Source organism: Dendrobates tinctorius, unplaced genomic scaffold (assembly GCF_039654945.1).
Source record: "Dendrobates tinctorius isolate UK_male_01 unplaced genomic scaffold, ASM3965494v1 ptg000366l, whole genome shotgun sequence".
Lineage (NCBI taxonomy): Eukaryota > Metazoa > Chordata > Amphibia > Anura > Dendrobatidae > Dendrobates > Dendrobates tinctorius.
In genome coordinates this window covers 4,249,707-4,390,865 of record NW_027362032.1, presented here as the reverse complement: position 1 = coordinate 4,390,865, position 141,159 = coordinate 4,249,707, and the positions used below count along the sequence as shown (strand labels likewise).

Below are 141,159 nucleotides of genomic sequence, written 5' to 3'. Positions count from 1 at the left end.
GAGCGGATCCGTGTGTGTACGAGGTGTACGGAGCGGAGCCGTGTGTGTACGAGGTGTATGGAGCGGATCCGTGTGTGTACGAGGTGTACGGAGCGGAGCCGTGTGTGTATGAGGTGTACGGAGCAGAGCTGCGTGTGTACGAGGTGTACGGAGCAGAGCTGCTTGTGTACGAGGTGTACGGAGCAGAGCTGCGTGTGTACGAGGTGTACGGAGCAGAGCTGCGTGTGTACGAGGTGTATGGAGAGAAGCCGCGTGTGTACGAGGTGTACGGAGCGGAGCCGTGTGTGTACGAGGTGTACGGAGCGGAGCCGCGTGTGTACGAGGTGTACGGAGTGGAGGCGCGTGTGTACGAGGTGTACGGAGCAAAGCTGCGTGTGTACGACGTGTACGGAGTGAAGCCGCGTGTGTACGAGGTGTACGGAGCGGAGCCGTGTGTGTACGAGGTGTACGGAGCGGAGCCGCGTGTGTACGAGGTGTACGTAGCGGAGCCGTGTGTGTACGAGGTGTACGGAGCGGAGCCGTGTGTGTACGAGGTGTATGTAGCGGAGCCGCGTGTGTACGAGGTGTATGTAGCAGAGCCGCGTGTGTACGGAGTGGAGCCGTGTGTGTAAGAGGTGTAAGGAGCGGAGCCGTGTGTGTACGAGGTGTATGTAGCAGAGCCGCGTGTGTACGGAGTGGAGCCGTGTGTGTACGAGGTGTACGGAGCGGAGCCGTGTGTGTACGAGGTGTACGGAGCGGAGCCGTGTGTGTACGAGGTGTACGGAGCGGAGCCGTGTGTGTACGAGGTGTACGGAGCGGAGCCGTGTGTGTACGAGGTGTATGTAGCAGAGCCGCGTGTGTACGAGGTTTACGGAGCGGAGCCGTGTGTGTACGAGGTGTAAGGAGCGGAGCCGTGTGTGTACGAGGTGTAAGGAGCGGAGCCGTGTGTGTACGAGGTGTACGGAGCGGAGCCGTGTGTGTACGAGGTGTACGGAGCGGAGCCGTGTGTGTACGAGGTGTATGTAGCAGAGCCGCGTGTGTGCGAGGTTTACGGAGCGGAGCCGTGTGTGTACGAGGTGTAAGGAGCGGAGCCGTGTGTACGAGGTGTACGGAGCGGAGCCGCGTGTGTACGAGGTGTACGGAGCGGAGCCGCGTGTGTACGAGGTGTACGTAGCGGAGCCGTGTGTGTACGAGGTGTACGGAGCGGAGCCGTGTGTGTACGAGGAGTACGGAGCGGAGCCGTGTGTGTACGAGGTGTACGGAGCGGAGCAGTGTGTGTACGAGGTGTACGGAGCGGAGCCGCGTGTGTACGAGGTGTACGGAGTGGAGCCGCGTGTGTACGAGGTGTACGGAGCGGAGTCATGTGTGTACGAGGTGTACGGAGCGGAGTCGTGTGTGTACGAGGTGTACGGAGCGGAGTCGTGTGTGTACGAGGTGTACGGAGCGGAGCCCTGTGTGTACGAGGTGTACGGAGCGGAGCCGTGTGTGTACGGGGTGTACGGAGCGGAGCCGCTTGTGTACGAGGTGTACGGAGCGGAGCCGTGTGTGTACGAGGTGTGCAGAGCGGAGACGCGTGTGTGCAAGGTGTACGGAGCGGAGCCGTGTGTGTACGAGGTGTACGGAGCGGAGCCGCGTGTGTACGAGGTGTACGGAGTGGAGCCGTGTGTACGAGGTGTACGGAGAGGAGCCGTGTGTGTACGAGGTGTACGGAGCGGAGCCGTGTGTGTACGAGGTGTACGGAGAGGAGCCGTGTGTGTACGAGGTGTACGGAGCGGAGCCCTGTGTGTACGAGGTGTAGGGAGCCGTGTGTGTACGAGGTGTACGGAGCCATGTGTGTAAAGAGTGGAGCCGTGTGTCTACAAGGTGTACGGAGCGGATCCGTGTCTGTACGAGGTGTAAGGAGCGGAGCCGTGTGTGTACGAGATGTGCAGAGCGGAGCCGTGTGTGTACGAGATGCACGGAGGGGAGCCGTGTGTGTACGAGGTGTACGGAGCGGAGCCATGTGTGTACGAGATGTACGGAGCGGAGCCGTGTGTGTACGAGGTGTATGTAGCGGAGTCTTGTGTGTACGAGGTGTAAGGAGCGGAGCCGTGTGTGTACGAGATGTACGTAGCGGAGTCGTGTGTGTACGAGGTGTACGGAGTGGAGCCGAGTATGAACGAGGTGTACGGAGCGGAGCCGCGTGTGTACGGGGTGTACGGAGCGGAGCTGCGTGTGTACGAGGTGTACGGAGCGGAGCCATGTGTGTACGAGGTGTACGGAGCAGAGCCGCGTGTGTACGGGGTGTACGGAGTGGAGCTGTGTGTATGCGAGGTGTACGGAGCGGAGCCGCATGTGTACGAGATGTACGGAGCGGAGCCGTGTGTGTATGAGGTGTACTGAGAGGAGCCGTGTGTGTACGAGGTGTACGGAGAGGAGCCGTGTGTGTACGAGGTGTACGGAGCGGAGCCCTGTGTGTACGAGGTGTACGGAGCAGTGTGTGTACGTACGAGGTGTATGTAGCAGAGCCGCGTGTGTACGAGGTGTACGGAGTGGAGCCGTGTGTACGAGGTGTACGGAGAGGAGCCGTGTGTGTACGAGATGTACGGAGCGGAGCCGTGTGTGTATGAGGTGTACTGAGAGGAGCCGTGTGTGTACGAGGTGTACGGAGAGGAGCCGTGTGTGTACGAGGTGTACGGAGCGGAGCCCTGTGTGTACGAGGTGTACGGAGCCGTGTGTGTACGAGGTATACGGAGCGGAGCCATATGTGTACAGAGCAGAGCCGTGTGTCTACAAGGTGTACGGAGCGGAGCCGTGTGTGTACGAGGTGCACGGAGCGGAGCCGTGTGTGTACGAGGTGTACAGAGCAGAGCCGTGTGTGTACGAGGTGTATGGAGTGGAGCCGTGTGTGTAAGAGGTGTACGGAGCAGAGCCACATGTGTACAAGGTGTACCGAGCGGAGCCGTGTGTGTGCGAGATGTACGGAGAGGAGCCGTGTGTGTACGAGGTGTACAGAGCGGAGCCGTGTGTGTACGAGGTGTACGGAGCGGAGCCATGTGTGTACAGAGTGGAGCCGTGTGTCTACAAGGTGTACGGAGTGGAGCCGTGTGTGTACGAGGTGTACGGAGCAGAGCCTTGTGTGTACGAGGTGTACGTGGAGGAGTCGTGTGTGTACGAGGTGTATGGAGAAGAGCCGTGTGTGTACGAGGTGTACGGAGCGGAGCCCTGTGTGTACGAGGAGTACGGAGCCGTGTGTGTATGAGGTGTAAGGGCGGAGCCATGTGTGTACAGAGTGGAGCCGTGTGTCTACAAGGTGTACGGAGCGGAGCCGTGTGTGTACGAGGTGTACGGAGCAGAGTCGTGTGTGTACGAGATGTACGGAGCGGAGCCCTGTGTGTACGAGGAGTACGGAGCCGTGTGTGTATGAGGTGTAAGGGCGGAGCCATGTGTGTACAGAGTGGAGCCGTGTGTCTACAAGGTGTACGGAGTGGAGCCGTGTGTGTACGAGGTGTACGGAGCAGAGCCTTGTGTGTACGAGGTGTACGTGGAGGAGTCGTGTGTGTACGAGGTGTATGGAGAAGAGCCGTGTGTGTACGAGGTGTACGGAGCGGAGCCCTGTGTGTACGAGGAGTACGGAGCCGTGTGTGTATGAGGTGTAAGGGCGGAGCCATGTGTGTACAGAGTGGAGCCGTGTGTCTACAAGGTGTACGGAGCGGAGCCGTGTGTGTACGAGGTGTACGGAGCAGAGTCGTGTGTGTACGAGATGTACGGCGGATAGCCGTGTGTGTACGAGTTGTACGGAGCGGAGCCATGTGTGTACAGAGTGGAGCCATGTGTGTACGAGGTGTAAGGAGCAGAGCCCTGTGTGTACGAGGTGTACGGAGAGGAACCGTGTGTGGACAAGGTGTACGGAGAGGATCCGTGTGTGTACGAGGTGTACGGAGCAGAGCCGTGTGTGTACGAGGTGTACGGAGCCGTGTGTGTACGAGGTGTACGGAGCGGAGCCATGTGTGTACAGAGTGGAGCCGTGTGTCTACAAGTTGTACTGAGCGGAGCTGTGTGTACGAGGTGTACGAAGCAGAGCCGTGTGTGTACGAGGTGTACGGAGCAGAGCCGTGTGTGTACGAGGTGTACGGAGCGGAGCCATGTGTGTACAGAGTGGAGCCGTGTGTGTACGAGGTGTAAGGAGCGGAGCCATGTGTGTACGAGGTGTAAGGAGTGGAGCTATGTGTGTACGAGGTGTACGGAGAGGAGCTGTGTGTGTACAGAGTGTAGCCGCGGGTATAGGAGGTGTACCGAGCAGAGCCCTGTGTGTACGAGGTGTACGGAGTGGAGCCATGTGTGTACGAGGTGTACGTTGCGGAACCGTATGTGTACAAGGTGTACGGCGCGGAGCCGTGTGTGTACGAGGTGTACGGAGTGGAGCCATGTGTGTACAAGGTGTACGGAGTGGAGCTGTGTGTACACGAGGTGTACGGAGCGGAAACGTGTGTGTACGAGGTGTACGGAGCGGAGCCGTGTGTGTACGAGGTGTACAGAGCGGAGCCGTGTGTGTGCGAGGTGTGCGGAGCGGAGCCGTGTGTGTACGAGGTGTACGGAGGGGAGTCGTGTGTGTACGAGGTGTACGGAGCAGAGCCGTGTGTGTATGAGGTGTACGGAGCGGAGCCGTGTGTGTACGAGGTGTATGGAGCAGAGCCGTGTGTGTATGAGGTGTATGGAGCGGAACCTTGTGTATGCGAGGTGTACTGTGCGGAAACGTGTGTGTACGAGGTGTATGTTGCGGAGCCACATGTGTACGAGGTGTACGGAGTGGAGACCAGCTTCAAGTTAGTCTGCAGTTCGTCTTTAGCTATTAGATTTTAATTTATGGTGCACCAACTGTATATAAATTTTATTTGGATCAGGGTACCCTGGACCACTAGTCCTCAAAATGAACAGCTCAATGTCCTGACTAATATTTGGCAAAAAAATTATCAACTCTCACAGCCATCAGTCATTTCCTCCTTTCTTCTGGGCGCCGCCTCCTCAGTATTCAGTTATTTACCTGGTGCCTGCGCTGTAATCTTGTTTCTTGTGCATGTGCAGTTAGCGCTGCCCGTCCACTGACATCACATGATGTCTTCCTTCTCGCACCTGCGTGGACCCGTGGCCCGAGATCCCACCCCGCAGTGTGAATAAATAAGAGACTGGGACGGGATCTCGGGCCGCGCCTCCACGCAGGCGCGAGAAGGAAGACATCATGTGATGTCAGTGGACGGGCAGGAAACAAGAAACAAGATTATAGAGCAGGCGCCGGGTAAATAACTGAACGCGGAGGAGGTGGCGCCCAGAAGAATGGAGAAAATGACTGATGGCTGTGAGGCGTCTGTGTCCAGGGGGAAAGACCTGCACCCCGGACAAACTAGAGGTATGAGGGACAAATTATAAAAATGATTCTTTCTGCGGTGGAAGGGACCCAACTAAAAGAGAATGCAGCATTAGTGCGGCACAAGGAGGGTCTTTCAGTTAAAAACACCTAGGGGGGGTGACAGCTTCCCTTTAATATGATTAAGAATAAAAGGAGATGATGAGATCAGCCTGAACATTTTACTAAACCCTTTACTTGCTGAATGCACAATTTTTGAATGTTTGTGTACTGATATCTCGAATAGGTTAGATATTGGGGGTCTTGCTATAAAATGTCTGAATACGAAGCTGCTCCAGTGTATGGACAGATATTGTCGCCAAGTGTCATCTCGTCATCCGGTGTGCCAGGAAGTCGTGCGTCACATGGATATTCAGGCTCCATGTTTTACAGGCACAGACTGGGGGACATTCATCAAGTGATAATAATATTAGAGCGTTTACATATTATAAATGCTTGTTATAGTCATGTCACTGACAATCATTCATAATCTGTGGATGATTACGGTTTATGCACCGGATCCAGGCTGTTGATTTAGTAAACGATGATAATTAGACATAAATGTTAGTTGTCACCAAACCTTGTGATATCTATGAAATGCAGCTATAGTGAGTTGTGTCACTGTGACAAGTGTAACCTTCCTGCATTCTATGTACAGGGGAGAACTGGGATCTGTGGGCCGCCGGCTTAGGAATGGTGTGATGAAGAGCAGCCATAGTCACATTAAGACTTTTACAAGGCAGATGAGAGACTTTAGTATGTCTCAGTGGTTGAGTCTATGCCATCGCTGGACTAACAGGGTGGCGCTTGTTACAGCGTGCATGCTCGCTGCTGCAGGGCGTGCATTTGGGTGGCTGTCTGGCATCAGGGTTGTATGACCAGCGTTCTAGTTGGCTCAGGCCTGAAGATATGTGTGGTCTGTTGTCCTGTTTCTAGTCTTTGTGATCGGGAATGTTGTCCATTGTAAAGGTGACGTAATAACATTACACGCACTTACATTGAAATTCTAACCCTAATGTGGCGCACTGAGCACTGAAATAAACATTCCATACACTTACATTAGAATATCACACACCTGTGGCACACTGAGCACGTCATAAAATAAAAGTCACCTGCTTAGCTTGGTAATGGAAAAATTAAGTGTTGTGTCTGTCGTTGTCATTGTCCATGACCTCTCCGCCGTAGTCCAGATAATAACGAGGGTCCCACGACGATCTCCCATGGAGACCAGCCACGTCAGCTGATGTGACCACTCTCCAGGGGCTCCACGATGAAATGACAGGCAGAGGATCCCTCCGCCGCCGGGAAAGAGGTCCCGTAACCCTAATTCCCACGCAGCATTGCTGTAAAGCGAGACTCTGAACTCAGGTAACCTCAGTGATGCACTGCAGGAGCCATTGTCTCCTGTCAGTTCATCACTGGGAGGCCCTATAGAGCGGTCACATCACCTGATGTCACTGTTCTATAGGGGAGATCGTCGTGGGACACTCGTTTTCAATTGGACTGTGTCGGACAGGGAGTATGCGGTTTATTTATTTTTTTACTTTTTATTACAAGAGATCGAGGGCGTCGCTTGGATCTGGGCGTGAAATAAAAATATGAAAACCGTGTCGTGTTTTATTTCATGAAAATACTTTATTCTTATGTGGGTGGGTTTTTTAACCCCTTATTACTATAAGATTAATATTGGATAGGCGTCTTATCGACGACCTCTCCATTATTAACCGGAGTTAATGTCACCTTCCAATACCAAGGTGACATTAACCCCTTATTACCCCATATCCCACTGCTACACAGGACTGGGAAGAGAGGAGCTAAGTGCCAGAGTGGCGTATCTTATAGATGCTCCATTTCTGGGGCAACTGCGGGCTGGTATTTGTAGCCAGGGGGTCAATATCCATGGCCCTTTCCTAGGCTATGATATCAGCCCGCAGCTGTCTGCATAGCCTTTCTGGCTATAAAATATAGGGGGACCCCACGTCATTTTTTTGGGGGTCCCCCTATTTTAATAGCCAGTAAAGGCTATGCAGACAGCTGCGGGCTGATATTCATACCCTGGGAAGGGGCCATGGGTATTACCCCTTTCCAAGGCTACAAATATTGGCCCCCGGCAGTCGGCTTTCCTCTGGTGCAGAAAATTGCATGGGAGCCCACACCATTTTTTTTAAATGAAACATATTGTTCTTTAATAGCCATGGTTATATCTATGGATATCTCTATACACATATCTATGGAAATATCTATGGATATATCTATAGGAATATCTATGGATATATCTATGGAAATATCTATACACATATCTATACACATATCTATGGAAATATCTATAGATATATCTATGGATAGATATATCTATGTATGTATCTATCTATCTATCTATTTATCCCATATCTATCTATCTATCTTTCTATCCTGTATCTATCTATCCCATATCTATCTATCCTTCTATCTATCTATCCCATATCTATCTATCTATCTATCTATCTATCAGGGCCGGACTGGGACAATAAAGCAGCCCTGCCACGCAAATCCCACCAGCCCACAAACTATAACACTCCTCACCCCGATCAGTGAATTTTACTTTACTTTGTCATGCCCCTCACTCTCCTTAAAGGAGATATTTGATGAGCCACATGTGAATGACGCCACAGTGCGTATGATTGATCACGGCTGCATTTACACGTTGCTCTACAGAGCGCTGATTTTCGGGAACATAGGGGTCCCAGCAGTCGGATCTCCAGCAATTTGAAAGTTATCCCCTGTCCAGAGGAGAGGGGATTACTTGGGATTATGTATTTAAACCGCTTTCCAATATTTTATTTTTATTTGGCCATAGTAATATTGAAATAACACATACCACAAATCATAATGCACAGATACAGCAGAGAAATATAGGTATACAATGCCAAAGATTTCACTTCTTATATTACATGAGTGATAACTATTGTACATTCTATAATAGGTCATAAATCAGTCAGTATAGTCCTCTATACACTATTATGGGCACCACATAGTGCTCCATACAGAATAACATGTCCCATATATTGCTCCATACAGAATAATGAGCCCCATATATTGCTCCATACAGAATAATGAGCCCCATATATTGCTCCATACAGTATGAGCCCCATATATTGCTCCATACAGTATAATGAGCCCCATATATTGCTCCATACAGTATTATAGGTACCACATAGTGCTCCATACAGTATAATGAGCCCCATATATTGCTCCCAAAAGTATAATGAGCCCCATACCTTGCTTCATACAGAATGGGCCTCATATAATGCTCCATACCGAATATGATGGCCCCCTATAATGCTACAAACTCCAAACAGAATGGGCCCCATATAATGCTACATACAGTATATGATGGGCCCCACATATTGCACCAAACTCCAAACAGAATGGGCCCCATATAATGCTACATACAGTATATGATGGGCCCCACATATTGCACCAAACTCCAAACAAAATGGGCCCCATATAATGATCCATATATAATGGTCCCCATATGATGCTCCAGTATATGATGGGCCCCATATATTGCTCAAAACATTTAAAAACAATCTGAAATCCTCACCTCTCCTCGCTGACCGCTGCTCTGCTCTTGTGTTGGCGTCTTCCGGCTGTCTGCACTGTGACTGTTCAGGCAGAGAGTGCATGGACGTGATGTCACTGCACCCTCTGGCCTGAAACATTGCAGTCAGAAGATGCGGCAGCGGAGGAGTGGGAAGAGGTAAGCATCGCAAGTGTTGAGCAATCTGGGGACGGGAGGACTCTATTAGCCCATGTGGCAACATTTTAGTTCCACAGCAGAGAAAGGTTATGTTATGGATGCAAAATGTTCCATAGAGGCCAAAAAAAGTCTGCCCCTTTTTTCACAACTTATCGGAGTTTATATATATATATATATATATATATATATATCACAGAGATCACAGGGGGGCACAGAGATCACAGGGGGAGCACAGAAATCACAGGGGGAGCACAAAGATCACAGGGGGAGCACAAAGATCACAGGTGGAGCACAAAGATCACAGGTGGAGCACAAAGATCACAGGTGGAGCACAAAGTTCACTGGGGGTGGCACGAAGACAGTGGGGCACAGAAATCACTGGAGGACACATAGCTGGAGGACACAGATCGCAGAGGGGAACATAGCTGGGGGGCTACTTTCATAATTGTCTGGTTCTTGAGGCCTCCTTCCTGCATCAACCATGATATAGCCCCTAGGGCTAATGTTGTGAAGACACTATGTCTATGCCTACACATTGGGCAGTGGCAGTGGAACAACAAGGACAGTAGTCCAAGCTTTATAATTGTGAATCCCTTGTGATGATGATGATGATGGGTGGCTTCTTCCTGCGTTAATCATCACACAGCCGCTAGGGCAGATTTCTCTCCTTACACCACTTACACACTTAGCTGTCAGAAGATTGCCTCCATTATCACTCGCTCTTACGGCACTTCTGATATATCAATGGCACTGTGTAATTGGTGTACGAGTCCCGCTCTGCCGGCACAAACCACAGGACTTCAAATAGTGTTTGTACATTCTAGTGAAGCAGTGGTGTAAAACCACTCATGCAGCCCCTGACCAGGAGCCCCCATGTTATATACATTTGTTTACAGCATACATTTTTTTAACATTTACACATTTTTTAGCCTTTTTTAGCCTTTCCCTCAGCCCCCAGACCACTTTGTAGGGTCCAGCAGACAATTACTCGCATTTTCCATTGACTATCATTGGACTCGCTACTCGTACCGAATACCCGAGTATTAGGGTATACTCGGTACGAGAAAAGCGAGTCCGAATACTTCACTACTCGCTCATCCCTATTCAGTACATAAAATAATTTTAAGTTACCATAATTAAAATTAGACTCAAAATCTTTTGGAACCATTTTTTTATTGAAATAAAGATAGTGCCTCCTGATTTTTGAGCATTTACCTTCCTCTGTGTGTTGCTTGAAACAATCCATCAATTACGCAATGACAAGTCAGGTGTCATCATACTGAAGGGTGAATTACATTTAATGCTTACTGTGTTTCTATAGTCTATAGTATTTCTATTTTCCTAACTGTGAAGTACAAGTTCCAGTTTACAAATTAAAATGCACGAGAGTCAAAAGATTCCATTTATTAATAATATCCCACTGTCATCGTCTTATTCTTGCAATAGTTCGAGCCTGCCCTCAGCAGTAAAACAGTCTGGTATAAGAAGACCAACACGCCATTTCAGCCCGCTACACCCAGTGCTGAGAAAATTGTTGAAGCAGTGGTAAGTTTGCTTGAAGGAATTCCCACACTTTCAGTGATGGATTTAGATCATTCCGGTGAAGCATCAGCTTGGAACCATGTTCTGGCAAAATTATATCAGAGTGGTAACAAAAAGAATCGATTAAAGTGCTATAAATGTTGGAAATCTCACCCAGAAATTAGACAGAAAGTAAGTCATGGGAAATCTGGCCAACTGGTAAAAAAGAACTTGCTTCAGCCAAAGTTTCCTTGTTAAGAAAGAGTTTACCAACCTACTTTTGACAGATGAGTTTAAACGTTTATCTAATGATATGTCATGCGCCGTGAAAGATAAACCAGCTCTTTGTGGCCTTCAAAACCTTGGAAATACATGTTGGGTTAATGCAACTATGCAGTTATTAGCTAGGAGCAACATTGTGAAAGTGTGCTTGGATTGAGAAATAACGAGTACGTTTTGTGGAAATTCGTTGTACTTACATGCGCTTCACTTCCTCTCCCATCTGAGGATGGGTGATCACACTGGAACAGTTCACCTGGAAAGTTTCTCAAAGATGTTAGCTCTGCTTGTCATTTTGTTGACGGCACACAAAATGATCCGTGTGAAGCCTTGTCTGTTGCACTCCATTGTCTTTTGGAAGGAACGTGTAATGAAGCAGAAATACAGAAATGTACAAATGTTCATTGTGTGGCTTGTGTGGGAGCATTCCAGAAAGAACCACATGCATCATTCTGAACCCAGGAAATACACAGACGTCTGTACCACAGTTATTGCAGGATTCAGTAAAGGATGAAATGATTTCTCAATGGATATGTCTTGGCTGCCATAAGAGATGCCTCAGTAGGATCACAGAGAAGTTTCGTAATCCACCGGAAAACCTTCTGATGCAGGTAGCCAGAAATGTGGGATCTTCACAACAAAGGAATGAATCCACTGTCTTCATTGACCATGTTTTGTCGTTAAGCAGCACAGGAGCTGACCAGGACATGGAACTCAGTTAGGCTAGTTTCACATTAGCGTTTTTTTACGCAGCGCATCGTGCGCATAAAAAACGCAAAGAAAAACACAAAACAAACACGCTTTTTTTAGCGTCCTGCGTACGCTGATGCGTCAAAAAACGCAGCGTTGCTTGCGTTTTACATGCGTTTTTGCATGCGTTTGCGTTTTTATGCGCATGCGTTTTTAGGTGTGACATATTTTCCATTGTCTAGACCACATTCCAGACTTGTTTACCTCAAAAACGCATGCCCAAAAAAATGCAAGCGTGCGCAAGACCATGCACACGCATGCGTTTCCATAGACTTCAATGTGTTGTTTTTGCGCATTCCGTGTGCATGCGTTTTTTTGACGAGACAGGGCGGACCAAAAAATGCAACATGTTGCGTCTGGTGCGCCTGGCATGAAAGACAAAAAAACGCATGCGCACGAAAGCGCAAGTGTGCGCAAGACGCACACGTCATGTTAAACATAGGTGCGCAGTGCGCATGCGCACGGGTGCGCACGATGCGCTGCGCACAAAAGCGCTAATGTGAAACCAGCCTGTTGGTGCTATATTTCGTTATGGCACATCAGCTTCAGGCCATTACATAACTGTGGATTTCGACAAACAACATGAAATCAATGTGTTAGATGATGCTTCTGTTAAATGCTATCAAATTACAAACTATGAGGAAAGTATCCAGAAGAACTGCTGTGTGCTGTTGTATGAAAAATTTCTAACACCTAGTAATCCTGATAGCCATTCATGGTTTTCCTGAAGCACTGCACAACAGTGATTCAGAAACGTCACTAAGTAATACTGCGGTAAGTGACGAGAGCAGCATTTATGACCCTTCAGCAACTGAAGATGCAGAGTCCTCAGCATCAACTAAAGTCAAGCCTTATGTTCAATCTACTGTGTCCTCTGCTTTGAAAGAAGGTCCTTCATATCATGGTTTCCCTCAAAGGAAAAGAAGTTCTAATGTCCTCCCTGAAACATCATCCAATGAGAGTGATTTGTCAAATCCAGTTTTCCAAAATAGAAGTAAAGGTGATGGACACTCATCTTCTGACACAGGAAATCAGGATGTAACAAAAGATTGCAAGCTTTGTTTTGTACATTCAACACCAACCTCTGATCAAGTTCAGAGTGTCTATGCAATTCGCCATCACAAAAGGATGCATCCTACTGTAGCATCATGCTCATTCTCTAGTAAAGAAGAAAATTCATGCTATAAAAAGACCCCAACAGCTAAAGACAATGTTTCATCTGAATCCATGCTAATTACTCAGGAAGAAAATTCCATGCTGATCACGGAAAAACGAGAGACTGTCATCATCATCATCATCATGGAATGGCAGTGTCTACGTGAAGGTGGAAGAAACCCCGAAAAAACCCAGTAAAACCATTGAAGCCCATAGCACAGAAAACTTTACTTTTCTACTAAGTGAATGTGAGTAGGAGAACATTAGACCAAAAAATGGGAAGCGGTTGATTGGAGACTGGTGCAGCATGTTTTATGGTAAAGAGATAGAGTTTCGGCCACAGTGTGCATTGAAATTTTATTACAACCAGATCAAGAAAACAGGATCCCGAAAGCGAAGGGCCCCATATCTAAATGTTAAAGCATGCTGCAAAGTTAATGATTGTTCACACTTCCATTTTCGTATGGACCAAGAACCTAATCTCTTTCCACTGAAAGTGTCTGTTATTGCAAATAAATAGTGCACACATTCCAGTTAACGAACAGATTCAGATGTTCAGTCTCGGAACTTGGCAAAGTCTAAGAGAGAAGAAGCCGCACAATGCACTACACTAGTTGGTAGTAGCCAGACTTACCACGACCATGAGCATAAAGGAAATGACGTGTAAACTGAAGCTGGCAATATACCAGACATTAAGAATCGTCATGTGTTTCCACAAGCAGCATATGAAGCAAAATTAAAGCGGAGACTTTCCTCTAACTTGAAGACACTGAAGCCTCCAGACTATATACCAACAAAAGCCGAACTCAGTGGGTGCATTCAGCTGAAGCCAGGTAATCCATTCATGTTAGCACTCCACAGTGAACGGCAAACTCGGCTCTTCAAGGATTACGCAAACTTCCATGAGCGTGCTTTATACTGTGATGCCACAGGTTCGCTTACAAAGAATGTACACCGTGAGAAGAAAATGCTGCATTATGCTGCAGTGCTTGAACATCCCAAGAAGGGTCAGCCACCTTTACCATGAGCAGTTTTTGGCAGATGAACACAATGTGCCTGTTGTGTGCTTCCTGTTGAGTTACTTAAAAAGGCACATGCATAGCACCTGCTTGAATGTCACCGTTTCGTGTGGTTACTGATCATAGCTGGGCCCTTCTACAATCTATAAATGTGTCATTTAACCAAATGTCTATTTCTGAGTACTTAGATTTATGTTGGCAAATCATAACAAAGCAGAAATGTTGGAACCCACAGACATGTTTAACCCCTTAACGACCAGGGGTATTTTTGGTTTTTCATTTTCATTTTTCCCTCCCCTTCTTTCCAGAGCCATAGCTTTTTTATTTTTCCGCCTATATGGCCATGTGAGGGCTTATTTTTTGTGGGATGAGTTGTACTTTTAAACAACACCATTGGTTCTACCATGTCGTCTACTCGAAAACAGGAAAAAAATTCCAAGTGCAGTGAAATTGCAAAAAAAGTGCAATCCCACACTTGTTTTTTGCTTGGCTTTTTTGCTAGGTTCACTATATGCTAAATCTGCCCTGCCATTATGATTCTCCAGTTCATTACGAGTTCATAGACACCAAACATGTCTATGTCCTCTTTTATCTAAGGGGTGAAAAAAAATTCCAAAGTTTGCTAAAAAAAATAAATAAATAAATTGCGCAATTTTCCGAGACCCGTAGCGTCTCCATTTTTCATGATCTGGGGTCTGGTGAGGGCTTATTTTTTCCATGCCGGGCTGACATTTTTAATGATACTACTTTTGTGCAGATACGTTCTTTTGATCGCCCGTTATTGCAGTTTCATGCAATGTCTTGGTGACCAAAAAACGTAATTCTGGCGTTTTTAATTTTTTTCTCGCTAAGCCGTTTAGCGATCGGGTTAATGCTTTTTATTGATAGATCGGGCGATTCTAAACGCGGCGATACCTGATATTTGTATCTGGGTTCTTTTTTTTAGTTTTATTTTGATTGGGGCGAAAGGGGGGTGATTTGAACGTTTTTTTAAATTTTTTTTATTTTTAAACATTTTTTTTAACTTTTGGCATGCTTCAATAGCCTCCATAGGAGGCTAGAAGCATGCACAACCCGATTGGCTCTGCTACATATGGGCGACGAGCAGATCGCCCATATATAGCAGATTTACTGCTGTGCTTTCAGCGCCTACCACCGAGTGGCGCTGAAAGCCATATGCCTGGAACAACCATAGAGGTCTCATAGAGACCTCTGACTGTCCAGGCAACATGACGCCGACCCCCGATCACGTGACGGGGTAGGCGATGACGTCATTTCCGGCCTGGCGGCCGGAAATGCTATTTAAATGCCCGCTGTCAGCTTTGACAGCGGGATTTAACTAGTTAATAGGCACGGGCAGATGGCGATTCTGCTCACGCCTATTGCGGGCACATGTCAGCTGTTCATAACAGCTGACATGTCCCGGCTTTGATGCGTGCTCAGTGCCGGAGCCCTCATCAAGGCAGGGGAGATGTCTGATGACGGACTGTGTCCATCATTGGACATTAAGAGGTTAATTGCAATATTCTGTGCCCATGCAATGAAAGCATTTGTCCCGTTCATTAATACATAAAGAGTGACACATATGTTGAAATATGCATTTGCACAAATGCAAGAATGTACAAGCCTTCCTGCCGTTGAAAAAATATTCTCAGACATATGTAGAATATGCTTAACAAAATACGAGACACCTGAAACTCACACATACATTGAGAATATACTAGGGTTTCGTCTTCAGGACGAGTTTCAACCAAGCGAAACAGAGTCCCCCGCAGAATTACTGGAGGAAAGTACGCTAAAGCAACCCTTGTCCAAGATTTCCCCATTTGGAAGACACTTCTTAGCACTCAAGCTGAAGTATGAAGAGGAATTTGTTTCTGAAAACATCAATAGTCCAAAAGCAAATAACCCACTTTATGGCCCTGAAGCTGCAGATTATTTTATCATGTATCACCTACCCTGCATTCCACTGTGGACCGGAATCTTGTATCATTCAATCAGACCGGATGATAAACTAAATCGTGAAAGCAACTGCCATGTTGATAATTGGTTTAAGATATTGAAGCATGATATAATTCAGAAAAGGTTCAGGTACCACGTTGGTGATTTTGTTTGACTGCTCCAAGCGAATATCAGAGATCGAATTAAATCTTACAAACTTAATGCAAAGTTGTCAACAGTTCAGAAGAGCAAAAAACAACAAGCACAACATTTAAGTGAATCTTCAGAAGACCAAGTGTTATCGCAAGAGAAATGGAACAAACGAAGCTCTCCACGAAAAAAATCACCTATTACCGACATCCTACAACAAGCCAAAAATCAAGACTACTTTCAAGAATAAATAAGGCCACGAAACAGGAAACAGACAGACTATCGCACACGGGATATGAAGATCAATATGTTAATTCTACAAACGAACGTACACCGCACAAACCTCTCCGATCCAAAATTACTACATCCAATGTTACTGCTGCAGGAGGAAAAGAAGAAACCAGTGACCTTAAAAATTCATCACTAATAAGGAACAAATCAATACTGGAGCCTCAAAACAATTATTATCCATGGAACAAAAGTACAAAAGTGGACATTTCAAATGTTGAGTGCCTACAGCCAAAACAATGGATATCTGCTGAAATTATTGGTTCAGTAGTAAGTCAGCTATCACTGCTGGAGATACGTGCACTGCAACCAGATAATTATCAATCGCATTGGGGCGATATGATGGAGTCGTACAATAATTTCACAACACAGACTTTCTCAGTGGTGATGCTCTGTCTATCCCTTTTATTACATCGCCTGAGACACGTGGGCTCCATTGGAAGCGAGGTGTAATAGATTTCAATAAGAAGTTGGTATTTGTGTTTGACTCTCTCCATGGAAGACCTCAAGTCCCAGAATCCTTGAACCTTTTTCGGACAGCTGCTGCTATTTACCTGGCTGACAGTTTACCAGTTACTCCTGTCGATTGGAAGTCGTTAAATGTCCCTGACACAGACGTGCAAAGAAATACATACGATTGTGGCCTGCTTGTCATTTGCACAGCTTTCGCACTAGCAAACTGTGAAGGTTACAGCAACCTCAGAATTGTCTCTTAATAAAAACACGCCTGTGGGTTGCTGACCAGTATGACCAGTTTCTGATTCAGAAGAAAACACAATGTCCACGTAAAGTGTTACCAAGAAGACAACAACCAGTTACTGAAAAGTTACAAAAGCTGAGAGACTACACGTTTTCCATGGAAAGCATAGCTGTTGTTTCTATCGGCTTTGGAGGTTTAAATGATTCCTGCAGTTGGAAAATATGCTCAGGAAATCCACGCATTTCAGAGAAAAAAGCCTCTCAGCGTCAATGTGTGACCTGCCGGAATTGGTTTCACTATTCTTGTGTGAAAGTCACCTCAACGGAAATTAAAGATATAAAGAACTATGTATGCCCTACATGCGATATTAAAAGTGCAAAATCAAAATAGATAAGTGGTAAAAAACATTCAAAAGCTACTATGAAAAAATCCTTCTATACAGCCTTAAGATTAGACTCTGAAGAATACTGTCTTCACTTTCTAGTGACACACAAAAAGTGTACCATCGAGCCAAGTGTTTCCCAAGTGCCTGGCCAAAATGTCAGATTAGTCAATTTAATGGTTTTTGAATTCAACATTTTGAAATGACTTTCCTAGAATCCATGACAGTTATGATTTGAATATCAATAAATTCTACACACTGGCGCTCCCCTAAGAAAACTACTGCAATAGCTGCTAGTGAAGACCGGGCGCTGTGCAAGTCCTGAAGAATGATATAGCAAACTTACATATAAAACACACTTCACTGCGCTTATGCTAAAGAAGTAACAGTTGAATAAAGGCCAAAAAACGCAACAACCAAGGTTATAATTGAAATATAGTCTTTAAGGCTAGTTTCACACTTGCTTTTTTTTGCAGCGCGTTTTTCCCGCAAAAAAACGCATTAAAAAAACGCATACAAATGCATACAAACGCTGCGTTTTTTTCAAGCATTTTTGTGCGCATGCAGGAAAAAAACGCAGCGTTTTTGCGCGTTTGTATGCGTTTTTTGTGCGTTTGCGTTTTTTTACAGATTTTGGAAAAACCCCACAAAAATGAAAAAACAACCATTCAACAACACACAAGACCAATGGGACTTCATTGTGGGTGTGGTATGTTAATATATAGACCCTGTCTACAGTATTCTTCACATTTGCTTGATTCTTCTCGTGACCATGGATCTGCGCTGGAAGAGTTTTCACTTCAACTTGGATTTGGACATCGCGATGGCTCAGGCGTATGCAGTTGCTTGCCATGAACAAAGGAAGAGAGAGAGGCAGCGAAGACGGCGGCGTATGTGGATACATCCGATTGTTGAACTCCGGGAGAGCCGTGGGGCATACCACACCCTCTACAGCGAGCTACAGGCAAACCCGGAGAAATTTACAGATTATATCAGGATGTCCCACGAAAGTTTCATGGATTTGCTTGCTCGTGTCCAACAATCCATCCGGAGACAGGACACACAGCTCCGTCGTGCGATTCCTCCTGAGGAACGGCTACTGGTGACATTACGGTATGTTTTAAAAACCAAGGGGTGCGGTCTGATGGTTTTTTTTTAAATTTAGTATTCAAAACCGTGGGTAATTAGTTTTCGTGAATGTACTAATATTTTATTTTATAGTTTTTTAAAATAATATACATAAATATTAATTTTACTTCTTTGTCTGTTCACAGATTCCTGGCGACTGGAGAAACCCTATCTTCACTACACTTCCAGTACCGTATTGGAATCTCTACCTTGTCTGGAATTGTTGCTGACACCTGCCGGGCTCTCTGTAATGTTCTTTGCCCAGAATTTATGCCCCTGCCCACCGCTGAAAAGTGGATGGAAATTGCTGACAAATTCTGGACAGTATGCAATTTTCCCAACTGTTTGGGAGCTGTTGATGGTAAACACATACGGATCATCAAACCCCAAAGAACGGGATCTGAGTACTATAATTACAAAAAGTACTTTTCAATAGTACTCATTGCGATTGCGGATGCCGGATGTATGTTTGTAGCAGTGGACATTGGAGCATTTGGCCGTGGTAATGACTCACAGGCTTTTAAAAACTCAGACATGGGCCGGAGGTTGTAGGGCAACCAATTTAATTTCCCTATGCCACGGCCTCTTCCTCACACCGAAGCTCCGCCACTGCCCTTTGTAATGGTTGGCGATGAGGCTTTTCAAATGTGCGGAAACTTACTGAAACCCTACTCCAGCCGGGACTTGGACCACACCAAAAAAATATTTAATTACAGGCTGACCAGGGCCAGAAGAACTGTCGAATGTGCTTTTGGGATTCTTGTTTCCAGATGGCGAATTCTGGGCACGGCCATTAATCTTAAACTTGAAACAGTCGATGAGGTGGTGAAGGCCTGTGTGGTTCTACATAACTTTGTGATGGCTAAAGAGCACCCGACCTTTGAACTGGACGATGATGCTCCTAACCCATTGCCTGAATTCACTCAGCACACTCTCAGGTCATCCGTTGAAGTTGGCCAAATGAGGGACCAATTTGCGGCCTACTTTATTTCTGATGTAGGACGGGTGCACTGGCAAGATGAAATGGTGTAATGTTTTTGTTTGTTTATGGTAATAAAAAACCTTATTTGATACCATTACTGAGTGCACTATATTTTTTAAACTCCAATTTAATAAAAAACTTCCCATGTATAACTGAATTTTTTGATGTTCACACACCTGGGCAGGTAAATACACATATGAGTTAAAATGCAGCATTGCTAGTCTGCGTGAAATATATTGGAACGAGCAAAGCTGCAGGCCATGAATCAGGAAACCATTTTTTTTCAAGAGAAAATTGTGCAACTAGTTGAAAACAAAGTATGTGATTTTCTCAAAACACAACCCTCAAAACCCAACCCCAATGAAAGTCCATGGGGAATACAAGTCAGCATTGAGTGGATGAATGTAATCTGCTCCATTCCAACTTACAAGTTATTACACTAGGCCTTTGAATGACTATACTAGGCCGTGGTATTTCAAATATGAGTATAGTAGGCCTTGGGCCTACTAGTATAGTCATATGTGAAATACCACGGCCTAGTATAGTCATACCAAGGCCTACTGTAATAACTCGATTTTTAACAACTAGCATCTTGTTTCACAAAAAACAAACTGGTGAAACTAGAAAGAAACTTATAAGTTTCAACAGTTTGTTTTTCATGAAACCAGATTCTAGTTGGTAAAACTAGAGTTATTACACTAGGCCTTGGAATGACTATACTAGGCCGTGGTATTTCAAATATGAGTATAGTAGGCCTTGGGCCTACTAGTATAGTCATATGTGAAATACCACGGCCTAGTATAGTCATACCAAGGCCTACTGTAATAACTCGATTTTTAACAACTAGCATCTTGTTTCACAAAAAACAAACTGGTGAAACTAGAAAGAAACTTATTTTTAAGACAAGTTTCAACAGTTTGTTTTTCATGAAACCAGATCCAAGTTGGTAAAACTCGAGTTATTACACTAGGCCTTGGTATGACTATACTAGTCCGTGTTATTTCACATATGACTATACTAGGCCTTGGGTTGGTTTTTAACATGTATTTACCCATCAGTGTGTGTGAGCGGCGCAAACAACATTAATGAAACTTAGTAATGGTGAACCACAAATGTAAATTTATTTTTTATCACAAAAATAAACCAAAAAATTATTTTTTCCGGCGTTTGGGGGCAGATGGTTTCAATTTGGGGGTGTGCAGGGAATATGCAACACTTGCTGTTGAAGACGGTGTTTGAGGGGAAGGGGCAACAAAACTTGTGGGGGAAGGTAGTCCAGTTAAGGGAATCAAACTAGGAACACTTGGAGGAGAGGAAATCTGTTCAGGTACATTAGTTGTAATGGCATGTCGCCGTAGGCTTGTGTGCCTGGACCGACTTTGGCCCAATGCCCGCCTTGATGGATTTCGCCTTGAAGTAGGGGCAAATATTGAGTGTAGGTCCCCCGTCTGCAGGTGTGGCTGCTGCTGCTGCTGAGGTGGCGGCTGCTGCTGCTGAGGTGGCGGCTGCTGCTGAGGTGGCGGCTGTTGCTGAGGTGGCTGCTGCTGCTGAGGTGGCTGCTGCTGCTGAGGTGGTTGCAGCTGCTGCTGAGGTGGCTGCTGCTGCTGAGGTGGCTGCTGCTGCTGAGGTGGCTGCTGATGAGGTGGCTGGAGCTGCTGCTGAGGTGGCTGCTGCTGCTGCTCTTCGTTGTCAGTGCTCGTCCTTGCAGGAGGACTGGTGGCGGCAGTGATGGTCCAGGTTTGCAGAGTGGTGGTGGCAGGGCTACTACACGTTGTTGTAGCGGCAGGGCTGTTCCATGTTTGCCTAGTGGTGGCTGAGCTCCACGCATGCATGGGAGTGGCGGTGGTGCTCCAGACAGGAGCAGCGCTTGCCATGGTGGTGTCGGTGAAGTGACCAGCTGCACTCAGACTTGTGGTGGTGTAACGGTGGGTGTCCTGGCTTTGAATAGAGGTGTCCGTGCAGTGGTATGCAGCACAAGTCGGTAGTGAGGTGAAGCGAGTCAATGGTGGCACAGGTGGAAAGGACACCACTGACTGCTGACCGTACCGATTATGCTGCATAGCCTGCAAGAAAGCATTGTTGCAGGCCTGCAGCACATTCAGCTGTTGATCAGGACTAAGGTGTTCCGCCATGCCCTTTTCAATCTTACTAAAAAAATGGTGTGCTGGTCTGTTGAGGTCGGCCTCCAGACGGTCAAGGCGCTGTTCTACAGAATTGAAGCGGTGTTCAAAGTGGTTAAAACCACGTTCCATGAGTGCAAAACCGCTTTCAACTCTGTCGGACAGTGACTTGAGGCTGGAATTAAATGTCTCGCTCAAATGCATAAACTCGGGCAAGACATTCCTGTCCAAGGCCCTCTGCCGCTGGCGGGTAGTGCCCGCATAACCAGTGGCAGAGACCTGGGACAGGGGAACACCTGATGGCCCAGCTTCCTGGTCACCAGCTGTGTGTGTGGTTGACCTGCAAGGTGCTTCCTGGCTGTCGGATGGCTGGGACGGGTCAGAGGACGTCCGAGGAAGGACCGCTCCAGGGCCAGGTTGCAGGGTGCTGCTCCAGGTGCTGTTGAAGAAAGGAAAATCATTACTACCATGCCTTTACAAGAAGCATCAGCTGTGGATTAGAAAAACACAGATTAATAAAAATAAAAACCCAAAATTTATAATACTTACGATCTCGTGGCAAGGACCGGTCTTAGGAACTGCAACGCGTTATAGTGACGGTATCTAGTTCTGGTCCTTGACGCAGATCCACTGCGAACCTGGCCCTCAGCACGAACATCACTGTTGAAGCGGTCCTTGATCGAACGCCAACGTGTTCGGACTTTGTCCACTGTTGATAAAAAAAAAACAGTGCCGTCAAGGACAACAGTCACTGCGGCACAATGTAGCAATACAATACTCAAAGCAGTCACTGTAGACCACGATGACACTGTTGGGTTTCCTGCTAGAATACACCTAGCACGAAACCCAACAGTGCCGTCAAGGACAACCGTCACTGCGGCACAATGTAGCAATACAATACTCAAAGCAGTCACTGTAGACCCCGATGACACTGTTGGGTTTCCTGCTAGAATACACCTAGCACGAAACCCAACAGTGCCGTCAAGGACAACAGTCACTGCGGCACAATGTAGCAATACAATACTCAAAGCAGTCACTGTAGACCACGATGACACTGTTGGGTTTCCTGCTAGAATACACCTAGCACGAAACCCAACAGTGCCGTCAAGGACAACAGTCACTGCGGCACAATAGAGCAGGGAAATACTCACTAAACGCCTTTTTGGAGGATGCTGTGGCGCTGTCCCAGCCATCCATCAATGCTGCGGCCACCTCATTCCATAGCCGCCGGGTCACCACAATGTCCTTGTGCAGCCGGTCACGGCTGTCCCACAACGGCGAACGCTCCTGGACCAGGCTGATGAGCTGCTCATTATCCAGGTACACGTCTTCATCTCGTTGTGGAACCTAGACAAAACACATTCATTAGAATAATCCAATTTAAATTGAATAAAAAGTTACAAAAAAAGAAACATAAAAAAGAGTAAAAATAGAAGATAAAAAATAAAGAACATTACAAATCATTTGATACTTACATTCCGTATCACCACCGGGACTTGGCTTCGCTGCTCCTGCTCTTCGCCCTCACTAGTCCCGTCCACAGAAGAGGATGATGACGATGTCTTAAAAAAGTTGAAAAAAACGTAAGAGATTTGGAGAAGCAGCAGATATACTTACCAGATGCACAAAAATAATCACCTCACGGTCTGCTTGCGCCAATTCCTGCCGCAATGGGGAATACTCTGATTCTGAAGACATACTGCATGTAAAAATAATAAAAATCATTAGTACATACATAATTTAAAAGGACAGGCATATAATGTAATATACTCACATTCTTCGCTGATATAATGGGTTCTTGGTTGACTGTCTGCTCTTCAATCTGTCAGTGTAGTAGTGGCAGAGTTTTGGCAGGCACCTCCTTTATATAGACTTTTTTTTTTGACTTTAGAAGATTATAACTAGGACAACAAGTGGACACCACCAAAAAAACGCAGCGCTAAAAAAACGCATACCTGCGCATGCCAGTGCGCACGTATGCGCATCCATAGGCTATAATGGCCATTTTTAGCGCAAAACGTGCGCATACGTGCGCATGCGCTTTTTTCAAGGGCCAAAAAATGCAACATGCTGCGTCTGGAAAATACCAACGCACACCCCAAAAAAACGCAGCGCATGAAAATCGCATACATGCGCTTACCAGTGCGCAGGTATGCGCACCCATGTTAAATATAGGGGAAAAAACGCATGCGCAGTTATGCGTTTTTTCCAGCGCTAAAAAACGCAAATGTGAAACCAGCCTAACTGATGTTGCACACAGTTACTGATAAACAGCGGTGATGCTAAAATTACACAAACATTGTGTGAGTTAAGCTCATTAGCCCCTAGAAATTCCAGATGAATAAAGGCCAAAAATCACACACAAGGCAGAGATTACAATGGCACACACTAGCTGACAGATGGTGGCGAGGAACCTTGATGAAAAGGGACCGTGTCCCTCGAAACGCGTGGTTCAGACTGATCCCTCACTCTCCCCATCCAGCCTAGCAGCTGGTCCCGTGACGTCACGCTCCCAGCTGTCTGTTCCCTGCAGTGTGTCGGTGGCGGTGCTACAGCCGGAGCCCGCCGTCGGCCTCTGCCTTCACAGAGCTCCCTGCTCTCTGTCCTCGCCTGTTAGCTGGATCTTATCAACCAGCGTAGCTCTGACAGCGCACTCCCACATGTCACACGCTGCTTCATTGCCTGAAAGCTGAACCCGGCAACCCGGCACCTTATCACTGCAAGTAAGTGTCCAAAATTGCCGTCCCCCATTGATGTGGGTTAAAGTGCAATGAGCGTGGTGTAACTACTTCCTCACCACCATCTGTCAGCTAGTGTGTGCCATTGTAATCTCTGCCTTGTGTGTGATTTTTGGCCTTTATTCATTTGGAGTTTCTAGGGGCTAATGAGCTTAACTCACACAATGTTTGTGTAATTTTAGCATCACCGCTGTTTATCAGTAACTGTGTGCAACATCAGTTAAAGGCTATATTTCAATTATAACCTTGGTTGTTGCGCTTTTTGGCCTTTATTCAACTGTTACTTATTTAGCATAAGCGCAGTGAAGTGTGTTTTATTCTTATGATTTGAATATCTTTCATTCTCTTTCAGGTAACAAAAGTCATGAGTTGTCACTTTCATATGCTAATGCGTAACTTTAAAGTAGAAAAATTTTTTAAAAAATGTAAAAACAAAAAAATATGTTAATGGTTGTTTACTAACACCAGCATAAGTTATTTTCATGTTATGTCCTCCATCTTTTTTGTGGGATATGTGTGGAGGCAAATTTAGAATAAGTTTGAAAACCTCAAATTCACAGGAATGAAAATAATAACACAGAAATAAACTTTGGAATACATTTTTTAATGATTCAATTCAAACTTATACAGAGAATATTTAACACTGGCCAGCCACCCTTAGCAAAATCTACAGAACATTCGAGGTTTTCAAGTGTTAATCCCATTACCTTGACGTGGTGAGCGGCTTTTTACTAAACTAGTCACTTTAACTCCCAAACTGATTGCGTAGTTTACTGACCAGGTATAAAACATCTTGAAAACACACCTAATACATTATTAACGACATTTTACCATGCTTATTTTCACACATGGAAATAAATTATTTTTCCTTTTCGCATCTGAACTATACGGAGTTCAAATTTTTTATTTCAGATTATGTGCAGGACTTGAACATGTTTCATTTGACTACTTGTGGTTCAAGGTACATTGAATCTGTGAATAATTAATGTCTTACTGGAAGTAGTTCACAACATTCTGGCCATGAAGTACATTGTGATGATAGTCCGAGCAAGTTACTGGTGAAACTCTTCCAAGTTTCTGTTAACATACATAAATAAGCGATTTACGTGAATAACTTCTGAAGCCATCCACAACCTGAGTCCTCCGTACATCTGTGACCTCGTCTCCCGGTACTTACCTGCACGAAACCTCCGATCCTCACAAGATCTCCTTCTATACTCCCCTCTTATCTCCTCTTCCCACAATCGCATACAAGATTTCTCCCGCGCATCCCCTCTACTCTGGAACTCTCTACCACAACATATCAGACTCTCACCTACCATGGAAACCTTCAAAAAGAGCCTGAAGACCCACCTCTTCCGACAAGCCTATAACCTGCAGTAACCACCAATCAACCAAACCGCTGCACGACCAGCTCTACCCTCGCCTACTGTATCCTCACCCATCCCGTTGTAGATTGTGAGCCCTCGCGGGCAGGGTCCTCTCTCCTCCTGTACCAGTCGTGACTTGTATTGTTTAACATTACTGTACTTGTATGTATTATGTATACCCCTCCTCACATGTAAAGCGCCATGGAATAAATGGCACTATAATTAATAATAATAATAACTACACATAGAGTTGATAACTTTTTTGGCAAATATTATTCAGGACATTGAGCTGTTCATTTCGAATACTAGTGGTCCAGGGTACCTTGATCAAAATAAAATTTATGTATGATCTGGTGCACCATAGATGAAAATCTAATAGCTAAAGTCCAACTGCAGACTAAATTGAATCCAGTGGGGCAAATAATGGCGGGAATGTCACTGACTGAGAAGTCTCCATGTAGCGTCTTCACTTCGGATATCATGTGACCCCTGACTCCTCCCCTCCTGTGACCTCATCACAGGTCCTGTGCACAGAGCAGCCATATATGTGGAGTGCGGCTCTGCAGGTGGAGGGTTGTGGAGATTCCCCCCCATTACTGAGCACATTAATACTAGAAATATATTGCACAGGGGATATCACAGCCAATTCCCACAAGAAGAATCCTTGGAACATCGGCTCATCTTCTTCTCATTCAGGTCTCTACAACATCAGATCCTCTCAGTGAAGATCTTCTATATAAGAGAATTTTCCTGATTTAGCCATCAAGGATGGATATGGACAGAGACAAGATGGCGGAGAGGATGTTACACCTCACCCTAGAGATCCTCTTCCGTCTCACTGGAGAGGTGAGAGATTCTGATGACGTCACATTCCATCATTCTTATCTATGGGAATAACAGATGGACAGAACTGGAGAGGTGAGGACTCTGGAAATGTCTGTAGTGAGATTTATTAATGTGTCTCCCTATAACCAGGATTACACAGTGGTGAAGAAGACCTCTAGTGATTGCTGTCAGGACCCTGTGTCTGAGGGATGGGGAAGACCCCTGAGCTCAATCACGGGGCCTGCACCTCACCCCCTGCTACATGAGGACATCAACAACCAGAAGATCTTAGAGCTCCTCTACAAGATGATTGAGCTGCTGACTGGAGAGGTGACACTGCTGGGAATGCTGGGACATTATACAGTAACACTATGAAGGGATCGGGGGATGACAGTATCATTGTATGTGTCAGGTTCCTATAAGGTGTCAGGATGTCGCTGTCTATTTCTCCATGGAGGAGTGGGAGTATTTAGAAGGACACAGAGATCTGTACAAGGACGTCATAATGGAGGTTCCCCAGCCCCTCACATCTCCAGGTAATAGACAGGACTAAATACACATGGCCTATAATTATCTGTATGTAGAGAATGAATTCAGTCCCTGTATGTGTTTCCTCCAGATCTATCCAGTAAGAGGACTACACCAGAGAGATGTCCCCGTCCTCTTCTTCCACAGGACTGTAACCAAGAAGATCCCAGTGCTCCTCAGGATCATCAGGTAGATGGAGAGAAGGTGTCAGGAGGTCTCCCCTATGATGTGTAGACGGCTGTGAAGGTCTTGTGCTCAGTCTTGTTTTATCCACCAGTATTATATGTTTTATACTTGTGTAATGAGAGCGGTGGAGATGGCAGGATTAGAGCTGATCATAGATGGGACTTCTCCATCTGTCTGTGACTTTTACTATATTTCTTTCAGGGTGAAGATCTGACCCATATTAATACTACAGAGACTTATGTGAGGGGTGATGAGTGGTGTAAAGAGGAGATTCCCACATATGACTACCCAGGTGAGTAGTAACCACTGAATGCAGAGAAGTCACAGATTCCTCTCAGTCACCGGCTGTGGCTGATTTATCGGTGGTGTAGTCCGGCCGTATTACCATGATCACTATTTTGCCTCTGGACCACAACATTCTCCTCCACCCAAAACTGTTCTAATGACTTACAACCTGGAGGATCCACCTATCCACCTACCCCCTGGGATTAGGAGACGCTGACAGTTACCTGCCCAGATTTGTAACTATAAAGTCAAATGACAGCGTATGTAGAGTGTGCTGACAAGTTAGAAAATCACTTGAAGAAAAATCTTATGCTTGGCCTGTAAGAGAAAGCGGAGGGTAATGATGTTGTTGGCTTCCTAGATCCCTGAGATCTTATTGGATGAATCTTCTCTCCCTTCTGTGCTGCTGAATGTCTCATGGTCCCTACAAGACCAGGTCCAGTCTTTCTGCCCAAACTTTGTTTTTATAATCGACAACATTAATTGTACAGTGAGGCCAAGTGTGAATTTCTGTACAATAACGACAGAGCTTCCCCTAGCCTGAGTTTTCAATTTCTTTTTTCTTTTTAAAACCAACTAAATTGAAACAGGATTTTCATAAACTACATAAACCACATTCCACCTGTGCCATGATATATCTCTACTCTCTGTGTGGTTTATGGCTGTAATATACATGTATAGGGGTAGTCTACTGTGATGCGGTGTTGTGACACGTGGTGCCCGGCACCCAATCAGCGCTGGCGTCACTGTCTCCACCTTTGGACAAACTGAACATGAAAAGGAAGACAGAGCTGCAGCTCATCCCGGACTTCCTTCTCATGTTCAGTTTGTCCAAAGATGGAGACAGTGACGCCAGCACTGATTGGGTGCTGGGCATCACTTGTCATTCCACCACATCGCAGTCCCAATGTAGTGAGTGCCAACACCGCTGGAAGGGAGCCAGATTGGCAGGTGAGTATAAGCTTTATTATTCTATCAGGGACGAAGATTTAGTTTAAGAAGTGCTTGTCCTAGTGCTGGACAATCTCTTTAAGAAATACTATAGATATGCGCTAAATACACTAAATGACACTGATATATGCATTACTAAACGTCTATGCGTATGGCTGGGCAGAGTAGTCAGGGGCCCCCATACGCTTAAGGAGATGGTCAAATCGATAATGAAGCCACATTGTGTCTTGGATATATACTGTGTAGGATGATGCCGAGTTAGCAGCGTTCAGGCCGGCTGCGCTGATCCTGCCACCTGCTTGAAAAGGAAAGAGCTGCCGCCCTATGTCTGCGTGATGTCACTGCACTGCGGGCTCTCTTCTATTCATGTCTTAAAATACATTATGCTTTTGATCCTAAGGAATTCAGATTACTGCACAATCTCTGCTAAAATGAGGAGAACTAATACTTTCTCTACTCTTCTTGTCAGGACTCATAGTAGCCCAAATGGTCCACCATAAATGAGTGCATCTCCGGTTTAACGTTGTTGGGGACTACTACCGCTAATTTCCCACATTATCCCGTCAGAGCCACCTGACTACTACCTTTAATATCTCACATCATCCCGTCAGAGCCACCGGAGTACTACCCCTAATACCCCACATCATCCCGTCAGCCAGAGCCACCTGACTACTACCCTTAATATCTCACATCATCCCATCAACCAGAGCCACCGGACTACTACCACTAATATCCCACATCATCCCATCAGCGAGATCCACCGGACTACTACCCCTAATACCCCACATTATCCCATCAGCCTGGGGTTAGAATCAGAGCGCTGAGGTATTTACCCTGACTTCCATACCGGAGATCCCTTTAAGAGAGGCCTGGGGTCAGAACCAAAGCACTGGATGGATTTGCCCTAATTCCATACTGGAGATCCTTTTAAGAGGGAAGATGTGCCTATGGGATGGAGGATATGTGATGGTATATGGGCAGGGAGGGGGTGATTCATTTATGTCATATGCTCTCTGCTCCTTTCTGGAGGGGCAGACAATGGCTGGAGCTTATGTTCCCGGGGATGCTAGATTTCTCCCACCATGTTAGTGTCTGCTGAGTTGTTGTCGTGGAGTGGGAAAACTGTTGCTCATAGGAACCAATCACAGTTCAGCTTCTTTTAAACAGCTCTGGTGAAATGAAAGATGCTTTGTGATTGGTTGGTGATACATATATATATAGATTACAATAAAACAAAAAAGCTGTATACCAGTAAAAAGGGACAGGTCACCAACATAAGGTGCAAAATTTGCATGTAATATAGCCATCACATTAAATGTAAAAATATATATTAAACAGGCATAATAAAGTGCAATAGTGCGTGAACAATATCCTGAAATTGTGCAATAAACTGCCTGTTAAACCATCCTCAATAAAATGTGCAATGTGCCAAAAGCCAAGGAAAAAATAATAAGAGAATGGCCATACATAGACCTAAGCAGGTGCAAATCAGATTACGGTTTATTAGCTGGATTTAAACAAAGTAACCCAATGCTGTAATACAACTCCAATTCAATACAATGAAATGAATGGTCACAAACCGACCTAACCATGAACAGAGCAAAAAAGGGAGAGTAGACACCTTCCATAGTGTATGGCTTACTTTGTTTAAATCCAGCTAATAAACCGTAATCTGATTTGCACCTGCTTAGGTCTATGTATGGCCATTCTCTTATTATTTTTTCCTTGGCTTTTGGCACTTAGCACATTTTATTGAGGATGGTTTAACAGGCAGTTTATTGCACAATTTCAGGATTTTGCTCATGCACTATTGCACTTTATTATGCCTGTTTTATATATATTTTTATATTTAATGTGATGTCTGTATTACATGCTAATTTTGCACCTTATGTTGGTGACCTTTTTACTGGTATACAGCAGTTTTGTTTGATTGTAATACATACGTAATAAAATCATTTTAGGATTATACTCTATGGTGGTGGTTCAGTTTCCTCCATTGTTCTTGTTTGCTTGATTTCATATACAAGTTTTTTCCTATATAATTATATTGGGACTTTTTGTGTTCACAATAGTTTAGATTGTGACGTCACCGAGCCCCATCCTCTAATTACCCAGAGAGGTTTCACCACTACTCAATTTTTACTGATGAAGATTGTTGAGTTAGACAATAATACATCTACTGAAATGATCAATCTTCGGTTTTCAACTACAGTAGTTAGTGCCCAAAATGCTGATTTAACCACTTCTCGCAGCCAGTTTTGCCTTCGTAATCAGACCCCATTTTTCAAATCTGACGTATGACAATTTATGTGGTGATAACTGTGAAATTCTTCACAAAGGATAATAGGAAACAAATTGACATTACAAGTTATTTTCCAACTTCTCTTGAATGCGACAAAACCCTATATACGGTTGTACACTACTGTCTGGGCACATGGCAGGGTTAACAAGGGAAAGAGCGCCATTTAGTTGTATGAAGGCAAATTTTGCTGGAATAGTTTGACGACAAAATTTATTGGGGGCATTGTTCGTGGTCAATTGGCAGCTCAAAAGATGTCCACCATGAAGAGACTTGGCGCTATCTACTCCATTTTCCAGATCCAAGGGTTTGTCTTGCTCATCACCCTTTAACCCTTCTATATGGATCTGGACTTACACAAAGACTCCTAGGCTTGGGTGATGGTGTTACCTGCTATTTTGAGGTGTGAAATAGCAAGAAGAATAGATGTCGAGTCAGAACCAGGAGAGGAGAGAAAATAAAAAGTTATAAGACGCAAAAGTAGTCCGTAAACAGAGCGGGTTCATAACAGGAAGCAAATACACAAGCCGGGAGCTGAGCACCGAGGACTGAACCAGAGCAGGCCAACGCTGTATCTGACAGCCTTCGGTAATATGCTTCAATCTTTAGTACGGTGCGGTGCTTTCCAATTGGCTGAAGCAGGGAGCAGATAACTTCAACTGGACAGCACACACACATATATACTGCCAGACTGGATGGTACTACTGGTCCCAGGCACCCTAATCTTAGTGGCTGAACAGTGCCTGTGCCGCTTACAGCTTCTGTTTCTAACGTTGCCTCCATCACCGGTGCTGCCTGGAGAATGAATAAGGCCGCTTTCACACTTCAGGCTTTCGGTATCCGGCATGGTGCAGTGAAAAACCGGACTACCGGATCCGGCCGCAAACGCAGACACCGGATCCTTCTTTCTGCCGGATATATTCCTGGCAGAGAAGGTTTCCGGGCATGCGCAGTGCGAAAAACTGGTCCGGCATTGGAAAAAAACGTTGCATGCAACGTTTTTTCCAGACGCCGGACCGGCTATTTTCTCCGGATCCGGAAAAAACGTACGCGCCGCATTGCCATCCGGCGCAATGCGGCAGCAATGATACAGCACGGGGAAAAAGCCGGATCTGTTCGTAACAGGCACCGGATCCGGCAGTCTGGTTTTTTGCCGCACCATGCCGTATACCGAAAGCCTGAAGTGTGAAAGTGGCCTAAGATGGCACCTAGTGACAGAAGCAGCCATCACAGGAGCAGATCCCAGAGAAAATGGGACATACCGTTTGCGCAAGTCTCAATATGACAAAATGTCAGAAATCCAGAGCAGTAGAAATCCTCATAAAGTGACTACATTTTGGAAATTATAACCCTCGGTCAATTAATCTATAGGAGTAGTGACTATTTTGACTCCACAGGCACTTTGCGGAAATTAGCACACAGGGGATGTTGGAGAGTGAAGATTACAAATATGCCATATTATTGCCCAGCACATAATGTCCGGATTGTGCTCCACTAGACACGCACATAGAAAACTAAGTGGGTCCTTCTCATTGCAGTGATGCCAAATACATGGATGGTAAATGTGGTTTAGGTACACTGCAAAGCTCAGAAGCAAGGGGGAGATTTGACTTGGAAAGAGTGCATTTTGCTGGATTTGTTTATGGAAGCCATGTTGCTTTTCAAGAGTCGTTGAGCCGCTAATAATGTGGACATCTGTTTTTTCTATGACAGATGATGGACCTGAGTGGGAACTTGTATTTTGTGAGATGAGTAGGAGTTGTTATTGGTGGTATTTTTGCCTACATATCATTGATGGGTTGCTTTTTATTTATTATTTTTGGGAGGCAGAATGAACAAACAGTTGAACACCACACACTACTGGTTCATCCAACAAGGTTTTCTATTAGACTGTGAACTGTCATTGTCTTGGTCAGTCATTCAATATTTTTATATAATTTTCCATTTTTACAGACAGTTTAAGTAGCCATTTTCAAAAATATAAAATTCAAGGATATTATATTCAAAATAATTGTTTTTTTTCTTAGCAGATGACTCTACCAGGAGATCAGGACAGCTGACATCTTCAATTTTTCAATCTGATGATCTTGAAATCCTACAAGATACAACAGAAGTGAATGCTATTACTCCAGATATATCATCATTCATTCACAGCAATGATCTGTCATCTGATCCTATGAAACAGGTCCCATCTTCTGATTCATTACTGACTACTAAAGAAAATCAAAGTCACAAAAGAGGCATTAAAAAACAAACTGTTCCTAAAGAAAATAAGCCATTTTCACATTCAGAATATAGAAATAGTTTTCCCCTCAAAAAGTCGTTTCTTAAACATCAAAAAAATCACACAGCGGAGAAAAGATTTTCTTGCTCCAAGTGTGGGAAATGCTTTAACTGGAATTCAGAACTTGTTAGGCATGAGAGAACTCACACAGAGGAGAAACATTTTTCCTGTTCAGAATGTGGGAAATATTTTAAACATAAAACTAATCTTGTTAGACACCAGAAAATTCACACAGGTGAGAAACCTTTTTCCTGTTCAGAATGTGGGAAATGTTTTATACAGAAATCAGATTTTGTTAATCACCAGAGAAGTCACACAGGGGAGAAGCCTTTTTGCTGTTCAGAATGTGGGAAGTATTTTAACCAGAGATCATCTTTGGTTAAGCACCAGAGAATTCACATAGTGGAGAAGCCTTTTTCCTGTTCAGAATGTGGGAAATGTTTTATACAGAAATCAGATTTTGTTAATCACCAGAGAACTCACACAGGGGAGAAGCCTTTTTGCTGTTCAGAATGTGGGATGTGTTTTCACCAGAAATCAAGTCTAGTTATTCACCAGCGAACCCACATAGGGGAGATGCCTTTTTCCTGTTCAGAATGTGGGAAGTGTTTTAACAAGAATTCAGATTTGGTTAAGCACCAACGAACCCACACAGGGGAGAAGCCTTTTTCCTGTTTAGAATGTGGGAAGTGTTTTATCCAGAATTCAGATTTGGTTAATCACCATAGAATTCACACAGGGGAGAAGCCTTTTTGCTGTTCAGAATGTGGGATGTGTTTTCGCCAGAAATCAAGGCTAGTTATTCACCAGCGAACCCACATAGGGGAGATGCCTTTTTCCTGTTCAGAATGTGGGAAGTGTTTTAACAAGAATTCAGATTTGGTTAAGCACCAACGAACCCACACAGGGGAGAAGCCTTTTTCCTGTTCACAATGTGGGAAGTGTTTTATCCAGAATTCAGTTTTGGTTAATCACCATAGAACTCACACAGGGGAGAAGCCTTTTTCCTGTTCAGAATGTGGGAAATGGTTTACACGTGAATCAAATGTTGTTAGGCACCAGAGAACTCACACAAGGGAGTAGCCTTTTTCCTGTTCATAATAATAATAATAATAATAATCGTTATTTATATAGCGCCAACATATTACGCAGCGTTGACAGTTTAACAGTTTCAAACACAACAGTCGTAACAAGGTCATCAATAATACACAACCAGAGGCAAAAAAGACATACACAAACAGCAGGGATCACCATGAAAATAATCACAAATTTTTTTTTTAGAACACACAAAGCACGAAAAAATACTAAAAACATTTAAAATATACAGTGGTTAATAACCATAAGCTGTATACATGGGAGCAAACACAAGCCCTGTACAAAATCCGCTAATTATGCACAGAATGTCACATGCAGCATGTCCACAATATATACCATTATAATAAGAAGAGGTCTTGTGTTAAAGTACAGGAAAAATTCCTAGTTGTAAATTCGATTTATAAACACAAGAAATACAAAAAAATGACATATACAAATATAACACAGTATTTTTGCACCAGAGTGTAAGCCTAAATTCCTAGCTGCAGCCAATGATAATGTGCAGATAAACTATACAAAATTGCTGAAGCAAAGAATCACAGCTATAGATAGTAGGGATAGGGTTAACAGTCCATTAGGATAGAGGTTGGAACACCAACCAATATCCAATAAATCAATATACCAAAGGGTAAAAAATAGCGCCAGTAGCAAGAAAATTAGCAACCCTTCCTAGAATACTTTACCACCCCAGCAAGCTGAAATAGGAGATACTCATTCAGTATAGATAGCCACTATGCATAGATGAGTATGGAGGGGCATAGTGTCGCTCCCATAACCCGACGCGGATCGTCACCGTCGTGACTTCATCGGGTGACATTGTGATTGTTTTCATGGTGATCCCTGCCGTTTGTGTATGTCTTCTTTGCCTGTGCTTGTGTACTATTTAGTTAAGACACTCGGTGGTTGGGTCCCTCTCTATTGGTTTGACTTCTTGATGGTGCCCTCCGTGATTTTGTAATACAACGTTAACAATAATACAATAATTAAAGCAAAATAAAACGACCCTGCTCATGAGAGCTTACAATCTACAGGCTGGGCTATTTATATGGCTACACCTAAATAAAATGGGAATGCTTGGTGACCCAGATCGGTGCGCTGAATTTGCAGAATGGGCAAAACAAAAATTGGAACAGGACCCTCAGTTTGCACAGAACATTATGTTCAGTGATGAGGCAAACTTTTTTGGGTGGGCCATTTATATGGATACACCTAAATAAAACAGGAATTGTGACAGTTTTCTTGCGTTCAACAGACATCAAAATAATTTCTATCCATTCCTCACGTGTTAACCTGTGCAACATGTCAATGGCTGTAAACATAGAGAAACTTGAAAATAACTCATGAAAGAATACAGTTATGTTAAAACCAAGAACACTTGTGTTTTTCTTGTGAAATTCTCAATAAGTTTGATGTGTCACATGACCCTCTTCCCATTGAAAAAAAATAAAGTTGGATCCAAAATGGCCAACTTCAAAATGGCCACCATGGTCACCACCCATCTTGAAAAGTTTTCCACCTCCCATATACTAATGTGCCATGCCACAAACAGGAAGCTGATATCACAAATCATTCCCATTTTATTAAGGTGTATCCATATAAATTGCCCACCCTGTACAATGAGGTGGGGGAGATAAAGTACAGGTGTGTATTTACAATGATATTCCAGTCATCTTGAGGGAGTGGCGGATAGATAGAGATAGTGAATTGGCTACATACACACACTTACAAATAAAATGTTTTTTGAATAGGGAATGTGATAGGCCGATCTGAACAAATGTGTTTTGAGGGAATGCCTAAAACTGGGCAAGTTGTGGCTGGTCCAAATTTCTTGTGGTAGAGCATTCTAGAGGATTGGTGCAACACGGGAGAAATCTTGGAGTCGGGATTGGGAGGTACGGATTAGTGCAGAGGTTAGTCAAAAGTCGTTTAAAGAGCACAGCGATCGGCTAGGCCGATAGACAGAAATGAAGCAGGAGATGAAAGGGGGTGCCGCACTGTGGAGAACTTTGTGGGTGAGAACAAGTACTTTGAATTGGATCCTATAATGAATGGGCAGCCAGTATAACGACTGGCATAGAGCGGACGCATCCAAGTACCTATTAGCCAAATTGATGACCCTGGCTGCTGCATTAAGGATGGACTGAAGAGGGGAAGTAAAGTGAGGGGGAGGCCAATTAATAGAGCATTACAGTAGACCAGGCGGGAGTGTATCAGGGTGACAGTGAGGGTTTTTGTTGTTTCCATGGTGAGAAAAGGGCGGATTCTAGAGATGTTCTTTAGGTGTAAGTGGCAAGAGCGAGCAAGACATTGTATATGGGAGGTGAAGAGGAGATTGGTGTCAAACATAACACCCAGACAGCACGCCTGCTGCCGGGTATAATTATGGTGCCACCCACAGAGAGGGAAATGTCAGATTTAGGGAGTTTAGTAGACGGTGGGAGCGGAAGAAGTTCAGTTTTGGAAAGGTTGAGTTTCAGATAGAGAGCGGTCATGATGTTGGAGACTGCGGTCAGACAGTCACTGGCGTTATGTAGTACAGCGGGGGTAAGGTCGGGGGATGACGTGTATAGTTGTGTGTCACCAGCATAAAGATGGCACTGAAACCCAAATCTGCTGATAGTCTGTCCAATTGGGGCCATGTAGAGAGAGAAGAGAAGGGGGACAAGTACTGGGCACTGAGGTACCCCAACAGTGAGAGGAAGAGGAGATAAAGTGGAGCCAGTGAACAAAACACTGAAGGATCAGTCAGAGCGATAGGAAGAGAACCAGGAGAGAGCAGTGTCCTTAATGCCTAGTGACTGGAGCCTAGAGAGTAGGAGATGGTGGTCAGCAGTGTCAAAAGTTGCAGAAAAGTCAAGAAAAATGAGCAGAGAGTGGTCACCGTTACATTTTGCCATCAGAAGGTCATTGGTCACTTTAATGAGTGCAGTTTCAGTCGAATGTAGGGGGGCAGAAGCCGGACTGTGAAGCATCTAGGAGGGAGTGAATTGAGAGGTAACAGGTAAGGTGGGAGTAGACCATGCGCTTCAAGAGTTTAGAGATAAAGGGGAGATTGGAGACTGGTCTGTAGTTGTTTGTGCAGGATGGGTCGAGAGCAAGTTTCTTTAATAATGGAGTAATGATAGTGCGTTTGAAAGAGGAGGGGAAAATGTCCGATGAGAGGAAGAGATTAACGATTTTAGTTAGGTGGGTTGTGACGACTAGAAAGAGAGACTGGAGTAGATGTGAGGGAATGGGGTCAGTAGAGCACGTAGTTGGACAAGAAGAGAGGAGCCTGGAGACTTCTTCTGTGATGGGATCAAATGTGGAGCATGAGCCAGGGGAAATGCAGGGAGGGATGAGACTCACAGCACCTGGTGTCTGGGAGTGGATTTCCTGATAGATATTATCTATTTCCTCTGTAAAGTGGGAGGCCAGGTCATCAGCACAAATGTCTGTGATAAGGGCTTGTGCTTTTGGCCTGAGGAGGGTGTGAATGGTGTCAAAAAGTTTATTGGGGTTGTCGGATAGTGAGGAGATCAGGGTGGTGAAGTAGGTCTGTTTGGCGAGGTGAAGGGCAGAGTTATAGGTTCTTAACATAAATTTGAAGTGGATGAAGTCTTCTGGTGGGAGAGTTTTCCTCCATAAGAGTTCAATACTCAGAGCATTGCTGAAGAAGTTGAGTTTGTGATGTGAGCCAGGGCTGTTTTATTCTGTGCTTGGAAGTTCAGAGGTTGAGGGGAGCGACTTGGTCAAGGGTGCTTCTAAGAGTGTCATTGTAGTGGTGTACAGCCAGATCAGGAATGGAAAAAAGAGGAGATTGGGGACGGTGATGAGTGTAGGGAGTTTGAAAGTGTATGAAGGTTAATGGCTTGTAGATTTCTGAATGTGTAGTAGGTAGGAGTGTGCTGGGGTGGGCAAGGAATTGTGAGCGTGAAGGAGAGAATGTTGTGGTCAGAGAGAGGAAGCAGTGAGTTATCAAGGTAGGAGATTGAACAGAGCCAGACAAAGATCAGGTCAAGGGTATTACCATCTTTGTGTGTTTGAAAGGTTGAGAGCTGTGGTTAGTAACAGAAGCTGGGATACAGATGTGGAAGTAGGGCTGTTAATGGGGATGGTGAAGTCTCCCAGCATATTGGTTGGTAGTTCTGAAGACATGAATTGCGACAGCCAGGCAGAGAAACAGTCCAGGAAGTGGGTGAATGAGCCTGGGGGCTGGAATATGACCACTACTCTGGGGGAGAGGGGACAGAAGTGCCTGATGGTGTGGTCCTCAAAAGAAGGGAATGAGAGTGATGGAACTGGGGGGATGACCTGGAAAGTTCATTGTGGGGACAGAAGTATGCCGACTTCACCACCAAGTCTGTTTGTGGGTCTTGGGGAATGGGAGAATTGTAAGCCACCATGGGAAATGGCAGCAGGGGAGACAGGGTCAGAATCCTGAATCCAGGTTTCAGTGAGGACCAACTGATTAAGAGAGCTATTCAGAAAGTAATTGTGCAGGAAATCAAGTTTGTTACATACAGACCGTGGATATCAGCGGGCACAATTAAAAGAAGGAAATGAGGGAGTGCAGCTAATATTGATAAGGTTAGTAAGGTTTCGATGTGAAGTAGGGTAGGGGTTGAGGGTTTGTGGACCAGGATTGGAGAAGATGTCCCCTAAAATCAGTAGGAGTAGGAAGATAAAGAGCAAGTAGTTATTGGAATTGTCAGAAGTTTTTTGTGCGATGTGTTTAGGCAAGATGGGCTGAGGTTTTTCAGGAAGGTGAGAATTGCATAGGAGCTGTACATGGGAGAGGGAAGTATAGAGGGGCTGATGTGTATGAGTCTTAATGGAGGGGGGATGGGGCAATGAATGTGGATGGCAACGGAACACAGGGGGATAGAAATAAAGCACATGGCTAAAAGGGAAAGCAAAGTATGAGTTACCTGGCTCCTGCCCTGACAAACTGCCATGGATTAACTGCTTCATCTATATGCTTAGCTGCTGGGATGCTTTGCTGAGGAGATGCGTGCACCCCACATGGCATGCACACCTTAGAATGCTTCTAAATTTATAGGCCACACTGCAGGGTCAGGAGAGAGGGATTGTGGGAGCTCATTTGGGATAATTTAGCAGCTGTTCCAACACCAGGGGGTGGATAGATGATCAAAAACACTTGTCCTGGTACCATACCTATGCTATAACACCTTTCCCAAGATAATATCTACAATGACCCCAGCCATGGATGTACAGCAGTGAGTATTGAGTACAATGCAACAGATGAATTATAGAAATAATTCAGCAAGCAGAGTTCTATGTTATATGACATTAAAGTTGTTACAGGATAACTTGGCAGTAGTTGATAGACAGCAGAGTTCTATGTTCTATACCATTAAAAGAAATGTTGCAGGATGATAAACAGCAGAGAACAGCAAGCGGAGGTTGTACCTGTGTGAAGAGAGAAGATGGATGTTAATTCCCTGCCATGGATTAATTGCTTCTTCTAGATGTTTAGCTGCTGGGATGCTTTGCTGAGGGGATGTGTGCACCCACAGAATGTGGGAAATGTTTTACACAGAAATCAAATTTTGTTAAGCACCAGAGAACTCACACAGGGGAGAAGCCATTTCTCCTGCTTAGAATGCGGGAAGTGTTTTAGCCAAAAACCAGATTTTGTTATGCACCAGAGAACCCACACAGGGGAGAAGCCTTTTTCATGTTCAGAATATGGGAAATTTTTCTTTTATTTTTTATATGTATTTAACTGTTTTTATTGATTTGGAAGTTTTAATAAAGGGAGGAGTGAGGAGGGAAATGTAAGGTTTTAGGAAAAGGGGGAGGGGGTACAATAAGGAGAGGGGGAGGAAAGGGAAGGGGAAATGGGGTGACAATAAAAACTAGAAAACTCCAAATATACATTTCCATAGCTTTGCATATGAAATTAATGCAGATGTAAACTGTATAAGCTTTATCTAACATAAGTTTATAACATAAAAAAACTGTAGCAACTTAATGATCAGTATAATAAAAAAAAAGGTTATGTGTTGACCAGATCTGTTGGAGTATTCCATCAGCCGTACCATAGCGCAGATGTTGTTTATTATTTGGACAATAAAGTATATCTTTAGTTTAAGCCCTAACAGGAATTGATTTCCATTTGTCCCATTTCTTTGCGTGTTTCTTTAAGTTATCATTAATAATAGCGAAGCATAGTTTCAAAGAGTAGTGCGAAGAGATTTTCTCCAAAATGTCTGAAAACTTTGGCACATCCACTCTTTTCCAGTACAATGCCCGGGAATTCCTAACCACCAGGAAAATATGTATTATAACAAACCTTATCGAAGGGTTGAACTCTTCAAGGTCAATAGAGAGAAGAGCGGCCTTTGGAGTTAACGGGTAATGCCTCTTGAGAAGGGAGTCCATATATCGATACCTGTTTCCACAGGCTTTTAACTTTAGAAGATTACCGTGTAGTCCGCGATTTCTCCAACATAAGGGTGAGTTCTTTTGGTCAATATGAGCTAGGCAGGGAAGGGGTGTATCGCCATCTAACGAGGGTTTTATAGTAAGCCTCGTGAAGGATCATAGAAATATTGGACGAATATGAGTTTCTGATAGCGTTTTCCCATTGTTCGTGGTTAATAGAATATTTAGTTCTGATTCCAACTTTACCATATACGAGTTTTTATGGAAGGTATTATCTTTATTTAAAAAACTATAAAGATTTTTGGTGCTCCATATAAATTTATTATTAGGATTTTCTAATAATATGGCAATAATTTCTGCCTTCGGATTTTTGTTGCTTATAAATTTACCAATGCTATCTTTTAAAATTAAAAAGAACATAAAGGGACACTTATAAATCACAAGACTCACCGCGTGCAGAGAAACACAGGGGAAGAGCTCGGAGCTGGGGGGCCAACAGGGTGAAGACACTGACAACAGATCAGCAGGCAAGGCTGAGATACAAAGGAACACATTGCCACCCGCTCTCCAGACACCAGTCTAAAGGCACGGAGCTGCAGCAGCTATAACAGAAGGAATGAAGTGCACGGCAGTCCTGTACTCGAGCTGTCCTCGCTGAGACAGTAAGACAACAAACGCTGTGCTATCTGAATAATCGCACATTGGCCTTAAGAGAAATACAGCATCAAACATAATCCCCTCGAGCTATTAAGCAAAACCCATCTCTAGTTGCATAACTTTTGTGGAATTCTCGTTACATTACTTTTACTGAAATCTCGATATATAATTTTGCTGAAATCTCATCACATAATTCTTTATATAACCCTTACTGATCGCCCGGACATTTAAAGGGCAGGTGTCTGTTAAGTAAAACTTGACTGTCGGGGCCTTCGGGAGGCAGAGCTTGAAGATGGCCGCATTTTAATAGAGCTCCCTGACAGCAGATTGAATCCGCTGCCATCACACCGCAGCACTGAGCGGGGCAGCAGGGATAAGGCCCGGGCAAGGTTCCCTTGATAGCGGGACCAGCTCTCCGGGAATCTCGGAGGTCCTAGGCGCAGGCAGCGCTGACATCCACGCGAAACGTGGATTCCAATACATGGGGCACACGCTGGAGTGCTCCCCGCTGCATCACTGGATTGCAAGGTAACCGGGGCAGTTACATGTGAGGCAGATATTCAATAGCGACGCCACTGCCAAACCTACTCAAGCTCATCAGGTCTCTTTTTCACTAAGGAAAAATTCATAGCCAAATCTGGAAAATCCAAAAGACCCTCGACTAGGCACCAGAATACTACCTCCCCACCTAAGATGACCGCTGATGCAGAACGGGAGGATACGCAATCTATTGCTCAGGCCATTACGGATATTTTAATGCCGAAAATAGACTCTCGACTGGTGGCATTTCAGTCAACTTTGGATGCTATCGCCGCTCAGGTTAACACACAGGGGCACGCATAACAGCTGCAGAACAAAGAATGTCAGATCTGGAGGACATAGTTACAGAGCTCTCCAGGAAGCTAGAACGGAGGGATAAAGATGTCACATTTCTTCTGGATAAAGTCGAGGATCTAGAGAACAGATCTCGGCGTAATAATCTGAAGCTTGTTGGTCTCCCCGAATCGATCAAAATGCCTCCTGATTTGATGGGGATAGTGTCAGAATGGCCCCCAAAGGCACTAAATTTACCACCGCCCTCAGGTGCCCTGAAGATCGAGAGAGTTCATCGCCTGGGCTCTCCTAGGAATGATACGGCATACAGGAAGAAGCAACCATTATCCTATGAGCATCATAAACTTTCTCTTCCAGGATTACTCGGCTGCGGTGGCAGCCAAACGTAAAGCTTTTCATCCCGCATGTGCCATGTTGGTGGATAAAGGTATCCGTTTTGGGCTCCAATTCCCTGCAATTCTACACTTTTCTTTGAATGGGAAAAACTGGATCTTTACGGAGCCAGAAAAGGCTTTCCAGCATCTTCAAGCAAATAGTCAAGCTGCAGTGCAGACCTCAGACAAGACCTGATGAATGCAATTGACGTTTTTCACCACTTTGTCACCTAGCAGGGTGGCTTCGCTTGTGTTCGCTTTTGTTGTCTTTGACGCTTAGTGTTGTGTTTTATTTTGTTGAAATATTAATCTCCTTTCTCCAAACAGGTTCACGCTCATATCTCCTTTGAGCATGGTTCCTGGCGGGGTTAGATTGTTAAGGGTGGGGTGGTTGAGTTCCTACATATGTTCATAGCACCTTTTTGTTGATGTGGCCTCTACGCCCACTCGCTGGGATGGGTATGGGGTTCATACGCATCTGATATTATTTGGGAAGATTACACCACGTTCTGGTATAGGTTAAATGATAGATAATAGCAGTACCTCTTTGTCCACAATGCATTCGTTATATTGGTGCTCTTGGAATGTGAATGGCCTAAACACTCCAGTCAAGAGGAAAAAGGTTATGCATTACTTACAACGCTTTAACTTTCATATAGTCTTTTTACAGGAAACCCATTGGGTGAGGGATAAGCATCCATCTTTATTTAGTAAAAAATACACATTGTGGACTGAGGCATCATATTTCAATAAACAGAGGGGGTGGCGATACTTATCAATAAATGTCTTAATTATGATATTTTGGACACCTGGGAGGAACCAATGGGGAGAATTTTAATAGTCAATATAAAAATAGAAGGAGTTTGCTATAATTTGGTAAATATTTACGCACCTAATGGTCCAGACTCGCAGTTTCAAACCCAGTTGCGCTCTAAGTTGGTGGGTTGGGACACTACCAATCTGATCATTGGGAGGGATTTTAATGAAGCACATGATATATCTATGGATAGATCAGGTTCACACAATCATGGAGCTACAATGCATGAAGGTCTCATCCAGAGGCTGATGGACCACTTGGGGCTGACAGATGTATGGAGGTGGCAGCATCCCACTGATAAGGATTTCTCGCACCACTCTCATGTTCATAACACTCATGCAAGATTAGCCTATTGGTTATTGGGATTATCTATGGTGGCCCTTGTTCTGTCGACAGATATCTTGGATATTCAGATATCTGATCACGCCCCGGTGGTTTTCAAATCTAGATTGGTAATTCCGGCATGTAAGGAGAAGAGATGGAGGTTCCCCTCTTATTTATAATCGTTCGATGATTTTAAGGCCTATTTGCAGATGTCGTGGAATACATACAAAGAGGACAATAGGGAGCACTGTGCTGACACTCATTTATTTTGGGCTGCCTCTAAGGCTGTTTTAAGGGGACAAGTCATCTCTTATGTTGGGAATAAGCGTAAAAAATTATTAGAGGCCACGTTGGCAGCTCAGGAAGAATTGACCCAGGCATACAAAAATTTTATTAAACGTTTTAATACCCCCACAAATTAACAGAAATTCATAGAGGCCAAAGAGGCAGCCAAAAACATTGAGCACGAGAGAGTGCTGTATAGTCCAGATTATCAAAAACACAAATATTTTAAATGGGGGAACAGGCCGGGGAGGTTACTGGCCTCTCTCACTAAACCTTTCAGACAAGCAACTAGGATTACCAGGATTCGTAACCAAAATGGCATAGCCATAACGGATAATGAACAGAATAATAGAGGAATTCGTACAATTTTTTGGGTCCTTGTATGCAGATGGGGGAGAGGAGATTTCAGAGGCATCGGGTTTCTTCGGGGATGGGGTGGCTCCTAGTATTACGGAGGAGCAGAGAAACTTGCTTAATTCACCTATTACCATTACGGAGGTCCTGTCAGTCATCTCTACTCTTAAGATTTCTAAGGCACCGGGTCCAGATGGGTTTAGTGGAGAATATAATAAAATCTTAGGCCCATGGGTAGGTCCACATCTAGTTGAGTTATTTAATGGAATTATGGAAAAAGGTTATATTCCAGACAGATTTAATGAGGCTTGCATCAATAAGCTTCCTAAGCCTGGGAAGGATCCACTGCAAGTGGAGGGATACCGCCCAATCTCACTGCTCAATGCAGATATTAAACTCTTGACAAAAATATTGGCAACCAGGATTCAGCAAATTATTCCTGAGCTATTTTCACCACATCAGACGGGGTTTGTACATAGAAAATCGATAACCTATAATATAAGAACAGCGACAGGCACTATATCTAGTTGTAGAGTCAATTAAGGCAGGAGAAGCATAGTGGTGAGTCTTGACGCAGATAATGCCTTTGATAGAGTTTCCTGGAATTATTTCTATAAGCTGTTAGAGGTCAGAGGGTTTGGGTTATGGTTCTGCAATGCTATTAAATTATTATATAGGGACCCCACATCTAGGCTTTTTATAAACAACACTTTATCAGAGCCCTTTGCCATTCGGAGGGGCACGAGGCAGGGATTCCCACTGTCCCCATTATTGTTTAACTTAGCATTAGATCCCTTGTTGAGAACTCTTCAAACTATGCCAGATTTCCATGGGATTCCTACAGGGAACACGGAAACAAAGTTATTGGCTTTTGCAGATGATATTTGACTATTTATTGCCAAACCAACACAAGCTATCCCAACCATAATCTCAACAGTTGAAGAATTTGGACATCTTACTGGCTTTAAAATTAATTGTAATAAGTCAGAAGCATTAGCGATATTCAGGGCGGGCAGAATAGATGAGAGCTGGTTCCCCTTTCAATGGAAGAGCGAGTCTATTGGATATCTGGGCATCAGACTTCCAGCGGATCCACATAAATTGTATTGCCTTAATTATAGACCCATTATTAATAAGGTTACTAGTCTCCTCAACTCCTAGAAAGATTTCATTTTGTCTTTTGCTGGGAAATGTCACTTAATTAAAATGATAATTTTTCCTAAATTATTATATTTATTTCAAACATTACCACTTCTGTTATCCAAATCAGACATTACCTTTTGAATGGGACATTGACAGTTTATTTGGGGAGTGGGGGGTCGCTCACGTTTTGGGTTATGTAAGTTACAACTTCCAAGATCTGAGGGGGGCATTAACTTCCCCGATATTGTCCAATATAACTGAGCGGCCAATTTAAGATATGTAATAGACTGGATGCGGGAGACATCCTACTTCGCTAATACTCACCTAGAGGGGCAGATTTACCCACATATTTCATTAATGGCCTTGTTACATCTGACTACAATAATAATAGCAATAATTTTCATTTATATAGCGCCAACATATTCCGCAGCACTTTACAATTAAGCGGGGACATGTACAGACAATAAATTCAATACAAGTTAAGACAATTCAAACAGTGACATTAGGAGTGAGGTCCCTGCTCGCAAGCTTACAATCTACAAGGAAATGGGGGGACACAGTAGGTGAGAAATGCTTGTTAATTCAGGTCTGGCAATTATAATAAATAGGGATTTTCATATAAAGCTGCATGATCCGGTCATCAGCCCGTGTGTTTAAGTGCAATAGACAAGTATCAAGTGCAGTTATCGTGTGCATGGAGGGTGTGGAGACAGATGAATAGTAGGGTGCAGATTCAGAATAATATTTGGAAAGAGGGAACGGGGCAAAGTTAGTTTACTGAGTAGTTGTTGTGGTAGGCTTGTTTGAAGAGATGGGTTTTCAAAGTGCGCTTGAATAGGTCGGGGCTAGGTATCAGTCTGATCATCTGGGGAAGTGCATTCCAAAGAGCCGGAGCAGCACGAGAGAAGTCTTGCCGACGGAGGTGTGAGGTTCAGATTACGGGGGATGTTAGTCTTAGGTCATTTGTAGAACGGAGGGCACGTGTAGGGCAATAGACAGAGATGAGAGAGGAGATATAAGGCGGTGCAGAACTGTGGAGAGCTTTGTGGGTGAGAGAGATGAGTTTATACTGGACCCTGTAGCGAATAGGTAGCCAGTGTAATGACTGGCACAAGATGGAGGCATCGGTGAAGCGGCTGGACAGAAATATGACCCTGGCTGCCGCATTCATGATGGATTGGAGAGGAGAAAGTTTGGTAAGAGGGAGACCGATCAGAAGAGAGTTGCAGTAGTCCAGACGAGAATGAATAAAAGCGACAGTAAGAGTCTTAGCAGTTTCAAAGGTGAGAAAAGGTCGGATTCTGGAGATGTTTTTAAGATGCAGGTGACAAGAGCGAGTGAGTGATCGGATATAGGGAGTAAAGTTCAGTGTCGAATATGACCCCAAGACAGCGGGCATGCTGCTCGGGAGTTATGTTTGAACCCTCCAGGGTTATTTCGATGTTAGGTAGAGTGAGGTTAGTAGAGGGGAGAAACACAAGAAGTTCAGTTTTGGAGAGATTTAGTTTCAGATAGAGGGAGGACATGATGCTAGAGACAGCAGACAGACAATCTTTGGTATTTTGAATTAGGGTAGGGGTGATGTCAGGGGAAGAAGTGTATAATTGGGTGTCATCAGCATAGAGAGGATTCTGGAACCCAAATCTGCTGATTGTTTTTCCAATAGGGGCAGTGTATAGAGAGAAGAGGAGGGGGCCTAGGGCTGAGCCCTGTGGGACCCCGATAGTAAGGGGACGAGGAGAGGAAGAGGAGCCGGCAAAAGATACAGTGAAGGAGCAGTCAGAGAGATAGGAGGAGAGGGCTGTGTCCTTGAGGCCTATAGAGCGGAGCATAGTGAGGAGGAGCTGGTGATCCACAGTGTCAAATGCGGCAGAGAGAGATCCAGGAGAATCAGCAGGGAGCAATGACCTTTCGATTTAGCTGTTATTAGATGATTAGAGACTTTAGTGAGGGCAGTTTCAGTAGAGTGTAAAGAGCGGAAACCAGATTGTAGGGGGTCGAGAAGAGAGTTATCCGAGAGATAGCGGATTAGACGGGAGTGGACCAAGCGTTCCGGGAGTTTAGAGATGAAGGAAAGGTTAGAGACAGGTCTGTAGTTAGCTGTGCAGTTCTGCTCCAGGGATGGCTTTTGAAGTAAAGGAGTTATGATGGCATGTTTAAATGAGGAGAGAAATATACCTGAAGAAAGAGAGAGGTTAAATATTTTAGTCAGGTGAGTGGTGACCAAAGAGGAACTCCCTGATGAAATTAGAGATCATCATTTATTGTGGCAAACTATTCTGTCTTGGAGAAGAGGGAGGAAATCGTGTAATTTTAATGGTAGACTGTCACCTTTCCAGCCTTTTCTGGGTAACCCATTATTTTTGAAAGGTAAACTGCCAAAAATGTATAAAACTATGGCGCAACAAAAATGCGTTCTTGGGGTGGATCTATTAGACCATAGTTTCTCTATGATCACTTTTGACGAGGCGGTATCCCGTTATCCCATATTTGAAGGACGGCCGTTCTTATTCCTGCAAGCACGCAGTCTGGTTCTTAGGTTTATAGTTAGCAGACGGAGTGAGGGGTTGGGCGATAAATTGGATATCCTTCTCAGAAAGGGCAGGGCTCACTTGGTGTCAACTAGCACCATATATTCCACACTGCGGAAGGAAGGGTCTTGGGAGGCCAAAACCTCGGGTCCAGCGAGATGGGTACATGGAAGGTCTGGAGGTGGGAGATATATTAGAAGCTACTGAGACACAAAGGAAAGTTATTCCATATAATAGTTATACAGATATGGCCATATTATTGCTACATAGGGCTTATATTACCCCGTACATACAATCTAGAATGTCTCCCACAAATTCATATCAATGTGTAAAATGTGGTCTACACAATACTGACATCTACCATCATATGTGGGGTTGTCCAAAAATTCAAAAGTTGTGGTGTGATATCCACTCTGAGTTGCAACAATTGAGTGGTTTTGAGTTCCCTCTTACCCCGCAATGGGCTATTTTTAATATCCTAGAGGAGACCCAAAGAGTATTGCCAAAGAACACCAAAGCCATGTTAGTGATTTGGGCCTCAGCAGTAAAGAAAAGTATATTACTATTACATCAATGGTTACACTCAAATGTTCCATCAAAATCGTTAATATTGACAACAATTCATTTTCTGTTTAAAATGGACTGGTTGGAAACTAACAGAGAAGTTCTCCACCAGATGGTCGTATTTTGTTCCATCCTTGGATACAGAATCTAGGAACAGACTTAAGAAGCAATTTGAGAGCACCACATAGTACCTGCTACAAAGCATCAGTGGACATACACCAATTTAAGGAATCCTTTCAAATGATGACGATTGTAGGGGGGGAGGAAAAGGTGGGATTTTGGCTTAATGTCATAAATATACTATAACTGTCTGTACCTTTTCCTTGTTGTTAAAATTGGTAAATTAATAAAAATAGTTAAAAAAAAAGTTACATAAACCGCAAAACAGTAGGTGTTGTCTACCTAATAGAGGGCACATTGTGCCACCTACAATATGTGGGTGCTCTATAGGGCAGGTGAAGAAGCGAGTGAGGAGACATCTTTCTGATGCCAGCAGTCAGACTGCACACAATGTATCTGCGGTATTCAAACATTGTAAAAACACACACGGGGTAACACCAGCTCCTTTTCAGGTTATAGGTATAGAACAAGTCGTCAAACTGTTCAGAGGTGGAGATATGAGAAGAAAACTATTACCATATTTTTCGGACTATAAGACGCACCAGACCAAAAGATGCACCCCAAATTTTGGGGTTGAAAATAGCAGAAAAAAGATTTTTATAAGATGGAGGTCCGTCTTATTGTACGAATTTAAGGTATCTTACCTGAGGGCCGGCGGTGGTACAGCGAGATCACAGAAGGCATGGTCCCTTCCTCAGGAAGCTGGCAGTGGCAGAAGTGGGGCAATGCTGCAGTCCCGGGTTGTAATGCTGCGGGTCCGGTGTCGGCAGCGAGCAGAGCAAAGTGCATCACCGGTTTTCCTGCTGCCATCTTCCTAAAGCCGTGGGCCGCTGGAAGCTTCAGGAAAATGGCTGCCGTAGGCCACGCGTGCGCAGACTGAGATCTCGGCGGCCATTATTCTGAAGAAGAGTGCCGCCGAGATCTCAATTTGCGCACGTGCTGCCTCTGGTGGCCATTGTCCTGAAGCTTCCAGTGGCCCACGACTTCAGGAAGATGGCCGCAGGGAAACCGGTGATGCACTCTGCTCTGCTCGCCTTGGACACCGGGCCGCGGCGCGGACACATTTCTGCCGCTAGCATCCTGAGGAATGGACCCTGCTCAGGTGCACTTCACACCGCCCACCGCCACAGCATCACCACCCCTCTGCCGCCACTGATTCCGCTGCTACACCACTGCCGCAACCCCCTGGTAAGCCTGCGTTCACACTATAAGACGCACCCCCCATTTTCCTCCCAAATTTTTTTGAGGGAAAAAGTGCGTCTTATAGTACGAAAAATAGGGTAAATAGGGAGTCGTACTGGATATTCAAATTACAGACAAGGATTCCGCAAGGTCTGAACGTGCGACAAGATCTCACACTTCAGTACGATCTATAATTTTTTTTGTTTAATGTGTTTTTTCCGTGTCTGATTTCTCATCAGTCTGAATCTGCATTGGAATAAGAGTCTGTCTCATCCATGCTAGTAATTATTTGGTGTTTGCATATTGTCTTTTCATGATGTATTCCTTTTATTTCATATGGTCCATGCATGTTGTTGAAGTGCTGTCACAAAGAGTTAAATCTACTCACCTTGTGATCTAATTAATAATTAGCTCTGACTTTTTCACCCTCTTGCTTCATGAAAGGTTTTTCAGCCTCCAGTCTGACATACTGACCATGATTAAGGCCGGAGTGGTGAAACGCGTCGGTTGCTTGCTCTCTGGGATCTATATGTTGTCTGCATTGGGCCTGTTTTCATGAATTTTTTTCAATAAAGATGAAGTTTTATATTTTTCTACGCTGGAGAACCTTTTTTCTTCATTAATAATAATAATCTTTATTTTTTATATAGCGTTAACATATTCCGCAGCGCTTTACAGTTTGCAACTTTGGAACTTGCACGCCTAAGCCCAGGTGGCTCCGAACGTGGAACTCATTCTTGGAAAGAGACTGTAAATGGTGAGCTGACTTCTCCCGTTCCCCAACCCCTTTTTCATGGCCGGACTGGCTATCTGGCAATTCTGGCAAATGCCAGAAGGGCATGTCTGGTTGTGGGCTGCCCTGTCTGCTAAGTTGTTATCAGAATCGGTGTTCTCAAGACACCCATGCTGTTACCAGTTGTGACGGAGCACAAAGTCGCTGACTCCGTCACTTACCCCCAGCAGCCACATTAGAAATATTGGTCTTGTAGTAAATCTTCCTTCCTCCATCCAGGGTAATATTAGTAATATATCCCATCTGGTGCTTGGAGACGGGGACAACATGGGCCTGTATGATTGCCAATGCCAGGGCTGGATTTCAGCCCCAGTCCGTACCTGCCCTTTTTCATTTTTGGAGATAAGTGTCCACCTCCTATGGGCGTGGCTTCTGATGTTTTCCTCTCTGCTGATTGGGCCATTTATCTGCATATACAGGGTGGGGTATTAGCCCCCCAATATAAGGGCGTTCCTGTATATTGGGCATGTTTCTGTGCTATGAAGAATCCCTTGTGCTATTGAGGCGACACCTGCTTATATAATATGATGCTATTGGGGCCATATAAAGGCAGAAGTGTGGACCTGTATTGTGGGCACGGTCTTGTGCTTTTTAGATCAGCCATTGTGCTGCGGGTTTTACTTGCTTATACATTCAGTTGCTGCAGAGAATGATAGATTTCCTTTTGGGCCTTCTGCTTCGTTATTATAGGCGTCTTGCGTTTGAGCAGTAGGTCTATATGATCGATGTCTTTTGTCTCTGATCCGTGACATCTTGTTATTTCTCTATCACTATGAGATATTAGACATACGGAGGATATATGGGTGCAGCATCTTCTCTGTAACATGGAGCCACATCTGTGCTCAGTGCACATTAAGCACAAGGGGTCAGTTGGACTTTTTGCACCACTAGAACTTTATTTCTTATGTGTTTGGTGGTGGCTTTTGGTGAGGAGACGAGCTGAGGGTCAATAAGGGTCAGAGGACGTGGAGCGGAGGCGCCAAATCACTACCCAGGGTGCCAACCTCCGCTGTTAGGAAGGGACATCTACATAGGATCATGCACAACCTATCCTCCCGAGATATTTCATCTGTGTTATATAATTAGTGCTAAACCAATACGTTATTATTGTATCTTGGTGACTCCAGCTGACCGGCATTACCACCACCAGACCCCTCATTACCACCACCAGACCCCCCATTACTACCACCAGACCCCCCCATTACCACCACCAGACCCACATTACTACCACAAGACCCCCCCATTACTACCACCAGACCCCCCATTACCACCACCAGACCCCATTACTACCACCAGACCCCCCATTACTACCACCAGACCCCCATTACTACCACCAGACCCCCATTACCACCACCAGACCCCCATTACCACCACCAGACCCCCATTACTACCACCAGACCCTCCATTACTACCACCAGACCCCCATTACCACCACCAGACCCCCCATTACTCCTTTACATTGGAAAGATTTTTCTTGGTTATTTCTTGTAAAATTTGATAACTTTTATTATTTAAAAACTATTTTTAGGGGTTCTTTTGCTGTAGTTGCTTCCTCTGTGTCTCTGGCATCGATAGGGTCCTGGTTACCAATAGGAGGCGACTGGAAAAAGATCTGGTCACAATTAGAGACCAAATGGATCCGGCCATTAAATCCCTGACATCCCAATGGTGTAGATGACGTTCTCAGCTTCTCCCCTTTCCTATAGGGGGTTTGGTGGAATTCGTTCTCTACACTCTTTATTACATAGAACAGTTTTCTCTGATCTCAATGTGTCTTATTTGTTTCTTATTTCCCCATAATACAACGGTCACAAGATCGCCGATCTGCACTTTACTCTCCGATGGTGACGATCCTCTAGACATCCGGACAGTCAGGAGCATTGGATCCCATCTGTGTCTCCCCACTATTCTAACAATGGACGCTCTCTCGGCGATCATTTCCTCCTCTATACGGTTATTACGGGGAATGACGCTGTGATGACTTCTCTTCTGGGAGAGACACAGATCACATGTGACTAATATTGCAGTGTGAAGAGAAACTTATATTTCCGGTATTTTTCTGCCCTTACATTGTGGGTTATGAGGTGTTTGGGGCTTGTTTTTTGTTCCGCCCTTTTCCCTTTGTTTTTATCTTTCCAGTTGGTAATTGGGATTCTAATATAAGCCCATATATCCCGGGAAGTGTCAGGTGCTGGGATCTCATTATATTATTAATAACAATTTCATTCCCGATTATTCCCGTCATTTATTGCTCATTACATTCTCTCTATAAAATAACAGATTCCTCTTTGTTACACGTCCTAATACTGATCATTTATATCTCTATACTGTAGAGGAAACATTTCTAGGAGTGTATACACTTCACCACAAACACTTCCCATAGATTTTATTATCATCACTGTTATTAAGCTGCTTTTCTCTTTATATCTTTATCATATCACTGTTTATTCTCTTTTCTTACCCGTTGCACAGTTGCTCTCTCACTGGTCACTTGGTGGGGTCACATTTGGCTCTTTTCACCTGCATTGTTTTGTTTCCGGACCCCCCTCACTATCACTTCACCTGACTGATCGCTACCAGATGGCTCTATGCAGCATTATTCATCTTGGTCTTACCAACAGGTTTTCATCCTGGACCTCCTGCTTCACTGGGGAAGATATGACCGGGGAACAGCCCCAATTCCTTTAGGAGCACCCCCACTTTTCCCCAGAGTTACTCCCCTTGCCTGGATTAGTACAGGACCTTGGTGTGTTGGAAACACTTATCCGTACCCTCTGAGGAAGCTGACGTGGCGAAATGCCCGTAAGAGGGAATAGTGGTGAATCTGCCATCTTTCTCTGTACACTCCCGGCATGTCGTCTGTAGGATCTGTAATCTCCATCTCTTGTTAGGATGGTTCCTCCTTTACACTATATGGGCTGTGCTGTATTCCTGGGATATCCCATATAGCACTGGCTGCACTTTATATCTCCTATTTGTATTCCAGGGATGTAATGCGCTGTCAGCTCTTTATTTTCTTACTATTTATACCCTTTTGTCATGATCCTTGCTGGATCAGGACTGATAAAAGCACAGTAACCTTTTTTTTCCCTAAGCTGTGCTTATGGTTGGTTTTTGCCCCCGGGGGCCATTAGGATTATTGCACTGTGTATCGTTTGTTCTAAGTTTGCCCCTGGTGGTGGTGAGCATCATTGCACTCTAGTTTCTTTAGTTAAGTGCACATGATTATAATGTAGGTGTGATTGCTCGCTCTGCTATAAAAGAGTCACAGGTGTTGCAATCAGTGTTGGTGATAGTGTTCATTTCAACCATCCTTGGTGGAGGAAGGAGCTGGAGAGCAGCTCTGACAGAGCCTGGTGTGAGAGGAGTCATAGGGGATTTCCTTAGCTCTGACAGAGCTTGGTGGCAGCGACTCAGGAGGAGAACTGCATGCTGGTGGTGGACTCTGTTGCCAGGAGCAAGTACAACAGAGTAAAGCTAAGTGGTGTTTCCCTGTTTGTGTTTTTCCTTAGTGTGTATTAGTACAGCGGTGGGGCCAGTGCCTGCGCCACCCAGCTCCCTAGCAAGGGATAGGTGTAGGGTGTGCTAGGGCGACAGGTTCCTGATTGGCGCCCGGTGTGGAACCGGCATAGGGAACGTTAGGAGCGTTAGGGACACTGACTCAGGGGAGTGCCGGAGGTCTCCAAGTCCCCTTTCCCTATCGCAGGGCCCACCGTTGTAACTGTTTCCCTTCATCTTGTTGTTTTAGTTACCGGCCTGCGAGCCGTGTCACACGGGACAGTATCACGTGCCGCGTCCTGTTGTTCTAGTTACCGGCCGCTGGTCGCGTCACACAGGACAGGTGACATTATCACCAACCTAACTTTTTTTTCTGCTGAGCTATGGACCCAGTTCAGACCTTTGCCCAAATGCTGCAGACCCTTACTGATGAGATTAGGGGGCTGCGTGGTGAGTTGGTGCAGAAACTGCAGCAGTTGGTGGGTTTTGGGGGCTTGGTTCAGAGACAGGCTCAGCCAGAACCCAAGATATCCCTCCGACAGATTTTCTGGAGGGAGAGATCAATTCTTGGTGTTTCAACAAGCCTGTAAATTGTATTTCAGGCTGCGCCCTCGTTCATCAGGGATTGAAGAGCAACGGGTGGGAATCATTATGTCCCTTCCTAAAGGGGATCCCCAATCCTGAGCCTTCTCCCTACCGGACGATTCTCCATCTTTAGAGTCCGTGGACGAGTTCTTTGCGGCTTTGGCACTTGTGTATGGGGATCCTGATGGCGTTGCCCTGGCGGAATCTCGAATCCGTAGGTGTAAACATGGAGCCCGGGTCGCTGAGGAGTACAGTTCAGAGTTTAGGAGATGGGCCACTAATACTCAGTGGAATGACCCTGCACTTAGGAGTCAATTTGTGCAGGGTTTGTCTCCAAAGTTGCAGGATACTCTGGTGCAGTACGCCACTCCCAGGTCGCTGGAGGCCACCATGTCCCTTGCCATCCGGGTGGATAGACGCCTTAGGGAAAGACGTATACAAAAAGTGCCCCCTGATGTCCTCGCTAGGGAGGAGGACCCACCAGTGTGGATGGAGGAACCCAGGCAGCCCGGTCTTGTTGATACAAAAAAGGGGGTGTCTGCGGCTCTTCGTGGTGGGGGTATGCTTTTCCTGTGGGAAGCCTGGCCATTTTATGAGAGCCTGCCCAGTTCATGCCAAGTCTCCTGATGAACCCATGCAAGTAGGAGGAGCTAAGTTGTATTCGGAGCTGCCTACGGTTTGGGGAGTGGTGTTGGCATGTTTGTACTGTGGGCAGACTTGTCATGTCCTGAAGGCTTGCCTATTGCGTGCCAAATTATCTGTGCCATCTGAGAAGCCACATTCTCCTGGTCGCTTGGAGGGAGGCGACCAGGGAGTATACATTTCCTCCATTTTGCCCTCCCAAAGTACCATGTCAGCAGAGGTCTTGGCTGGCGGGGTACCGGAGGTGATACCGGTGTTTGTGGACAGCGGAGCAGGAGTCAGTCTGGTGGATGCTCGCTTTGTCCAGACTCATGGTCTGAGGTGTAGGACACTAGCCCATCCTATAAGCGTCCAGGCCATAAACTCTGTTCCACTGAGTCAGGGGAGCTTGACCAAGGGCGTAGAGAATATCCATCTGCGTATAGGACAACATGAGGAGTCCTTGTCATGCTACGTCTTGGAGGGAATGCCAGTACCTATTGTTTTAGGCCTCCCTTGGCTGAAGAGACACAACCCGGTAATAGATTGGTGGGCGAGGGAAGTGGTCAGCTGGGGGCACTCGTGTGAGGGCTGCAGCCTAGGAACTACTGTCTCTGCCATCTCTCTTCAACGGACCCCTTCCTCTCCAGTGAGGGCAGCAGATGTGCTGCAGGAGAGTAGGGGCAAGTCTCAACCCTCACCATTGGCCAACCCGGGGAGGTGCAGACCTCGTTGTGGAAGGGGTTGGAGGGTGGTGTACCCCTTGGTTAGGTGCGGGGGTGTGAGTGTGGTGACACAGGGGGACGCATCTGTTGTCAATCCCAGAAAGAGTTCTCCAAATGGTGACAAACGAACGAGTGGCAATAAACGTTCAGGTCCGGACCTGTGTGTGAACAAGCGTGTATGGGTGGCCACCCAAAAACGTCCAGTGGAAGTGTGTTGTGGAGTGTTACCAGCTCATACCAAACATACACATACACAACCCGTTCCCCAGGTCAGCGCTTCGGAGATGTGTGTTGCCTCCAGAACATATGTTGCCAATACCAGCAGGCTCGTTTCTCATCAACCTGACATGCAGGTAGTTGCAGGGGTGAACTCTGGGTCTGGGCGTCCCCGCTGTAGATGGTTCCCTGATGGGGAGCGGTCTTGAGGGTCCAGAGGCCCCTCATTACGGGGAGGGTACTGTCATGATCCATGCTGGATCAAGACTAATAAAAGTACAGGTAACCTTTTTTTTTCCATAAGCTGTGCTTATGGTTGGTTTTTAACCCCGATGGCCATTAGGATTATTGCACTGTGGTGTCGTTTGGTTTTCCCCCTGTGGTGGTGAGCGTCATTGCACTCTAGTTTCTTTAGTTAAGTGCACATGATTATAATGTAGGTGTGATTGCTGGCTCTGCTATAAAAGAGTCACAGATGTTGCAATCAGAGTTGGTGATAGTGTTCATTTCAACCATCCTTGGTGGAGGAAGGAGCTGGAGAGCAGCTCTGACAGAGCCTGGTGTGAAATGAGTCATAGGGGATTTCCTTAGCTCAGACATCCCTATACTAGTATGCATGGCCCCCATCCTTATCATGGTATGCAGGGCCCCCATCTCGTCCTGGTATGGAGGGCACTATCTCTATTCTGGTATGATTGGCACCCATCCCGGTCCAAGTATGCATGGCCCAATCCATATAATTGGCCCCCATCCTGGTCTGAATGGCCCATCAGAAAACATAAAAAAAAATTACACTTACCTACCCGACGCTCCTTCACTGTGCCCTGCTCCAGTGCCAGAAAATGCTTTATGCTTGTAAGCAGCATATGGCAAGGACGGCATGCGTTGCTCACAAGCAGAGCACAGCTGCCGGAGTACTCGCCGGGACTGTGCGCACAGAGAGCAGTGAGTATTCATTCCTCTTCAGTGCCCGCAGTGTCAGCCACCGGCTTCCTGCTGCTGCCAGTGGTCACGTGTACCGCTACTTAAGAGAAATGAATATTCATTGGATTCATTCATTCATCAGGAGACTATTTAATATTGAACTATATTCATGCGGGACTAGACGAAGAAAACCCTAAAATCATGTATCATGTTATCCGAAACAGTCAGAAAACTAGCCCCATATTGGCAGATCCTAGACCTCAAACTATATACAGTGCTGTGCAAATTAATTGGGACAAAGCATTTTTTTTAAGTAAAATCGTAAGTTGGTTACCAGTCAGTGATTCAAACCAGTTTTAACTGCTTTGAACAGGTGTGAGTGCCTGTTCAAAGCAGTTAAAAATGGTTTGAATCACTGACTGGTAACCAACTATAGTATGTGACAATCCCGTATATACCAATCAGGGAACACTTACCTTTCAGAGATAATTTCCATATTCATACTAAATAATGGCACAGATCCCCCAGACATTATGATTGCACATATCCCTAGTCTTTATAACGATATTGCACTCATTCCCTGACAGACCGCAGCATGGCCATTAGTTAGAAGCTGCTAATGGTCTTTGGAGCAGGTAAGTTTTCCCTGAGTGGTACATATTGGGCCGTCTGAAGACTGAGTTTAGTCTGGACAATTTGTCTGCACTACTAATTAACAGCTGCTACATTACCAAACTAGGGCAGTCCCTATAGGAGAAAAACACAAGAATTATACTGTATTGTCACATACTATCTATTCCTGACACTGGAGTGGCTTATAAACATACACAGTATATAGTCTGAGGTCTGGAATCTGCCAATATGTGGCTAGTTTTCTGACTGTTTCAGAGAACATGATACACGATTTTAGCTTTTTTTGTCTTGTCTCGCTTGAATATAGGTCAATATTAAATAGTCTCCTGATGAGTCGCCTTTGGTGAGGATGATGAAACCAGTAGAAATGAGAGGCTTGGAGAGTGAGTGTGTATACATCACCTCACCCTATATACTGAACTTTGGGGTACATGTTTTTTCTATTAGTCACCTACTGACTAATCTTCAGGGGGTGAATTATGGATATAGTTTTATATTTGGAATTAATAAAGTTTAGTTTTATCCTTTTGTCAGCAAACATGAGGAATGACAAGAGACAACCCCTTTAGAAGATTCAATTTTGGTTAAAACTATTCCAACACTATGAACATAAAAAAGGCTTCTCCCCTATGTGACGTCTCGGTTGTTTATTAACAGTTGATTTCCAAGTAAAATATTTCCCACATTAAGAAAATGAAAAAGGCTTCTCTCCTGTGTGACTGCTCTGATGTCTAACAAGAAGCGCTTTCTGGTTAAAACATTTCCCACATTCTGAACAGGAAAAAGGCTTCTCCCCTGTGTGAGTTCTATGGTGTGTAAAAAAATTTGATTTACGTGCAAAACATTTCCCACATTCTGAACATGAAAAAGGCTTCTCCCCTGTGTGAATTCTATGGTGTTCATTAAGACTCCATTTCTGGTTAAAACATTTCCCACATTCTGAACAGCAAAAAGGCTTCTCCCCTGTGTGAGATCTCTGGTGGACAACACAATTTGTTTTCAGTGCAAAACATTTCCCACATTCTGAACATGAAAAAGGCTTCTCCCCTGTGTGAGTTCTGTGGTGAGTAACAAAATTTGATTTCTCTTTAAAACATTTCCCACATTCTGAACATGAAAAAGGCTTCTCCCCTGTGTGAGTTCTATGGTGAGTAACAAAATTTGATTTACGTGCAAAACATTTCCCACATTCTGAACATGAAAAAGGCTTCTCCCCTGTGTGAATTCTATGGTGTTCATTAAGACTCCCTTTCTGGTTAAAACATTTCCCACATTCTGAACAGAAAAAAGGCTTCTCCCCTGTGTGAGTTCGTTGGTGGTTAACAAAATGTGATTTCTTGTGAAAACATTTCCCACATTCTGAACATGAAAATAGCTTCTTTGCTAAAGGTGCAGTTTGCTTTTTAATGCCTCTTTTGTGAATTTGATTTTCCTTAGTAGTCAGTAATGAATCACAAGATGGGACCTGTTTCATAGGATCAGATGACAGATCTTTGCTGTGAATGGATGATGGTGTATCTGGAGTAATAGCAATCACTTCAGTTGTATCTTGTAGGATCTTAAGATCATCAGATTTAAAAGTTGAAGATGTCAGCTGTCCCTCTGATCTCCTGGTACAGTCATCTGCTGAGATAAAAAAAAATTTTTAATAAAATATCCTTGAGTTTTATATTTTTGAACATTTTTACTTAAACTGTCCATAAAAATGGCAAGCTATGTAAAAAACTTTAATTATTTACCAAGACAATGACAGTTCACAGTCTAATAGAAAACCTTGTTGGATGAGCCAGTAGTGTGTGGTGTTCAACTGTTGGTTCATTCTGCCTCCCAAATATCAAATAAAAAGAAACCAATCAATGTTATGTAGGCGAAAATAATACCAATTCTCATCTCACAAAAACAAGTCCCCACTCAGGTCCATCATCTGTCAATGGAAAAACAGAGGTTCCCACACTATTAGTGGCTCAAAGGCTGCTGAAAAGCAACAAGGTTTCCATAAACCAATCCAGCAAAATCCGCTCTCACTTCGGAGTCTTGCAGTGTGCGCAAACAACATTCAGGATCCCTGTATTTAGCAATATTATAGTGAGAAGAATCCACTTAATTTGCGGTGTCTCCTGGAGCACAATCTGGGCACTATGTGCTGGGTAAGAAAATGGCAAATGTGTAATTTTCACTCTCCAACATCCACTGCGTGTTAATTTCCGGAAAGTGGCTGTGGAGTCAAAATATTCACTCCTCCTACACATGTGGTTAAAATTGTTGGTACCCCTCGTTTACTGACAGAAAACCCACAATGGTCACAGAAATAACTTGAATCTGACAAAAGTACTAATAAATCAAAAATCTATGAAAATGAGCAAATGAAAGTCAGACATTGCTTTTTAACTAGGCTTCCACAGTATTTTAAAAAAATTAAACTCATGAAATAGGTCTGGATAGAAATGATTATACCCTTAACTTAACCGCTTCATGACTGCCAATGGAAGATACTAGCAGGGCTTTGTGCAATACCGACGTTTGTCTACGGTCGGCGGTTTTGTGCTCATCGGGATCTCCACGTATCTTATAACAAGGGGATTCCACCGTACAACGCTTCCTGTGACCCTCGACCTCATTGAGATCTGATTGGTTCAGGTCCTGATGACGTCAGCGTCACACCAGCCAATGAGTCAAATCACTAGGAAAGTTTGTTGTAGCAGCGAACTTTCCCGGGCGATCTGCCTCATAAAAACGTGGTTTCTCCTCAGATCTCCTGTCAGTGAGAGATTAGAGGAGAAACAGTGTTACAAGAGCTGCTGCCAACAGCTGTGTCAGTCAGCGATTGTGCTATAAAGTAACAATACAGATAAGTCAGGTTAGGGTTAGTGCTATAGTTAGGGTTAGTGTTGGGGCTAAAGTTAGGTTTAGGGTTTACTCTAAAGTTAGGGTTACTATTAGGCTAAAGTTAGGGTAAGGCTAAATAATTAGGCTTTTCTCAATTGTCTCCCCAATAATTTGGTCACGTCAGTCATGTCTGAGTTTTCTATTTCCGGAAAAAAATAAAAACGAATAAAATGGCTCGTCAGTATTATAGTGCAGAGGAGGCTTATGCACTTTTATGTTCTGACAGTGAAGAAAGTGCAGTGTCAGATGGTGATGTGGATTTCGAGGGCATTAGTAGCAGCGACAGTGATAGCTCAGAAACGAGCAGTGATTCTGGTCCATCCTCACACACAAGGACCAGTACAACAAGAAGGACAAATAGCGCTTCTGGAGAAATGTCTCCAACTCAGGGAACAATGCCCAGTACTAGCGCTGTCCCTAGTGCTCGTGAATTGGTGCACACCAATATCCAAGGGGCTTTGCCTCTTGATGTAGCATTTCCCAGATGGGAGGCTTCGGATTCAGCTACTCCATTCATCCCTAATTTTAATGCCATTCCTGGTATAAATGTGGAGGTGGAAAATTTTGGACCAATTATTTTTTTTAATTTGTTTCTGACAGATAGCTTGCTAGAGCATATTGTCCTACAAATTTATATGTGTCCCAATTCATCAGCCAGAATCCGAAATCCTATTATGCTAGGTCAAATTTATGGACACCAACTAATGTCCTAGAAATGAAAACATTTTTAGGACTTACATTCGCTATGGGGCTTATTAAAAAAATGACCATTCAATCCTATTGGTCCAATCGCCCTGTTCAAGCCACCCCTATGTTTTCTGCTATTCTTCCTAGGACCCGTTATGAAATGCCCATGAGATTTTGGCATTTTAACAACAATAGTCAATGCCTGCCCAGAAATGTCCCAGAACATGACAGACTATTCAATATCAGTCCCATCATTGAAGACTTGACAGAAAAGGAAAAGGAAGACTGCACCTCAAGCAATTCATTCCTTCTAAGAGGGCAAGGTTCGGAATAAAGCTCTATATTTGTCCCACTAAGGCCCTAGATAAAACTGAACTCTGCAGTGATATGGAACATTATTTCAGGAGACTGCGCCTGAGGGAATGTTTCAATGATACAGAAGATTCAAAAAACACTCAGACCGAAGGAAAAGGGATCCTAACAACTAGGAAAAGGTCAGACTGGACACCTGCACCTGGACGCAACCCTCATTTGGATAAATATATAGACTCCTTCAGACATTTGATAAAATCCGAAATCATAGACACTAACAGGAGACAAGCATCCAACATCAGTGCCCAGGAGAGAAAGGCCATACGGTCTTTAAAAACCAACAAAGAAATCATCATTAAACCTGCTGACAAGGGAGGTGCAATAGTCATGATGAATATGTCAGTCTACATGAAGGAAGCAAACAGGCAACTTATGGACACACGCTACTATAGAAAATTGGAGTTGGATCCTACACAGTACTATTACAAGGAACTAAACAAGTTGGTATCTTGTCTGCCTGACCAGTCCATAAGAGCCTGTGATGACCTGATACCAGAGAGTCCAAGAATAGGGACATTCTACATGCTTCCCAAAATCCACAAATCTGGAAATCCAGGAAGACCAATTATTTCATGTGTGGGCACCCTCACTGAGCAGGTATCTGGATGGGTAGAGGATATTCTTAAACCACTGGTGAAGGATACACCTAGCTACATTCAGGACACAACTGACCTATTGAATAAACTAGCAGCAATAGGTCCTCTACCAGAAGGAACCATCCTGGCCACCATGGATGTGGAATCTTTGTAATCTAATATCCCCCACCAAGATGGATTAAATGCCTGCAAATTCTTAATGGAAAACACAGGGACTGATGCTGATGCTGTGGTGAAACTTATAAAATTCATCCTCACCCACAATTACTTTGAATTTGACAACAAGATCTATCTACAGGAGACTGGCACAGCTATGGGAAGTAAAATGGCTCCACAGTATGCAAATCTTTTCATGGCCAAGCTTGAAAGCGACTTTTTGTCCTCATGCCCCATCAGGCCCCTTGCCTACTACCGCTTCATTGATGATATTTTAATCATCTGGACGGAGTCTGAGCAACAGCTAAAGACGTTCCACGAACAGTTTAATCAATTTCATCCCACCATCAATTTAACACTCAACTACTCCAGCACTGAGATTAACTTTTTGGACACCATCATTAAGCTAAAAAACAAATGAAATAGAGACATCCCTGTATCAGAAGCCAATCGACCGTCCAACATACCTTAAATGGGACAGTTTCCATCCAAAACACATAAAGAACTCTATTATCTATAGCCAAGCCATCAGATACAATCGAATATGTTCTCACCCCATGGATAGAGACAAACACCTTGGTCGCCTCAAAAATACCTTTTTGAATCAGGGCTACCATCCAAGAACAATTGAAAACCAAATTACAAGACCCACCAGAATGTCAAGGAATCACCTGCTACATTACAAAGCTAAAGAAGAAAAAAACCGGGTGCCTCAAGTAGTCACCTACAACCCAAATCTGGAAGTGCTAAGGGGAGCTGCACGGAAATTACAACCTTTACTACAAAAAGATACCCGATTACAATCCATTTTTCCAGACCCCCCACTACTGTGCTTTAGGCAGCACCCAAATCTAAGAAGCATCATTGTCAGAAGCTCCCTGTTCCCCACAACAGCTGCAGGAACCTTTCCTTGCAACCAGAAAAAAATGTAAAACCTGTCCATTTATAATGACCACGGACAAGATAAAGATCCCCAATTCACATCAGGACTACAAGATCCCAGGTACTTTCAGCTGCATTACATCTAATGTGGTGTACCTAATTATTTATACTAAATGTCCAACTGGGGGTCTGTATGTGGGGGAGACAGGGCAAAAGCTTAGAACAAGGATGAATGCTCATCGTCACACAATAAGAGAAAAAAGAATGGATCGACCTGTGGCAAAACATTTTTGTATGATGGACCACAACACTAGGGATATGAAATTACTGGTATTGAAAGGTAACTTCACATCTCAGAGAGAGAGAAGAGTCTGTGAGTATAAATTTATGACAACCTTTTACACTCTCAATGCTGGAATAAATGTGTCGCATGGATTTATGTCTTTTTACATCAATTAAGGAATTTGCTCCTAAGACCTTGTGGGGGCATCACAACACATTAGGAGACCCCAATCAGAGGACAATAAAATATCTGGACTCCTTATCCATGAACTGGTCCAATATTTATGTTTCTCCCTCTCCCATAATCATAATTCTGCTTCACGTCACTTGTCTCATCTATTGCATTTTTTCTGTGCTGTAGTGCATAAATATGTGACTCTTCAGATTTTGTATTAGTTTATGCCTGATGAAGAGACCTGAGTAGTCTCGATAGCTTGCAATGTGTTACCATCTTTTCAGTTAGCCATTAAAAGGTATCAACCACTGAGGACTCTCAATTCTGAATATTTTTATAAAATGAGCGAGAGTTCAATCGGATACACATCAGCTTTTCGCATTTATGAGGGGAAAGACAGCCAACTAAACCCACCAGGAGGCCCTACTTATCTGGGGACATGGGGAAAAATCGTTTGGGAGCTGATAACTCCATTTTTACAAAAAGGCTACAATCTATATGTTAACTACCACACCAGCATACCCCTATTTAAAAGTTTGGTTGAACATAACATAGGGGCTTGTGGGACCATTCGCAAAAACAGTCAGGGGTTTCCACAATCATTGGTCAGCAAAAAGTTCTAAAAGGGGCAGTCAGGGGCTTTATGCAATGGAGAGCTGCTTGCCCTTAAGTATAAGGATAAAAAAAGATATTTTTATCCTGAGCTCGATCCACACAGATGCCACAAGGGCCACTGCAGACCAACAGGGATCCACTACTCCAAAACCTGTGTCTGTCATTGACTACAACAAATATATGGGGTGTGGACCTTGCAGATCAGGATCTACAGCCATACCAGGTATCAAGAAAATCATAGATCTGGTATAAAAAGTTAGTCATGTATTTGCTTCAGGTGGCCACATATAATTCTTTTGTGTTATACAAAAAAGCCGGAAATGCAGATACTTTCCTTGATTATCAGGAAAAGGTCACTGAAAATCTTGTTTTTGAAAATGTTGTCCCCGCCAATCCTTTAGAATGTGAAGATGTGAGAAGACTCACTGAGCGACAGTTTATTGCACTCATCCCAGTAACTGAAACAAGAAAGAACCCCCAGAGAAGATGTCGTGTATGTTCCTAGAGAGGAATCAGGCATGATCCCTGCTATTATTACCCACAATGCCCATCACTGCCAGCCTTATGCCTCCATAACGGCTTTACAATCTTCCACACAGAACCACGTTTATGAACTGTTTTGACATTCAAGCATTTGGTTTATTTAGTGACAGACACATTTGAGTAGAGCTGACTTAACAATTTCCGGGGGTAGGTGGGGGGAGGTCTCCAGAGACACAAGCTGGGCACAATATATTGGGCACTACAATGACATTTTTGCAATTTTTGCTCTGAAACTTCCACTACGTGTTTCTGGAAATCATCCATATAGTGAAAATGGTCACTATATCCATAGATGAATTCCCAGAGGGGTGTCATTTCCAAAATGGGGTCACTTCAGGGAGGATTCTGTTGTTCTGGCACTTAGCAGCTCTCCAAAGTGCCATAACAGCAGATTCCCCCCTGAAGTGACCCCATTTTGGAAATGACACCCCTCTGGGAATAGGAAATGACACCCCTCTGTGAATTCATCTATGGGTGTAGTGACCATTTACCTATCTACCTATTTTCCAATGTAAAATCTGGGGTTAAAACAACATTTTAGTGGTAAAAATATAATTATTTTTTCTTCACTGCTCAATGGTATAATTGTCTATGGAACAGCTGTGGTGTCAGTATGCTCACTGCACCACTAGAAGAATTCATTCAGGGAAGTATTTGGTAAAATGCAGTCACTTTTGGGGGCTTATGCTGTTCTGGCACCTCAGGGGCTCTGACAATGTGACATGTCACCCACAAACAATTCCAGCAAAATCTGCTCTCCAATATGGCGCTCCTTCCCTTCCAAGCTCTGCCATGTGCCCAAACAGTGGTTTACCCCCACATATGGGGTGTCAGAATACTCAGGACAAATTGCACAACAACTTTTTGGGTCCAATTTCTCCTGTTACCCGTTGAAAAAAACAATTGAAGGCGAAAAGTTCATTTTTTTGTGGAAAAAATATGTTTTTTTTTATTTTCACGGCTCTATGTAATTAACTTCTGTGAAACACTTGGGGGTTCAAAGTGCCCATGACACATCTAGATAAGTTCCTTGGGGAGGGGTTTAGTTTCCAAAATGGGGTCTCTTGTTGGGGGTTTCCACAGTTTAGACACGTCAGTGTCTCTGACAATGTGACATGTCACCCACAAACAATTCCAGCACAATCTGCTCTCCAATATGGCACTCCTTCCCTTCTAAGCTCTGCCATGTGCCCAAACAGTAGTATTCTCCCACATATGGGGTATCTACATGTTCAGAAGAAATTGCACAACAAATTGTATGGAGCAATTTCTCCTGTTCCCCTTATGAAAATGCAAAATATGGAGCTAAAAAGATTTGTGAAAAAAATTTTTTTTTTATTTCCATGGCTCTACATTATAAACTTCTGTGAAGCACCTGTGGGTTCAAGGTGCTCAATACACATCTGGATAAGTTCTCTAAGGGGGTCTAGTTTACAAAATGGTGTCACTTGTTGGTGGTTTACACTGTATAGGCACATCCGGGGCTCTCGAAACGTGACATGGCAACCGCTAATTATTCCAGCATATTTTACATTCAAAAAGTCGAATGGCGCTCCTTCTCTTCTGAGCCCTGCCATGTGCCCAAACAGTATTTTTCCCCCACATATGGGGTGTGGCGTCCGTCTGCGGTCTGGGCTGCGGCCAGCCAACACCCCGAGAAACACTGATACCCTTTACCCCTATACAGGGATCTGGATTTATAGCAGAGCCCAGGAGGCGCTGTCTGAATAGGAGCAGTGGCCAGAGCAGGACGGTCGCCAGAAAGGTGTTCCAAAAACAAGACAAAAACGTAGTGGTATCCGGGTCTAAACCAGTCAGGCAGCAAGGTACAAAAACAGTAGACAGTAGCAGAGTCAGATTCAGGCCAAGGTCAGAGTTATAAACCAGGAGGGCAGCAGAGGTACAGAATCGTTAGGCAGAAGCAGAGTCAGAAGTCCAGGCCAAGGTCAGAGTCATAAACCAGGAGGGCAGCAGAGGTACAGAATCGTTAGGCAGAAGCAGAGTCAGAAGTCCAGGCCAAGGTCAGAGTCATAAGCTATAGCAATTCACACAGTAACACGCAGGGGAACCAAGAATATATCCGGCGGCTTGCAAGCCCAGTCCCAAGGTATTTGAGGGATCAGATCATCCCTCACAGGCTCCCGGGCTGATGATGTCATCAGGACCGCCCCCAGGACCAGACCTGATGACGATGCACCAACCCCTTCATGACTGACAGAGGAGCGGAGTCTGCGTCCACCAGACGCCTGCGCAGAAGCCCTTTCACTGTTGCCGCCATCACTCGGGCGTGAGCCACGGCACCTCCTAGTGGCTGAGGGCGGGACAGCAGGCCCTGAATTCGATGACGACATGTCAGTCCGGCGCCTCCTGGTAGCGGAGGCCTGGACAGCAGGCCCTGAGCCCGAGGGTGGCGTGACAGTCCGTCGCCTCCTAGTGGCTGAGGGCGGAACAGCAGGCCCTGAGTCTGACGGCGACGTGACAGTACCCCCCTCTCCAGGAGGGGCCTCCGGACCCTCAAAACCCAGTTTGTCAGGGTGAAGAAGATGAAATCTCCTAATTAATGCCTTGGCATGGACGTTCCCCGCAGGAACCCAGGACCTTTCTTCTGGGCCGTAGCCCTTCCAGTGTACCAGATACTGTACTGAGCCCCTCACAAGGCGGGAGTCAAGGATACCCTGGACTTCATACTCCAGAGCTCCCCCGACCGAAACAGGAGGAGGAGGGGACTGAACAGGGTGAATGGGAGAACGATAAGGTTTGAGGAGAGACCTGTGGAATACGTTAGGCAATTTGAATGACTGTGGAAGTTTTAAGCGGAAGGCTACTGGGTTAACCACCTCGATAATTTCGTATGGGCCGATGAACCTGGGACCTAGTTTGGCGGACGGTACCTTAAGCTTGATATTTTTTGTAGAGAGCCAAACCTTGTCGCCAACTCCCAGGTGCGGCCCCTTAGATCGTCGTCTATTTGCAGCCGAAGCCTGTCTAACCTGAGCCCCTTTCAAATTTGAATTAACCTCAGACCAAATCGTTTTTAGCCGATGTATATTTTGCTCAACCCCAGGGAGCTCCGACATCCTGGCCGAAAACGACCCAAAGCGCGGATGTAGTCCAAGGTTACAAAAGAAAGGGGTAGTTTTAATGGAGTCTTGATATCGATTATTGAGGGCGAACTCAGCCAATGGCAGATGTTCCACCCAATCGGTCTGATGTCCTGACACATAACAGCGGAGGTATTGTTCCAGGGCTTGGTTAGTACGCTCAGTTTGACCATTAGTTTCGGGATGGTATGCCGAGGAAAAGGACAACTCCACACCAATGCGTCTACAGAATGCCCTCCAGAACTTCGAGACAAACTGGGTACCCCTGTCAGACACAATATTTGCAGACGTACAATGTGCAGGATGAACAACTTACTTAAATAAGGGGAATAAAATGGCCCTGCATGCTGAACCTGTCTACCACCACCCAGATACAAGTTTTCCCATCTGATGGCGGCAGGTCTGTAATGAAATCCATGGAGATGTGGGTCCACGGAGTCTCAGGGGTGGGCAAGGACTGAAGCCAGCCGGCAGGGCGACTATGGAGGGACTTGGCGCGGGCACAGACTTCACACGATGAAACATAGTCCTTACAGTCCTTGACCACCGTCGGCCACCAAAAGTTCCTAGTTACCAACCTGGTGGTATTATTGAGACCCGGATGGCCTGCCAGGACAGAGTCGTGTGATTCTTTTAAAACCTGCAGACGAAGGTTAGCCGGAACGAACAATTTTTTGGGGGGCGTAGTGTCAGGAACTTGCTCTGAAGACCTACGGATCTCCTCCAGAAGGTCCAAAGACACTGCCGACACGACGATTCCATTAGCCAATATTGGGACTGGTTCACAGTCCTCGGTCTGTGTGGGGCAGAAACTGCGAGAGAGGGCATCTGCCCTCACATTTTTAGTCCCGGGGCGGAAGGTGATTATAAAATCAAACCTGGAGAAAAACAAGGCCCACCTAGCCTGCCTGGGATTTAGTCTTTTAGCTGACTCTAGGTAGGTTACGTTTTTGTGGTCTGTAATAACAGTGACCTTGTGTTTGGCACCTTCGAGGAAGTGGCGCCATTCCTCGAAGGCCCATTTGATCGCCAGTAATTCCCGATTACCGATGTCATAGTTTCTCTCCGTGGCAGAGAATTTGCGGGAGAAAATCGCACATGGGCGAAGCTGAGTGAGGGATGCAGTGCCTTGTGATAGCACTGCTCCCACTCCGACTTCGGAGGCATCAACTTCTACAGTAAACGGGCAGTCTAGGTCCGGTTGAATCAGAACCGGATTGGCCACGAAGCACTCTTTTAGTGTGGAAAATGCCCGAATAGCCTCAGGATTCCAATTAGTCACGTCCGCCCCTTTTCGGGTAAGGTCCGTGAGTGGCTTGGCAATCTCAGAGAAACCCCTGATAAACTTGCGGTAATAATTCGCAAATCCCAAAAACCGCTGCAGCGCTTTCAGCGATTTGGGTTGCACCCAATCCTTAATGGGTTGAATCTTGGCAGGGTCCATGCGAAACCCCTTGCCTGAGACCATGTATCCTAAGAACTGTACCTCTTCGGCAAAAAAACCACATTTTTCTAGTTTCGCAAACAAAGAGTTTTTTCGCAGTCTCTGCAATACCGAACGGACGTGTTGAGCATGCGTCACAGGGTCAGCCGAATAAATCAAAATGTCATCAAGATACACGACGACATACACCCCACAAATGTCCCTGAAAATGTCATTGACAAAGTGTTGAAATACGGCAGGTGCGTTACTGAGTCCGAACGGCATTACAAGGTACTCAAAGTGACCAAGAGGTGTATTAAAGGCCGTTTTCCATTCGTCACCGCTTCTTATGCGGACCAGATTATATGCCCCCCGGAGGTCAAGTTTAGTAAACCAGCGGGCTCCCAGTAGCTGATTAAACAGATCAGGAATGAGTGGGAGCGGGTACTGATTTTTTACAGTAATTGCGTTCAGCTCACGATAATCCATGCATGGTCTGAGTCCACCATCTTTTTTTTCTACAAAGAAAAACCCAGCTCCTACAGGTGAGGTAGAAGGTCTAATAAAGCCTTTACGTAGGCTGTCTGCTATGTAGTCATTCATGGCTACACGCTCCGGACCAGAGAGGTTGAATATTCTCCCCTTAGGGAGACGGGCACCAGAGACCAAGTCTATAGGACAGTCGTACTCTCTATGAGGAGGTAGTTTCTCAGACTCCACTATGGAGAAGACATCTTCACAATCTCTGAATGCATATGGAATGGAGGGGGTTTTAATTTTAATTTGGTTCACTGACAGTGACATACAGTGATTCTGACACCGTGGACTCCAGCGCACGATATCACCTATGCGCCAGTCAATAACTAGATTATGCTGGTGCAACCATGGCATGCCTAACACAACTGGATTAGATAAATTAAGTATAACAAAAAATGACATCTGTTCGTTGTGTAATGCCCCCACTGACATAGCAATGTCTGTAGCAACAAATTCCACTCCACCCTGGATAATGGATGTACCATTAATCGCAGTGGTCCGAATAGGGGCATTAAGTTTTAGCAGAGGTACACCAAGATCCTTTGCAAGCAAAAAATCCATGAAGTTGCCTGCGGAACCACAATCCACATAGGCCTTCACACACAGAGATTTATTACAAAACGAGAGAGAGACGGGTAATAAAAGTTTAGCCGCATTTGCGGGCAATACCTGAGCCTCTGGGTCAGCACGACCAGAGCTGCCCAGAGGCCGACGTCCCAGAAATGTGTATCTCTGACGCTCAGCACTTCCCTTGAAGCTTCCAGGCTGCAGCATGCTGGTGTAGGAAGATGGGAGTATTCCTTCAGGCTGTGCTCTGGAGCAGGTGTTAGGCCAGGAAATCAGCTCAGTCAGAAGAAGAAAGAAAAAAAAATTCAGGAGACTGCTTTTATGTAAGATGGACATATACACAAAAAGCAGCTTTTTTTCTTTATATATATGTGGCCGGATATAATGTGGCGTCCTACTGCGGTCTGGGCTGCGGCCAGCCAACACCCCGAGAAACACTGATACCCTTTACCCTTATACAGGGATCTGGATTTATAGCAGAGCCCAGGAGGCGCTGTCTGAATAGGAGCAGTGGCCAGAGCAGGACGGTCGCCAGAAAGGTGTTCCAAAAACAAGACAAAAACGTAGTGGTATCCGGGTCTAAACCAGTCAGGCAGCAAGGTACAAAAACAGTAGACAGTAGCAGAGTCAGATTCAGGCCAAGGTCAGAGTTATAAACCAGGAGGGCAGCAGAGGTACAGAATCGTTAGGCAGAAGCAGAGTCAGAAGTCCAGGCCAAGGTCAGAGTTATAAACCAGGAGGGCAGCAGAGGTACAGAATCGTTAGGCAGAAGCAGAGTCAGAAGTCCAGGCCAAGGTCAGAGTCATAAGCTATAGCAATTCACACAGTAACACGCAGGGGAACCAAGAATATATCCGGCGGCTTGCAAGCCCAGTCCCAAGGTATTTGAGGGATCAGATCATCCCTCACAGGCTCCCGGGCTGATGATGTCATCAGGACCGCCCCCAGGACCAGACCTGATGACGATGCACCAACCCCTTCATGACTGACAGAGGAGCGGAGTCTGCGTCCACCAGACGCCTGCGCAGAAGCCCTTTCACTGTTGCCGCCATCACTCGGGCGCGAGCCACGGCGCCTCCTAGTGGATGAGGGCGGGACAGCAGGCCCTGAATTCGACGACGACATGTCAGTCCGGCGCCTCCTGGTAGCGGAGGCCTGGACAGCAGGCCCTGAGCCCGAGGGTGGCGTGACAGTCCGTCGCCTCCTAGTGGCTGAGGGCGTAACAGCAGGCCCTGAGTCTGACGGCGACGTGACATGGGGTATGGCATGCTTAGGAGAAATTGCAAAATAATTTATAGTCCATTTTCTCCTGTTACCCTTGTGAAAGTAAAATAATTGGGTCTAAAGGAAAACGATTCCTGTAACTGTCAATGAGACTTCTGCACCTCTCGAAAGGTATTTAGGTATTTTGGCCTACTCCTCAAGAAGAAACTGCTCCAGTTGTCTCGTTTCTGAAGGTTACGCTTTCCAGATGACATGTTTCAGCTTTTTCCAAAGATGCTCAATAGGATTTAGGTCAGGACTCATAGAAGGCAACTTTAGAATAGTCCAATGTTTTCCTCTTAGCCATTCATGGGTGTTTTTAGCTGTGTGTTTTGGGTCATTATCCTGTTGCAAGACCCATGAACTGTGACTGAGACCAAGCTTTCCTACACTGGGCAGCACATTTCTCTCTAGAATCCCTTGATAGTCTTGATATTTCATTGTACCCTGCACAGATTCTAGACACCCTGTGCCAGATGCAGCAAAGCAGCCCCAGAACATAACAGAGCCTCCTCAATGTTTCACAGTAGGGACAGCATTCTTTTCTTGATATGCTTCATTTTTCCATCTATAAACATAGAGCTGATGTGCCTTTCCAAAAAGTTCCATTTTTGTCTCATCTGTCCATAGGACATTCTCCCAGAAGCTTTGTGACTTGTCAACATGTAGTTTGGAAAATTCCAGTCTGGTTTTTTATGATTTTTTTTCAACAAAGGTGTCCTTTTTAGTCGTCTCCCATGAAGTCCACTTTGGCTCATACCACGACAGATGGTGCGATCTGACACTGATGTTCCTTGAGCTTGAAGTTCACCTTTAATCTGTTTAGAAGTTTTTCTGGGTTCTTTTGTTACCATTCGCATTATCCGTCTCTTTGATTTGTCATCAATTTTCCTCCTGCAGCCACGTCCAGGGAGGTTGGCTACAGTCCCATGGAGCTTACATTTCTGAATAATATGTGCAACTGTAGTCACAGGAACATCAAGCTGTGTGGAGATGGTCTTATAACATTTACCTTTAACTTGTTTGTCTATAATTTTCTTTCTAATCTCCTGGGACATCTCTTTCCTTCGCTTCCTCTGATCCATGTTGAGTGTGATACACACCATGTCACCAAACAGCACAGTGAGTATCTGTAGCCTCCTCTATACAGGCCACTCGCTGATTCCAAGATTGTAGACACCTGTGATGCTAATTAGTGGACACACCACGATTTCACATGTCCCTTTTGTCACATTTTCAGGGGTACCATCATTTCTGTCCAGGCCTATTTCATGAGTTTCATTTTTCTTTAAATTCTGTGGAAGCATGGCTGAAAAGCAATGTCTGACTTTCATTTGTTCATTTTCATATATTTTTTATTTATTATTACTTTTGTCAGAATCAAGTTATTTCTTTGACCATTGTGGGTTTTTCTGTCATTAAACGAGGGGTACCAACAATTTTGACCACATATGTATAGATTATAACCCTCAGTGAATTAATTTATAAAATGGAATCACTTTATGGGGATTTCGACTACTCTGGTTTTCTGTCATTTAGTTATATTAGGGCTTCTGCATATGGTGTGCCCAATCTCATCTGGGACCTGTTCCTGCTGTCCAGCTGGAGTAATCTGCTCCCTACTTCAGCCAATTAGAAAGTACCACACCCTACTAAAGTGCAAAGCACATGGCCGGAATCTGCCAGATATAGCGCTGTTCTCCTCTGGTTCAGTCCTCTGGGCTCAGCTTGCGGCTTGTGTATTTATTCCCTGTTGTGACCGTGGCCCGTTTACTGACTACTCTTGTGTCTTCTGATTCTGTACTTCTGGTTCTGACCCAGCTACCTGACTATTCTTCTTGCCATCTAACACCACAGAATAGCAGGTAACACCATGGTCCAAGCCTAGGGGACCGTGTGTAAGTCCAGATCCATGTAATGGTGTTAACACTAGAAGTCCCAGAAATTTCGAGCTCCCCCTGAAGTCCCAAAAGAGGGTCAAATGACCCTTAATCTGAACTGACGACTCTGATGGCTCCAATTAGCATCCTTTCATTTGTAAATGTGGCCAATGTCTGAGGAATCTGCAGGGGGGAGTAGAGCTGAATTCATCCTCAAAACACTGTGTGAAACACAGGTCAAGAGACTTTGCATTTTGAGGGAACTGACAATTTGTATAAACCACACATTTTGTTTTGAAGCACACATGAAGTGTTTTGGGAGAGATGTGACCTTTTGCTGCTGATCCGTGATATTGTACTGCATTATCCAGGTCATTTTGCCAAATGTACATATAGTTTGCAAAACATACAATCTGTTTCAATTTTTCAAGTTTTTCTAAAGAATTTAGTTATGTTTTTCTTTTAAAAAAAGATGTGAAAGAAGTGGGTTAAAAATAACAGACAAAAAACAAAAATTAATTGTGTTGATCCACCTCAACAAAGGTCTTGTAAAATAGCAAAAGAATGTAAGCTGCTCCTGAGTGTGTCTTCCCACCCCCAAGCTGCATTGTTGTGGGGGGGATATGCATAAGGTTGCTAACACCTTAGCAAATTTGCATGCAGCCTTTTGTGCTGTGGGGGATAAATAGGAGACTGCTTCACCTATTTTGTTCACAAGAAACAAAATGCAGAGAAGTCTCACCACTCAACTGGCATTGGGACTGATCCTGAGCAACACCAACCCTTGTGACTGAGATGGAGAAGACTTAGTCCTTCAACCGGATTCGGACTCTGAGCTGTCTTCAGGTTAGATTTTTCAAATTACCTATTTTTATTTCCTGACTATATTTGTTTTATTTTTTTATTGTTTATTATTTATTTATTGTTTTATTCCTTGTATTTTTTTATATCAAAAATAAAAAGCATGGAGACAAATAACAGTTGTTCTTTTGTATATTTTTCACACTGACATTTCAGTCCTCTTGACTTAGACACAAATGCTTCTGGTCAATACTCACAGCTGTACCTCGCTCTAAAATTTCTAATTCTCTATTTAAAATGTATAAAAAATGATTCATTGTTTCAGTGCTTTTTTGCTCAAATAAAACTAAATACAATATGTATAGTCTTTATATTATAAAATACAATAAACTGAATAGAACTAACTAGAAACTAAAAGGCTAAACTCAATGGAAAACAACAATCTCCTGTGGTGCGACAGTAGTGGCCTTAATTACAGAACAAAAGACGGTGATTATAGGATGTTAGATAAAATCCTTCAGGTCATTCGACCCGTCTCTGGGTTCCAAAGGTAGAAATGTTAAATGACCCCTCTCTGGGACTTCTAGTGTTAAAGGACGATGAGCAAGGCAATCCTTGGGATATGGAAAGCAGAGAAGATAGAGCCAAGCATGTTCATGGTGGACATCTTTTGAGCTGCCAGGTGACCATGAACAGTGCCCCAATACATTGTCTGCAAACTATTCCAGCTAGATCTGCATTCATATAGCTAAATGGCGCTCCTTCCCTTCTGAACACTGCCATGTGCCCAGACAGTAGTGTACAACCGTATGTAGGGTATAGTGTGAAGCTGGAAAATAATTTGTAACATCCATTTGTTTTCTATTATCCTTTGTGAAGAATTCCAAACTTACCACCACATAAAGTGACACACGTCAGATATTAATAATGGGGCCTGATTAAGAACACAAAACTGGCTGCAGGAAGAGGTTAAATCAGAGGATTTTGGACACTACTGTAATCACACACTGTGACTATAGACAATAACATCTACTGAAATGATCAAACTCCACAGTCTCCATCAGTAATAAATGAGCAGCTAGTGGTGAAACCTCTCTGGGGTAATTAGAGTATGGGGCTCGGTGACGTCACAATCTAAACTATCGTAAGCTCCAATATTTTCTGTCAGATGAGTTTCATGAAGAAATATTACACATTTATAGAGAACTGTGTGTAATAGTGCAGAGCTGAGAGGTCTTAAAGGGAACCTGTCAGCAGGATTGTGCTCAGTAACCTACAGACACTGTCAGGTCAGCGCCGTTATACTGATTACAATGATACCTGGTGATGAAATCAGTCTTGTGGTTGTTGTATAATCTGTATTTGTAGTTTTCAGTTAATGAGATTCTCGTGCTCTGGGGCGGGGCTGTGGGTGGGGCTGTGGGTGGGGCTTTATGTGGTGCTCTTGTAGGTAGGAGCAACTGACAGGGTGGTCCGTTACTGGCCGCAGACAGACTCGAGACAGAGACAGAATCATGTTCAACAGGTCTTCTTTATTGATTGTCTTTCCACGACCCACAGCACCTCACAGCAGCTGCACGTTAACCTCCGCAGTGTCAAACAGCAGCTGCTCGACAATCTCCGCAGCCGCACACAGCAGCTGCTCGACAATCTCCACAGCCGCACACAGCAGCCGCTCGACAATCTCCGCAGCCGCACACAGCAGCTGCTCGACAATCTCCGCAGCCGCACACAGCAGCTGCTCGACAATCTCCGCAGCCGCACACAGCAGCTGCTCGACAATCTCCCCAGCCGCACACAGCAGCTGCTCGACTTCGTACACAGGCCGGGTACCTTCACTTTCTTTCGTTGGCAAATGGACGTCCCTCGCGGCTCCTTCACTGTGGCTGCCCTAGGCCTACCACCACAGCGTTTCACCTGTCTGAGTCCGATTGTTTTGTGGTACTTCAGGCTGTCTCTGTCTGCGGCCCCTCCTGTCCAGGCCACCCCCCGTAACCTATTCCAGCTGTCAGTCTCCTCTGGGGCTTCTTCTCTTTTCTTTCCCCTCAGCAGACCTTGCTGTTTCCTGTGCTCCCCTCGCTGACTGGACTCTCCAGAACCTTCTCTCTGCCTTTTATAACCTTCCCTTTCTGGTAACTCCGCCCCCCATGACTTGACAGTTTTCTTAGCCAATGGCTGATGTTTAGTCCTATCCTTTCACTCTCCACTGCCCTCTAACGGTCAAACTCTACTATTACACCCATTCTCTTTATCTTCAGCTGTTTTCCATCTACAATGCCCTACACCCTTTACCTTCCTTCTCCAGACAGGTCCGTCCATCAGTCCACCTTCCCTACACTCTGATTACATATTCATCTGTATTGGCTTATGACAGGTCGCTGATACCTCACTGACCTGCCCACATTATTACATAATGCATATAATAGCATTGATATTATTGGTGATAATGTCTATAATATTGTGGCTATTGTGAGGCTTAGAAAAAAATTACATCCAGCAAAATGTCACCGGCGATGGCGGCGCCGGCACAGTAGCATCTGGAGCGCACCACCAGGGCCTAGCGTGGTACTCGGTACCGGGCCCATTGATCTCAATGGGAGTTGACACGGAAGCTGTGAGCCGGTCCGTGGTCCTGGGGCTCCATGGCAAAAGGGGGGATGAATGAACAATGAAATAAAGTTTATGAATAGTTCGTGACGCCACCTGTGGTGTTCGGCAAGTGAGGTGTTAGGCCGACGCTGCATGCAGATCCTCTGGGACTGGTGGTGGGTTGCAGCCAAGATGGTGAAGTTCCCCACAGGTGGAGCTGTTGTCCCAGGGCAGTGTAGATGTAGCAATGGAGGAGAGGCACAGACGGTGTAGAGGCTGGTGTCCAGATGTACCAGAATTGGTCTCCGGAGGCTGTTTCTTCCTTTCAGGAGCTGAAGCGAAGATTCACTTCTGCCCCGGTTTTGCGGCAACCTGATGTCTCACTCCCGTTCCAGGTAGAGGTGGATGCTTCTGAGATTGGTGCAGGAGCCTGCTACCATCTTAGGCGAAGGGGTAGTTCTTTCTGCCATCTCGCCCGATTTGAGACGTGCTCTGGAAGAGTTCCAGGAGGACAAACCTGAGCGTTGTCCCAGTGCAAAGTTGTATGTTCCTGACCAGTGGAAGAAGAGAGTGATGTCTGAAGTTCATTGCTCTGCATTGGCTGGTCATCCAGGTATTTTTGGTACTAGAGATCTGGTGAGTCGGTCTTTTTGGTGGCCCTCCTTGTCTCGTGATGTCAGGAATTTTGTGCAGTCCTGTGGGACTTGCTCCCGGTCTAAACCTTGTTCTCGCTCTAGTGGGTTCTTGATGCCTTTGCCGGTTCCCAGGAGGCCATGGACCCATATTTCAATGGATTTCATCTCTGATATGCCTGTCTCTCAGAGAATGACTGTTATTTGGGTGATTTGTGATAGGTTCTCTAAGATGGTTCATCTTGTACCACTCCCTAAGTTGCCATCTTCCTCTGAGTTGGTGCCCCTGTTTTTGCAACAGGTGGTTCGCTTGCACAGGATTCCTGAGAACATTGTATCTGACAGAGGAGTTCAGTTTGTGTCTAGATTTTGGAGGACTTTCTGTTCCAAGCTGGGAATTCAGTTGTCCTTCTCTGCTTTTCACCCTCAGACCAATGGGCAGACGGAGAGAACAAACCAGACCTTGGAGTTGTATTTGAGATGTTTTATTTCCGCTGATCAGGATGATTGGGTTTCATTTTTGCCCTTGGCCGAATTTGCTTTAAATAATAGAGCTAGTTCTGCCACTTTGATGTCACCTTTTTTTTGTAACTTTGGGTTTCATCCTCGATTTTCTTCAGGGCAGGTAGAGCCTTCTGCCTGCCCAGGTGTTGACACTGTGTTGGAGAGAATGCACCAGATCTGGGACCAAGTGGTGGATAAGGTTATCTCTCTCCCATGAAAAGGCCCAGCGGTTTTCCAACCGACATAGGACCATTGGTCCCCAGTTTAAGGTTGGTGATATGGTTTGGTTATCATCAAAAAATATCGCTATGAAGGTGGCTTCTCCTAAGTTTAAGCCTAGATTTATTGGACCTTACAAGATTTTGGAGATTATTAATCCGGTCTCTTTTCGTTTGGCTCTTCCTGTTACATTTAAAATCCATAATGTGTTTCATAAGTCCTTGTTGAAGAGGTTTGTTGAACCAGTAGTTCCTGGGGTGGCACCTCCGGACCCTGTATAGGTTGAAGGTAACATGGAATATGAGGTAGAGAAGATACTGGATTCCCGTCTGGCTAGACGGAGACTCCAGTATTTGGTTAAGTGGAAGGGTTATGGTCAGGAGGATAATTCCTGGGTCTCTGCCTCTGATATTCATGCCAAAAGATTGGTGCGTGCCTTTCATCGGGCTCACCCTGATCGCCCTGGTGGCGTGGATGAGGGTTCGGTGACCCCTCCTCAAGGGGGAGGTACTGTTGTGAGTTCATTTTCCCCTTCACCATTGAGGTCTGATTAACTCCCTCTTCTGCTGAAGGAAGGTAGTGAGGCTGATTACCAAGCACCTGGGCAGGATGATGATGACTGGGTGACGGGAATTACTGACTGGATATAAGGCAGCCGACGCCCTTCTGCCTTGCTGTTGATCTCTCTGAGGGATTCTAGGAGACCAGTCTGATTCCTGCTCCTCAAAAGCTAAGTTTTCTGCTCTACTTTTTGCATTTGTGTTTTGGTTTTGTTTTGCATTGTTTTCCTTGATTTCTGCCATTCCCTGCTGGGGTGAGCTGAATTCCTTTTTGCTCTGTCTTCAGAAAATACCTGAGTACTTATATAGTCTTTTTGAAGCCTAGCGTCTTCAGGGCTTTTTTCCCTATCAGCTGTTGGCGCTTGTTTTGATAGGGTTTTGACGGATTACAGACAGCAGCTTTTCTATCCTGTCCTATCTAGTTAGCTTGGGCCCCATCATTTGCTCAGCCTATCTTTCTATCTGTGTGAGTGTTTTTTCATCTTGCTTCACCGTCATTATATGTTGGGGGCTGCCTATTGCTTGGGGGTCTGCTCTGGGGCAGTTTAGATTTCCCTTTCTGTCTTTAGGCTATGTAGTTCTCCGGCTGTGATCGAGGGGTCTAGGGCACCGTAGGAACCCCCCACGGCAACTGCTAGTTGTTGTTGATAGGTTCAGGGGTCTGCAATCCGATAGCTGCCAACTTCTCTGGTTTTCTGGACTTAGCTAGTACTTCTGTTTTTGCCTCCTACGGTGACTCATTCATAACATGCAGGTGTTGGAGCGTGGTTAGGACTGCCCACCTTACCTGGATGGTGGGGCACCACACCTCAGGAGGAGGTGCAGTACCTCTGTGGCGACCGAGGCCTCAGGGGCGCGACACATCTATAAGTAAGAGATAGAGGCTACTGGACAGGTGCTGCTGGTGTCATTTTCCTGGATGTAATGTTTATTCTAAGCCTCACAATAGCCACAATATTGTAGGCATTATCAACAATAATATCAATGCTATTATACGCATTATGTAATAATCGGGGCAGGTCAGTGAGGGATCAGCGACCTGTCATAAGCCAATACAGATGAATATGTAATCAGAGCACCACATAAAGCCCCGCCCACAGCCCCGCCCCAGAGTACGAGAATCTCATTACTGAAAACTACAAATACAGATTACACAACAGTAAACCAGAGTTGCCCTCATTTATGGTGGACCACTGGAGCTACTATGAATCCTGAGCAGAAGATTAGAGAAAATAATATTGCTCCCCATTTCAGGAGAGATTGTGCAGTAATCTGAATTCCTTAGGATCAAAAACAATGTAATTTATGACGTGGAGTGAATCCATGAAACCAGGGCTGGAGCCATGCCAACACATCTCCTGCAGGCGTGAATAAATGTATATTACAGCCATCAGCCACGCACAGCTTAGAGATCTATCATGGCACAGGTGGAATGTTTGTCATGGAGATTATCACAATCCTCCTTGAAGTTAGTTGGTTTTAATACAAATTGAAAAGTCAGGATAAAGGGAAACTCTGCTGTTATTGTACAGAAATTCACACTTGGCCTCACTGCACATTTACTGTTGTGGATCATAAAAGGGAAGTTTGGCCAGAAAGACTGGACCTGGTCTTGTAGGGACCATAAGACATTCAGCAGCACAGAAGGGAGAGAAGATTCATCCGATAAGATCTCAGGGATCTAGGAAGCCAACAGCATCATTACCCTCTTCTTTCTCTTACAGGCCCAGGCTAAGATTTTTCGTCAAGTGATTTTCTATCTTGTCAGTACATTCTACGTACGCTGTCATTTGGCTTTATAGTTACAGATCTGGGCAGGTAACGGTCAGCGTCTCCTAATGTGAAGGAGAGAATGGCTAATGAAATCAATTATTAAACCTTATATAAGTCAGTTCACATATGGTGTACCAAGATGGCGTCTGTGTCTTCAGACAACACCCTGGAAGGAATCCTTGGAATGCAGAAGCTGAGATACTGGATACCATATATGGAAGTGAAGCTGAAATGGACCTATCATAGACTGACACTGGCAACTCAGAAGATTGTGTGACACCCATCTCCTGTCTCTTTGTCTTGAGAATAAACTTCAGTTGTGTGCAAGCCTTTGCTGAGAAAGGAGTAGACATCTAACTCTGTGTTCGGTGTGACTCTTTAAGCGCGCACTCAGCCTATATTGGGTCAGGTACAAGCAATCATATAGATTTCACTTTAAGGGATCACCCTCACACTAATACCAGGGGGTAGGTGGATCCTCCAGGTTGTAAGTTCTATAGAAAAGGGCTTTCAATGCCCAAAGAGATTTGAACAGTTTTGGGAGGAGGAGAATGTTGTTGTCTAGAGGCAAAATGGTGATCATGGTAATACGGCCGGACTACACCACCGATAAAGCAGCCACAGCCGGTGACTGAGAGGAATCTGTGACTTCTCTGCATTCAGTGGTTACTACTCACCTGGGTAGTCATATGTAGGAATCTCCTCTTTACACCACTCATCATCTCTCACATATGTCTCTGTAGTATTAATATGGGTCAGATCTTCATCCTGAAACAAATATTGTAAAAGTCACAGACAGATGGAGAAGTCCAATCTCTGATCAGCTCTAATCCTGCCATCTCCACCGTTCTCATTACACAAGTATAAAACATATAATACTGGTGGATAAAACAAGACTGAGCACAAGACCTTCACAGCCGCCTGCACATCATAGGGGAGATCTCCTGACACCTTCTCTCCATCTACCTGATGAACCTGAGGAACATTGGGATCTTCTTGGTTACAATCCTGTGGAAGAAGAGGACGGGGACATCTCTCTGGTGTTGTCCTCTTACTGGATAGATCTGGAGGAAACACATACAGGGACTGAATTAATTCTTTACATACAGATAATTATTGGCCGTGTGTATTTAGTCCTGTCTATTACCTGGAGATGTGAGGGGCCGGGGAACCTCCATTATGACATTCTTGTATAGATCTCTGTGTTCTTCTAAATACTCCCACTCCTCCATGGAGAAATAGACAGCGACATCATGACACCTTATAGGAATCTGACACATACAATGATACCATCATCCCCCACAATCTCTTCATAGTGTTACTGTATAATGTCCCAGCATTCCCAGCAGTGTCACCTCTCCAGTCAGCAGCTCAATCATCTTGTAGGTGAGTTCTAGGATCTTCTGGTCATTGATGTCCTCATAGATCAAGGGGTGAGGTGGAGGTCCCGTGATTAGGCTCAGGGGTCTTCCCCATCCCTCAGACACAGGGTCCTGACAGCGATCACTAGAGGTCTTCTTTACCACTGTGTAATCCTGGTTATGGAGAGACACATTAATAAATCTCACTACAGACATTTCCAGAGTCCTCACCTCTCCAGTTCTGTCCATCTGTTATTCCCATAGATAAGAATGATGTAATGTGACATCATCAGAATCTCTCACCTCTCCAGTGAGACGGAAGAGGATCTCTAGGGTGAGGTGTAACATCCTCTCCGCCATCTTGTCTCTGTCCATATCCATCTTTGATTGATAAATCAGGAAAATTCTCTTTTGTAGAAGATCTTCACTGAGAGGATCTGATATTGTAGAGACCTGAATGAGAAGAAGATGATCCGATGTAACATCATAAGAATCCTGTGTAATAATACAATTACTGGAGATAATAAAGGAAACATATGAGGATATTTCTTATTTTACAGTGTTTAGTTTTCTTCCCTGACATCTACTAATAAAACCTATATATTTAGGCCACAGACAACAAGCAGTTTCCTCCTCGGAGACGGCAGCTTTACACGTTCCTCATAGACTCATCTTGCATAGCGCTAGTTCTCATCTTGTGAAGGGTTAATACTAAAATCAGAGTTGAAGTTTCGTTTTATCCATTCTCTGAAGGTTTCGTTTCTCCGTTTTTGTTGCTGTAAGATAAATTTTGTAATTAGGTAAAAGTTCAAACTGTCATGAAACCAGACTGTTCCCATCAGGTGCAAGATAAGGGAGGCGGGGGTGTAAAACTCTGAAGAATATGCCATTATAATACTTTCTATTTGGATACGGACATATATGTAGTTTCCGGTTTTCTTGCAATATTATTGGCTTACAAAGTGAAATGATGTTATTGGTAGTTGAGAACTTTGCATAATTAAGCAAAATGTTATAAAAGAAGTGACTAAAATAAAGGGGCTTAGTGATCTGTCTCGATCCTCCGGTACAGAGACCCCTGTCTCCGTGTGGTCATTTGAGTTGCTAGCAACACTCTGTGGAATAATTTGGACATCACTGGCTCAACCGTGAAGGGTTAATTTAGCCCTTCCTAAATAGCTACCTCGACAGCTGGCCGCCCAACATGGGGCCCCCGAACAAGGACGCCTCTGCCCCTGGAGGACAACAAGACAAAGGACCCTCGGAGCGGACACGGGTGCTGGAAAATTGGGACTGATCATCCCCCACGACAACCACGGTAAGTTGGCAGTTATACTGTTCAGACTGACCGTTGGTGTGGTTTTCTTGTGCTTGTTGCTGCAAAGAGGATCTGAGGTTTGTCCCCGTGGTGGGGTGATTCATGGGTGGAATCATATAGAGGTGCAGTCCCGTTGGGGGCCCAGTGCTCGAACCGTACCTCATAAGGGACGGACACCCCGGAATGACCAGTGATTGTGACTCTCTTTATAGTCAAAATATCCTGAAGTCATGATCATTGTTCGAGTCAGGCATGGTGATGTGATCGAAGACTGGGTAGGATACGTAACTCAGCTATAGATAGATATATATAACCAGAGGTGTCCGGAGGGATAGTCTGAGACGCCCTCCTCCTTTCACTGAGTACCGTGAATTTTGGGCAGTCCCAGAGGGGGACTATTGACCCTGTGGAACAGACTGATACAGCCGCTCCAAATCTGTGCACAACTGAAGTAAGGATATTTAGCTCTAAATGAGAGAATCCGTGGAAGAAAAAGAAGAATTTTGTGGCTTGGCACATGAATTGTGTGACAAAGGTGTTAGGAAGAACAGAGGAAGTGAATTCTGATTGTTTCTGTTACTGCTATGTTGAAGAAGGAAAAATTGTCTATTATTATGGCAAGGACTGGTGGCAGGGTCCTGACAGCGCCGGCGTACAGCCTCCGCTAAGCAGGGACTCACCTGCACCGTAGGGACCCCTGGGGACAAGAACAGCCGGAAAATAAAGATGCACGGGACCTGAATGTAGAAGTTTAGAAAGCCGGCACAGGACCTACGGTCATGTGAACAGTCATGTGACTGCAAGGGGGCGGGGCTTAGCGTCCTCCTTTCAGAGAAGGTAGAGGACTCAGAGTCAGGCAAAGCAGAGGTCAAGCACAATACAAGCAAGCGAGGTACAGGAGGGATAAACAGATGGAAGGTCAGACAAAGCCAAAAGTCATACACAAGATCTCAGTACAGTACCAGGGATGAGACAGAACGGAAGTCAGGGCCAAGCAGAGATCAAAACCAAACAGATGTAGAAGGTACCAAGCAGAATCCAAAGCGATATCCAGAGGACAGACCGAGTCATACACAGAGAATCAAGCAACCAGAACACAGCACTAACACACTCAGGGGTCACCACACAATGCCAAGGGCGAAAGTATAACTGACAGGGATGGGAGCGTCCTGAGGCTATAAGAAGCCTCTCCCAGAACCAGGGAGAGGCCACAATCATAGCCCCAGGTGTGCAGGTAAGCCTGCACCGGGATCACAACCTATAACCCCAGAAATGCCTGTCATCAGCACTGATTCCCGACATTAACCCCACGTGTGCGAGTCAAACCCGCACTGAGATCATGACAGTACCCTCCTCTCAACGGGGGGCCTCTGGACCCCCAGGCTTGCCTGGGTACTTAGCATGGAAAGCCCGCACCAGGCGATCAGCATGCATCAACCGGGCCGCTACCCAGGACCTGTCTTCCGGTCCATACCCCTTCCAATGAACTAGGTACTGTACTGACCGCCGTACCAACCTAGAATCTATGATGTGACCAATCTCATATTCCACATGTCCCTCAACCGAAACCGGAGGAGCAGCGGACTCGGATTCTCCCCGCACTGCTTCAAATGGCTTCAGTAGAGATCTATGGAAGACGTTAGGGATCTTGAAAGAGGGTGGAAGGCACAACCTGTACGCTACTGGGTTGATTTTTTCCACTATCTTGCATGGGCCAATGAATTTGGGGCCCAACTTGGCTGACGGAATCTTTAACTTAATGTTTCGCGTGGAGAGCCAAACTTTCTCTCCCACCTGAAACATGGGACCAGGTGTTCATTTCCTGTCCGCATAAAACGTATACCTGCCTTGAGACCTAGATATACGCCGCTGGACTTCTGCCCATGTATCTTTTAACCGCTGAACAGAGTCCTCAGCCCCAAGGCACCCCGAATCCAGACGAGAAAACTCACCAAAATGAGGACTGAACCCATAGTTGATCAAGAAAGGGGACATACCAGTGGATTGACTCACCCGACTATTGAAGGCAAATTCAGCCAACGGCAGTATATCACACCAGTCATTCTGTCTAGCAGAAGTCAGACATCTGAGGATCTGTTCCAGAGACTGATTAGTGCGTTCCGTCTGACCATTACTCTCAGGATGGTATGCAGACGAAAAGGACAGAGATATCCTTAATTTTTTGCAGAAAGCACGCCAAAACTTAGCCACAAACTGCACACCACGATCAGACACCACATTCAGGGGTACCCCATGCAAGCGGACCACATGCTGCACAAACAATCTGGATAAGGTCTCAGCAGAAGGTAATGCGGACAGGGGTACAAAATGAGCCTGCTTTGAAAATCTGTCCACCACTACCCATACCACCGTATTACCCCTGGAAGAGGGAAGATTGGTAATAAAATCCATGGACAGACGGGTCCACGGTCTTTCGGGAACTTCCAAGGGCATCAGCTCCCCCGCCGGCCGGCTATGGTAGCTTTTAGAACGAGCGCAGACCCCACAACCAGAATTGAATTTCTTTATATCAGAACCCAGAGTAGGCCACCAGAAGATCCTAGCCACTGCCAGTCGCGTGGCTGATATACCAGGGTGAGCACACAACTTGGATTCGTGGAACTCTTGCAAGAGTTTAAACGAAGTTGCTCTGGGACAAACAACTTGACCCCTGGCTTGGTCGCAGGAGCCAGCGACTGGGCCCCCTCAATTTCCCGTTCCAATTCAGACGAGATCCCTGCTAACACCACCACAGGGTGCAGAATGGAGGACGGTGGCTCAGGGACAGACACAGGGTGAAAACTATGAGATAAGGAGTCAGCCTTGACATTCTTTGACCCTGGACAGAATGTAATAGTAAACTGGAAACGAGACAGAAAAAGTGACCAACGGGCCTGTCTGGGTGTTAATCTTTTAGCAGACTCGATGTAAGACAAATTTTTGTGATCAGTGATCACAGTAACCTGGTGACTGGCCCCCTCCAAAAAGTGCCTCCATTCCTCAAACGCCAACTTGACCGCAAGAAGCTCTCTATTGCCTACGTCATAATTTCTTTCAGCAGCAGAGAACTTCCTGGAAAAGAAGGCACATGGCCTGAGTTTGGTTAGAGTGGCAGGCCCTTGGGACAACACCCCCCCTACCCCCACCTCGGAGGCGTCCACCTCCACCACAAATGGTTTGGAAGGATCTGGCTGTACCAAGACAGGAGCAGACATAAAACATTTTTTCAGCGTCGCAAAGGCCTCTTTTGCGAGTGAGGACCAATTTCTCACATCCGCACCTTTACATGTTAGATCCGTGAGAGGTTTGACCACTTGCGAAAACCCCCGGATAAATTTGCGGTAATAATTGGCGGAACCCCAAGAAGCGCTAAAGACCCTTAAGATCTCGGGGTTACACCCAATCCACAATGGCCTGCACCTTCTTGGGGTCCATGCGAAAACCCTCACCGGATACAATTAATCCCAAAATAGACAATCCTTGCACACAGAATACACATTTCTCCAATTTGGCATACAGATGATTTTATCTCAGTCTTTGGAGAACAGTTCGTACATGTTCCAAATGAGAATGCTTGTCGGAGGAGTATATCAAAATATCATCTAAGTAGATAACGACAAAACGACCAATGAGATCCGAGAATACCACGTTGATGAAATTCTGAAATATGGCGGGGGCGTTGGTAAGACCAAACGGTATGACTAAATTTTCAAATAGTCCCTCGGTCGTGAGGAACGCGGTTTTCCATTCATCCCCCTCTCGGACCCTTATCAAATTATATGCCCCCCGAAGATCCAGTTTAGAAAGCCAGTTAGCCCCTGATAGTTGGTTACATAAATCGGGAATCAACGGAAGGGGGTACGCATTCCGTACAGTAATCTGATTAAGCTCCCGGAAGTCGAGACAGGGACGTAACCCGCCATCTTTTTTCTTTACAAAAAAGAAACCTGCCGCCTCAGGTGAGACTGAAGGACGTATGTGTCCTTTGCGCAGACTTTCAGCAATGTACTCCTTCATAGCCGAGCGCTCAGGACCGGACAAATTAAACAGACGGGCTTTAGGTAATTTAGCCCCCCGGGACCAGCTCAATAGCGCAGTCAGAGGGTCTATGTGGCGGTAACGTCTCAGGCTCGCTTTCGGAGAATACATCTTCGAAGTCCTTCAGGCATTCGGGAATACCTTCCAGCTCGACAGATGATACAGACACAGATTTAACAGGTTCAACCAGCAGTGCAGATTTATCACATAACTTAAAATCATTAAACCCCCATTGAACAATCTTCCCCGTTTTCCAGTTGATAACTGGGTTATGGCGTTGTAACCAGGGCATGTCCAACACCAACCCTGCAGGTAGATTGTCCAGCACAAAACAACTTAGGTTTTCCACATGAGTAGCGCCCACTCTGAGCGAAAACAAGTCAGACATAAAGAGAATTCCCTCCTTAGTGAGGGGAGAGGAGTCAATGGCCATCACCTTGATCGGAACCTTGAGCCTAACTGTCCCTATCTTGCAGTGTGTGACCAATTGGGAGTCAATGAGATTAATCAATGACCCGAAGTCCACTAAGGCTGTAGATGAAAAAGAACTACCGTCCACAAACAGTTCCACAGGCAGTAACACTTTTGGAAAACGAGGAAAATGGTACTTGAGGGTCTGAGTAGTCTCCCCGTTGACTACCCAGACCTAGTCATTTTCCCGCCGACCGGGTTGAAGACGGGCAATCAGGACACTCCCTTTTCCAATGTCCCGTTTTACCGCAGTAAAAGCATAACTGCTTGTCCTTCCGGCTTTTCCTCTCCGTATCCTTCAGGGAGAGGGCGCCCACATCCATGAGCTCAGGGGCAGTCTCTTTTCCACTGGGGAACAATGGAGTCTCCACCTGCATCACCCCTCTGGCCCGCAGCCTGCGGTCCATCCGGACAGCCTGGGTCATGACGTCCTCGAGAGAGTTAGGTGGGGGATGTAACGCCAAGGCATCCTGCAGCCACTCGGACAAGCCTCTGCGAAAGAGTCCTCGGAGTGCAGCGTTGTTCCAAGAGACCTCTGTGGCCCAGCGGCGGAATTCAGTACAAAACCACTCAGCTGAGTGTTTCCCCTGACAGACACTCATCACCATGTCCTCTGCCAATCGCACTCGGTCCGGCTCATCATAAATGTGCCCGAGGGCCTCAAAGAATGCATTCACAGACACTCTCTCAGGGGCAGTGGGAGGAAGGGAGAAAGCCCAAGCTTGTGGGGACCCTCTTAACAGAGACATAATGACCCCAACCTTCTGACTTTTGTCCCCAGAGGAACGTGGTCTCAAACTAAAAAAAAGTTTGCAGCCCTCCATGAAGACCCTGAACTCCTTTTTGTTTCCAGAAAAAAGTCAGGCAGTTTAACAGGTGGTTCTGGGGACACCAAAACAACATCACTCACCCCAGCCCCCAGAGACCCAGCAGATAAAGCCCCTCGCACTGTCTCAGAAACCTGCTGCTGAGAATGAGCCAGAGCTTGCTGCTCCAGAGATAAACCCTGAAACATCTGACTCAGACTTTTCATCTGGTCAGCCAGAGACTGTATGAGATCCATAACTCTCTGCATAAAAAACCCCCAAAAAACTTAATGGTCAGTTATAATGTCAGGGTCCTGACAGCACCGGCGTACAGCCTCCGCTAAGCATGGACTCACCCGCACTGTAGGGACCCCTGGGGACAAGAACAGCTGGAAAATAAAGATGCAGGGACCTGAATGTAGAAGTTTAGAAAGCCGGCACAGGACCTACGGTCATGTGAACAGTCGTGTGACTGCAAGGGGGTGGGGCTTAGCGTCCTCCTTTCAGAGAAGGTAGAGAATTCAGAGTCAGGCAAAGCAGAGGTCAAGCACAATACAGGCAAGCGAGGTACAGGAGGGATAAACAGACGGAAGGTTAGACAAAGCCAAAGGTCATACACAAGATCTCAGTACAGTACCAGGGATGAGACAGAACGGAAGTCAGGGCCAAGCAGAGATCAAAACCAAACAGACGTAGAAGGTACCAGGCAGAATCTAAAGCGATATCCAGGGAACAGACCGAGTCATACACAGAGAATCAAGCAACCAGAACACAGCACTAACACACTCAGGGGTCACCACACAATGCCAAGGGCAAAAGTATAACTGACGGGGATGGGAGCTTCCTGAGGCTATAAGAAGCCTCTCCCAGAACCAGGGAGAGGCCACAATCATAGCCCCAGGTGTGCAGGTAAGCCTGCACCGGGATCACAACCTATAACCCCAGAAATGCCAGTCATCAGCACTGGTTCCTGACATTAACCCCACGTGTGCGAGTCAAACCCGCACTGAGATCATGACAACTGGATGTATTGTGGTTCAAGAAAGTGACTGTGGTGTGAGAAAGTGATAGGTTAAGAAGGAACTAAGATTGATACTAATGTGTCAGGCAGGCAAATAGAAAAAAGTGATGATTTGAAAGAAGAGGTCTCCCTGCTAGATAACAATTATACAAGGAGACCGGGAGACGCTGACGGTACCTATTATCATCCACCGGTAGCCTCTGTCCCCGCTATGTCTAATATTGCTAGTGGTTATGAGTACACTCCCTTCAGCCCATCCCAAATAGACACCCTTTGCAATCAATTACGCAATCCAGAGACTTCCCCCATTGCTTTCTACAGGCAAATGGCAGCAAATTGAGAGATTTATTCCACTCCGCGAAGAGATCTATTACACATACTTCGAGTAAAAGTTGGGGAGGGGTATTTTCCAATTATTGAGGGTGGCATAATGTATAATGTGAATCTGGATGGGGAAATCTATGAGAGTGGTGTTGATTTCTGCAATGCTTTGAAGGTTTGGGCACAAGATAGATTAGCGGACCAAGCTCTCTCTCTCACAGATATCACACAGGCCAAAGCGGAGACTGCCAAGAAGTTCTATGGGCGTCTTATGGTAGTATTTAGCGATCTGGGATTCTCACTGTATAATGAAGCCCATACACATCTTTTTATGGCAGCTTTGATGTCCGGCCTTAAACCCGAATTGCAAGAGGCAGTAATTTCAGTTAGACCTGACCTTGAGAATTCCACTCCGGACAATGTATTGAAAGTAATAAAAAGTTTTCAGAAGAATTTAACCCACTCTGCAGCAGCAAGGAAACAGAAAAATAAATCAACAGTGGCAGCTGTGACAGCCCCTGCTCTAACAGCAGCCCCCACCATCGCGCCCAGTGCGGCTGCGAGCACGCAGCAAACTCTGGCCCCCCCTCAGACTTCAGCTCCTAATCCTATGACTGAGAACCTTACTCCTCAGCCCCTCCCTGCTAATTCTCATCAGCAATTCTGGCGCTGTGCCCGATTCGGACACTTTCAGAGAGATTGTCATAGAGGCCGCTGTTTTAATCGGAGTAGATGGCAGACCCAATTAATATACTTTTATAAACCCCATAAAACCCTTCCCTGAGGTTACTATTCAGTTTGTAATCTCTCCCACATGTCCTGTAAATTCACTAGGGGCAGATTTATTATCACTGTTCCGCTCCGAAATACAATTCCAAGATGATGGTCAGATGGCAATTACGTTATATAATCCCTATGTAGATGAAGACAGTGAGGAAATCTGTATTTTGCATGCCTTTCCCACAGATGTCACAAGGGGCCCAAAACAGTCCCAACCAGTTTGCAAAAAAAAAAAAAAAAAAAATATGAGCGAGAGTCTTTTGCCATTGCTGCCATTGCTAGCCTCCTTAAGTATCTGGCAGCACTGAACTGTCGGGTTTCGGCCTCGAGACTTCAGTTCTGCCTTGGTCAAGTGATATTCTTGGGTCACTGTCTCCTTCAGGGTGCCAGACACCTCGCAGAAGAAAGAAAAATAGCTGCCAGCTCCCTTCCTTTCCCTAACTCCAGCGTTTTCTTGGACTATGCACTTATTTTTGTCAGTGGATACCGGATGCATCCCGCATAATGCAACCTCTTTACAACGCCTTGAAAGACGGTATAATGAACTATAAGGGAAGATGGCAGTGATGAGGATTACCTCCAATATGATTGTTCCCAATTTCTGACTGAAGAAACAGCTACTCCACCAAATGTCAGTGAGAATTCACTCCCAAATCTTGTTCTGGTGTTATACACGGATGGTTCAAGATATGCTGACGGGTTTGGTAGATTCCACACGGGATATGCTGTTACCACAGAGGACACTGTAGTGCACGCAGCTGCGCTCCCGCCTCACAGTCAGCACAAGAAGCAGAACTCCAGGCTCTGTCTACTGCATGTACTTTGGCCAAGAACAGACGGGCTAATATATACATGGACTCACGGTATGCATTTGGTGTTGCTCATGATTTTGGGGCTCTATGGGCCAATCGAGGGTTTATTACTACTGCCGGAACCCCAGTGAAAAATGCTGAAGCTGTTAAAACCCTCATGGACTCGATCACATTACCTACTCAGGTGGCCATTATCAAAGTTAAGGCGCGCGGTCCTAGGACCAGACCACAGACTGATGGCAACACATTTGCGGATATGCAAGCAAAAGCTGCCGCTCTTTTACCCGTTGATCCAACCATACCAGCTATGGTGACCACACGCTCTCAGCATAAACAGTTACAAGAAGCACTGACCCTACAAGAACCTGATGATCTACAACAGATTGAAGTTTTCTGTCGGACCCCGCGAGACCGCTTAATGACAATGCAGAGAATGTCTCCAAAGGAAAAGCTGAAGCAATGGAAGACTGATGGGACACGAATGGATAATGGTCTCTGGAAAAAAGACCAACTCGTGTGTCTCCCTAAGCGGATGTACCCTGCTATTGCCACATGGGCACATGGACCGACATATCGAGGAAAGAATCAGGCCGTCGCACTGGTGCAAAAATTCTACTGGGACCCCAATTCTCCAGTTGGCCGGAAGCATTCTCTGTTACCAACATGACTGCGAAGACCACAGCGAAGAAACTGGTGATGGAAGTTATATGCAGATATGGGGTTCCAGAAGTTGTTGAAAGTGATAAAGGCCCGGCCTTTTCTTCTCATGTGTACCAAAAAGTTCTGACAATGCTTGGATCCACTGTAGCCCTCCATACTCCGTAAAACCCACAATCCAGTGGGAAAGTTGAGAGGCTGAACGGCACACTGAAGGGACAATTGACCAAAATGATGCAGGAGACTACGGCTCCATGGCCAGAGCTCCTACCCATTGCACTATACCACATTCGTACTACCCCTATTACAAAATATGATTTGTTCCCATATAAGATATTGTTTGGTGCTAGGCCCCCAGTTGCAAATTTCCAGCCTCAGCAGTTATCAGAAGAAACTGACCATGCTGTTCAATATGTTATTCAGCTTAGTAAAAATCTTGCTAACACCTATGTTCTAGTTTTCTCTTCTTCTCCAGATTCAGCAGAAACAGACACCTGTTATAACCTGAAGCCTGGTGATTTGGTAGTCGTGAAAAGGCATGTCAGGAAGCACGGACTAGAACCCTTGTATGACAGTTGTCATGCCCCCTACCGGCCATACTTACCAGCGCGGCCCCGCTGCTCTCCTGCACACCTCCCGGCGCGCTCCTGCTCCACGTCGCGTCCCCGCTCCAGACATCCGGACTCCCCGTCGTCGTTCCTGCGTGCCTGCGCCGGTCTATTCCCTTGGCGCTCGGACCTCTGGGAGCAGTGACGCAGTGGCTCCCCCCACAACATGGCGGCGCCCACCGTCTACTTCAGCAAGGCATCTTGTCAGGTAAGATGCCTGATTATCTTCTGCGGTGACGCTGTTCCTGCTCTAGCGTTTCCGCTCCTCTCAGGTCCCTGTATCCTCTGTGCTATCCTTCTGTCCTGTTTGCGCTGCCCCCGGTAGCTTCTCTGCTCTGTTGCCCCACCTGCCTTGTCCAGTGTCTCTGTCTTGTCCTTAGTGCATCTCTGGTCCGTTACCCTCTGCTATCCGTCCGGCCTCTCTGTGTGTTGTCCGTACCTGGCTCTCCTTCCTCTCTCGCCCACAGTCACCAGCCTCCGTCTGCCTCTAATGCTCCCAGTCCTGCTTTGTCTCTATTCTCCCTAGTTCCTGCAGTCCCTCCGTGCGCCTGGACTCTGTCCCTCCTTGCCACAGACTCTCATATTTCTAGCCCTGGTCGTCCCTTTGGCTCCAGCTGTTATGGTTCCATCCCTCGGGGGCCTGCTTCTAACGATCCCTGTATAGGGGGTGGGTTTCACCTGGTCAGCTCGCCCTCGGGGGCTCTGGAGTCGTGACCCAGAGGGTCCACCTCCAGGTTCCTCCTTTATTTCCCACACCATAACAACAGTCCCTATCAAGTCCTCCTCATCACCCAACAAGCCAATAGCAAATGAGGGGGGCATAATGTTTTAGTTTTTCGCATTTTTCATATTATTATTGGTAGAAGTTAAAAATTAAAGTTAGAAGATATTCAGTGACTCAGAGATCAATACGATAAAGATAATGATCATAATAAGGACAGTTGGTGGTCAGACACCTTCTCCTTTCTCAATCCAGCCAATTGGTTTAAGGGAATTGGGGGCTGGATAGCTGGGATCTTGCAAAGCTTGTTGCACATTGCTGCCTGTATCCTTGTTGCATATGTAATACTAAAACTTGTTCTTTGGTGTATTTCTGTATGTATTAGGAAAATCTGCACTGAGACAGCTAATGATGATACCAAAGGTGTCCTTGCCCCTGCTCTTCTCTGCACCGATCTCAAAAGGCTACTTGATGAAGATGTTGAAGCCAAGCACATGGCTACCTACAAAAGATCAACACCACCGTCATCAAAAGGTTTTATAGTGAAGGGACAGGAGTGAGGGCCTGTTCCCAGGAGCTACAGTCTGAGGAAATTGCTAAAAAGCCTTCACTAGACCCCTGTACAGCTGTATAATGAGGCCCAGGCTTTATAGTGAAGGGACAGGAGTGAGGGCCTGTTCCCAGGAGCTACAGTCTGAGGAAAGGGCTAAAAGCCTTCACTAGACCCCTGTACAGCTGTATAATGAGGCCCAGGCTTTATAGTGAAGGGACAGGAGTGAGGGCCTGTTCCCAGGAGCTACAGACTGAGGAAAGGGCTAAAAAGCCTTCACTAGACCCCTGTACAGCTGTATAATGAGGCCCAGGCTTTATAGTGAAGGGACAGGAGTGAGGGCCTGTGCCCAGGAGCTACAGTCTGAGGAAAGGGCTTAAAAGCCTTCACTAGACCCCTGTACAGCTGTATAATGAGGCCCAGGCTTTATAGTGAAGGGACAGGAGTGAGGGCCTGTTCCCAGGAGATACAGACTGAGGAAAGGGCTAAAAAGCCTTCACTAGACCCCTGTACAGCTGTATAATGAGGCCCAGGCTTTATAGTGAAGGGACAGGAGGGAGAAAAGTGGGGAAAGGAGCCAGAAGAGCCGGACTGCCCATCACTAACCTGCAGAGCCGCACTCCACATATATGGCTGCTGTGTGCACAGGACCTGTGATGAGGTCACAGGAGGGGAGGAGTCAGGGGTCACATGATCTCCGGAGTGCAGACCTCTATGGAGCCTTCTCCTCAGTCAGTGACATTCCCGCCATTAGACTTGCCTCTGCACCTAGCATTCACATGGTATGCCTTTCAGCTAACCCCAGCTTACCCCAGTGTTATTTATGACCTTGTTTACTCTGGCTTGATCATATACATCTGGTCCACTCTTAATTGTCTGGCCAAGATGAGCAGAGACCACTCCTCTCTGCTTCACACCTGACTGCACTTAGTTGTACATATATTGCAGAGTACAAGTCTGCATAGACTTCAGTCTGCATTGTGATTGCTATAAGTGTGTGCTAGAAGTGTGAAGATTAATTTAAGAATTAAAACCAGAAGGATGTATACAGACTGTGCCCTGCTACCTGCCACCATCGCACTCTAACAAGCATCTCTATTCTTCCGACAGGTATGTCCATCCACCCAGCTCTCCTGCTCTCCTGCTGTCTGTCTATGAAGGACACACAGTGCGTCACCCAGCTTTGCACATAGACTTGCCTCTGCACCTAGCATTCACATGGTATGTCCATCCACCCAGCTCTCCTGCTCTCCTGCTGTCTGTCTATGAAGGACACACAGTGCGTCACCCAGCTTTGCACATAGACTTGCCTCTGCACCTAGCATTCACATGGTATGTCCATCCACCCAGCTCTCCTGCTCTCCTGCTGTCTGTCTATGAAGGACACACAGTGCGTCACCCAGCTTTGCACATAGACTTGCCTCTGCACCTAGCATTCACATGGTATGTCCATCCACCCAGCTCTCCTGCTCTCCTGCTGTCTGTCTATGAAGGACACACAGTGCGTCACCCAGCTTTGCACATAGACTTGCCTCTGCACCTAGCATTCACATGGTATGTCCATCCACCCAGCTCTCCTGCTGTCTGTCTATGAAGGACACACAGTGCGTCACCCAGCTTTGCACATAGACTTGCCTCTGCACCTAGCATTCACATGGTATGTCCATCCACCCAGCTCTCCTGCTCTCCTGCTGTCTGTCTATGAAGGACACACAGTGCGTCACCCAGCTTTGCACATAGACTTGCCTCTGCACCTAGCATTCACATGGTATGCCTTTCAGCTAACCCCAGCTTACCCCAGTGTTATTTATGACCTTGTTTACTCTGGCTTGATCATATACGTCTGGTCCACTCTTAATTGTCTGGCCAAGATGAGCAGAGACCACTCCTCTCTGCTTCACACCTGACTGCACTTAGTTGTACATATATTGCAGAGTACAAGTCTGCATAGACTTCAGTCTGCATTGTGATTGCTATAAGTGTGTGCTAGAAGTGTGAAGATTAATTTAAGAATTAAAACCAGAATTGGAACTGAAGGGAACTGGACACAGTCACTGTAAACAATGTTTCTGTTTGTTTTCACTTTCACCCCAATAATCCTTCACTTTCTGCTAATTCCCCTAATCCCTACTCCTAGTAAGGAACTGTTCATCTCTTCTTCAATCCTCCCCATCCACCTCACCTCCGCCTCAAAACTGTTCCTTAACATACAATCCTCTGTCTCCAAACACAGACAGCCCCCTCATGCCCTCTCCTGCTCCCACCTGGTAACACTTTCTCTGCTCCTTCTCACTGCTGGTGATATCTCTCCAAATCCTGGTCCTCCTCACCACATTCCCACAGTCATTTCTACCTCCCATCCACGCTCTATCACAACCTTCCGTAACCTCTCCAACCTTATACCCATTCACCCAGCCCCCGCTTCCCCAGTCCCACTAACAGGAGCTCTGTGGAACGCTCGCTCTGTCTGCAACAAGCTTTCCTACATCCATGATCTTTTTGTTACTACCAAACTCTCCTTCCTCGCCATCACCGAAACCTGGCTCACCCCTTCTGACACAGCCTCTCCTGCTGCACTTTCGTATGGCGGCTTCCACCTTTCTCACACCCCCCGCCCCAGCAGCAAACATGGTGGAGGAGTTGGTTTTCTCCTGTCAGATACCTGCTCCTTCACCCCAATCCCACTGCCACCCTCTGTTACCCTCCCTTCCTTTGAGGTGCACTCTGTGCGCATCTACTCCCCCTCCAACCTCCAACTGGCTGTCATCTACCGCCCCCCAGGGCCAGCCACCACCTTCTTTGACCACTTCACCACCTGGTTACTTCATTTCCTTTCCGCGGACATCCCTACTATCATCATGGGCGACTTCAACATCCCCATTGACACTTCCCTCTCAGCTGCCACTAAACTTCTATCTCTCACTTCCTCCTTCGGCCTCACTCAATGGTCTTCTACAGCCACCCACAAAAATGGCCACACACTGGACCTCATCTTCACCCGCCTCTGCTCCCTATCTAACCTCTCTAACTCACCTCTTCCTCTCTCTGACCACAACCTGCTCACATTCTCCTCCCTCTTCACTCCATGTCTACAATCCCCACCCCACAAACTTTCACACCCTCGCAGGAATCTTAAACACCTTGACCTACACTCATTCTCCGAATCCCTCCTCCCTCTTACAGATATAAGTTCCTTACACAATGCGGATGACGCTGCCGCTCTATATAACACCACAATAGCTGTAGCTTTGGAATCCGCTGCCCCACTTACACATACCAAAACTCGCAAAATCAACAGACAGCCCTGGCACACCAGCCTGACCAAAGAGCTGAGGCGAGCTTCCAGGGCTGCTGAGCGCAGATGGAAAAGATCCCACTCCAACGAGCATTTCATCGCATTCAAACAGTCCCTCACTACTTTCAAGACCACACTCGCCACAGCTAAACAAACCTACTTCTCATCTCTCATATCCTCCCTGTCTCACAACCCTAAACAGTTATTCAACACCTTCAATTCTCTCCTCCGCCCCCCAGCACCTCCTCCCTCCCCACTCATCTCAGCTGAAGACTTTGCCTCATTTTTCAAGCAGAAAATTGCTAACATCAGGGACAGTTTTGGTCAACAACCCCCAGAGCCCTTCCTCCCGACTTCCCAGCCCTCCACCTTCAAAACCAACTTCTCCACCATTACAGAAGATCGACTCTCCACTCTACTCTCAAGATCACATCTCACCACCTGTGCACTCGAACCGATCCCATCCCACTTCATCCCAAACCTCACCACAGTCTTCATCCCAACCCTAACCCATCTCTTCAACCTATCACTAACAACTGGTGTTTTCCCCTCAAGCTTTAAACATGCCTCCATCACACCTATCCTCAAAAAGCCCTCTCTTGACCCATCCTCTGTATCTAGCTAACGCCCTATATCACTTCTCCCATACGCCTCCAAGCTACTGGAACAACACGTCTACCTTGAACTGTCCTCCCATCTCTCTTCTTGCTCCCTCTTCGACCACTTACAATCTGGCTTCCGGTCACACCACTCCACTGAAACTGCCCTTACTAAGGTCACCAATGACCTCTTAACTGCCAAGAGCAAGCGACACTACTCTGTCCTCCTCCTCCTGGACCTGTCGGCTGCCTTTGACACAGTGGACCATTCCCTATTATTACAGACCCTCTCATCCCTCGGCATCACAGACTTGGCCCTCTCCTGGATCTCATCATACCTAACAGACCGGACATTCAGCGTCTCCCACTCACACACCACCTCCTCACCTCGCCCCCTATCTGTCGGAGTCCCACAAGGTTCAGTCCTAGGGCCCCTGCTGTTCTCTATTTACACCTTTGGCCTGGGACAGCTCATAGAATCTCATGGCTTTCAGTATCATCTTTATGCTGATGACACACAGATCTACATCTCTGGACCAGATATCACCTCCCTACTAACCAGAATCCCTCAATGTCTGTCCACTATTTCATCCTTCTTCTCCACTAGATATCTGAAACTCAACATGGACAAAACAGAATTCATCATCTTTCCCCCATCTCACGTGACCCCCCCTACGAACCTATCAATTACAGTAAATGACTGCCCACTCTCCCCAGTCCCACAAGCTCGCTGCCTCGGAGTAATCCTTGATGCTGATCTCTCCTTCAAACCACATATTCAAACCCTTTCCACTTCCTGCCGACTTCAACTCAAAAATATTTCACGCATCCGTTCATTCCTCACCCAAGAATCTGCAAAAACCCTAGTCCATGCCCTCATCATCTCTCGCCTTGACTACTGCAACCTCATGCTCTGCGGCCTCCCCTCAAACACTCTCGCACCCCTCCAATCTATTCTAAACTCTGCTGCCCGACTAATCCACCTGTCCCCCCGCTATTCCCCAGCTTCTCCCCTCTGTCAATCCCTTCACTGGCTCCCAATTGCCCAGAGACTCCATTACAAAACCCTAACCATGACATACAAAGCCATCCACAACTTGTCTCCTCCATACATCTGTGACCTCGTCTCCCGGTACTTTCCTGCACGCAACCTCCGATCCTCACAAGATCTCCTTCTCTACTCCCCTCTTATCTCCTCTTCCCACAATCGCATACAAGATTTCTCTCGCGCATCACCCCTACTCTGGAACTCTCTACCACAACATATCAGACTCTCACCTACCATCGAAACCTTCAAAAAGAGCCTGAAGACCCACCTCTTCCGACAAGCCTATAACCTGCAGTAACCACCGATCGACCAAACCGCTGCACGACCAGCTCTACCCTCGCCTACTGTATTATCACCCATCCCTTGAAGATTGTGAGCCCTCGCGGGCAGGGTCCTCTCTCCTCCTGTACCAGTTATGACTTGTATTGTTTAAGATTATTGTACTTGTTTTTATGTATACCCCCCTCACATGTAAAGCGCCATGGAATAAATGGCGCTATAACAATAAATAATAATAATAATAATAATGATAATAATAATTCGCCCCTCACTACTGGCACAATTACCCCGCGCCGCCTTCTCTACACAGTGTTATGTGTGGAATGTAACGTGTGATTTCTCTGGAGGGAAATAGACCCCACACACGAGGGAATTCTCCCCAGTTACCGGCCGTCTACTATATGGCGGCATATGATTGTGCTATCGACTCCACACCAGGAGCTAAAATGCCCAAATCTCTAATGTAACCGCTATAAGAGAAGATATAACAAATTTCCCCTAAACTCACACAGCGGAGGAGGCCTCACTTGGAGCAATGTGACTCGCGCACAGAAAATCTATTCCCGGTTCTGTGATTAAGTTAGCGGCCGACAGGAAGAAGAAAGGTCTGAATTACAGCCCAGACTGGAGGAGAAACTGCAGGAGTTAGAATTGGCCAATCAGCGCTCTTCACCCCTATACTTATCTACACAAATACAAGATATGAAATGACAATTAGACGCCATTCTCACCACCAGAACGGAGAGGCGCTAACTTGGAGTAAAGCCGCGTTTTATCACCATGCCAATAAGCCTAATAAGATGCCGCTCGTAAGCTCAGAATGAGAGAGTCACTGCATATAATCTCCTCTATAAAAGACCCTAAGGGTCAGATCTCAGCCCACCCCGATGTCATGTATAGCACTTATAATGAATACTCCCAGAGTTTGTATTCGCCCCACAATCACCCCCCCCTCACTACTGGAGTCATTCCTTCACACACTACATCTACCTAACCTGACTGAGTCCGCGGCACAACAACTCCATTTACACATCTCTGAGGAGGAAATAGTTTCAACAATCAAAAAACTAAAGAGAGGAAAGTCCCCGGGGCCGGAGGGTCTTACAGCAATATATTATAAAAAATGCAGCGATGTGCTGACACCACATATAAAAACCTCTGTAATTCACTACTAAATGGCTCACAGCTGCCCCCTGAGCTCTACGTGGCGCATGTAACCGTAATCCCTAATCCTAAGAAAGATCATCTCACAACAAATTATAGACCTATATCCCTCTTATACATTGACTTCAAAATCTTTACATCCATTGTGACTAACAGGATCAATAAAATCCTCCCTCACCTCATCCATCGGGGTCAGGTTGGTTTTATACCAGCGCGACAGGCCCCAGATAATATTAGGAGAGGGTTATATATTATTCATACAACTAACCTACAGCGAAAGCGACTTCTCCTGCTTGCATTAGATATTGAGAGGGCTTTCGATTCGGCGTCCTGGACATATCTCTTTACGGTTCTATCGGAAGTCGGATTCTCCCCTAAACTTATAAAGTGCCTCCAATTGTTATATGATAGCCCTATCGCTTCTGTAAAACTCCCGTCACCACATCCCCCTCCAATTAATATTCAGAGGGTACCAGGCAGGGCTGTCCTCTATCTCCGGATCTTTTTGCACTTGTAATGGAACCCATTGTGGAAGCAATAAGGAGAGATCAGAATATCCTGGGCCCTGAGAATATGGGAGAGCAATATAAAGTCAGCCTCTTTGCGGATGATCTCCTGCTAACATTAATAAGTCCCCACACTAAACTCCCTCACTTGTTTTCCCTCCTTCACAAATTTGAGAAGATCTCAGGGTTAAAGATTAACATTGATAAATCCGAAGCATTATTTGTAAATTTTCCTAAGAGCAAACTAATATGGCCTCCCATTTTGGGTTTATACACAAAGAACATTATCTAACATATCTGGGTATCAACTTAACAGCCAACAGGTCACCTCTGTTTAGGTGGAATTACACTCCACTGATCCAAAACTTCCAGAGGGACCTGGATAGATGGGCTTCCTCAAAGTTATCCTGGCTCGGCAGAACACATGCACTAAAAATGGTGTCACTGCCTCGCTTCTTATATCTATTTAGGTCCCTCCCAATTATGGTACCAGCCAGAACGTTCACTCAGTTACACTCTATGATGTCTAAGTTTCTTTGGCTAGGAAAACAACCCAGAATTGTGCAAAAACTTATGTTCCGTCACAGAAAAGAAGGGGGTTTATCCCTCCCTAATTTTACACTTTATTACAAGTTGGCACAGATTGCTCCATTAATAAGTGCGTGTTCATATCCCAATAGTCCGAGATGGGTTATTCTGGAATCATTTCTCTCCAGACCATTCTCTTTATCAGGCCTAATGTGGACCACAGACCGACTTCCACGGGGGTTAATGAATGTGGCTCCTTTTACAGTCCACTCGTTGCTTCTTTGGAGGAAAGTCCGGTTTAAATATAACTTACAATCAAGCCCTTCTCCCCTGACAGCTATATTACAAAACCCCATGTTCCCACCAGGCCTTGAGCCACAAATTTTTTCTTGGTGGAAGCTGAAAAGTATTCATATACTTAAATATTTGTGTTCCTCATTTAATATCTTACTTGACAGACAGGAATTTGTTCAAAAATTTGAACCTCCAGTTAGGGAGGTAATGCGACTGAACCAGATCTTCCACTTTGCAAAGCAGATCCTCCCGAGCGGTACTACTCTCAGGGCAACCAGTTTTGAAAATAAATGTCTAAATGACCCTTTGGGCAGGGGAACGATCTCATTGATCTACTATGCTATAAATTCTCCACAAGATGATAAAAAATTGAAGTATACAGTATGTTACAGTGGGAGGAGGATCTGGGGTTTGAACAGTCAATTGATGAATGGTATCGTAGCTGTGACACCATATCATGAGGTAGTCACCAGACTTCCCTCATGGAGACCTCCTTAAAACTATTGCACAGAGTTTATTATGTACCGGAAAAATTTCACAGCATTTTTCCTAAAATCTCGGGAACCTGTTTTAGGGGCTGTGGAATATCTGGTGACATGAAACATATTTGGTGGTCTTGTACGGTGGTTTCTGGGCTTTGGGAGAAGGTGAAGTGTCTGATAGCACAGATGTATGGTGGACCGGTTGTTCTGGAACCTTCTACCCTTTTACTGGGAACCAGGCCTTACCGGCTTCCAAAAACCTTTCAGAAGCTAGTAAACTACTTATGTACGGCCACTAAAATCCACATTGCGGCAAAGTGGAAGTCGCCCTCACTGTCAATATCTATGGTGAAAGAGAAGATGAACGACATTATGTTATTCTCATTTGTGGCCCCAGCGTTTCTTGTAGAATAAATCCCTTTCTCACACAGTCCTGTAGTAATGACTTTGTTCTCACGTTTTGTAGGAGGGTTCGTCTGACTCCATCTTATGTTATCAGTATAAGTGCGAGAGATGAGAGACCGACGACCGCAGTTTTACCGTGTGTGTCCGGCGTCAGTTCTACAGTGTGAGAGATGCAGGGTCTGTGACCGAAGCTGGGGGTATACGGGTGTATACAGCATACACAGAGGGGTCTGTGACCGAAGCTGGGGTTATACGGGTGTATACAGCATACACAGGGGTTTGCGACTGAAGCTGGGGGTATACGGGTGTATACAGAGTACACAGGGGTCTGCGACCAAAGCTGGGGGTATACGGGTGTATACAGCGTACACAGGGGTCTGCGACCGAAGCTGGGGATATACGGGTGTACACAGCATACACGGAGGGGTCTATGCCCGAAGCTGGGGGTATACGAGTCTATACAGCGTACACAGAGGGGTCTGTGACCAAAGCTGGGGGTATACACGTGTATACAGCGTACCCAGAGGTCTGCGACCGAGTCTGCAACCGAAGCTAGGGGTATACAGGTACATACAGCGTACACAGAGGTGTCTGCAACCAAAGCTGGGGATATACGGGTGTGTACAGCATACACGGAGGGGTCTAAGACCGAAGCTGGGGATATACGGGTGCATACAGCGTACATAAGGGGATCTGTGACCAAAGCTGGGGGTATACAGGTGTATACAGCATACACAGAGGGGTCTGCGACTGAAGTTGGGGGTATACGGGTGTATACAGCGCACACAGGGGGGTCTGTGACCAAAGCTGGGGGTATACAGGTGTATACAGCGTACACAGGGGTCTGCGACCGAACCTGGGGGTATACGGGTGTATACAGTGTACACAGGGGTCTGCGACCAAAGCTGGGGATATACAGGTGTATACAGTGAACACAGGGGTCTGTGACCGAAGCTGGGGGTATACGGGTGTATACAGTGTACACAGAGTGGTCTGCGACCGAAGTTGGTGGCATACGGGTGTATACAGAGTACACAGAGGGGTCTGCGACCGAAGCTGGGGGTATACAGCGTACACAGAGGGGTCTGTGACCGAAGCAGCTGGGGGTATACGGGTGTATACAGCATACAAACAGGGGTCTGAGACTGAAGCTGTGGGTATGCAGCATACACAGAGTGGTCTGCGACCGAAGCTGGGGGTATATGGGTGTATACAGCATACACAGAGTGGTCTGCGACCGAAGCTGGGGGTATACGGGTGTATACAGCATACACAGAGGGGTCTGTGACCAAAGCTGGGGGTATACGGGTGTATACAGCATGCACACAGGGGTCTGAGACTGAAGCTGGGGGTATACAGGTGTATACAGTGTGAGACGCGGGGTCTGTGACCGAAGCTGGGGGTATACGGGTGTATACAGCATACACAGAGGGGTCTGTGACCGAAGCTGGGGGTATACGGGTGTATACAGCATACACAGGGTTCTGTGACTAAAGCTGGGGGTATACGGGTGTATACAGAGTACACAGGGGTCTGTGACTGAAGCTGGGGGTATACGGGTGTATACAGCATACACAGGGGTCTGCGGCCGAAGCTGGGGATATACGGGTATATACAGCATACACAGAGGGGTCTGTGACCAAACCTGGGGGTATACGGGTGTATACAGCATGCACACAGGGGTCTGAGACTGAAGCTGGGAGTATACAGGTGTATACAGTGTGAGACGCGGGGTCTGTGACCGAAGCTGGGGGTATACGGGTGTATACAGCATACACAGAGGGGTCTGTGACCGAAGCTGGGGTTATACGGGTGTATACAGCATACACAGGGGTTTGCGACTGAAGCTGGGGGTATACGGGTGTATACAGAGTACACAGGGGTCTGCGACCGAAGCTGGGGGTATACGGGTGTATACAGCATACACGGAGGAGTCTATGCCCGAAGCTGGGGGTATACTATTATTATTATTATTTATTGCTATAGCGCCATTTATTCCATGGCACTTTACATGTAAGGAGGGGTATACATAAAAACAAGTACAATAATGTTAAACAATACAAATCATAACTGGTACAGGAGGAGAGAGGACCCTGCCCGCGAAGGCTCACAATCTACAAGGGATGGGTGAGAATACAGTAGGCGAGGGTAGAGCTGGTCATGCAGCGGTTTGGTCGATCAGTGGTTACTGCAAGTTGTAGGCTTGTCGGAAGAGGTGGGTCTTCAGGCTCTTTTTGAAGGTTTCGATGGTAGGTGAGAGTCTGATATGTTGTAGTAGAGAGTTCCAGAGTAGAATCATAGAATCATAGAATCGTAGAGTTGGAAGGGACCTCCTGGGCCATCTGGTCCAACCCCCTGCTCAAAGCAGGATTCGCTAAATCATCCCAGTTAGATGTCTGTCCAGCCTCTGTTTGAAGACTTCCATTGAAGGAGAACTCACCACTTCTCGTGGCAGCCTGTTCCACTCATTGATCACTCTAACTGTCAAAAAGTTTTTTCTAATATCTAATCTGTGTCTCCTCCCATTCAGCTTCATCCCATTGCTTCTAGTCTTTCCTTGTGCAAATGAGAATAAAGTTGATCCTTCTACAATGTGACAGCCCTTTAGATATTTGTAGACAGCTATTAAGTCTCCTCTCAGTCTTCTCTTTTGCAAACTAAACATTCCCAAATCCTGCAACCTTTCCTCATAAGACAGGGTTTGCAGACCGGTCACCATTCTGGTCGCTCTTTTCTGAACTTGCTACAGTTTGTTGATGTCTTTTTTAAAATGTGGTGCCCAAAATTGGACACAATATTCCAGATGAGGTCTGACCAAAGAGGAGTAGAGGGAAATAATGACTTCACGTGATCTAGACTGTATGCTTCTGTTAATACATCCTAGAATTGCATTTGCCTTTTTTGCTGCTGCATCACACTGTTGACTCATATTCAGTCTGTGATCTATTAGTATACCCAAGTCTTTTTCACATGTGCTGTCACTTAGCCCTATTCCTCCCATTCTATATATGCTTTTTTCATTTTTATTGCCCAGATGTAGTACTTTGCATTTCTCCCTGTTAAAAACCATTCTGTTAGTTGCTGCCCACTTCTCCAGTTTATTTAAATCTTTTTGAATCCTCTCTCTCTCTTCTCTAGTATTAGCTATCCCTCCTAGCTTTGTGTCATCAGCAAATTTAATCAGTTTACCCTCAATTCCTTCATCTAAATCGTTGATAAAGATGTTGAACAATACAGGGCCCAGGACAGAGCCCTGTGGTACCCCACTTGAGACATTCTTCCAACTGGATGTGCAGCCATTTATGACCACTCTTTGGGTCCGATCACTAAGCCAGTTATGAATCCACCTAACAGTTGCCTTGTCCATTCCATACTTAGTCATTTTTTCAATAAGGATTGTATGAGAGACTTTGTCAAATGCTTTGCTGAAGTCAAGATATACTATATCTACAGCATTTCCTTGATCCACCCAATCAGTAATACCATCATAGAAGGAAATTAAATTAGTCTGACATGACTTATTAGTTACAAACCCATGCTGACTCTGTTTAATCACTTCATTCTTATCCAGGTATTGACATACATGTTGTTTAATAATTTGTTCAAAGATCTTTCCTGGTATAGAAGTCAGACTCACCGGCCTATAGTTGCCTGGGTCCACCTTCTTCCCCTTTTTGAAGATAGGAACAACATTTGCTCTTCTCCAGTCTTCTGGCACTTCTCCTGTTCTCCAAGAATTTTCAAAGATTATGGAGAGGGGTTCAAAAAGTAGTAGGGGTGATGCGCGAGAGAAATCTTGTATGCGATTGTGGGAAGAGGAAATAAGAGGGGAGTAGAGAAGAAGATCTTGTGATGATCGGAGGTTGCGTGCAGGAAAGTACCGGGAGACGAGGTCACAGATGTATGGAGGAGTCAGGTTGTGGATGGCTTTGTATGTCATGGTTAGGGTTTTGTACTGGAGTCTCTGGACAATGGGGAACCAGTGAAGGGATTGACAGAGGGGAGAAGCTTGGGGAATAGCGGGGGGGACAGGTGGATTAGTCGGGCAGCAGAGTTTAGAATAGATTGGAGGGGTGCGAGAGTGTTTGAGGGGAGGCCACAGAGCAGGAGGTTGCAGTAGTCAAGGCGAGAGATTATGAGGGCATGGACTAGGGTTTTTGCAGATTTTTGGTTGAGGAATGAACGGATTCGTGAAATATTTTTGAGTTGAAGTCGGCAGGAAGTGGAAAGGGCTTGGATATGCGGTTTGAAGGAGAGATCAGCATCAAGGATTACCCCGAGGCAGCGAGCTTGTTTGACTGGGGAGAGTGGGCAGCCATTTACTGTAATGGATAGGTTTGTTGGGGGGGTCACGTGAGATGGGGGAAAGATGATGAATTCTGTTTTGTCCATGTTAAGTTTCTGAAATCTAGCAGAGAAGAAGGATGAAATAGTGGACAGACATTGAGGGATTCTGGTTAGTAGGGAGGTGATATCTGGTCCAGAGATGTAGATCTGTGTGTCATCAGCATAGAGATGATACTGAAAGCCATGAGATTCTATGAGCTGTCCCAGGCCAAAGGTGTAAATGGAGAAGAGCAGGGGTCCTAGGACTGAACCTTGTGGGACTCCGACAGATAGGGGGCGAGGTGAGGAGGTGGTGTGTGAGTGGGAGACGCTGAATGTCCGGTCTGTTAGGTATGATGAGATCCAGGATAGGGCCAAGTCTGTGATGCCAAGGGATGAGAGGGTCTGTAATAATAGGGAATGGTCCACTGTGTCAAAGGCAGCCGACAGGTCCAGGAGGAGGAGGACAGAGTAGTGTCGCTTGCTCTTGGCGGTTAAGAGGTCATTGGTGACCTTAGTAAGGGCAGTTTTTGTCATGGGAGTTTCTATGTTCCAATTAGAAATCGTCCAGACCTGAATAAGTAAGATGCTTCTTTATTGGACATGCCGGCATGGAGAGAGAATGACAGCCACACTAGGTGTGGGCCGTCCTCTGTCTAACTCAATACATATTCTTAAGAGTTTAAATAGCAAAGCCAAAAGGGTGTTGGAACATATTGCGTTTGCAGAAATGGCATATACAATTTGCTTAGCTGTTACTATTGTTATCTGCGCTACCAGAGTAGTCACGCAAGACAAGGAAACCTGCTAACGTTCACAAAAAGTAACACCCAAAAGTAACACCCATGTATTACATCAGCTGAAAAGAGTTTCAAAGTCTTAAGCAAAAATAAATGGCATATATGCAGTCATGTGCATAGATACATACCGTATATACATACATATATATACATATACACACCCATACATACATACACGCATGGGTATATATATACACACATATATATATATATATATATATACACATACACCCATGCACACAAAAGAAAGAACTTTATTACAATTATTATAACATTCCCTCATCTTGTAATAAAATCATCTATCTGTACACATTGGGGACAGATTTCTTTTTGTCAGATTTCACAGAAGATCTTCATATAATCTAGAGGGAGATTAATATGTTCAGTATATTTATCATTAAGTCCAAAAATTTTCATTCTTTCGTTGGATTCCAAGGTCTCCATTCCTTGATACATAGGTTTTGTTATGGCAGAGTCAGTCTTTGAACAAGTCCTCTAATGCATAGAATAGCGCAGCGTCCACAAACAATCAGCACTCCGGCCACGATGGTAAGAGATGTCAACGCAGAAGTGAATAATCCGGACTATTTCCCAAACCATCCTTCAGTCCAGGAATATGTCGTCATATCCAGAGTTCTCTGCTAATTCATTAGACGGGGCAGTCAGTCCATCAAGAGCTTTGAAGATACTCCCATCGGGATCTGTATCAGGGATAAAGGGTGCAACAAAATCCTCCAATCATTTTATATACACCTCCCTTTTCTGCTACTAACTTGTCTAATGCCATCCTATTCTGCCAAGCCATGAGAGGAGTTGGTCCTAATTGCTCAGCTGTCCCTTTAACTGCATCTCGGGTATAATTAACAAATCTCTGCTGGTTATAGTATAAGTAGTTTATCCAATCTACATTCATTTTTATAATCGCCCACCAAATTATGGATTCCCACCCAGCTGCTACCTGGATCCTAGCCTTGTACTCGGTGGTCACTCCCCTGGGAACTCCAATGTCATCTATGTAGATACTAGAATGGAAGGATCCTTGCGGAGTTTCACGCTTCTGTCTCTTCCACTACGTACCTTTGGCCATATCCCTGTTGACAACAGGTGGAACGGCATGATTGGCTGGACCACCGCACAATCCCCTCGGGAACCATGTGGTAGTCTGGCTCTTATGCTTTTATCACCGCATAACCACCATACATCCGCTCTCAGGGTAGTGTGGTCTGACCATATGGCTGAGTACTTGGCCCTGTGGGAGACAATGATCCATTCTCTACAAGAATCGCCTTGGAGCTCTCCGAAGTCGTGTCCATGCCCTGGAAGACTAAAACAAGTATAGTTACCAGGATTACCAATCACCTGTGGTGGGACATCCGGTTTCTCAAGTGGAGGATATAAAAATGATAACATTTTACATTTTCCTTCACTTTCTGAGCAGTTATAAGTTTTACTATATAACTTAAATTTTTAAACCTTTTTGCAATGTAGTTAAGCCATTCTAGCCATTCATTCTTCTCCTCACAGCCTCTCTCTAGAGCTAGTTTATCTTCATTAGTTAGGTTAGACAATCTAACTATGAACCCTATAGACTCTGTTATGGTTCTCTCTGGCATACCTTCCTTGGGTCTATGTATGCTATTATTCTGAACTTCTATGTAGAAATATCATATTGGGTCTGTTCCTGACATATCAGCTCTTCTAACCTTTGGTCCCTCATCTTAGGGTTTTTTAAAAGTTCTCAGTAGCTGATTACAATTATTCTTATTTGTGTAAGGGGATCTCCTTTTTCCTACTGGGGAATCAGGCTTTAAATCTATGTAGCCATAAGGCTTATACCTATAGTCTCGGGCTACAATGTCCATGCTGCTTTACTCCAGTCACACTCATCCATCCCCTCTGCTATTAGAGCTCATAACACAAGCATACTTATCAGACTGCTAGTTTCACAGCTTGTTCCCTGTCTCTGCATCATTTATACAACAGACAGAAATCCACTAACATGGCGGCCTCCTGCCCGATTTCAAAAGTAAGATTGAAAGTCTTAAATCTGAAACCATTCTACCACCCTGGACCTTCCTCTCCTGCTGGGTCTATTACCCTCCAATCTCCCATCACTATGGTCACGAAGAATATACATGTGACTAACCCTGATGTACACATCCTAGATCTGACCGTCTTGTCCGGGTAGGGGGATGAATGGGAGACTTCACCAGTTTGAGACAAGCTTTCCCTTGTGGAAAACCTCCCTTTGTAGCTGGACTTTGACAAGCAAGTCAGATCCTACTCTGTCCCTACCTGTCTGACAAGTTTACAGTATGAGAGATGGATCCAGGAATCTTGACCGCAGTAGGAGAAGTCCACAGGACTTGGTAAGGACCTTCCCACTTAGGATGGTGCTGGTGTCTCTTCTTTATCACCTTCACAAGGACCCAGTCTGCAGGTTTCACGATCTCAGGTTTTGTTAGTGGGTTTCCTGGAACAAAACTACGAGTAGAAACTTCTTTGTGAGTTAATATCTTAGCCATATATTCTGCTAATGTATAACCAACTTCCTCATCTATCCTTCTAAAGAGTTTTTAGTTGAGGTGACAGAAAAGGTCTCCCGTATATGACTTCAAAGGCTGTCAGCACTACCGATGTACGTGTGACATACATATTTAGTACAACCAATAGGAGACAGTACTACCAATTTTTCCTGTTTCCTGCATGGTCTTTGTCAACCTATTTTTCAAGATCCCACTGTGTCTCCCCACCAGTCCGGCTGACTGAGGATGACAGGCACAGCGGTTTCCCAACTCAATTGACAATGTTTTAGGTAATAATAACATTACTTAGTTTACTATATATTTTCTGGAACCCCAAATCTGGGTATGATTTCCTTTAGAAGGGCCTTCGGTAAAATTAATGCATCAGGGTGGACAGCTTCAATCCACCTGCTGAAAGCATCCATAATAACAAGGCCGGACTCTTTCCCTCACACTTGTTCAATAAAATCCATACGAATGTGTTGGAATAAGTATTCAGGGTGAGGACATTGTCCTCTCTCTGGTCTCAGGTTCCCTTAGGAATTATTTTTTGAATAAATAATGCAGATTAAACAAAAAATTGTAATAGTTAGTAAAGCCATACATCCTAAATACCTAAGATATGATCTCTACCATCCCTCCTGTTGAGACATAGCTTATGCCATGGCTCAATACTGTGACATATCTTAGGAGGTCACTGGGCAGTTTATACATATAGGTCATCTTTAAAAATAACCCCTTTGGTTACCAATTTTTTTTTTCTTTTTTTAATGCCAATAGCATGTCATCCACATATAAGAGTATCTGGCTCCTTCTGGTGACTCACATTGAGCTAGGTTAGCCGATTTTACCTGGAAAACAATAGTAGGTGATTCACAGTACCCTTGTGGGATTCTGGTGAATGTATACCTGCTCCCCTTATATGTGAATACAAACCAAACCTGGCTATCTGGATGTACCAGGATGCTGAAGACATTACTGACATCACTGTAAAGACCTTATGTTCCGGCCTCCAGTCATTCAGCAGAGTATGGGGGTCTGGCACTGTGGGGGCTCTTAGAATCACAGCCTCGTTTACAGATGGAGGCGCCCTCCCTACTGGAAACAAGGTTGTGTTACAAGGTGAGCTGGACAGGATATAATCACCCTTATTATCAATCCCACATCTGCAGGTCATGAGGACCACAAAGATTCTGGGTATGTGGTCAATTCTTCCTCTAATTCTAGGAGAGGATCAGCATTTCTCACTCGTTCCCCTGCCTCGCTGCAGGTGGACACTGGGTTTACAAATGGTGTTCCACTTTAGTACTTGTGAATATGCCTGCAGTCTGGTATTGTAAAATGAGCCATCACCCAAATCCTCCCATTGTTACTTTCCTTACACTCTCCAACAAAATCACCAAGGAATTCCATGATCTACCTTCACATCTGGAGAGGGAAACATGTGGCACGAGGCCTCTAAAAAGCAAAAACAACAATTTAATTTGTTCTGACAGTTTACAACTGACGGCACAGTTCCCTTTATAATCCCAGTATATGGTGTGCAAAGAACAATCTAGAGCATGAAAATTCTCATATTTTACATCAGGACCCCTAAAATACCTGTAGTACATGGAGCAGTGTAGTTCTTCAGGTGTGTGAACATCTACATTTGTGTACCTTTATTGCTTCCTTGATGAAGGACTCAGTAATAAAGGATGGTCCTGCAGTTATTAGATCTAGACTGTAATAGTATCTGGATTCTCCATACCCCTGGAGCACCATTGTCTCAGCCATGGATGTTACCTATACTCCTGCAGCAGTAGGAAGTATTCCCGGGATCAGGGCTTGCATCATATCCCTCCCACACAATTGATATAATTTGTGTAATTGCACTCTTACCTGTGCTGAGGGCCCGGTGTCTCCACAGGCGTAGACAATAGTTCTGTGTGTCTTACCATGCGCTCCTTTTACTATTATGCAGGCAGCAGACAGTCCAATAGTAGGTATCTCTTCTGGATGTTCTAAGGTTCTAGTGGCTCCTGAATCAACAAGAAAAGTGACCTCATGGCTTCCCACAAGGAGAGTTACTTCTGGAAATACAGTGTTTTAAATGTATTTCTACTTTAGCCAAATTAAATGTTTCCTCTCATTACACTTTTCCATTTCTTGTACCAAATGTTCACATTTTATGAAACTAAGTTTATCATAAAATACAACCCATCTATCAGGGACACATTCAGGGTCTCCTAGTGGTCCTTTCTTATCTCAAAACCACAACCACATTCCACAACAATCCTCATGTTCATAGCTTATCTCCCCACCTCAGGACTGTGTGCTCTGGGTGGTGCCTTCTCCTAGTTTTTAAAGATTGAAAAGACAATGTCAGGGATATAGAATTTTTACTCTCTATTTGTTATAATATATAAGAGTTAGGCCTATAAGTTACCAATAAGGACACATTGCACATTTGATCTGAAGACTGTTCTCTCTGGATACCTGATGAAAAAGGACCATATCCGGTTTCATTCCAGGGATACCTTCTTGGTACAATCTTAATAACTTTCCAGCCATCAGATGAAATGGTCAATAACAATCCTGCCTTATAATGAGGACAAGACCTTAAAATATATATATATCTATATGGGACAAAGTCCCATAAGGATGTTACATAAAATTCTTAAACACAAAAGACAAACAAGATGAGGACTATACACAATATAAATCCTGGAGCACAATGGATTTCTACCCACTTATAAGAAATCTGACAGATATCAGTGGAATTCATAAGTCAACAAGAAGATAATAAACCAATAGCAACAATACAATTACTGCTAGTAATATCCAGAATCTAAATAATCCTCACTGATTACACTATGTCCTAGGTATTTACCAGCTTGTACCTCTATATCGTGCCACCTCCATTCAAGGAAGGCCTGTAAGGGGCGAGTGTGACAACACAGTGTAACAAACATGAAAGTCCCCAAGGGCTATGGTCACTGATATGACAGATACATATACTCACAAGGACTTCTGAACAGTACAAACACGATTTTCAGTTAGGAACTGGACATACACACATACACAGAGACATAAAAGACAAGAGAGTAAAGTTCCCTCATACTCCTAGACCTGAGGTGCTGAGATAAAGTCCAATGACACCGCCTCTTTATATCCAGAGACATTCCCGTTCTTAATATCAGGTATTCAGAGCACCACCGGCGCGGACTCTCCTTTTCTTTTATGTTATTAAAAGAAAAACATATAACATAACAACATAGAATATTCTCTGTGGGGATCAGGTGGCGTGTACCTAGGTGATGTATACCACTATAACAACCTATGATTTGTCTCCAGTCCACAGATGACTGTTAACCACACCTACTGGACTCCCTTATACAGTCAGGATTTTATATTCCAATCCTCATACATTCACTCAAGAGAACATTCAAGGAGTCTCATGTGTAACATAAAACATATAGTTATGGCGTTTTAGTTCTATAATTTTAAATGACAGACAAAACAGCACACTTAACAGAAAACAACATTCAACAAAGTACAGAAGACAAAACAATACCAAAAAAAATTCATCTTATACTGGGTTCTATTATAGGTTAATCCAGCGGATTCCTTAATCTGACGAGAATCTCCCTCGATTCTCCCATCTAGATCAATTTAACGTTCACACAGAGTTTTTTATTCCACAGTAGCCTCACACTGGACACTGGCTTTATACCCATTCTACAGAATATCTTACAAGAATTAACAAACCCCAATCACTATGGAGCTTCGCAACTTACAGGAGTTTTATAATCCCAATTGCATGTAAACAACTTCCAACTTACAGGAGCCTCTCACAAACCCCAATTGGAAAAGTCCACAATCACAGTCCCAATTCAATTCCTAGAATAACATTCATACTGGATTAACAAGGTTACCGAATATAATGAAAATTATTAAATGTTCTTACCTGTATTCAGATACAGACGATTCCCAGAGATCCTTAGACTATACGAAATCCGTCACTTCCCTTCAGTCCGGTATAACTGATAATGCCCCTGTTGACGCCTAATGTCAAGGTGGAGGACTTACTTAAGGAGTTCCAGACTCCCCCGTGCACGGTTTACAGTGCTCAACGGTGAGGGAAAGGTGTTGGATTTCCCGGCCAACGCACCAAATGCCAGTGGAGTTTTAGTCTTCCAATTAGAAATCGTCCAGACCTGAATAAGTAAGATCCTTTATTTGTCATGCCGGCATGGAGAAAGATTGACAACCACACCAGCTGTGGGCAGTCATCTGACTCCATACAGATTCTTAAGAGTTTAAATAGAAGAGCCGAAAAGGGGGTTCAAGACTACTACGTTTGCAAAAATAGTACTTACAATATGCTTAGCTGTTAGCTATCCTTATCTGCGTTACCAGAGAAGAAAAGGTATGACTTTTTATTTTGTACGTACGATAAGGATAGCAACCTAAGCATTACACCCATGTATTACATCAGCTGAAAAGAGTTACTAAGCATGGCATATATAGTTGTGGCCAAAAATATTGACACCGCTGCAATTCTGTCAGATAATACTCAGTTTCTTCCTGAAAATGATTGCAAACACAAATTCTTTGGTATTATTATCTTCATTTAATTTGCCTTAAATGAAAAAACACAAAAAGAATTGTCCTAAAGCCAAATTGGATATAATTCCACACCAAACATAAAAAAGAGGGTGGACAAAAGTATTGGCACTGTTCGAAAAATCATGTGATGCTTCTCTAATTTGTGTAATTAACAGCACCTGTAACTTACCTGTGGCACCTAACAGGCGTTGGCAATAACTAAATCACACTTGCAGCCAGTTGACATGGATTAAAGTTGACTCAACCTCTGTCCTGTGTCCTTGTGTGTACCACATTGAGCATGGAGAAAAGAACTGTCTGAGGACTTGAGAAACCAAACTGTGAGGAAGCATGAGCAATCTCAAGGCTACAAGTCCATCTCCAAAGACCTGAATGTTCCTGTGTCTACCGTGCGCAGTGCCATCAAGAAGTTTAAAGCCCATGGCACTGTGGCTAACCTCCCTAGATGTGGACGGAAAAGAAAAATTGACAAGAGATTTCAACGCAAGATTGTACGGATGTTGGATAAAGAACCTCGACTAACATCCAAACAAGTTCAAGCTGCCCTGCAGTCCGAGGGTACAACAGTGTCAACCCGTACTATCCATCAGCATCTGAATGAAAAGGGACTGTATGGTAGGAGACCCAGGAAGACCCCACTTCTTACCCCGAGACATAAAAAGGCCAGGCTGGAGTTTGCCAAAACTTACCTGAAAAAGACTAAAACATTTTGGAAGAATGTTCTCTGGTCAGATGAGACAAAAGTAGAGTTTTTTGGGCAAAGGCATCAACATAGAGTTTACAGGAAAAAAAAGAGGCATTCAAAGAAAAAACCACGGTGCCTACAGTCAAACATGGCGGAGGTTCCCTGATGTTTTGGGGTTGCTTTGTTGCCTCTGGCACTGGACTGCTTGACCGTGTGCATGACATTATGAAGTCTAAAGACTACCAACAAATTTTGCAGCATAATGTAGGGCCCAGTGTGAGAAAGCTGGGTCTCCCTCAGAGGTCATGGGTCTTCCAGCAGAACAATGACCCAAAACACACTTCAAAAAGCACTAGAAAATGGTTTGAGAGAAATCACTGGAGACTTCTAAGGTAGCCAGCAATGAGTCCAGACCTGAATCCCATAGCACACCTGTGGAGAGATCTAAAAATGGCAGTTTGGAGAAGGCACCCTTCTAATATCAGGGACCTGGAGCAGTTTGCCACAGAAGAATGGTCTAAAATTCCAGCAGAGCATTGTAAGAAACTCATTGATGGTTACCGGAAGCGTTTGGTCGCAGTTATTTTGTCTAAAGGTTGTGCAACCAAGTATTAGGCTGAGGGTGCCAATACTTTTGTCTGGCCCATTTTTGGAGTTTTGTGTGAAATGATCAATGTTTTGCTTTTTGCTTCATTCTCTTTTGTGTTTTTTCATTTAAGACAAATTAAATGAAGATAATAATACCAAAGAATTTGTGTTTGCAATCATTTTCAGGAAGAAACTGAGTATTATCTGACAGAATTGCAGGGGTGTCAATACTTTTGGCCACAACTGTACGGAGAGGAGCCAAGTGCCAAGAGCCCCGAGCAGCATTTTAAAACTCACACATGACGTTCCATCGGAAGTGATGTGCTGGAAGCTGACCGGAAATTAGATAATTTCATGAGGAAATTGTGACGGCACTAGGAATGCTTCAGATCCATCACCATGCCCTCCTCCAACAGCGCAGACAGCAGGATCACCTTGGAATCGGGGATGCCGGCCATGTAAGTGGATCATGATATGTCCTGCATCGGGAGGCTCAGGTGGGCACTACAATGGGAGCCAGGCTGCTATAGCATCTTTATAGAATTTTTCTTTATTTCTCTCTTTTTCTTTCTTTCTCTATTCTTTCTTTCTTATTCTCTGTTCTGTCTTTCCCTCATTTTCTTTCTCGCTCTCTGTTCTTTCTCTCTAATCTTTCTTTTTTCTTTCTCTCTCAATGTTCTTTCTTTCCCCTCTTTCTTTCTTTTTCTTTTCTCTTTCTTTCTCTGTTCTTTCTTTCTTTCTTTTCTTTGCTTCTTTCTTTCTCTCTGTTCTTTCTTCTTTCTCTCTGTTCTTTCTACCTCTCTTGCTCTCCTTTCTTTCTGTTTTCTTTTTTCTGTTTTCTCTCTTCCTTAGTGCCAGTCAGTGTGCCCATAATGCCAGCCACTGTGCCCTCAGTACCAGTCAGTGTGATCAGCAGTGCTAAATGGGTGCGGTTGGGCGTTGACATGGGTGTGACTAGTTGCGAAATGGATGTGGCCGGGGCGTCGCCTAAAATTTACAGTTTTTGTCCCTCTTTCCCTTCTTCAAAAGTTGGGAGGTATGATAGGGGCGGCTATGACCAGGGGGTCTGGTTGCCCAATGGATAGCGGTTCTGTCAGGAATTCTGTCACCGTGTACAAAATGGGACAGAGCTTTGGGAGGAGTACTGTACCTAAAAGCAATAAATAGGACTGAGCTTAAAAACTGGGCACAGCTGTGACTACATGTTATATAGTTGTGTTACTCTCCTCTCACTTCTTGTAACCTACAAGTGTACAAAGATATTATATAGTCACCATGTGACTAGTGGGCCTGTGTAACTTCAAATGCCAGCGCTGAATTTTAGTCCCAGTCCAGCCCTGTTTAAGGATAAGCGCACAATAAAAGTCAATATTACCGGCTGACAAACAAAAGTCTGTTTTCTTGACCAACCAGAAATCAACACTTAAATTTAAAGCCGACATACAGATAACATTCTATAATTCTTCGTTTGCTAACAAATAGTCATCTGGTTAATTAAGATACAATGCTGTATGTCTTCACAATGCCAAAAGTAAAAAAAAGGTTTTAAAAATATTAAAAAAAATAAAGTTCAAATCACCCCCCTTTCAAAATAAAACAATAAAAAAATCAAACATACACATTTATCATAGCGGCGTTCAGAATCGCCCGATCTATCAATATAAAAAATAATTAACCCGATCTCTAAATATTGTAATGAGAAAAAATGTCAAAACGCCAGAATTACTACTTTTGACCGCTGCAACATTTCATTAAAATGCAATAAAGGATGACAAAAAAATCGTATCTGCACCAAAATGGCATCCATTAAAAATGTCAGCTCGGCACACAAAAAATAAGCTTTCACCCAAAGTTATTTTTACTGATACAGTGGGTATGGGAAGATTTCAGACTCCTTTAAATTTTTCACTCTTTATTTCATTGCAGCCATTTGGTAAATTCAAATTCATACTATCTATTCCTGACACTGGAGGGGCTTATAAACTTACGAAGTATATAGTTTAAGGTCTGCGATCTGCCAATATGTGGCTAGTTTTCTGACTGTTTCGGATAACATGATACATGAATTTAGGGTTTTTTTTTCCTTTAGTCTCGTTTGAATATAGGTCAATATTAAATAGTCTCTTGATGAGTCGTCTTTGGTGAGGACGATGAAACCTGTAGAAATGAGAGGCTTGGAGAGTGAGCGTGTATACGTCACCTCACCCTATATACTGAACTGTGGGGTACATGTTTTTTCTATTAGTCACCTATTATCTAACCTTCAGGGGGTGAATTATGGGTATAGTTTTACACTTGGAATTAATGAAGTTTAGTTTTATCCTTTTGTCAGCAAACATGAGGAATGACAAGAGACAACCCATTTAAGAAGATTTAATTTTAGTGAAAACTATTCCAACATTAAGAACATAAAAAGTCTTCTCCCCTATGTGACATCTCTGATGTTTATTAACAGCTGATTTCCAAGTAAAATATTTCCCACATTAAGAAAATGAAAAAGGTTTCTCCTCTGTGTGACTGCTCTGATGACGATCAAGAAGCGCTTTCTGGTTAAAACATTTCCCACATTAACATGTAAAAGGCTTCTTCCCTGAGTGAGTTCTCTGGTGCCTAACACAATTTGATTTCTTGCTAAAACATTTCCCACATTCTGAACATGAAAAAGGCTTCTCCCCTGTGTGAGTTCTCTGGTGCTTAATGCAATCTGATTTATTGTTAAAACATTTCCCACATTCTGAACATGAAAAAGACTTCTCCCCTGTGTGGATTCTCTGGTGCTTAACACAATCTGATTTATTGTTAAAACATATCCCACATTCTAAACATGAAAAAGGCTTCTCCCCTGTGTGGATTCTCTGGTGCTTAACACAATCTGATTTATTGTTAAAACATTTCCCACATTCTAAACATGAAAAAGGCTTCTCCCCTGTGTGATTTCTCTGGTGCTTAACACAATCTGATTTATTGTTAAAACATATCCCACATTCTGAACAGGAAAAAGGCTTCTCCCCTGTGTGAGTTCTTTGGTGAGTAACAAAACGCGATTTCCATGTTAAATACTTCCCACATTCTGAACAGGAAAAAGGCTTCTCCCCTGTGTGAGTTCTCTGGTGAGTAACAAAACGCGATTTCCATGTTAAATACTTCCCACATTCTGAACAGGAAAAAGGCTTCTCCCCTGTGTGAGTTCTCTGGTGGTTAACAAAATTTGATTTATGTGCAAAATTTTTCCACATTCTGAACAGTAAAAAGGTTTCGCTCCTGTGTGAATTCTCTGGTGAGTAATAAAATTTGATTTCCATGTAAAACATTTCCCACATTCTGAACATGAAAATGACTTCTTTGCTTTAGGAGCAGTTTGTTTTTTAATGCCTCTTTTGTGACTTTGATTTTCCTTAGTAGTCGGTAATGAATCAGAAGATGGGACCTGTTTCATAGGATCAGATGACAGATCTTTGCTGTGAATGGATGATGATATATCTGGAGTAATAGCAATCACTTCAGTTGTATCTTGTAGGATCTTAAGATCATCAGATTTAAAAGTTGAAGATGTCAGCTGTCCCTCTGATCTCCTGGTACAGTCATCTGCTAAGACCAAAAAAAAATTATTTTAATAAAATATCGTTGAGTTTTATATTTTTGAACATTTCTACTTAAACTGTCCATAAAAATGGCAAGCTATGTAAAAACTTTAATTATTTACCAAGACAATGACAGTTCACAGTCTAATAGAAAACCTTGTTGGATGAGCCAGTAGTGTGCGGTGTTCAACTGTCTGTTCATTCTGCCTCCCAAATATCGAATAAAAAGAAACCAATCAATGTTATGTAGGTGAAAATAATACCAATTCTCATCTCACAAAAAACAAGTCCCCACTCAGGTCCATCACCTGTCAATGGAAAAACAGAGGTTCCCGCACTATTAGTGGCTCAAAGGCTGTTGAAAAGCAACAAGGTTTCTATAAACCAATCCAGCAAAATCCGCTCTCACTTCGGAGTCTTGCAGTGTGCACAAACAACATTTAGGATCCCTGTATTTAGCAATATTATAGTGAGAAGAATCCACTTAATTTGCGGTGTCTCCTGGAGGACAATCTGGGCACTATGTGCTGGGTAATAAAATGGCAAATGTCTAATTATCACTCTCCAACATCCACTGAGTGTTAATTTCCGATAAGTGGCTGTGGAGCCAAAATGTTCACTCCTGCTAAGGATTATAACCCTCAGTGAATTAATTTATAAAATGGAATCACTTTATGGGATTTCGACTGTTCTGGTTTCCTGTCATTTAGTTATATTAGGGCATATGCATATGGTGTGTCCAATCTCATCCAGGATCTGTTCCTGCTGTCCAGCTGGAGTAATCTGCTCCCTACTTCAGCCAATTGGAAAGTACCACACCCTACTAAAGCTCAAAGCACATGGCCGGAATCTGCCAGATACAGCGCTGTTCTCCTCTGGTTCAGTCCTCTGTGCTCAGCTTGCGGCTTGTGTATTTGCTTCCTGCTGTGACCGTGGCCCGTTTACTGACTACTCTTGTGTCTTCTGATTCTGTATTCTGTCCTTCTGGTTCTGACCCAGCTACCTGACTATTCTTCTTGCCATCGAACACCACAGAATAGCAGGTAACATCATGGTCCAAGCCTAGGGGTCCCAGTGTAAGTCCAGATCCATGTAATGGTGTTAGATGAGCAAGGCAATCCTTGGGATATGGAAAGCAGAGGGTGTTCATGGTGGACATCTTTTGAGCTGCCAGGTGACCATGAACAGTGCTCCCAATACATTCAAAGAAAAAAAAAGGGGGTTTCCAGCTTCCAAATGTACAAAAAAATTTATTGAAGGCATAAGAACAGAGATAAACGGACATGCCCCATAATGGCGGAAAGCAGAGCAAAGCGTTTCAAACAATACATTCTTTTTGAGCTTGAAAAAGAACGTATTGTTTGAAATGCGCTGCTCTGCTTTCCGCCATTATGGGGCATGTCCGTTTATCTCTGTTCTTATGCCCTTAATACATTTTTTATACATTTGGAAGCTAGAAACCCCCCCTTTTTTCTTTGGATGTATCTCACGTTTGGCTTGACTGAAATCCGAGCTTCCATGCACCACTATTAGCCGGGACAGGTGAGCTGGTTACTCTTTTTTCATTATACTCCCAATACATTGTGTCTGCAAACTATTCCAGCTAGATCTGCCTTCATATAGCTAAATGGCGCTCCTTCCCTTCTGAACACTGCCATGTGCCCAGACAGTAGTGTACAACAGTATACAGAGTATAGGGTGAAGCTGGAAAATAATTTGTAAGATCCATTTGTTTTCTATTATCCTTTGTGAAGAATTCCAAACTTACCACCACATAAAGTGACACACGTCAGATATTAATAATGGGGCCTGATTAGGAACTACTGAAATGATCAAACTCAACAGTCTCCATCAGTAATAAATGAGTAACTAGTGATGAAACCTCTCTGGTGTAATTAGAGTATGGGGCTCGGAGACTTCACAATCTATACTACCCTAAGCTTCAATATTTTCTGTCAGATGAGTTTCAAGAAGAAATATTAGGCATTTAAAGAGAACTGTGTATAAGGCCGGTTTCACACGTCCTGATATTTCCTGTACCGGAGATGTCCATGTGTGTAATACTTGTGGCACACGTGTGACAACCATGTCCCGCCCGAGTGCAGCATCAGTATCACATGGACGGCCGGCAGGGAAGAAGCGCTACAGTAAGCGCTGTTCCCCGGCGGTGGGTGCTGAAGACACTCTCATCATTCTCCCCTGATCTGCCGGCGGGGGGAATGATGAGAGTTATATAAAAGTCAGAATGATGACAGCAGGTGCGGGCTTTTGGGACTATTACTCCCATCAATCTACACCTGCGGCTAAGAACAGTGACAGCAGGAGCGGATGATTGGAGTATTCCTCACCCACCGCCGGCGCTATAACTAAATAAATGAATGAAAAAAACGGTGTGGGTTCCCTTGTATTTTCTATAACCAATCTGGAAAACTCACAACTGGGGGCTGCAATCCTCATCTGTCAGCTTCAGCAAGGCTGGTTATCAAGAATAGAGGGCTCCTGACACTGTTTTTTTTTTAACTATTTAAATAAATAATTTTAAAAAACGGCATGGAGTCCCCCCATTTTTGACAATCAGCCTTGCTACAGCAGACAAGACAACTGGGGGCTGGTATTCTCAGGCTTGTAAGGGGCCATGGATATTGCCCCCCCAGCCTAAAAATAGCAGCCCGCAGCTGCCCGGAAAAGGCACATCTATTAGATGCACCCATTTTGGCGCTTTGCCCGGCTCTTCCCACTTAGATGTTAGTTGAGGATAACTGTGTTTGTTATTTTTGAAAAAGGAAAACTGTTTTGTTTTATTTCTACACTGTGTTCCAAATTATTATGCAAAAAATATTTCCTCATATTTTCTCTAAATTACCTGTATGAATTGCAGTCATTGTTATTTTCCAGTCATCTACTATTCTAGTATAATTGCAATGTTTTTGAACAAACTGCCTATGAAAACAGTATATTTTTTAAAATAATAAAGACTCAAAATGCATGTTCCAAATTATTATGCACAGCAGAGTTTTCAACCTTTTTATTTTTATTTTCAACAAAAAAATGGTGAATTGTGAAATTATAAGCATTATCAGCTTATTACAAAATGAAATCAAACAGTTTTCAAGTCAAAACTTTATTCTAGGTGATGTGACATTTGCACATAGGACCCCTTGTTCGAAAGAAGCTTCTGAACTCTCCCGTCCATTGAATTTGTCAGTTTTTGGATGGTTTGTGCTTCAATTGTTTTGCATGTGGACAGAATACCCTCCCAGAGCTGTTGCTTAGATGTGAGCTGCCTCCCGCCATCATAGACGCTCCTTGTGATGATGCTCCAGAGGTTCTCAATGGGGTTGAGGTCAGGGGAAGATGGTGGCCGCACCATAAGTTTGTCCTCTTTTATGCCCATAGCAGCCAGAGATGAAAATGTGTTATTTGCAGCATGAGACGGTGCATTATCATGCATGAAAATGATCTTGCAGCGGAAAGCACAGTTCTTCCTCTTGAACCATGACAGGAAGTGCTGTGTTTGTGTTTTCATCTTATTTCACCGACAATACATGTTGGGGGCTGTCTATTGCTTTGGGGTCTGCTCTGGGGCAGTTTAGATTTTCCCTTTCTTTCTTTAGGCTTATTTAGTTCTCCAGCCGTGACGAGGCGCCTAGGACCACTGTAGGCACGCTCCATGGCTACTGCTAGTTGTGTGGATAGGATCAGGGGTCTGCAATCCGCTAGTTACCAACCTCTCCGGTTTTCTGGGCTTAGCTTGCTTTTTGTTTTTTTCTCCTTGGTGACTCATTCATAACAGATTATGGAGTTCATCTTTACCCCTTCAGGGATCCTAAAGGGGCCGACAATCTCTCTCCCCATGATTCCAGCCCAAAACATTACTCCACCTCCTCCTTGTTGGCACCTTATCCGTGTTTTCATGGGGTGTCCATCAACCAGCCATCCTACACTCCATCCATCTGGACCATCGAGCGTTGCACGGCACTCATCGGTGAACAGAACAGTGTGGAAGTCAATCTTCATGTATCGTTTGGCCCACTTGTGACGAACACAGGCTGTAGAGGAGGGGGGGTGGCACTGCTCTGTGTGTGTGTGAAGGGAGGAGGGATGAAGCTGCAGAGCTAGCAGCCTGGATTGTCATATCTGCCGGATCTTTCTGGAAAGTTACAACAGAAAACATCATATTTTGTGGACAAAACCCCATACCTCACAGACATTGTACATCACACCTCCCCCCTTAAGAGGGCGCTAAGGAGGCATTACCTCTCGGTAATCGGCCATGCGCACCTCAGCGGGTTCGCCCCGGCGGGACAACCCATCGGCATTGCCGTTTTCACTGCCCTTCCTGTGTTTTACAGTGAAGTCGTACTGTTGAAGGGCAAGGCTCCAGCGGAGCAACCTTCCATTGGTTCCGGACACTGTGTGCAACCAGCTCAGAGGGTTGTGGTCAGTTACCACCGTGAAGGCACGCCCGTACAGGTAGGGCTGCAAACGCTGCAGTGCCCACACCATGGCCAGACACTCCTTCTCGATGGTCGAGTATGCCACTTCCCTCGGCAAAAGTTTCTGGCTCAGGTACAACACGGGGTGTTCTTGGTCTCCCGAGTCGACCTGGCTAAGCACAGAACCGAGGCCAAACTCGCTGGCGTCGGTCTGTACCAGAAACGGGCGACTGCTGTCGACTGCTCTCAACACTGGAGAGTTGCACAGGGCTGCTTTCAAAGCTTGGAAAGCCGCCTCACAGTCATCTGTCCAGTTGACTGTTTGGGGTAGCCTCTGCTTGGTGAGGTCAGTCAAGGGTTTGGCAAGGGCGCTATAGTCCTGTACGAACCGCCTATAGTACCCTGCAGTGCCCAAGAAGGACTTCACCTGTTTCTTGGTCCTGGGGGTGGGCCAGGACACGATTGCGTCCACTTTTTCTGGCTCCGGACTCATGGAACCCCCGCCTACCCGGTGCCCCAGGTAGTGGACCTTGTGCATGCCTATCTGGCACTTCCCCGGCTTGATGGTCAGGCCTGCCTGGTGAAGACGCTTGAGCACCTCCTGGAGGTGCTGGAGGTGTTCCTCCAAGGTGGAACTGAAGACGGCAATATCGTCTAAGTACGCCACTGCGTACTCCTCCAGTCTCTCTGGAGGCGTGGGTTCGTATCCCACCGCTGCCACCAATATGTGACGAACAGCCCACCGCCGTTCGTCCACTTACGGGCGACACTAACGGGGGTCCCGCTGCCACCAAAATGCGACGGACAGCGGACCCTGTGTCACCACTATGTCACAATCCCACCACTGACACCGGTGTATCAGCGGACGGAGGGGCGTGACACAATGCCGGCACATGGCTATCACAGGCGCAGTGGGGCTTATCTTAGTTATCCCACCGCTGCCACCAATATGTGACGAACACAGGCTGTAGAGGAGGGGGGGTGGCACTGCTCTGTGTGTGTGTGAAGGGAGGAGGGATGAAGCTGCAGAGCTAGCAGCCTGGATTGTCATATCTGCCGGATCTTTCTGGAAAGTTACAACAGAAAACATCATATTTTGTGGACAAAACCCCATACCTCACAGACATTGTACATCACACCACTGGAGCCATTTCTGCTTGTGTGCAGTGGATAGAGGTGGTCGACAGGATGGCTTACGCACAGCTGCAAACCTCTGAAGGACCCTGCATCTTGTTGTTTGGGGGACGTTGGAGGCACCAGCAGCTTCAAAAATTTGTCTGCTGCTATGACAAGGCATTTTTGCAGCTGCTCTTTTAACCTGACGCAATTGCCTGTTGGAAAGAGTCCTCAATTTTTCCTTTTCAGCACGCACACGTGTGTGCTGGGAATCCGCTACATACTTCTTGATTGTGCGATGATCACAATGAAGTGTCTTGGCAATGTTGATTGTAGTCAGGACTTGACCTAAATACTCCACAATTTGTTGCTTCTCAGCAGCCGACACATCCTTTTTCTTTCCCATTTTGGCAAAAAATGTAGGCTGCTTAATAATGTGGAACAGCCTTCTTAAGTAGTCTTGCCTTTATTTGGACACACCTGATTTGCACAGGTATCTGCAATTGCTTTCAGTGATATAAAGAGCCCTGACACACATCACCATCAATGAGTTTAAATGACAAACAAAAAAATTCTAACCTTATCACTCCTAAACTCTTTTTGCATAATAATTTGGAACACAGTTTAATAAAATACTTTATTCTGACTGTGTGTTCATTTACCATGTAACTATGGGGTTAGTAATGGATAGACACCTTTCCATTACTAAGCCATGGGCTTGATGTCACCTGACAATACAAAGGTGACATCAACCCTCTAAATATGAACCCCACGTGCCACCAACTACAGGGCAAGTGGGAAGATCCGGGCAAAGCATCGGAATTGGAGCATCTAATAGATGTGCCTTTTTCAAGCAGCTGCCGGCTGGTTATTGTTTAATCTGTATTTGTAGTTTTCCGTTAAGGAGATTCTCGTGCTCTGGGGCGGGGCTGTGGGTTGGGCTGTGGGCTGGGCCTTATGTGGTGCTCTGCGTACATATTAATCTGTATTTGCTTATGAGACTGACTCCCTCCCTGCAGGTAACACTACTGACAACAGACTGCGCTTGAGTGTGCACCCCCCAACATCCAGCAACAGCACCAGTGACCGCTTACCGCTGCCAGACACCGACCCTACGCAACCGCAGGCAGGAAGCGCTGACCGTACTGTGCAACGCTTGACAGCAAACAGTGTAGAGTGCATGGCTCCCGTCGGAGACTTTGATTTACATCCACGGCTGCGGCCTTAATACCAGAACCCTCCGCCTCATCCGCTGAAACAACAGCCACCGGTACCCGGACACAGAGCAGCCCACCAAAAGGTCCCGGACTCTTCTTCACCGCTAAGAGACAGTGCCTCCGGTACATCCAGGATCGCTTCCTCAATGTGACGCGCCGTCTGCGGCGCCATCGTGGAATCTTCCAACCACCTCCCTTCGGACGACAGAGTCTGATAAGTTGAACCCTACATTTTTTCCTCTCCCGCCGTTAGCAATTCTTTTTTTGTTGTTACCATTGTTGACAGCTGAAGTCAAGCTGTCACTGCATAATATTGAACTTCCACATATTTGTCTGCGCAATACTTCTGTGCATCTTGTATATATTAACTCCCTGCGTGGAGAAAGCGTTGTTATCTTTTTCTCTGGTTATAAAAAGACACCCATTAACACTTGCTCTGCCCCGTTAGTCACTGCATCCAATGCACCTGCTAGTAACCTACAATTGGCATAGTTGGCAGGATGCAGTCTACCAGCACGGTGGCGGCAGACCAAGGAGTTGGGGACGACCCAAGGTCCAGGATATCATTGGGGCCATGCTGAATAATCTGCCAAAGTACACCGGTAGTAACACCATGCTGCGGAGCTGGACCAAGCAGATACGGGGCATGATGAGAATGCACCCGATGACCCCTGCTTTAGAGGCTGAGGTGGCCATTATGACCTTAGATGTGGAAGCCCGGGACTCGGTAATTTTACGGACCCCTAGCTAACGCGATACCTTCGGCAAGGTTCTGCAGATCCTAGAGGAGACTCATGGGGACCCAACTGATGTAGAGGAACTGAGGACTCACCTATTCAGCCGTATACAGAGGGAAGGTGAAACTGTGACCCAACATATGAACGCTCTGCAAGAACTTAATACCGCCACTGTTAGAAAGAACAGTGTGGGAGTGGACCCCATAGACGTAACTTTGCGAGACCTCTTAGTGACTGGACTGCGTGATACCCTGACAAAGCAGGCCTTGCGGGAGCGAGTATGGGTGAATCCTCACCAGACGTTTTCCAAAATAGGGAGTGAGGCGCGCACACGGGAGCAGGAGTAGGGGGTGGCAGTCCCAGTGGGGACGGCTCAGTGCACTGAAGCATCTGTGAGTGCGGTGGCCAAGCCCCAACGGTTTGAAGAAATGAGAAAAGAACTGCAGGACATAAAAAAAGAGTTGGCGGAAGTTAAGAGAAAGGCTGAAGCTGCTGTGACTCGCTCTGGGGCAGAGCCCTGCCATGATTCCAGAATGTACCGACAACAGCGACCCCTCACCTGTTATGAATATGGGGAAACAGGACACCTGACACGAAAATGTCCATGGCGAGGGAGAAACCAATATCGCTGCCCGTTAAACTAGAGGGCTCTGAGCTGGGGGGACTCTGCTTAGGAGCCAGAACAGATACGGGGGAGTAGTGGAAGTGCCACAAATTTAGTGTCTACGTGCCCGTTGATCTGGGCAGAATTCGAGGGGTGTGCTGCGCAATGTTTGGTGGATACAGTGTCCCAAGTGACTACCATGCCTGAGGCCTATTTCTGGTAACACTTCCCTGAAGCTATGAGACCTGAATGGGGAACCGTGATAAAATTGATGGTTGCCAATCCCGGTTGCAGGGGTAGCTTGGATGCAGATTTCTCTCTGTCGCAAAGACCTAGGACGGAGGGGTGTGGTCCTGACTCAAGGGGAGGAGACCCATGAACATACAGTCACATTAGGGATGTATATGCTAAAAAAGTTCGGAAGTCTCCTTTTCAATGAGCCCTCCCAAGAAATCCTGAAGCAATGGAGCTCCCACACCCCCCTCAGAGGAAAATCTTCCAACAGCTGGTGCGGGTAGCCCAAGCCCAGAAGTCGTGCCGAGAGGGAGAAGTGCTGGGGAAAGTGATTGCACCCTCGTCAGCGAAACTCGTGTTACTACCCGGACAAACATTAATCTCTCTGCCCGTCTGGGGTCGCATTCCCTTGGAAGGTGTGGAGATACAGATTGAGCCTTCTTTCTCGGAGCAGTTACCCTCGGGATTCTTGGTAGCCTGCTCTTTGGCTACAGTAAGAGGCGGGGCTGTTCCCGTTCGGTGTGTAAACCTAGAAGATCGAGATATCACCTTGTGGCCCCAAAGTGAAGTGGCCAAGGTAATGGGTTTGACTGAAGACATTCTGCCCTCCCAGATACTGCAACTGGAAGCTTGTTGGGGGGACCCCTAGACAGTGACAGTGATTTTAACCATGGCTACAGAGCCGGAACCTACCCTAGAGGGGCAAGTAATCCTGGAGCAGATGCGGGCTGAGCTCTCAGAGCTCACTCCGTCTCAGGTGCAGCAAGTAAAAAACTTCTTGGGACGATATAGAGAGGTGTTTGCCCGTCATGAGGATGATTTCGGTTGTACCACGGCCATTACTCACGAAATTCCAACTGGAGACTCCGCACCCATTGGGGAACGTTACCAGCAAATTCCCCCACAGCTGTATCAGGAGGTGAAGACGATGTTGGGACAGATGTTGCAAAAGGTTGTCAACCGAGAGAGCAAAGCCCATGGGCAGTTCCAATCTTTCTAGTGAGGAAAAAGGATGGCACTCTGCGTTTCTGCGTGGATTATCGAAAGCTTAATGCCTGTACCATAAGGGATTCATATCCGCTTCCCTGCATTAAAGAGTCCCTGTCTGCTCTAGGAAGAGCAAATTACTTCTCCACGCTCGACCTGGCCAGCGGATACTGGCAGGTGCCCATGTCAGATCAGGATCGGGCGAAGACAGTTTTCATACTACCCATGGGGTTATTTCAGTTCAATCGAATGCCCTTCGGCTTGGCCGATGCCCCCGGGACGTTCCAACGGCTGATGGAGAGATGCCTGGGCGACCTGAACTTTGAAGCTACCTTGATCTACCTGGATGACATCATGATAATGTGTGCAAACTGTAAAGCGCTGCGGAATATGTTAGCGCTATATAAAAATAAAGATTATTATTATTATTGTGTATGCGGCTTCATTTGAAGAACATCTATGACGCAGAGAGCAGATACTCAGTCGTCTCCAGAAACACGGATTAAAAGTAAAGCCACAGAAATGCCATCTATTTCATACCCAGATCGAGTACCTGGGGCATGTAGTCTCAGCAGAAGGCGTGAGGCCATCACGGGAAAGATCGCAGTCATACAGGACTGGCCTACTCCAGAAATGGTGAAGGATGTTCATGCATTCTTTGGCTTGACAGAATACTACCGTCGATTTGTGAAGAACTTTGCCCACCGAGCCCAGCCACTGCTGGATTTATTGAAAGGGGCACCGTCCAGTGCAAAGAGTTGGAAGATCCACTGGCAAGAACCGCAAGAGAAGACTTTTCAAGATCTCAAGAAGGCATTAAGCGAAGCCCGTCTTGGCTTACACGGAATTTACTCAACCGTTTATTCTCCACACTGATGGGAGTTTGCACGGACTGGGAGCTGTGTTGTCTCAGGTGCAGGGCGGACGAGAGATGGTGATCGCATACGCTAGTCGGTCCTTTCACGATTCCAAACGTAATCCTGACAACTACAGCTCCTTTAAGTTGGAGCTGCTCGCGTTGGTGTGGGCTATGACGGAGAGGTTTGCGGAATATTTGTCGAAGTCATAGTACGCATGGACTTCAACCCATTGGCGCATCTAGAAAATGTCAAATTATGGGCATGAGAACAGCGATGGGTGGCCAGAATGGCCAATTTAGGTATAAAATCGCCTACAAGAGAGGAGTGGAGAACAGCCATGCCGACTCTCTTTCCAGTATCCGCCATGCTGCCCCCGGACTGAGCAGAGATGAGGAGTTGGAAAATGAAGAGATTCCATGTTTCATGGAGCCCGCCAGGACTGTAGTGGCGACGCAGGAACAGCTGCGAGCTAAGACAACGGAAGGCATTTTGGGGCTGTCTTGGGACAAATGGGTTCAGTTACAGCAGAAAAATACAGAGCTCACCCTACTGCGATGGTGTGTAACTCAAGGAAGACTTCCCAGTACAGCCCAGAGGGGTGCTCTCTCCCCCGGAACCCTCTGGATTCTTCGCCAGTGGGAGTGACCGCAGATGAAGAACGGGCTATTATATCGGAAGATACAGCTCCAGACGGAGCTGGCTGCCACATGGCAAGTAGTAACACCTGAAACCCTACTTCCTGAAATTGCCCGTGAAGCACATGAAGGAGGAGCACATTTTGGCCCGGAGTAAACTTTCCGGTGGTTACAATGATTCATCTACCACCCTCGACTGCGGACAGAGGTTGAGAAGGCCTGCAGGAAATGCCGGCAGTGTGAACTGGCGAAGCCGCCTGAGCAAAGGGCTCCCGTCCAAACCATAGTGACATCCGCCCCCTGGAACTCTGGATGATAGATTATCACACCATTGGCCCAGCTCACCAGGGTGACGACTTCACACAGTTTGCCGTGGTGACTCCCACTCGTCACCAAACCGCAGAGTCCGCCGCTTACGCCATCTGTAAGAATTTTATTCAGATCTACGGCTGTCCCAAATGGATTCATTCGGATCGAGGTATCTGCTTCTTGGGGAAGATAATGGAGCAGTTGCATCGTCTGTATGGCATAGACATGTCTCAGACAACCCGTACCACCCGCAGCTTGTGAGAGATTCAATCGGACTCTGATTCAAATGCTTCGAACCCTAGAGGAAGACCGAAAAGCCCGTTGTCCTGAATATGTCTCCGAACTGGTTTGGGTGTACAATAATTGTGTACATCGAGTTACTGGCTACACCCTGCTGTTCAGTCGTGAAGGAAAAGAGATCACCGAGCTGGAGTTGGATCCTGAAGAAAAATATCCAGTCCAGGAGAGGACTGGAGAGATCACCGGCATTGTTTACAGACACTGCATCGGATGGTGCAAACAAGACTACGGGAGCTAGAACACTCAGTCAGGCCCCTTGCCAGGCAGCTGAGCTTCAAGTAGGAGATTGAGTACTGGTGAGAGAGAAATGTCCTCAAAACAAACTGGAACACCGTTGGGAGAAGGAACCTTATCGGGTGAAGTGACGAGTCAGTTCTGAGGGACCTGTTTACGAAATCCAGAGACCCTGTTACGAAGTCTAGAGACCCGATTTGACCAAAGGAGGTTCCTGAGGCCCTGGAGCCGACTCCAGCAGTTCTAGAAGAAAAAGAGGAAGAGGACGTCCTCACACCAAGTGACGGCCCTCCAGAAGAGTACATCTCTGGATCCCCCATCATACAGTCGGATTCCACCTCCCCAGAGAGCTCCACTACTCCTCCCAGCTTAAGACGCTCCGAATGGTCAACAGTTGGCAACCCCCCCCGAACGTTATAAGCAAGACTAATTCGTATGGCAGAAGCGAATCCAGAGAAGGTGAAAGTTTTCTAACGCTCCCCGCAAATCTTCACCCGTGGAATGGCGAGCAAAAAGAGTGGGGGGATGTAGGAGGAAGGACCGGAACAATAAAGGCAACAGTGTCTCTGGGCCGATACCATTGGGATTGCCACTAGTGTTGAAGGGGGACAGAGAACATGAGCGGGACAGACCTGTGACCTTTGCTGCAGGGCGGGTCTGATATAAAAAGGGGGGTGCGCGGGAACCTGGGGTCTCTGGCCGGAAGACAGGAGGTGCAGCAGGGGAAGGTTTGCTCCCTACCTGCGGGTAACACTACTGATGGCAGACTGCGCTTGAGTGCGCACCCCCAACATCCAGCAACAGCACCAGTGACCGCTTACCTCTGCCGGACGTCGACCCTACGCGACCACAGGCAGGAAGCACTGACCGTACTGTGCAACGCTTGACAGCTGACAGTGTAGAGTGCATGGCTCCCGTCGGAGACTTTGACTTTACAGCCGCGGCTGCGGCCTTGATACCGGAACCCTCCGCCTCATCCGCTGAAACAACAGCCACCGGTACCCGGACATACAGCAGCCCACCAAAAGGTCCTAGACTCTTCTTCACCGCTAAGAGACAGTGCCTCCGGTACATCCAGGACCGCTTCCTCAATGTGACGCGCCGTCTGCAGCGCCATCGTGGGATCTTCCAACCACCTCCCTCCAGATGACAGAGTCTGATAAGTTGAACCCTACGTATTTGTCCGCGCAATACTTCTGTGCATCTTGTATATATTAACTCCCTGCGTGGAGAAAGCGTTGTTATCTTTTTCTCTGGTTATATAAAGACACCCGTTAACACTTGCTCTGCCTCCTGCTCGTTACTGCATCCATCGCACCTGCTGGTAACCTACAGCCCCATCTTGTCCTGGTATGCAGGGCCCCACACTTATAAGTGGCCCCCACCCCCATTCCTATCCTGGTATGCATGGCCCCATCAGAAAACATTAAAAAAACAAACCATTACACTTACCTATCCGGCGCTCCCTTGCAGCCTCCTGCCCCAGTGCCAGCAACTGCTTTATGCTTGTAAGCAGCGCTGAGAACAGTGAGTATTCATGAATATTTATTTCTCTTAAGTAGCGGCACACGTGACCGCCGGTAGCAGCAGGAAGCCGGTGGCTGACACTGTGTGCTACTGAAGAGCAAAGAATACTCACTGCCCTTTATGTGCACAGTCCTGGCATCTGTGCTCTGCTTGTGAGCAGCACATGACATCCCTGCCATGTGCTGCTTACAAGCATATAGCAGTTGCTGGCACCGGAGCAGGACGCGAGGGAGCGCGGGGTAGGTAAGTGTAATGGTTTGTATTTTTCATGATTTCTGATGGAGCCATGCATACCAGTATAGGGATGGGGGGTGTGTGCCAATTATAAGGATGAGGCCATGCATACCAAGACCGGGGTTGGGGGGTAATCAGATCAAGATACTATTATTAAAGAGAAATGAATATCCATTGCTCTCCAAGCCCATTGGCGTGGAATGCAGTGAATATTCATTTCTCTTTAGCAGCGGAAACAGGAGTTAGCCGCAGCCACCTGCTCCAGCCTCCTGTGACCCGCTGCTCTGCCGATGCCGTTCCCCCACCTACCCACCACAGCCAGAGCCGGTACATCCGGATAATAAGACACCCCCCCATTTTCTTCAAGCATCTTATAGTCTGAAAATTACGGTAGTTTAATTGAAAAATGAGGATAAAGGGAGATTAGTTATTGTACAGAAATTAACACTTGGCCTCACTGCAGATTTAATGTTGTCGCTCATAAAAGCAAAGTTTGACCAGAAAGACTGGACCTGGTCTTGTAGACCATGAGATATTCAGCAGCAGAGAAGGGAGAGAAGATTCATCAGATAAGATCTCAGGGTTCTAGGAAGCCAACAGCATCATTACCCTCCGCTTTCTCTTACAGGGCCAGCATAAGATTCTTCTTCAAGTGATTTTCTAACCTGTCAGCACATTCTACGTACGCTGTCATTTGACTTCCAGGGAGTAGGTGGATCCTCCAGGTTGTAAGTTCTATAGAAAAGGGCTTTCAATGCCCAAAGTCATTTGAACAGTTTTGGGTGAAGGAAAATGTGTTGTAGAGAAAAAATGGTGATCATGGTAACACAGCCGGACTACACCACCGATAAAGCAGCCACAGCCGGTGACTGAGAAGAATCTGTGACTTCTCTGCATTCAGTGGTTACTACTCACCTGGGTAGTCATATGTGGGAATCTCCTCTTTACACCATTCATCACCCCTCACATATGTCTCTGTAGTGTTAATATGGGTCAGATCTTCACCCTGAAACAAATATTGTAAAAGTCACAGACAGATGGAGAAGTCCCATCTATGATCAGCTCTAATCCTGCCATCTCCACCGTTCTCATTACACAAGTATAAAACATATAATACTGGTGGATAAAACAAGACTGAGCACAAGACCTTCACAGCCGTCTACACATCATAGGGGAGAACTCCTGACACCTTCTCTCCATCTACCTGATGATCCTGAGGAGCACTGGGATCTTCTTGGTTACAGTCCTGTGGAAGAAGAGGACGGGGACATCTCTCTGGTGTTGTCCTCTTACTGGATAGATCTGGAGGAAACACATACAAGGACTGAATTCATTCTCTACATACAGATAATTATAGGCCGTGTGTATTTAGTCCTGTCTATTACCTGGTGATGTGAGGGGCTGGGGAACCTCCATTATGACGTTCTTGTACAGATCTCTGTGTCCTTCTAAATACTCCCACTCCTCCATGGAGAAATAGACAGCGACATCCTGACACCTTATAGGAACCTGACACATACAATGATACCGTCATCCCCCCGATCCGTTCATAGTGTTACTGTATAATGTCCCAGCATTCCCAGCAGTGTCACCTCTCCAGTCAGCAGCTCAATCATCTTGTAGGTGAGTTCTAGGATCTTCTGGTCATTGATGTCCTCATGGATCAGGGGGTGAGGTGGAGGCCCCGTGATTGGGCTCAGGGGTCTTCCCCATCCCTCAGACACAGGGTCCTGACAGCGATCACTAGAGGTCTTCTTCACCACTGTGTAATCCTGGTAATGGAGAGACACATTAATAAATCTCACTACAGACATTTCCAGAGTCCTCACCTCTCCAGTTCTGTCCATCTGTTATTCCCATAGATAAGAATGATGTAATGTGACGTCATCAGAATCTCTCACCTCTCCAGTGAGACGGAAGAGGATCTCTAGGGTGAGGTGTAACATCCTCTCCGCCATCTTGTCTCTGTCCATATCCATCCTTGATGGGTAAATCAGGAAAATTCTCTTCTGTAGAAGATCTTCACTGAGAGGATCCGATATTGTAGAGACCTGAATGAGAAGAAGATGATCCGATGTAACATCATAAGAATCCTGTGTAATAATACAATTACTGGAGATAATAAGGGAAACATAGGAGGAGATTTATTATCTTACAGGGTTTAGTTTTCTTCCCTGACATCTACTAATAAAACCTATATATTTAGGCCACAGACAACAAGCAGTTTCCTCCTCGGAGTCGGCAGCTGAACACGTTCCTCATAGACTCATCTTCCATAACGCTAATTCTCGCCTCATTACCGACACTGGAATCGGCATTAGCAATACTGCAGGAGATATTCATTACACGCGACATGAGAAATAACTCCTTCATGATGAGGACGACATCTTCATCTTCTACTGCGGCTCTAGAGACAGATTTGGCCAGAGTCGGTCACTGCCTCCATCCCCACCGGCCGTCTATATGAAGGTTTCCCATCTTCCCCGCACTGGAATCTTCTATCACGTTAGATCTCAGCTCTGAGTCACACACAGAAGTTTGAGGCTTTTAGAAAAGATTTTTTGTTTCCACAAACACAACGGACAGAAATGATCTGATCCCAAAGTCTCCATGTACAGTGATTTATGGGGTTTATTTCTGGCCTTAGGCTTTCCCATATTACAAGATGGATGTGAAGACTTTTCTGCCCAATGATGATATAAGTATTCTCGGAGTGACGCCTTTATAACCAGATAATAGTATGTTTGCAGCTTGCAGAGCACAGCGGCTCCTTCTTCAGGCGGCTCCAACAATCCAGTCTCTCTCTCAGCACTGACAGCTTCTATGGCTGCTCTGGGGAGAAAACTATTTTTTGTCGTAAAATGTAATTATTTTTTCCTCATCGCCCAATGGTGTAAAATTCTGGGAGAAAGATGAGTAATTGAGAGGTGGCGGGTGTAACATGGCGCCTCTTATTGGGGGCTCTGATAATGTGACCCCCTAACACCATAAGAGCAGACTCTGCCCTGTCAGACGGCGCTCCTTCCCTCCTGTGTCCGGCCCCTTATGGGGTATCGGTGCTCAGGGGAAATTGTGGAACAAGTGGTTTCTGTTTTCTCCTCTTCTCCCGTTTGATAATTACAGACTCGGGGACGGAGCGACATTTTAGTGGGAACATTTCATTCCTCCGCTCAATGTTACACAATTCTGTGACCCCCTGAGGGTTAATAATCCTCCCTGCCCCCTAGATGAGCCCCCAGAGGTGGAGGGGGTAACATGGGGCCACTTGTGGGGTCTCTGCTGTTCTGGTGTCAGCGCTCTTCACACGTCACACGGCGTCCGCCGTCTATCCCCGCCACAATGGCGCCCCTTCCCTCCCGAGCCTGTGGGGTATCGGCACTCAGGAGACACGGCGCACTGTGCGGCCTCAGCGCTCCTGTCACCTGTAGGACAATGATACATTTGGGGGAAAGTCACATTTCTGTGAGGAAAACAGGAAAATTGTCATTTCTTCCTTCCACATTGCTGAAATTCCTGTCACACTGTCCGAATTCAGAGATTGTCCTGTCAGAAAGGAGAAGACAGGGAGTGAAAGGGTTAATAGGACTCACAGGAGGAACCGGCCCAGAAAACAGAAGGTCCAGGAGCATCTGCCTCATATATGACTGCTCTGTGCACACAGGACCTGTGATGAGGTCACAGAAGGGGAGGAGTCAGGGGTCACATGATCAGGGGCCTCAGTGTGTGCAGGACTCTGCTGTGCTGGTTGTCATGGTGCTGGATGAGGGGAAGTTTCTGTGTGGGGTCAGGAGGGGTTTACAGGGTGGATGTAGCAGAGCCGTGTGTGTACGAGGTGTACGGAGCGGAGCCGTGTGTGTACGAGGTGTACGGAGCGGAGCCGCGTGTGTACGAGGTGTACGGAGCGGAGCCGTGTGTGTACGAGGTGTACGGAGCGGAGCCGTGTGTGTACGAGGTTTACGGAGCGGAGCCGTGTGTATACGAGGTGTACGGAGTGGAGCCGCGTGTGTACGAGGTGTACGGAGCGGAGCCGCGTGTGTACGAGGTGTACGGAGCGAAGCCGTGTGTGTACGAGGTGTACGGAGCGGAGCCGTGTGTGTACGAGGTGTACGGAGCGGAGCTGTGTGTACGAGGTGTACGGAGCGGAGCCGCGTGTGTACGAGGTCTACGGAGCGGAGCCGTGTGTGTACAAGGTGTACGGAGCGGAGCCGTGTGTGTACGAGGTGTACGGAGCGGAGCCGTGTGTGTACGAGGTGTACGGAGCGGAGTCGCGTGTGTACGAGGTGTACGGAGCGGAGCCGCGTGTGTACGAGGTGTACGGAGCGGAGCTGTGTGTACGAGGTGTACGGAGCCGTGTGTGCACGAGGTCTACGGAGCGGAGCCGTGTGTGTACGAGGTGTACGGAGCGGAGCCGTGTGTGTACGAGGTGTACGGAGCGGAGCCGTGTGTGTACGAGGTGTACGGAGCGGAGCCGCGTGTGTACGAGGTGTACGGAGCGGAGCTGTGTGTACGAGGTGTACGGAGCAGAGCCGTGTGTGCACGAGGTCTACGGAGCGGAGCCGTGTGTGTACGAGATGTACGGAGCGGAGCCGTGTGTGTATGAGGTGTACGGAGCGAAGCCGCGTGTGTACGAGGTGTGCGGAGCGGAGCCCTGTGTACGAGGTGTACGGAGCGGAGCCGCATGTGTACGATGTGTACGGAGCGGAGCCGTGTGTGTACGAGGTGTACAGAGCGGAGCCGTGTGTGTACAAGGTGTACGGAGCAGAGCCGCGTGTGTACGAGATGTACGGAGCGGAGCCACGTGTGTACGAGGTGTACGGAGCGGAGCCGCGTGTGTACGAGGTGTACGGAGTGGAGCCGTGTGTGTACGAGGTGTATGGAGCGGAGCCGTGTGTGTACGACGTGTACGGAGCGGAGCCCTGTGTGTACGAGGTGTACGGAGCGGAGCCGCGTGTGTACGAGGTGTACGGAGCAGAGCCATGTATGTATAGGTGTACGGAGCGGAGCCGCGTGTGTACGTGGTGTACGGCACGGAGTCGTGTGTGTACGAGGTGTACGGAGCGGAGCCGCGTGTGTACGAGGTGCACGGAGCGGAGCCGTGTGTGTACGAGGTGTACGGAGCGGAGCCGTGCGTCTACGAGGTGTACGGAGCGGAGCCGTGTGTGTACGAGGTGTACGGAGCGGACCGTGTGTGTACGAGGTGTACGGAGCGGAGCCGTGCGTCTACGAGGTGTATGGAGCGGAGCCGTGTGTGTACGAGGTGTATGGAGCGAAGCCGTGCGTCTACGAGGTGAGCGGAGCCGTGTGTGTTCGAGGTGTACGGAGCTGAGCCGCGTGTCTACGAGATGTACGGAGCAGAGCCGCGTGTGTACGAGGTTTACGGAGCGGAGCCGTGCGTGTGCGAGGTGTACAGAGCGGTGCCGTGTGTGTGCGAGGTGTATGAAGCGGAGCCGTTTGTGTACGAGGTGTACGGAGCGGAGCCGTGTGTGTGTGCGAGGTGTACAGAGCGGAGCCGCGTGTGTATGAGGTGTACTGAGCGGAGCCGCATGTGTGCGAGGTGTACGGAGCGGAGCCGCGTGTGTATGGAGCGGAGTCGCGTGTGTACGAGGTGTACGGAGCGGAGCCGTGTGTGTACGGAGCGGAGTCGCGTGTGTACGAGGTGTACGGAGCGGAGCCCTGTGTGTACGAGGTGTACGAAGCGGAGCCATGTGTGTACGAGGTGTACGGAGCGGAGTCGCGTGTGTACGTGGTGTACAGAGCGGAGCCGCGTATGTACGAGGTGTACGGAGTGGAGCCGTGTGTGTACGGAGCCGAGTCACGTGTGTACGAGGTGTATGGAGTGGAGCCGTTTGTGTATGAGGTGAGCGGAGCCGTGTGTGTACGAGGTGTACGGAGCTGAGCCGCGTGTGTACGGAGCGGAGCCGCGTGTGTACGAGGTGTACGGAGCGGTGCCGTGCGTGTACGAGGTGTACAGAGTGGAGCCGTGTGTGTGCGAGGTGTATGAAGCGGAGCCGTTTGTGTACGAGGTGAGCGGAGCCGTTTGTGTACGAGGTGTACGGAGCGGAGCCGCGTGTGTACGAGGTGTACGGAGCGGAGCCGCATATGTACAAGGTGTATGGAGCGGAGTCGTGTGTGTGCGAGGTGTATGGAACGGAGCCGTGTGTGTACGAGGTGAGCGGAGCCATGTGTGTACGAGGTGTACGGAGCGGAGCCCTGTGTGTACGAGGTGTACGGAGCGGAGCCGCTGTGTACGAGGTGTACGGAGCGGAGCTGTGTGTGTGCAACGTGTATGGAGCGGAGCCGTGTGTGTACGAGGTGTACGGAGCGGAGCCGCTGTGTACAAGGTGTACGGAGCGGAGCTGTGTGTGTGCAACGTGTATGGAGCGGAGCCGTGTGTGTACGAGGTGAGCGGAGCCGCGTGTGTACGAGGTGTACGGAGCGGAGCCGCATGTGTACGAGGTATGCGGAGCGGAGCCGCGTGTGTAGGAGGTGTACGGATTGGAGTCGCGTGTGTAGGAGGTGTACGGAGCGGAACCGTGTGTGTACGAGGTGTACGGAGCAGAGCCGCGTGTGTACGAGGTGTACGGAGCTGAGCCGTGTGTGTACAAGGTGTACGGAGCGGAGCCATGTGTCTACGAGGTGTAAGTAGCGGAGCCATGTGTACGAGGTGTACGGAGCGGAGCCGCGTGTGTATGAGGTGTACGGAGCGGAGCCGTGTGTGTATGAGGTGTATGGAGCAGAGCCGTGTGTGTGCGAGGTGTACGGAGCGGAGCCACGTGTGTACGAGGTGTACGGAGAGGAGCTGTGTGTGTACGAGGTGTACGGAGCGGAGTAGTGTGTGTATGAGGTGTACGGAGCGGAGCCTTGTGTGTATGAGGTGTACAGAGCGGAGCCTTGTGTGTACGAGGTGTACGGAGCGGAGCCCTGTGTGTACGAGGTGTAAGGAGCGAAGCCGAGTGTGTACAAGGTCTACGGAGCGGAGCCGCATGTGTACAAGGTGTACGGAACGGAGCCGCATGTGTACAAGGTGTACGGAGCGGAGCCGCATGTGTGCGAGGTGTACGGAGCGGAGCCGTGTGTGTACGAGGTGTACGGAGCGGAGTAGTGTGTGTATGAGGTGTATAGAGCGGAGCCGTGTGTGTATGAGGTGTACGGAGCGGAGTCATATGTGCGAGGTGTACGGAGCGGAGCCCTGTGTGTACGAGGTGTACGGAGCGGAGCCCTGTGTGTACGAGGTGTACGGAGCAGAGCCGCATGTGTACGAGGTGTAAGGAGCGGAGCCGTGTGTGTACGAGGTGTACGGAGCGGAGCCCTGTGTGTACGAGGTGTACGGAGCAGAGCCGCATGTGTACGAGGTGTAAGGAGCGGAGCCGTGTGTGTACGAGGTGTACGGAGCGGAGCCGTGTGTACGAGGTGAAATGTTTTAAACTCAAATTTTTAAATTTCACAGAGAGTAAAATGGAGCCATAATTTACACAGAAATTTCTCCCAAACCTGAGGTCAGGAAAGACTGCACACGGCCGGGCTCCAATGGGTAGAGTCACTGTTTTGCTTTTGGAGCACTGATTTGGCAGTCCTCGCTTGTGGGACCAATTGTAAAGCCCCCGATGATTGTGGACAACATACAACCCCCTAAAGTGACCCCATTTCAGACACTGTACCCATCAGGAAGTCATCTAAGGGTGTAATGGGCATTTTTATCTTACAGGCATCACTTATTTCTTTACCACTTGCTGTATAGATAATATTACATTTGTTCTGAGGTGTAGCGCGGGGTTCAGCTCAGGGACATCTGAGTGGTCTCCTAACCAGGTGTTACGGTGGTCCCTCATATGTCCTCTCAGCGCCTCCCTACTCACTAT

The 141,159-nt window shown here is 45.8% G+C and overlaps 2 protein-coding genes and 1 long non-coding RNA gene across 3 annotated transcripts; 1 reads left to right on the top strand and 2 right to left on the bottom strand.

Moving 5' to 3' along the window:
- Positions 1-22,091: 22,091 nt before the first annotated feature.
- On the bottom strand, positions 22,092-23,130 carry LOC141075591 (uncharacterized). The gene is made up of 3 exons (XR_012227304.1): positions 22,992-23,130; positions 22,668-22,863; positions 22,092-22,225 (listed from the first exon to the last, which is right to left on the bottom strand). It is a non-coding gene; the product is annotated as an uncharacterized lncRNA (long non-coding RNA).
- Positions 23,131-32,752: 9,622 nt separating this feature from the next.
- Positions 32,753-34,194, top strand: LOC141075590 (uncharacterized). Its single transcript, XM_073562701.1, has one exon. It carries the CDS (start codon positions 32,875-32,877, stop codon positions 34,063-34,065), a length of 1,191 nt encoding a protein of 396 aa, XP_073418802.1. The 5' UTR covers positions 32,753-32,874; the 3' UTR covers positions 34,066-34,194.
- A 24,085-nt stretch (positions 34,195-58,279) lies between these two features.
- Positions 58,280-126,811, bottom strand: LOC141075626 (uncharacterized). Its single transcript, XM_073562730.1, has 6 exons — positions 126,767-126,811; positions 82,046-82,225; positions 81,838-81,961; positions 81,600-81,754; positions 81,368-81,458; positions 58,280-59,270 (listed from the first exon to the last, which is right to left on the bottom strand). The coding sequence occupies exons 1-6, from the start codon at positions 126,809-126,811 to the stop codon at positions 58,333-58,335; spliced, it is 1,533 nt and encodes a 510-aa protein (XP_073418831.1). The 3' UTR covers positions 58,280-58,332.
- Between the last annotated feature and the right edge of the window lie 14,348 nt (positions 126,812-141,159).

What these genes read in the sequence shown, in the direction of transcription:
- LOC141075626 (XM_073562730.1), bottom strand. Translation starts at nt 126,811, where the DNA reads ATGGCGCCGCAGACGGCGCGTCACATTGAGGAAGCGATCCTGGAT. An exon ending in TTGAGGAAGCGATCCTGGAT is followed by an intron (nt 82,226 to 126,766) that starts GTACCGGAGGCA and finishes CTCCATAACCAG; the next exon opens with GATTACACAGTGGTAAAGAA. An exon ending in ATGTGCAGGCGGCTGTGAAG is followed by an intron (nt 81,459 to 81,599) that starts GTCTTGTGCTCA and finishes TATTTGTTTCAG; the next exon opens with GATGAAGATCTGACCCATAT.
- LOC141075590 (XM_073562701.1), top strand. Translation starts at nt 32,875, where the DNA reads ATGAAACAGGTCCCATCTTCTGATTCATTACTGACTACTAAAGAAAAT.